The sequence below is a fragment of the Perca flavescens genome, chromosome 14 (assembly GCF_004354835.1).
Source record: "Perca flavescens isolate YP-PL-M2 chromosome 14, PFLA_1.0, whole genome shotgun sequence".
Taxonomy (NCBI): Eukaryota; Metazoa; Chordata; class Actinopteri; order Perciformes; family Percidae; genus Perca; species Perca flavescens.
This window is the reverse complement of record NC_041344.1, coordinates 27,725,858-27,870,036: the sequence shown is the minus strand read 5'-3', so window position 1 is coordinate 27,870,036 and position 144,179 is coordinate 27,725,858. Positions and strand designations below refer to the sequence as shown.

The 144,179-nt window shown below is 39.9% G+C and overlaps 2 protein-coding genes across 2 annotated transcripts in view; both read left to right on the top strand.

The window, feature by feature from the left end:
• Positions 1 to 18,296, top strand: part of kcnk9 (potassium channel, subfamily K, member 9) — a 52,083-nt gene extending 33,787 nt beyond the window's left edge. The window contains exon 2 of the mRNA XM_028598467.1: positions 17,413 to 18,296. Within this exon, the coding sequence (XP_028454268.1) occupies positions 17,413 to 18,296 (884 nt within the window). The remainder of the gene's footprint in view (positions 1 to 17,412) is intronic.
• A 25,513-nt stretch (positions 18,297 to 43,809) lies between these two features.
• Positions 43,810 to 128,735, top strand: col22a1 (collagen, type XXII, alpha 1). Its single transcript, XM_028598273.1, is given in 66 exon segments — positions 43,810 to 44,062; positions 49,614 to 49,763; positions 49,851 to 50,417; positions 56,467 to 56,547; positions 63,342 to 63,453; positions 64,158 to 64,281; positions 65,431 to 65,706; positions 65,871 to 65,951; positions 66,914 to 67,030; positions 67,144 to 67,188; positions 67,313 to 67,375; positions 67,603 to 67,641; positions 69,318 to 69,371; positions 69,480 to 69,533; positions 69,644 to 69,697; positions 72,469 to 72,522; positions 74,466 to 74,510; positions 76,457 to 76,510; positions 76,625 to 76,678; positions 77,197 to 77,232; positions 79,023 to 79,052; positions 80,857 to 80,910; positions 81,054 to 81,107; positions 87,206 to 87,259; positions 89,391 to 89,444; positions 89,541 to 89,594; positions 89,916 to 89,969; positions 91,145 to 91,198; positions 91,338 to 91,382; positions 91,764 to 91,826; positions 93,711 to 93,764; positions 93,953 to 93,994; positions 95,739 to 95,771; positions 96,421 to 96,474; positions 98,065 to 98,118; positions 98,213 to 98,266; positions 98,651 to 98,704; positions 101,227 to 101,280; positions 102,191 to 102,295; positions 104,789 to 104,833; positions 105,746 to 105,823; positions 105,952 to 105,987; positions 106,069 to 106,122; positions 106,957 to 107,001; positions 107,985 to 108,020; positions 108,118 to 108,204; positions 108,206 to 108,232; positions 109,011 to 109,064; positions 109,570 to 109,623; positions 109,776 to 109,829; positions 111,283 to 111,336; positions 111,512 to 111,565; positions 111,683 to 111,736; positions 112,270 to 112,323; positions 112,410 to 112,454; positions 114,428 to 114,481; positions 116,389 to 116,442; positions 116,617 to 116,670; positions 121,306 to 121,377; positions 121,474 to 121,509; positions 121,966 to 122,010; positions 123,833 to 124,012; positions 124,475 to 124,541; positions 124,646 to 124,828; positions 127,931 to 128,008; positions 128,103 to 128,735. Coding segments are annotated over 65 exon segments (4,869 nt in total). The 5' UTR covers positions 43,810 to 44,062; positions 49,614 to 49,672; the 3' UTR covers positions 128,297 to 128,735.
• The last annotated feature ends 15,444 nt before the right edge of the window (positions 128,736 to 144,179 follow it).

The window sequence follows — 144,179 nt, the reverse complement described above, 5'->3', positions numbered from 1 at the left end:
ATAGTTTTCAGTATAGATGGCCCGATACCATTTTTTGCTTCCCGATACCGATTCCGATACCTGAACTTGCGTATCGACCAATACCGAGTACCGATCCGATACCAGTGTGTCATATATTTTATTATGTTTTAACAACTGTATACTGCTATCCCTGTATGGATGTGATATGATTTCTATCTTTGTTGTCAGTCTGGCTCAGGTTAAACTCTTTGTGAAACATGAACAAACACAAACAATGAATGCCACAGAACTTTCTTTTATTCTCCAGTTTGACAGTCAGTTATAACGGAAAAAGAACATAAATAAACTACTTTAAGATACAGTTTCTTTAGGGCTTTATTACGTGTTATCGGATCGGTGTATACACTCCAGTACTTCCTGATACCGATACCAGCGTTTTAGGCAGTATCGGAGTATCGGTATCGGAACATCTCTAGTTTTCAGGTGACAGGAAGGCCTCTAAATCCCCTTTGTGAACATTTGTGGGTTAGACTGAATGCAGGTGAAAATGTTAGAAAGATAAATAAAGAATTGTAGGAGTGAATCTAAGTAGGCAGCACCACATTCCTATATAATAATAATAATAATAATAATAATACATTTTATTTAAAGGCGCCTTTCTCGGCACTCAAGGACACCGTACAGCGATACGTAAGACATTAAAAGCAGCAAAAAGTATAAATAAAAGTAAAAAATAAAACAATAGAAACAACAGAAAGAGGCAGAGCAATTGACATCAAGTGGAATAGGCAGTTTTAAACAGATGTGCTTTGAGTTGCAATTTCAAATGGGGGAATGAATCGATGTTTCTGAGTTGGGGTGGCAATGGGGTGATATGATATATGGTAATTATATACCTAAGATGCTCTGTCACATCTTATCACCTTTGTCACCAAGCTTAGCCTTGTAACAATTGGGAGCTATCGTGGCATTGCGTGTTAATTAGACGTGTAGTGTTTTGTAGCTGTAAAATCGTGGTAAGTTGGTGTGAGTGTGGCCTACTGTTTAGCTTCGATGTTAGACTTGTGTGTTTGGATTATGCTGATTAGCATGTGGGCTACTATTGTGTAACTTCCTGTTTTGGAGGGGTTACTTCTGCTTCTCAGCAAATCAACATTGTTGTTGGCATTTGGGTAACAATTGGTTCACATAGCCTGTATATGCATTGTTGTATTCCCACTTTAGGTGAATCAAGCGCGGATAGTTGAACATGGCAGAATTTGAACAACTGAGGAAAGTGATTTAGTATTTGGAGTTAGCGGTTACAGAGGAGGCTAGGAAGCCAGCACTCATATCGATCATTTTGCTAAAGAACGTTTTTAAAATTTGAAACCCAAACTAGGTCATGTCATTCACACACAGATGGGAAATATCCCTTTTGTCTGATGATCCTGAACTATTCTCTCCTGATCCTGTAGCATGGGTCCATTACTGCAAGTAATATTACAAAACACACAAGACAGTTGTCAAGTTTGTGGCCTCTGCAAAAGTTTGGCTGACTCATTAACAGTGAGAATAACAAAACACAACAAAGGAAGGAATGATAAATTATTCAGCAAAACTTGAAGCTGCATATGATAACGGAAATGTGTTCTTCTCGGCAAAGATCTTGGACATCGTTTTTGTTATTGTTACTCTATGGAACAATGAAGTATTAGCAGCAGTTCAGGCTACAGTGAGAAAGTAGCCCGAGTCTGTGTTGTTCTGCTGGTAATCAATCTGAGCAGTCATAATCATATTGTTCCGTCAGACAAGTTCAGGCTGACCTGGACCAGATGCTATTGGCTTAAAGGGTTATTGTATATGATGTATGAAATGTCATCCACTGCCTAGATGTTGAGCATACAAATATAGTTGTATACTGAAGCAATGGAATCAAATAGCATTGGCATTTTAAACAACACATTCAACAAACCCTATCAACATTTCTCTATAACAGAATATGTATTTCCAGACATGGCAAATGTGCTGTTTCTATTGTCACTTTATCATACATATAGATATACTGTAATATGGATAAATATAAAACAGCCAACCTAAAGAACATGAACTAAAAGCTTTGCAGTTGTCTATGCTGTGTGTTTCGGGTGTCTGCAGTGTAGTAGCATAGTATAGTAAGTCCTGCTTCTCATAGTTTTACTCAAAGGAAGTTAGAAATATTAGCATATAAAGTAATATAAATAAGGGAAATATTAGCATATAAAGTATTGAGGCTGATCTAACTGCTCCTAACTGGTTCCCATACAACCAAACTGCATTCTCAAAAACATTTTGAAGGAAACATTTTTTTAAATGTATATATACTATTAAATATATATATATATATATATATATATATATATATATATATATATATATATATATATATATATATATACACGAAACGGTCACAGTTTTAAACAGGTGGTTAGCATTGTGAATTGAAAAGGAACTACTTGGTTAAGTTCAGGCAACAAAACTACTTGGTTAAGTTCAGGAAAAGACGATGGTTTGGGTTAAAATAAGAATGTTTGTTACATAATGTTATGCACGTGTGTAAGTTAAGTACGTTAACGTACGTGACCTAGGTTAAGTTACGCACTTACGTCTCATACGTAAACTTTACTCAGAATACGTCAAATGTTGACTTTTGGTTTCACATGGGACACAAACCCATGGTCTCCTGGGTTTGAATCCCATCTATCCACCCACGACCAACTCCCCCCTATGCGGACTCTGAACGCTGAATTTTGAATGCGGTCTTTGATTAGAAACACATTTGTGATACGTCGAAAAACAAACATAATCCGGGAAAAATTACTTTTCGCTCTACCTAGAAGAGAAGATATTGAATCTCAATGATTGATGTGATCATCAGTCTATCAGTCTTAGCCGTGCTGCCACTGATGTACGTTCGGTCCAACTTTCTGTTATTTCTGTATACTACATACTACTCTCTGTGGCTGTTTTGACTGATTCTCCCTCTGCAATCTCAGTTCCTTCTTTTCTACTTTCATTACCATACCTGGCGATGGCATCTCTTGCCTTGTGCATTCTGTGTATCCCATATCTCAGTGACGTGTGTCTGTTGGCTGCTGTACTTCAGAGCCATAGGGGTTTGTTTGTGGTGCTTCCCGCTGAATCCCACACTGCTGCTTGGATTAATCAGGGAGCACACTCATGAAAAGAGCCTGTCTCCCAAAAGAAGAGTATAAGAGAGTATACCCATTCATGGAATAAATGGATCTGCATCCCCTATGCAAGTGTCAATGAGAGAATTACAACAGCACTGACTCACGAGATGGATAGCATACCTAGCATGCATTGGCTGTACTTAAAGGTTTAAGGAATCTCAAATTGTCTGAGGAGCTATAGCACCCATCTTCCACAGGCTATACTCAGGATTACCAGCTTCTCTGTCCAGGCTGCTCAGCTTCTAGCTCAGACTCCCTTTTGTGTACTGTCTACCTTGTCTCTCCAAATTGAGCTCTCCAGAGCAAACAGACAACTGAGGGACTACAGATTTGAGGCTACACTGTTTCCAACTGCAGCAGGCAACTCTTTTTAGTGGAGAAGCTCTAATAAATCCACTGTACACACTACCTGCTCAGTCGTGTTGTGTCTTCGCGAATGATTAATTTGAAAAAACGCATGTTTTGGGTAAAAAAACTGAACTGAATCACTTCCTGCAACGATCCGTTCATTCCTTAGTCCAGTTGAGCTCTCAGTCAGTTGCGAATCGCGAGCGAACGTGCAGGGAGTCTCACTGAGTGACTGATTCAAGTTGTTCGTTTGCAAGCGGTATCTTTATCTGACTAAATTCTCAGCTTACTAGCTTATCCTTCACGTATGACCGTTCTCAGTTCAGTAGTTAGGAAGTTCAGTGAGTGGGACTACGCAGTCGGAGCTCCGGTCAAGCACGGCATAAAATGACGTCACAACGGCTGTCGTTTCCAAGCGCGAAGGCGCCCGCAAGTTGTCGCGGCGTGTGGTCGTGCACCTCTGAATTTTTGTAACTATACGCACCCACTGCACTTTTCATTTCAAAGTGATCAGCTGGGACGACTGGCCGAGCAGCCTCGCCTCTACAAATGTCTGTTTGATTCTTCATGTGCAGACCACAGGGATTCAAACAGCCTTAAATATGTGGTCAGAGAGAGACACCACACTGGGAAAAGAAGAAACATTTTGCTGGAGAGTATGGAAAAACACGAGAGCTCGATTTGTCAAAGCTAAAAAAAAACTGCTTAATGGAAAGAGTGTTCTTAACAGTGTTACAGGCAGACCATCGTTTGGATTTGGTGACAAAGGACAGTCATGTCAATGATTACAGTAAATAATTGTAATGTTTAGCGGTACGTTGGTGCTCATCATGGATGTGTTTACTAGTGTTGCCAGGCAGCCTGCTTTCCTTTACTCCCGCTCTCTTCTTCTCTACCAGTTCTTGCTTACTTGTTTGTACGCCCTCTGGTGTTTCGGAGAATGCTGCAACGAATAATGCGTTGAGCATAGAGCTGGGCAATATATCGATATTATATCGCTATCGTGATATGAGACTAGATATCGTCTTAGATTTTGGATATCGTAATATGGCATAAGTGTGTCTTTTCCTGGTTTTAAAGGCTGCATTTCAGTAAAGTGATGTCATTTTCTGAACTTACCAGACTGTTGTAGCTGTTCTATTATTTGCCTTTAACCACTTAGTCATTATATCCACATTACTGATGATTATTCATCAAAAATCTCATTTTGTGAAAGCACCAATAGTCAACACTACAATATCGTCTCTGTATCAAAATCGAGATATTTGGTCAAAAATATCGTGATATTTGATTTTCTCCATATCGCCCAGCCCTAATTGAGCATAAACGTCTCTGTGCGTGCTCGTAGCACGGGGGCCACCTACGGAGGCCCGGGCCACGGTGTCGCGCATGAGGATAACCAAGCATTTACCTTGCACAGTAGTTGGATTCTTGTACGTGATAGACAGATGGCTCATCCAGCCAGGTATTTTTTTTAAAATGCCTGCCCTTTTCCAAACCGTTTCCAATGACGGCTTCTCAGATGGTTCTGTGTAACAAACCATGTGGCTCGTCAGGTTATCATACCACCCCCCAATGGGTAAAAAAAACTGTTTGTATCAGGTTTGTGTTAAATAAGTTGATCATTGAGAGCAGCAAAACAAACGATCATTTATGAAACTATGGGTTACACTTGACTCGAAGGTATCTACATAAGAGTGACATGACTCTGTCATGAACGTGTCATAAACATTATAAACAAGTCATAAAAGTTTGCTATGGTTAGGGTTAGGGTTAGGGTTCATGTGTCACGACTGTGTCATGACTGTAATGTGTTCATGACAGTATCATGTCACTCTTATGTAGAGACCTTTGAGTAAATTGTTACCAAACTGTTAGTGAATCGGCCTTTTTTTAATATGTATTTCCTCTGTCATACACTCGTTGCACGTCTCTGGATAAGAGCATCGGACAAAACACTTCAAATGTAAATGTGATCTTTTGAATCCGCTGACAGGCATCTCTGATATCGGTAGAGTTGCCTCTTCATCTGTGTAGAATTTTATGGTTGACATTTTTTCCTTAACAATAGAGCTAAGACAACTAGCAGCGGAAAGAGCATAACCATTATGGTGCCATAACAGAGTGGAATTGTAGGCAGTCTTAGTGTTTCAAAGAGCACTGATAGCGAAAGGTTCCCTGCCTGTACTAGGTAACCATGGTGTTCCCACTTCCCAGACACATTAAGCTCTTGTTGGTGCCGTAGTGAAGAATCGGGCAGAAAGCTGAACAAGGTGTTCTCACCTCTGTGCTCCCTTGCTCTTCTTGACCTTCATTAAAATGCCATGGCTTATGAGCAACTAATGCCACCTGAAGTAATACGAGGCAAATTAACCCGCGGATCAAACAAGCAAAAGGCGTTGGTTTAAGCAACTGCTCGACACTTGTAGAGTAACTAGCCGGGCTGTGTGTGGGTACTAATGAGGGACTACCTTGATACTGTTATGAATAATGGATGATATAGATTATGTAACCAGCAATGTGTAAAACTAAATGAAAACCATAGGGAGGTGTCCTCTACTTTATTTTTTGACAAAATGATATGTTCAGAGGATCAAATGTTAAGTAACTATGTCTCTACTTTGATTTAGTGTGCATATTATATTCCACATAAATAGTTTATGCCCTTTTTCCAATAAAAAGAAAAAAAAGAAAAAAGGTATTTCAGGGCAAAATGCAGCAATTTTTATTTCAAAAGGGTTCATTTAAATGTAAGTGCAGTTGTGGTACATTAAAGGAAAGTGACATTTGCAGTTTTCTGAAGAATACAAATAGCATACAATTTAAACCAATTTCCTACCTTCATGCCTGCCTTTGGTAATAAGGAAATAAAAGAAGACCAAAACATTAAAGCTGCACTAATCAAATTAACAATGGATCAAATGTGTAACTTGAAAGTGCTCACTGGCTGTGACGAACCTACAAAGAATAATCCTTTACTCTGCAGTTCCTCTCAGCTCATTGTTTTGGTTTTGCGTCCACGACTTTACGGTTTTGGTTCATTAACCATGGTTTCCAGCCATGGCAGGCAGCTGTTCTCTCTGAAAAAGCTCTGACAAATGCACTGTAGGCTACGTCACCTGCCAAATACTGACAGACAAAGTTAGCAACTAGCTGATAGCATTTAGCTGCTATGGAGCTCAGGGGTCGAGGGAGACAAGAACAGAGCTCAAAGGTGTGAGAATATATTATAGAATAACATTAATCAGCTGGAGCTGCTCCCCCCCGCGACCCGACACCGGATAAGCGGACGAAGATGGATGGATGGATGGATGGATTAATCAGGTGGACAAAAACACGACTCAAAATGAATGTGTGTCTGCTAGACAAGCAACTGTTAGCTTAAACATTTGCCATTTTATAAGCTAAAGATATGTCAGTCCGATAGCTTTTCCGATGCCCCGCAGTGAAAGAAATCCCATTGGACAAAAAATAAATAAATATGAGTGCAACTTTACAAAAACGTGTTCACATTTGACTTTTAAAGGCATGCAAATATTCTCAATCTGCTTTTTATTAGTAGTATTGGGCTCCTACATTAAGACATTATTGTCTGACAAAATTAGAACAGTTTTGCTTATTTTTAGGGATGCACCGAATCCAGGACTCGGCTTCAGATTTGGCCAAATATTGGGCTTTTTGACGGGGTTCAGTTTCTGTGGAACCTTAGAATTTTTATCTACCGAACCGAACCCTACGCTTGCACTAGCGCGCTGGTCGACTTAATGACGCCGCCGTTGATTACGGGAAGGTGTTTACGTAGGTGGACTGTTCAATGCAGTAGGCTGTGAGAAAGTGAAAATGGAACACATTTGTGATACGTCGGCAAACAAACGTAATCCATGACAAATTACTTTTAACTCGAAACGTAATTGAGAATGCAGTTTATTTGTTTGGGAGCGTAATTTTGTGGGGACGGGGCTCTACCTAGATGCCACTAGTGTGGCTAAGAAGAGAAGATATTGAATCTCAGTGATTGATGTGATCATCAGTCGATCAGTCTTAGCCATGTTGCCACTGATGTACATTTGGTCTAACTTTATGTATACTACATACTGCTCTCTGTGGTTGTTTCGACTGATTCTCCCTCTGCAATCCCAGTTCCTTCTTTTCTATTTTCATTACCATACCTGGCGATGGCATCTCTTGCCTTGTGCATTCTGTGTGTCCCATATCTCAGTGACGTGCATCTGTCGGCTGCTGTACTTCAGAGCAGAAAAAAAGTGTTGTTTGGCAGTACTTTCAGTCAAAAGAAGGCAATTCAAGTCCAGCTACATGTTCAATTTGCAATGCCGATTTGTCTTGTGGTGGCGATGACCCTAAACAATACACAACATGGCTGCTGTTAAAACATTTGGTATGAAACATCTGAAAGAATACCAGTTGTGCACGAAGGAATCTACAGACAGCAGCCAAAATGCAGCAATTTCAGCTGTTTACGGTGTTAATGGACTGAGGATGGGAGTAGGATTCGGTATTCTGTTTTGGATTCGGCAGAATCTTAACCAGTGGATTCGGTATTCGGCCGAACCCCAAAAATCTGGATTCGGTGCATCCCTAGTTATTTAACATTAGAGATTTCTGTATTTGAGTTCTTGTCTGTGCTTGTTGGAAAAAGGCAACGTCACATATTTTTCTTCACCAATCCAATCAAGCACCATGTAAAGGGGCTACAACATTTAAAGGGGCAATTTGTGCCTTTCTGCATCAATATACAGTGCAAATGTCTTTATTTATGTAAAGGAAATTATAATATCTTTTTGGGGTGGGTTGCACTGGCAAGTTTTGATCCCCCCTTCAAATTACGCCCATGCAACCAAGGATGTTTTAACTTTGATTTACTCTTACTTAATCATGAATATTTAATGTTGCAGAGAAATACTTTCTGGATGTCAGTTGCTTTAAGGATTAATGTTTAATCACTAGGTAGCAGATGAGAGGCTGCTGGATCTCAGCGTCTGAACTCGAGGTGTAGGCTGTTGCTTAATTCATTAAGCCATTACATGACTGTGTGAGCTGTTCCTTTTTCTAGTACAGGAAAAAATAAATATTTCTGATATTATAATAATAGAATGATATAATAATTGGATAGGCTGCCAGCTGTGTCAATTTAGAGTTTAAGCAACAGTGACTCACACTCACTCACAGAGACCTATGTAGCTCACATTGTGGGTGTGGGCAGACATTCAAAATAAGTCATAGTAAAGTGGATTGGAGCCAAACAAAGGTTGAGTCATGCAGTTTATGATGAGAGCTGCCTTGGCATATTCATAAATGTGTCAAACATTAGAGGCACTTTGGAGATGACTGTGGAGAGCCACAGAGGTTGAGATACATTTATTCAATTATAGATTGAATTTTGTGATAGCTCAACAAAAAAAATGACCGCTGCATCTTTTTGAAAAAAAGTAGGTCTGGTGTAGTCATATACATATTGATGTACAGTTGGATCTGTCTAAAGTTTGGCTCTTTGGTTTTCAACACCAATTATCTTGGTCATAATCATAGTTCCTTTAAGAGTTTATTTTTTTCAGTCATCCTACAGACATTCACATGCCTTGACTACTAGATGGATTGTCATTTTGTGCTACACATATTTATGGTTCTCAAATCAAATCAGAAGCTTTTGTCCAAAGCTTTTTGTTTTTTAAAAGCGCTAGATAAAGATCGAGAGAGAAAGAAAGGGAGTGTGCATTAGATGTGTAAGTAATCTCAGAAGAGAGAGGTCAATGTTCAAAGACAGAAAGGGACTTTGCTGACTTAAGCAAGCTTAGTAACTCCGAGGGAGAAGACTTGGGTTGAGATTTCATGCCTCGCTGTGACAGTAGGAGCAGTCGCCAGTCATCAAGTTCAAGTTACTTTATTTGTACCCAGAAGTAGATTTTGTTTGCAGTAGAGTCCTCATACACACATATGGGGTGAAAAACAAAGAGGCACATATATCACACATCATTCAACTTAAGACAGTGGAAATTAAGAAGGGTGAGGCTATTTGCACCCCTGGTACAATTAGCAGTATATGCTATTTGCACCCCTGGTACAATTAGCAGTATGCTATTTGTACCCTGGTGCAATTAGAATGCAATAATGAATACTATTAGTACCCTGCCGGTGCACACAACAATGTGTTCTATTAATACACCGTCTGGTACAAATATCATGGCAAAATACATGCACATTTGCAGATCGTAATGAATGAGAAGGCTCATAAGCCTGAATGAGCAACCCTGTCTCCTAAAAAATTACGTTCCCATGCAACTAAACTGCATTCTCAATTACATTTTCAAGGGAAAGAGATTTTGTTATGTTTGTTTCAACACTTCACCTCTTACCAGCGACAGGTGCACGTTGTGAACCGTTCGCAGTTTCAAACACGTGGTTAACGTGGTAAATTAAATTAATTAAAACAACTTTTAACTACTACTACTACTTACTTTACAATAAGCGTAAATTAGGCACATTACGTACTTTTCACGTCACAAATTCATGTCATGTAGGTAACGTACTTAACTTACGTAACTTAAAATAAGTCAATGTTGACTTTTGGTGTCACGCGGGACACCAACAGCGTAGGGATGCACCAATGCATCCGCTTGACATCGAAATCGCCCGATTTACTGTCCTTGGCCCATTGGCAAATAAGGTGACATGCTCCGATGGCAGTAGCTGATGTTAATGTATTTTGCGCTTCCTTAATGTTGTGTTAGTCGGTCTAACTCATACAACAGTAGCCTCCCCAGCTTCAAAAAAGAATGTTCGTGTGTACGATTACCTGAAAACTAATAAAAAATTTAGAGATGACCTGGAGGATACAGCATTCGAGAAGGTGAAATCCCCGCAGATAGTGTATCTTACTAGCTGGTAGCATGCAGCTAACAAGGTAATGTTAGCTTGCCGGTAGCCTGTTGCTTGACTATTCCAGACACCATGGCCACAGCCGGAGTCGGAGGTGATGGAGAAACAAGAGAAAATCTTCCTGCAGTCCTAAAGTCACCGGTGTAGTAGTCTCGCTTTGCCAGACCTTCCTCCACAGCGCTGCGAAGGAGGGTCTGGATAGTCCACACAGCATTCCAGGATGGGAGAAAAACCCGCTTTCGTTTATTGGAATTTCTTTAAACCAATCACAATCGTCTTGGGCGGTGCCTCTGCTAAATAGCCTCGGGAAGGAACTTGTTTTGGTGGAACATGTGTACGTTCAAAAGTTGTTTTAGTCGTGCGACAGAAAACTCAGATTGGACAGATAGTCTAGCTAGCTGTCTGGATTTACCCTGCAGAGATCTGAGGAGCAGTTAACCATAGTCCTCATAAATCCACCAGAGTTTAAAATTTCAACACAGAGAAAGCGGAAGGTAACAGACAACCCAAAAATGGACATCCGAAAAGAGTGACATCCCGTGGAATTTACGGCAGAACAAGAGCAATCCCGGAAGTGGAACGTTGTGGATATAGACTACCGGCGTAGCAACATTTTGCCTTCCCCGTGAATGAGTTATGGAAAGAAACAACGAAGCATGTGGGTGCCTTCAGGTACACTCGCTAATGGTGGAGAATTTCTGTTCATTCGCAGTTAGTGTGATGAAGATGGTTCAATATTCTTCTTATAATGAGATTTATTTGTTTACCTGGTGCAAAAGAAAACAACCACCATCGGCATCGACCAAATGAAAAGTCTACACATCGGTATCTGTATCGGCTGGGCCATTTGCGGTTGGTGCTTCCCTACAACAGTGCTCTCCTGGGTTAAAGTCCTGTGTTTGTTTGAGCCATCCATCCACACCGACCTCCTCCCTATGCGGACTCTTGTTAGAAACGTATTTGTGCTCGCAACCCTGCCAGAAGACGTTTTCAGCAGTCAGTGCCAGAGATGAACAATCCTAATGACTTAAGTGATTCCCTGACTTTTTAGCTAATGCCACCAGCAAGTCAAAGCGTTCACTCATCCAGTGAAATACCTCAACACCACTCGGATGGACTGGCATATCATTTTGCGCAGACATAAATGCTTCCCACACAATTTATGCTAATTACTTTTATGATCCTCTGACTTTTCTACTAGCACTACCATGAGGTTGACATTTGTGGTTTTGAATGACATATCTTGATAACTATGGGATTGATTGCCTTGCTTTGTGGTGCACACATTCGTGTTGCCATTGGTGATCTCTGACTTTTCTTTCCACGGGCACCATATTCAGTTTGTGCAATACTTTGGTTTACGATCTGCAAAACGGATGACATCGCCATCAGCCTCAGCTTTCTTCTCGTTTGGAGCAGCAAATGTTAGCATGGTGATGCACTAAACTAAGATTAAGAAGAGAAGAACTGTTAGCACTGTCAGTGTGAGCATATTAGCATGCTGACGTCTCAGTTCAGCCTCACAGGGCTGCTAGCATGACAATAGACTTTTAGTCTTATTTTATCATGGCTGTGGTAGGAGAGAAAGATCGTGACATGGAAGTCCAATTCAATTCCATTTTATTTATAGTGTCATATCATAACAGAAGTTATCTCAGGTCACTTTACAGATAGAGTAGGTCTAGACCACACTTTAATTTACAAAGACCCAACAATTCACAGAAGTGTGTTGAGCTACAGATTTCACCTCTTCCTACTCCCAATGACGCCATTTTTATGAGGCACCTTTGTGTAGACATGTTATCACACTTCCCACTCTGGTTTGTTCAAACATTTAAAGGGTGACTCAACAGATGTGCAGTGAAACAGAAAATGCTCACATTGAAATGTGCTGAGAGAGAAACGGCTGTACTAAGCGGACCTTATATGCTGTTCTTTTAAACGCACACTAAGGGACACGGAAAATTGGACATTTGTTGTTTATTATTTTTTGCTGTTTACTTTTTAGCAGATGGCCAGCAGCTTTAGTATTATTCCCCTTTAGAATGCCAGGCTTATGGAGCAATGCTATAAATGCTTTCGAGTTGCAGTTGTTCTTACAGAATGTGTTCGTTTTTTCATTAAAGCAATCAATTGTTGCATTGTTTATTATAATCCAACCTCTTAAACATTAAGATGCACTAAAAGAGGCCCAGGAGGATTTTTGTTTAACTAAAAATCTGTTTAGGAGGAAATTTTTTGTAAGCTGTCCCACATCAGATTTACATTTGGGCAAATTTACAGCATCTCGGTTAGTGCATTGTGAAACGTTTCTCTGTTGCCGACACACTTTTTGCTTCTGGATGATAAGGCTGGTGTGTTTTAGCAAACAAATCTCGTCTGCCGCAGCTGGCAGGAGAATATAGTTCGAAAAGAAATGTCACACGTCTTCTCCTGCATGGACTTCCAGAACACAACCCTCCCATTATCCGAATGTGTCTTATTATGTAATATTTGAGTGACTGGGCCTTTTCTTGTGCCTTTATCATTCATCAGAGCGGGATTCTCTTTCTGCTGCACTACACACTGCGCTGTTCACCTGTGCACACATGAGCACAAAAGCACCTGTGCATGGCAGGGCTCTGTGTGCCAAAGCAAATATGTCTGTTCCCAAGACAACAGCAGATAATAAAGCCATTATAACAGGACAAACAGATTACACAGCGCTGCACTTCTGCAGAAAAAAAACACACACATCCCATCAACGGCATCAAAGTAATACTTTAAGAGACTGGCTCGGGAAAAAAAATAGTTATAATCCAAGACATATTTTTCCTTTTTTAGTTATTAAGGCCTAAACTATAATTTTTTTGTATGCTTTACATTCTATAAAAAAAGTCACAGAGTGTTTTATCAGAGTTCCCAGCCAGAAAAGCAAACTGAAAACTTCATGAACTTATCGTCTTTTATCAATCCATGATAGACAGTAGCCAAGTGGACATTGTTTGATATGAAAATATTAATATCCGCTCTGTAGGTCTGCCGATCAGCTCCCTGAGCCCCTGTAAATCCCTGTTAATCAACCCGTATATATTGCCTTTAGAAATGTAAGGACACTAATAAATGTTGGAACTAGAGCTGAAACATGAAAGCTGGAACTGATATGACATCACTGTAGGTGTGAGTTCACTTCTTTATCCTTTTAATGTATTCCTTTTATGACTTCCTGTGTTAGTGTTTTCACTTACAGATCCAGACTTTGGGCATCGCAGTGCTATTAACCAGGGCTGTAGTACTTGTTTTTCTACCGTCTCGAACTTGGACTTGTAATATATACAAATATACTTGTTGGTCCCGACTGAGTCCAGCACTATATGGTTTTTTTTCTAAAATATCTTCCTCTTTCAAAACAAAACCATTGATAAAGCGTGCTTCTTCAGAAAACAGGTATTGATTTAATTTAAAATCCATCTAGAACGGGCATTGACATTGGTCGCCTGGTATACACCTGGCTGTGGCATAGGCCTCAATCATCAGGTATCAATCCTTTTCATTTTGGCCACAGACTCAATGTCAGCGAGCACTTTGTACGATGGATTCTTCTCTTGACTGTCTCTCATCTTGACTCTGTCTTGAGTTGGACTCGAACCTCTTTGGACTCGGCCTTGACTCAGACTTGACTAGTCCTGGTCTTAGACTCGACAAAGGTGGACTTGACTACAGCCCTGCTATCAACCATCACCGCATGGACACTGAGGCGCTCATCTGTCCAGTTTTAAATCTATGGTAATGACTGAGTAGTTTATTTCAAACAACATACACAAGAATAAACAAAAAAACACAAAAGTGTTTCACTATGAAAAACGGGAAAGGCAAGAATAAGCAAATAAATAAATACTCTTGTCCGAAAGGGAGTAGAAGGAAGCAAAAATGCTTTTCGGGTGACGGGTCCTACCCTTTTTGAAATGTCCATACCTTTACATCTTTAATTACAAAAATATCCAGGGTGAGATTTGCCGGGTGGGATGCGTGGGATTTCCCCCTTTCTGGTCTAAATATTGCTGCCTCTGTTGAATTATTTTTATCCCTGGGGAGGACAAAATGAAAAAAAATTTAATTAAACACCCTCCTCCTCTAGCCTCGTGAGACCGTCCTGATCTCGCGAGCTCCAGTTTTCCACTCGCAGATCAGTCTGGCATCTTGAGATAGAGAAAATTTGGAGCCGTTAGCCAAACGACCGGACCAATCAGCGTTGGTTTTGAGGTGGGTTAGGTGGTGATAGACCGATGGTTTATCCAATCAGCTAACCAGTATTTTCAGACAGCGGTAGCCCTAATTCTGTTAGCCGCTCGCTAATGCTTTTTTTCTCTTGGATCCTTCTTTTGGAATATGGTCCGGGAACCTGAAATGGTGCCTTTTATTCCTAAATTCTCGTTGCTTGCTGAGCTAACGAGCTATGCTTTGCCTGCAGCAGCAGGGGCAGGCTTGTGGTTGTATTTTCATACGCTTCGTGGATCTGATTGGTTGATTTGGCCCGTCTATCACCAACATAGGTGATAAACAGATGGTTCATCCAATCAGCTAACCAGTATTTCCGCCCCTTCCCAAAACTTCTCCAATGGAAAGTTCCCAGATGGATATGCCGAGCAAATGCGAAGCAATCCATCTGGCGGAGTCAGGTTACTCCTCCTCTGCTTTCTTCACAAATCGCATTCTGAAAATCACCCTTATCAAAGTGTTTCCAATCTATTGTTTTCTCAATATGCAACCATAGGCTACAACCCTATAACAGAAATCTCGCAAAATCCAAAAACATTTGCCGATCTATCAATGGATCAAGTTACTATTCTATAATTTCCTTAATTACATAAGTTAATTTCTACTATGCTTAAGCTACTGTCCATCCAGCATATTTATCAAGCGCAATTAGGTTCTAAATTGATCAGAACAAAACTGGAGCAAGTTAATACAAAAGAATACACTACCAGTCAATCATTTGAACATCTCCACTCATGAGTTATAACCTCCATCCTCTTTACTGTACCTTTCCAGAATTACTCTTTTATAGTTCAATTTGAACAGTGTGATATTTTTACTCAATATAATTTCGTCCTCCAAACTATTCCAGAGAGTGGCCCCACAAACAGAAACCCACATGCTTTTAATAGTATTGCGGTCATACAGTTTTTAAATAAAGTTTCCCTCTTAAATCATAGCCCCCCACCCTCTATCCAGTATATTTTTTTTTTTTTTGCCAGGAAGTGAATTATTTTCTCTTTGTACGTTAAATGTGCTGTTTTTTTTTAAATCAACTAGATTCATGAATTCCAAAGCATATGACTTAGGTTGCTTTCAATCACACCTACCTCGTTTGGTCCGTTTAAAACAAACCCTGGAGCGTTTGGTCGGATAGTCCCGGTTCGTTTGGGGATGTGTGTAAGCTCATCCGAACTCTGGTGTGGCTCAAACAAACCAAACCAATTTTGGTCCGCTTGAAAACGGGGGTTCTCCAAGTGAACTAGAGTTCGGTTCACGTCGGGTGAGAACGCGACCCGACCCAAATACAGGAAGTGAACCAAAAAACAGAGCATTTACTAGCCTGCAAAAGGTGTTCTGACCATACACTGCTGGTTGTCTGTGTGACACCATCATCTCTCTCTCTCCTTCTCTTGCTGTCAGTCAGCTGCTGTCATTGTTCACCTTCGCCTAACATATTACAAACACTAAAGCAGAACCAGATAACCCAAGACGTTGTAACTGTGGTGCTGCTCCATTATTTCGGAGACCAGAAGTGTCGGCAGGTTTCGGATATTCTGTCCAATAAACAAGCGAAATGAAAACTGAAACAACGTTGCAACTTTACCCCTGAATCGAGTCCAGCGAACTATGGGTGTGAAAGCATCCTTAAAGAATAATGCACTAGTGTGCTCACAATGCCCTACATTATATACTATCCTTATTGCTTTTTTATCTAATAGGAAAACAAGTGTGCCGACCCTGCAGTTGGCAGCTGTTGAATGGAAACCTGATGCACTCCAGTCTGATTGCAGCAGGGTGAGGCCGTTGTGAGTGACATGTGTCACACACATAACCTTAAAATGACTCGTCCAGACAGAACTAGACTTCAGTCAGTGTAATGTCTTTGAGGGGAAAACGTAATGTTGAAAGATAATCTACGGAGGAGATTTGTGGTAATCTGTCTGCACAGTCGCGGCGTGGCACAAATCAAATTAAAGTTGTGATTTCTTTGCAGCTGTCAGTGTAATTCATTATGTCCTCATCACTGCGCGAGAACACATTTAACGAATAAGAATCAATATCAATTAATTTGCAAATTTTGAGCAAGAAAGGAAGAAGACAGATGGCTGGGTTCAGAATACAAATCTTTCCTGAGATGTATTTAGAATTGACTAACACTTTTGGGATGCCACAAGCATGTTTTACTGAAATCTTGCACATGATGTTTGCTTTTACCCAAATTCATCTTTTGCAAGCTGTATGCGGAGCGCCCTAAATATTTCTTTCTCCTGAAGAATTTGGAATAAATTCTATAGGAACACTGATGGGGCAATTTCTATGAATTGCTTGTTTCTTCTATCATGATTAAGCCACTAGTTACCAGTGTTGTAGTACTCAACATCAGTCTTGTTTAAGGCCTAGTCTCGGAATCGACCGCATTTTTAGTCTTCCGTTATGTGACCCAGATAATGTAATAACTCAAGTACACAGCCTATGAAGTAAACCAAGTGTCTTTATTATCATAAAACATTGTATTTTGTTCTTAAATGAACATAAAATTGACAAAACCATCACCAGTCATACCACTTAGCACCTTGGCTAATGTTAGCAATTAATTGCGGTTGAACAAAGAAACGGCGATTACTTAAAAAAAATATTGCGATTAGAAAATTATCTAATAATTGTTGCAGGCCTATGTGACGCCACTGCTGCTTCACACGCAATTTGGTGAAAGCTTTCCGCATCACTAATGTCTGCTGTCTGTCTGCTCTCTTCTCAGGCTATGGGCATGCAGCGCCGGGCACCGACGCAGGGAAGGCCTTTTGCATGTTTTATGCCGTCCTGGGAATCCCTTTGACTCTGGTCATGTTCCAAAGCCTCGGTGAGAGGATGAACACTTTTGTCAAGTACCTTCTGAAGCGCATCAAGAAGTGCTGCGGCATGAGCATCACCGACGTCTCCATGGAGAACATGGTGACCGTGGGATTCTTCTCCTGCATCGGCACGCTGTGCATCGGGGCCGCCGCCTTCTCCCATTACGAGGATTGGAGCTTCTTCCAGTCCTATTATTACTGCTTCATCACATTAACAACTATAGGCTTTGGGGACTTTGTGGCCCTTCAAAAGAACCGGGCCCTCCAGAAGAAGCCCCTGTACGTGGCTTTTAGCTTCATGTACATCCTGGTGGGCCTGACAGTCATCGGGGCCTTCCTCAACCTGGTGGTGCTCCGCTTCCTGACTATGAACAGCGAGGACGAGCGGCGGGACGCCGAGGAACGGGCCTCGCTAGCCGACAACCGGAACAGCATGATCATCCACATCCAGGACGAGTCGCTGCAGCGGGGCCGGCGGCAGCGCGAGCCATATCGGCCGGAAGTGACCGACTTGCAGTCGGTCTGCTCCTGTATGCATTACCACTCGCATGACTTCGGCAGCTCTGGGGGAGGGATGGGAGGCCTGGGCTGTGCCTTCTCCCATAAGAACTCGTTCAGCTCGCAGCTGAATCCCAATCAGTACTTTCACTCGGTTTCCTACCGGATCGAGGAGATCTCGCCCAGCACCTTGAAAAACAGCTTCTTCCCTTCGCCCATCAGCTCGGTGTCGCCGGGCCTTCACAGCTTCACAGACAATCACCAGCTGATGAGGAGAAGGAAATCCATCTAAACCCTAACACACACACACACACACACACACACACACACACACACACACACACACACACACACACACACACACACAGACACACAAGTTTCCACGTTTTATACACACGGTCAAACATTTCCAATGCTGCTCCTCACCAAATCTTATTTCAGCACTCTTCTCCCCCAATTTTGGTTGTCTGTAATATAAAAAAAGTATTGTTGGGAACCGATGAAGAACACTTTGGAGAACAGCGCGGACACAACGAGATGCAAAGCATGAAGCATGGATGTCTATTTTTTCAAGAGATTGCTCCATTTGCAAACACTTCACACAAACGACAAGACCTTCCTTCTTTCAGATTTACGGTACAAAATTGATATATTAACTTTGGTTACATACCAAATGATGCACACTTGGGGAAATGCTATTTTTTCAAAAAGGGAGTATGCTTGTTTCACCTTAACTTGAAGAAACTCTCACCATTATGTACTATTCCATTGCCTCATTGCAGACAGAGATTTTGAAATTACTTAAAGCATCAGGTATTGTTTTCTATAAGCAATCATATATTTCAACGGTTTCACCACACATCAAGCCAAAACGTTGTTGCCAATATTAGCATGTGCATTAGATGTCATTCAATGAGTGTGCCATAGTTTTGTGACATTCTTTAGTCTGTTTATAGCACAGCCGCATAAAGGTGTCTGTTTGTCTTGGTTTCAAAGGATCATGCTGCTGTTATTAATATTTCACCCTCACTTAGTATCAGATCTGGTCATAAAAGCTTTATTTTAACCTATGGCATTTTTCATAAGGAGATGTAAAATCGACTTAAAGGAAAATCCACCCTCCCCACTAAACCGTAATATTGGTTGGTTGTGTACATTTCTCCCATTGACAATCATATTGAATATCAGTTCTATAGGTGCACTCCACTGTACATTGATACTTTTGCACCGACATTCAGCTATCATTTAGAATATCTCCATTTTAAAAGAGACGAGTGAACAGTTTCTTCATTTAGAGTCATCCCCTTAAAGAATAAGGGTTGTATGAGTTACTTACCTATAGTCAGTGTATTACCTACAGTAGTACAGTAGATGATGGTCAGCATACCCCAAATAGCAAAGGCAATGTACTGCTGTGGACGATGGGCCACACACCAAAAGTTATATCAGCCACCTAAAAAAATTGCCCACCTAAAATATCATATCAGTTTAAGTGTAGGCTATATTTAGAATAGTTTCACCGCTTTCCCCTTGCCGTCAGACGGCCCTTTTGCATGGTAACCAGTTGCTGGTCTACCGCTGCCTCCATCGGTTAGGTTAGGTATAGGTAAAAGCCTGAGCAGGCTGTGTGTTGGACGGTTCTGGCCTTCCGTCGTCCACTAATTACCTGATTATGGTAATTAACCCGCTTATACCATGGCCAATTGCCAAATAATGTTTTTTAAAGCAAATTAATATATATTTCATGTGTTTTGCAATCAATACCTAAAAGTGTTTTCAAATAATATCTCCGTTTCCCTGGTAACATCCAAGGGTTTGACTAATACCTGGAACAATCATTTCCATCCCATAAGGTTCTTATGCAATGTAACCGTTTGACAGTATGTCCAATTTGACAGAATGTTTAATAACAAAACAAGCTATCAGCCATGTCATTGTCCCCGTATTGACATAATAGGATGAGGGACCGAAGGACTACACTCTTTAATTTTGCGCATTTATTTAGATCAGTGAACAGACCGTTTTACCAGTACTACTTAGTAGGTATCCTATATCCCATTTTAACAATAACACAAACAAACTAACCGATAGAGGCAGCGGTAGACCAGCAACTCCTGTGTTCTGTGAGATAAAATGACTGTTTTTGTTAAAGGAGTCTAGTGGCTTTAAAGAGCGCATAGACGTATGCAACAGCTTCAGTTCCCCGTTGGAATGGGCTGTCCAACAGCAAGGTAAAGCTGTGAAAATATTCTAAATAAAGCGCGGCTAAAAGACGTTAAGCTGCTTCCCCTGTCCATTACCTGATACAATCGCACCTCAAACATTCCGAACTATCCCTTCAATAGACCAGAATGCAATGCCGCTAAAGATATCTAACAAAATGGTCATTCAGCGATTTTATATTCCATGAAGTTGAAGACGAGACAATTAAAAAAACAACTGAATATTGCAGCGGAGGCTCAGATATTCTGACTTTTAGCCCCAGTAACGATCAAGCTCTCAAAACTCTGGATCCTACAATTCCCATGATGCAATTCAATGGTATCTTTCATTGGACCCTCACTGCCTCCTAATGCGTAATGCAAACCCTACACCTCCAGTTTGTAACGCAGCCTTTCGTTTAATGAATGATGATGAATGATGACGTCATTATGACATCATCAGGGTTATTTTTTTCAAACTTTGAAAAGCTCCCTCCAAAGCCACAAACTTTGTAAACTGACCATAGGCTGATGTCCTCATGGCGAGTAAAGTGAAAGTCATGTGTACAATTGGTAAAGTGCCCCTTTAAGGTAACGTTCAGGCCATGATCATAATGACATGCTCTTCACAAACCTGATGTCCAGGTAGCTTCACACATCCAGTTTTTATTGGGTGCAACCATTTCTCAAGCTCTTTTAGGAAGCATTATGGGAAATGTTGCTATAACCGATGAGTCAGGTTGAGGAAATTGAATTTACAGGTTCTTGGAAAATAACCAAATCACTCAAATGAATGAAGTGAGTTATGATATAAGAAGCATAAGAGGATCAGAAGGTGCAGTAAGCCATGCTGCGCAAAGATTGTTGATATTTGAACTCAACTGCCAAACAGATACAACGTGAAAGTTGGATTTTCCTAGGTCAAACGCCCCCTGACTTTGGATTTCCGAGCTCGGAACCTCGGGCAACCACCGAGTATCCCAAGCTAACAAATCCAACATAGCTGCACCGTGCATCAGTTGGGAAGTTGTGAAAGCTGTAGTATTATACAGTTATTAGCATTTATGTGTTATTTGTGTCTCACTAAATCAGTTGTACGCACAGTCCTGTCCAACCTTTATCTGTGGACATGTTGTTACGCCGTTTGACTGCACAAAAACAGCGTGAGGCGTTGTTATCAACTGGTATTGCTAACAATGGCTAACCTGGCTAGAGCTAACCCCACAATGAAAAATCCGACTTGTAAATGGAACCCATTTAACTCGGGTGTGACGTCATTCCCAGCTCCGGCTTCCGAGTTCCAAGGTAAATGATATGCACTATAACTACTGGGCAACCGGCAACCCCCTCCATCTTACCATCAACTGTCACTACCTGTTGCCGATTGGCTGGAATAGTGTTTTGTGGCTCGTTCACTTCCTTCTGTTTGTTTTCCATTTACAAAGCCCTGGTGGATTTTTTTCAGCGCATACAGAAAATAGACAGCTAGGTGACCGTAAGGAGATATTTGCTGAATTTCACAAAAAGTGTATTGGATTAACATTGCTTACTATACCTTTAACCTGCAGTGCAATTAGATGACTCCTGCTAAATTTATAAGCAGTTTAAATCAAAGGACACGCATGAATATGCTCCAAAGTCCTGCATAGTACGTGATGCATGCCTGCAGCAGCTGACCCTGGGTCTGCTAATGAAGCCTGCTCAGATCTAACCTCAAAGCACTGACAAGCAAAACTGTTCAAAGTGACGGAAAAGCATGCAGATCTAAAACGACAATTCTTGAGGCTTGAATGCACTTTGGAGCCATTAGGGAAAGCCAACCTGACAAATGCATCAACACGGAAACAAGCAGAAACCGTGGGCATGAGTAAATGTGAGGGGACAGCTGAAGATCACAATTAAGAAAAAAACTTAATAACATCAGTGTGATCCTTTCATTTTTTTGTAAAATTTCAGAAGAAGGAAAAGTATAGGGACGATTTTTTATGTTTAAAAGATCTAATAGGTGCATGAACTTTATATGATGAATGGGGAAATAATTTCATAATAACTTTAAAAGTATCTTAATGACAAAGAGTTTTAATAATGATTTACAATATGAGCTGTTTATTTTACCAAAGCCCAGTAGTCCTCAAAGGGATAAACTTTATTTACTTTATATATTTTTTTTCATTCAAACAAACAAAACAATAATGTTTGTTCTCAGGTTTGAATGAATCACCTTTTTTATTTTTATTTGTATTATTTAAAACAAAATCCCAGAAGTGCAAGCGCATCGGCCAAATAATACAATGTACATATCAAATCCTCTTTTCCAAATGTAAGGAATTTTCCCGAGAAATGCGACTGAGATGCATCATCTCACTAAGGCCCATGCTATGTCTGATGCAGATGTGTATGCCAGTCAGTTTGCATTATGCGCATCATTTATGACTGGGCTGGAAAATATTTAAGCAATTCTGGTTATTTATGTCTATTACAGTGGTGTTTTAAAGCCCAATGTACCTTTTCTGTCACAATTATGCTAGCTGTCAAAGACAAAATATTCACTGAGCTCCTAAATTAAGATGGATTAAAGCGCTACACATGATTTCTAAAGGCCTTTTAAGCTTAAAAATGTATATTTAAGTATACATTGTTTGTAAAGACCAGAGCAAAGGGGAGCCTTTTCAAGTTAGACAGTGCTGGGAGCTATTTTATTCCCTCAGCAAGTTCTATCCTTCAAAATCGTTCTGGAAACCAACACATTTCTGTCCTTGACTTTCAGGAAGCGTCATTATTCTTTGCAGCCTAGAGTTTAACAGGCTTCTAATAATTTCCTGGGTACCTGAGCTTGCCTCACAAGGAAAATGCCACTCTGTTTGGGCAAATGGGAAAATGCCATGGGTCCTATTCAGTTGTGACCAACTTAACCAGGCGTGGAGTCCGAGATAAGCCCTAAAAGCATTGTTTCATTATTGGAACTATACCAGCGTATCTAAATATCCTGTACAATATGTTTATAACAACCTTTGGAATAAAAAGGCCTTTTCATGGCTGAGATGCATATGTATTTTTACACATTAGCATACGTGCCTTGAAGAAACAGCAGTCAGTGTTTCTGTTAAAGTGGGCACATTTAAATACGGTGGATCTGTTTGTGCTTTAGCAAACCTATTGGAAGATTTTGGAGTTCTGGAGCGCAGATGTGGTTAATATATAGACAGATCTAGGGCTTGACAAACATATGTATATACAGTAAGAAGAGGAAAATCAACATATGATCCAACACCTACACACCCAGCGCCAAAGCAGACTCAATCACTCCCTTAATTTTAAAATACATAATCATCCTATAACAGCTTCAAAGATAATTCCAGTGTATAGCAACTTGGGCCTTCTTTTATATATTGTCAGCCATCACTCCTATCAGTAATAATAATATTGTACTCACAGAGGTAATTACTGAGATTTGGGAATGCTACAACATTACTAAAAAGAAGTCAGACTTCAAAATAAGCATAAGCAGGGATGATTAGGCAGGTTTAAAGCTAATGCTTGCGATATTCCCTCAACTTAAATTCCAAAACCATTAATGAATTTATCCCACTAAGAAGTACTGCCTGTTTAGCCAAAACTATTAAACACACATGAATGAGCTGCATCGTTTCACTGACCTGTTCAATTATTAAGATGAACATGGGGGCCCAGCTGTTTTAGGAAATTACTTAGCCTATCTTCTTGCTTTTAAAGCTGTATGGATTGTTTTTTTTTCTGACCACTTGGGGGCAGCAGATCAAGCTGCTAACATGTGTTGACATAGTATAACCTTGTAGAGTTTATATTTTCATTTTAGTCATGTATCTGGAGACCTGATGAATGTAAGCCCAATATTCACTCTCCTTTTAGCTCTATTTGGGTCTCTACCAATTCCTGAGAAAAAAACATCTGGCTTGTTAGCTTGATAGTTGCTTTGCTATGTTCCCCAGCTAGTCGCTAACTTTGTAAGCTTGATAGTTGCTTTGCTAAGATCTCCAGATAGTCACTAACTTTGTAAGCTAGATAGTTGCTTTGCTAAGTTCACCAGCTAGTCACTAACTTTGTTAGCTAGATATTTGCTTTGATATGTTCACCAGCTAGTCACCAACTTTGTTAGCTAGATAGTTGTTTTTCTATGTTTACCAGCTAGTCGATACTTTGTTACCATGATAGTTGCTCTGCTATGTTCTAGGCTAGTCGCTAACTTTGTCTGCCAGCTGTTTGCTGCTGGAGCAGCCTGATTTCACAGAAATAGGTGAAATGACCACGACCTCTTATTATACTTTTATTGGTACGAAATGTCAGTTAAAAGTCATGGCGGCATCACAGAAACAATGCCAATAAAAAGTCTATTAGGAACCTTTGTCGTGGTGGAAACAAATTCTCTGGTTCAATGCAGCCTTGTCTCAAGCTTAGGGCTGGGTATCGTCCAAAGAATTTCGACGGTAGAGATACCAATACCATGACTTCAATACTGGTTCCTGGACGATAGTTTTTTTCTATACCAATTTTCAAAAAATCCATTTGGTAGAAGCATGCTCCATGCTTATTGGCTCACTGACACTGACGACATTTGCTCCTTAGGTAATGAAATTTGGCATTGAATGACAAGGCATTTTTCAATACTCAATACTAAGGAGGCAAATCAGTCAGTGCCTAAAACGTATAAAATTCGGTACCCAGCCCTACTCAAACTCCTCCACAAGTCGGAGTAACATACTTATTTTAACCCAAACAATGACCTTTTTCTAAACCTAACCAAGTAGGTTTGTTGCTTAATCCTAAATTGTTTCCGTTGTGCCAATCAGGTTGTGCCGGACAAGTATACAGTAGTTTATCTGTTTATCTCTACCTCCTAAAGGTTGTTTAGACAATCTGGCTAAACTACTCGCCTGTCAGCATGTGTTTGATAGTGTGTCTTTCATTTCTTACCTCATCGGATTCTATTGTAGTGATGTTGCCTTGTTCCCAAGTCTCAGCTATTACTTTGATGAATATAATGTTATTATAACCATTAAGAATGACAAAAAGAATGGCAAAAATAAGGCCTACATTTTAACAAACTGGAATTATCCTTTAAACATTTAAAAGGATTGAGCAATTATCTACCTATAATAAGCATCACGGATGGTGATCAGTGTCGTCTCCTGTCCATTCAGTTCACAGTCAAACTTTTCCAAGCAACATTTTGGGGAATGTATCAGCCATAATGGATTTTCTTTCTGAAAGGAAGCATCATAATCAATGTTTTTTATACCCACGCGTGCGTATTACTAAGATTTGTCTGCCATCATGCCGCATGTCATACTGATGGTCCTCCGACTGAATGTTACTCTATAAAACAGATGGCACAGAGAAAACAGCCACGCGCGCTCTCTCTCAGGAGACGGCGCAACATTATGTTTTCCCCGAGCGTTTCCCCGCCACGTGGCATCAAACAACACAAAGGTGAAGTGATTCCTGGCGTTTATTGGTTCGGTTTTTCTTGGCATTTGCTATGTAGCTGTGCTTGGCTTCCAGGCGTCATTTACTGCATGTGGCAGTATGTGCAGGCCATTTCTCTATTAACAGTGCCATGTTTTCCGACAGGGACAAAGAGACACAAATTGCACTACTATCTGTGTAATACAATATAATAGAAAGGCTGTGTTCCATTACTTCTACTTGTGAAATATCCTTTGCAATAGGTTCTTCTGTAGGTCTGTTGAACAAACAATACCTTGTACCATATTCCTTACAGGAGATTATATCCCATCTCGTTGGCATCCGTGTGGTTTGCCGGTCTTTTTGAAACGACTGACGTCTTCTGTCCCAATTTTAAATCTGATGTCTGTACAGTACACTCCATTATGGGTCTCATCTCTTTTTCGCCACGCAGAGAAGAGATTGTTGAGAATTGTTCCGAGTGAAATGAACATTTTACATAACATTTGTATGTTTTCCTTTCTTTTTTTTTTTTTTGTTGGTGCGTGTGTGTGCATGATTTGGTGTGGATGACTCACTGGGTTACACAGCCTGAGTGAAGCCATAACGCACTTGAATAAAAATGATGAGCCTCCTTCTGAAACCCTTTGTCTTCCTCTAACTGCTTAACATCTCCAGCTGCTCCACTGAGAAGTTGAATTCACACATTAGGTCTGTCCATTGTTAAAAAAAAGTCAGGCCTGGAGTTATTGTGTTACATATTCATTAAAACAACCGTATCAATTATTTTCTAAATGTGCCGTAGGCAGGTTTCTCTCAGATTAAACGGATTCAATATCAACTTTGAACTTACTCATACTTTGCGATTCATTTAAAAGTACCTCTTGGGTCTATTTCATTTACAAAGCTAAATCGAATATTTTTCTCCAGCTCACACTTGAGTCAAGGTTTAGAGAAGTGTGGCCTTCTAACATTTTAAGTGAAAGGAGCCTGCCCACCGAGATTATATGGTGATAAATACACAGAGACACTGGGAGATCTACTGAACGTTCTCAGGCTTAAATATTCAGACTTTCAGGCAAGGATCGGGTATAATAATCTTAGCTGCAAGAGCTAAAAAGAGAATTTCTTATCCAATCACTATGCATCTGTTTTGCTTATTTAACTTTGACATGTACTTTCTTTTCACAAGTCTCAGTGTTAAGAAAATCATTTCAATCAGGAGAACATTGTTTGCAGATATGCAAAAGGTTTTTAATATACCACAGCATGTAGTGTACAATGTATTGGAGATTGGACTCCATCGTTATTAATACATTTAATATGAGCTACATTAGACATTTTGGAAAACATGCTTTTTTGTTTGCTATCTTGCTGAGAGTAAAATGAGAAGATTGATCCCTCTCGCCTGTACAGTAAATATGAAGCTATACCCCCAGCAGTCGCTTGGCTTAGCTTAGCATAGTATAGCATAGCATACAGACTGGAACCAGTGGGAAAAGGCTAGCCTGGCTCTGTTTAAATATTTAACTTTGTACAAAATATTTAACTTTGTACAAAAACAAAGTGAAAAAATAATGACGGCAATAAAAAGGTGTTGTTTAGTGAGATTTAGACGTTACCTTTAGACTAATCTATATCGACGATGTTTTATTTCCGAGATTGCTCTGGTGCCGCCGGAAATTCCCACTGGATGTCCCTCATTTCGACCGGAAGTCCGTTACCTTCTGCTTTTCCTCCTTCTCTTCTTTTCTGCCTTATTTGTGTTGGAATTTTAAACTATGGTGGATTTCTGAGGACTATGGTTAACTGCTCCTCAGATCTCTGCGGGGTAAATCCAGACAGCTAGCTAGACTATCTGTCCAAGGCTATTTAGCAGAGGCACTGTTGCTCAGTCCGGTGCTTAGCGCGGCCCAATTGTGATTGGTTTAAAGAAATGCCAATAAACCAGAGAGCATTTTTCTCCCATCGCAGAATGCTGTGTGGTCTAGCCAGACCCTCCTCCACAGCGCCGACGAGGAAGGTCTGGCAATGCAAGACTACTATACGTTTAGACCAGTTCCTTCACTTGCTTCCCTTCCTCGGGAAATCATGCGAGGAGAGAGGAAATGTGTTGTTAGAGGGATGAGACGTCCTTTCCTCTGACGCATCACGTGAATTCGTCAGCTGTATGGGCGGAGTTAGCGACGGCTTTCAACTGTACGGCTTCTGGGAAGGCTGATCTTGTGTGTCCTCGCTCATAGCTCCTCAGCGATCCATCCTCTATCCTCCATCCTCGGAACAGGAATAAGAGCTTTGAGACGGCCTTCACGATGGAGGGCCAGAACAGCTTCCGATTCAAGCGAGGAGCTATCAAATAAGATAACTGCGATTCAGCCCTGGAGTATGGACTGGCTACACCGCTTATCATTCTGGAATAGGGGAGAAAAAAACACTCTGGGTTGTTTGTATTTCTTTAAACCAATCACAATCGTCCTGGGCGGCACTAAGGTCCGCATGCAGTGCCGGCGTGCCCTTGCAAAATAGATAGCGGAGATAGCAGAAGGGGCCTGACACACTGGATGTCAGGCTTTATCCCAGCACTGTACATGTGGGTCTGGACAGAGTCAGGCTAGCTCTTTCCAGTCAACTAAGCTAATTAGCTGCTTTATACTGAACAAAGATTTATGACAGCGGTATCAATCTTCAAAAAAGAAAAGAAAATTCCCGCACATACTTTCACCTCTGCATTTAGTTTATTTGTGGACGTTTCGGAACCAGAGACCTTTCTCAAGACACGACTGAAATGTCTACAAATAAACCAAATGCAGAGGTAAAAAAAAATTTATTTTATTTTTTTAATGGATCTTCGGGGGATTTAATACCCTGCACCACAAAGGAGATCAAGCAAGTGGTGTGCTGACTATTCATCAGTGGTATCAATCTTCTCATCTATCTCTTGGCAGCAAAGAGTATTTCGTTCAACTTTAAATTTGAATTTTGACATGCTTTATTAATGCCGCAGAGGAAGGGAATCTCAAACTTTCAGCAACATTCCATCATATCTAGATCCATCAGCTTGTTAAAAAGTAACATTTGCGAACAATCTACAATACATTTTGATGTAATTCACACATTTTATTTATTCATTTAATTCTTCCTGAATGCTTGTAAGTGTACATTTTGACATAACAATAGTCCAGTGTCTAACACATTGCTGAACATCCATACAGTAAAAGTCTACAGAAACCCACGTCAGAGCAACATTATGGCATTCCATTCTACGAATCACAAATTCTGGCACAATTTGACTGATAAAGGATCTCTGCTGTCCAGTCGCCTTCTTCTTCCATCCATGTTGTCCGCGTAGTGCAGCTGGATGTTCAGTAGGTCGGAGAATGAGCAGGCAACATCCCTTATTTTATCTCTTCCCACACCGCAGTAATTATACTGTCAGCCGTGGACGTCACACCACGCGGAGGGCGACACAATAAGAACAGTGGCAGAGGGGCGTTAGGGCCATCCCTTGGTGTCAAGCCTGTAATTTTGCATCTCAAATGATCATGTAAGCGTAGCCAAGATGTTCTGCAGCGGGACCGTCTCCGCCATACCAATGATATGATGAAGCTTTGCAATAAGCAGGTGCTGACATGCAGCTGTTTGTTTTGGGGCCTGAGGCGAGAGAATGGAAGACAACGCAGAAACAGGAGATTTCCAAAGATGATTGAGTCTGTCTGCCTGATGAAAAATGGATCAACTGTAGTGAGGCACAACTGATCCATCCATCGCAGAGAAACGCTGCCACAGTCTGCCTCTAAATATAATAAATGAGGCTGACGTGGAAGCGACGGAGCTAAAATTTTAAATAAGCCGCTGTCTCAAAGTGATTAAGATCTGCAGATATTCCTGCAGGGAACACATACCACATCATTGTCTTATCGAGCCTGTCTGAAGATATTTACGCTGAAAACTATCACCAGAGCCGGGAGAACTTGATCAAAGTTTAGCTCCAATGAATGCTGACAGTATTAAGGGCATCTTTCTGATATTGAGTTGCAGCACCTTTATTCACTATTTAGTCACTTAGAAGGTTACGAATCCCTCTGTTAACACTTGTACTTCTCTTTATATCCTCCTTTGTGACCGGCTTGGATTTAATAAGTGAAGATAATAAGATATAATATAAATGCTTTTACCTGGAATCTCATCAGTTCACTTTATAAAATAGAAGCACCTTAAACCCTCTGAGGCCTAAGCCATTTTTTCCCCATCTTTGGTTCACCTGGTCTCCATGTGTAATAATGCTTGTATAACCTCAACCCTGTTATGTTCCAGGAGAACCTGGGCTATCACGGATGTCAGGGATGTCACATGAATGTATAAATTGTAAAATTACTATATAGGCAAAAGAAAAGACTAAACGGAAATGAACGCTCGCAGAAATGTATTGAAATCACACAGAGAACATTAATGACTAAACCGTTTGGCATTTGAAAATTGTTTTGCCAAGTGTTGGCAATCAGGGAAAACTAAAATACACTTGTTATCTAACTAAAATATAAAACTATGTAGGTTTTTTTTCCCAGAAAAGTACATACGCTTTTATCCAAGAATGTTAGTTATGTCACCTCTAATGCATTTTCTGTCTGCTATTTGACATCAGTAGGCAAAATCAAACTCATTTCAACCTCCAGGCTTCATTTATTTGTCTCCTCTGCCTTCCAATACACACACATGGACCTAGTAAATAAGCCCCTCCTGTAAGACCTCTCTATTGGCTGAGCTAACTTGAGCCCGCAAACGACTTGATGTGATTGGTCGAGCAAGCTGTCAGTCCAGCCTTCACTATCCAAGATGGCAATAGATCGTTTTTTGGTAATAAAAAAAAGATGACTAAATACAGTAAATAGCCGTTCATTTGTGGATTTATCGCTCTGGAATTATTGTGCAAAGTCCCCTTCTTCCCGGCCGGATTACTAAACTTCTGGAAGGGGTACAAAGACACCGAAGGACTCTTTAGAAATGTCTGTCGGCTAACGAGCTACAACTACGGCGAGACGATGGGTCGCAAAGCAAATGGAACATACGCAAGTTGATTTTTGGATTCATAACTAATATATTTATTTATGTTACAAAGACACTGTAATTCCATGATGGATTAAAAAAAGCTTCTGGATGACGATGACAACATGGACTTAGCTTAAACATGCATCCAGTGTGGCTTTAAAACACTGTGCTGCTGTAGAACATATTTTGTCATATTTCAGTCTTTGCTGTCTCAGGGTGCTCAGGTGACTCTAAATAACCTTGAGCCAATCGCTGGCCCTCATGGTGGCAACGTCTCATTCAAATGTCTGCCCTATCGACCTCCGATGGTACTGTACTTTCTGTGTCTACCCTGGTGACCATGGGTAACGGGGTAATCAGGGTTCGATTCTGGAGAGGGAAACCTGCGAAACATGGGCTGAAACCAGGGTTCAAAATTAGCACCATCCACCTAACCTGACTCCGCCAGATGGATTGATTCACATTTGCTCGGCATATCCATCTGGGAACTTTCTGTTGGAGAACTTTTGGGAAGGGGCGAAAATACTGGTTAGCTGATTGGATAAACCATCTGTCTATCACCACCTATGTTGGTGATAGACGGGCCAAATCAACGAATTAGATCAAACTCTTGATCTGAAACCAGTCGGGAGAAGAGCAAAAACATCTTTTCCTCCGAGAAAAGCCTCCAGTGCCTTTTTCTGCTCTTCTTTCAATGAAGGAATACTTTCTAATTTGGATAAAACTTGCGCGATAGCTACGCTCATCTCATCCGTGGAAGCTGCCATGTTGTTTAGACTAATTTTCTCCATCTCAAGATCACAGACTGATCTGCGAGTCGAAAACTGGAGCTCGCGAGATCAGGACGGTCTCACGAGACAACCATCCACCAGCCAAATGCCATTAAAATATGCGAATGGCTATTCCATTTGCTTAACTCTCTAGCCAAAAAAAACAATGGTAATCTATTTAGAGGCTGGTAAAAACATTCAATAGTGAATGGTGAAAAGATTTGGGGAAATTATAACACAATTATGTGATGCCCACTCAAGTTTTTCTTGGGATTCAGGTTAGTGTTCATTGGCATAAATAGTAAATTGAAAACCCCATTATATTGGGATGACAGCCTATAGGATTATATTTATGTTTTGATAAATGTTTTGTGAGAAGGCTTGAATGTCTTAAAAAGAAACTGCACAGAAACCTTAGAGTACACTGCAATGTTATCTACATTATGTTAAAATGTGAACACGTACAGACTGGGCTCATATGAGCAATTCAAAGGGTTCCACATGCTGACATGCTTGACAGCTGGCTGTGGCTGTGCTCTACACATAATGATGACGAGGCCACAAAACTCCACTGTTGATATGCTAATATGCAAAACAGGTCTCTGGCACCATCTAGTGGTGAGGGAAATGTTTCTCCATCATCATCCGAGCAGCAACTTTCCATTCCTTTTATGTGAATATTTAAAGTTACACTGCAGACGGTGAAAAAAAAAAACCAAAACAACAGGCCTTGCCTTGCCATGAGTGTGCACACTGGCTGCCACTAAGCTGGAGATAATTAGAGATTGCTCTGTGACCCTAATCTGCTTAATTACATTATGGCAGCTAAAAAGCTCTTCCAAATGCACTGTCACTGCCTTTGGCTCAGGTGGCACGGACCAAACAAGCCCAGAGGACAAGTAGATTGTTCTCCTGCAGCTGCAAGAAGTCATTCAACTCCGGGAAGAAAAGAAAGATTGTGGTTGGAGATGTTTGCCAAACCTGTGAGTATACTGTAGCAACTCACCAACAAATAGCTATCTAGTTCGAGATTGGTTTGTCACTGCCAATGGACACAGTTGGTGTTAGTTTGAGTGACCCGTAGTGAAAGTGAGGGAACGTGCATGAAATACAGTGTGTACAGCAACTGCTTCAAGCATATACTGTATATCATGAGACAAGACAAAGAAATGACCATTGTGCTTGGTTATGATAAAGGAATTGATGTAAGTATTATCTAACCTCTGTATTTTTCTAGTTGTAAGTAGTTGTTACTTATGTTTCTAAAATTCTTTTAGAAGTTCTGTCAGTACAATTGCCACATTGTAGTATTCTCTGTCTCAGAGATGTTTTGGTATCACTTCCTAACACAGATTTCTTTATATATGGAGGGTTTATGAGGAACTAATGGTAATTCAATAATTTACAAATTTTTAAAACATAAGCAATTTGCGAGAGCAACTGGTACCCTTTGGCCAGTGTATTGTCTTTTTCTGGTTTTAAATGCTGCATTACAGTAAAGTGATTTCATTTTCTGAATTTACCACTCTATTCTAGCTGTTCTATTATTTGCCTTTACCCACTTAGTTATCATATCTATGGTACTGATAATTATTTGTCAAAAATCTCACTGTGTAAATATTTTGTGAAAACACCAATAGCCAACCCTACAATATTGCCACAATATGGATATCGAGGTATTTGGTAAATACCGTGATAACTGATTTTCTTCATATCGCCCAGCTCTAGTTCAACCAAGTGTGTACCTTCTAGAACATTGGTCCCCAAACTTCTTTGCTAGTGACCCTTTAAAAGGAAGTAACAGACCGAATCACTGCGACGTCGCGCTAACACAAAAATCACAACCAGGTTTGATTCGCAGAGATAAGAAGTGAAATCGGCAAATTGGTTTATTTCTATTGTCATTTTCAGCCATAACTGTAAGGTTTAAAGATACATGGTTACACATGGTGCTCCGACCTATCTGACGTTTCTGCTGTCCTTATTTTCTGTACTGAGTTGCTTTGCTAGCGTCTTACATAAACCAAATCTAGCGTTACGAACAGCAACATCTCACCGACAGTCGGACTGACTGCTAGTTTGGGTGATGTAATTTTCTTTAGTCTGTGGCCCATTGGGTAAAGTCGGTCTCCTGACATTAATGAAAGTGTTGAGAAATGAAAGCATCAAACATGCATTTTAGATGAATGAGATGAGAGTATGTCCAGTTCTTCCTCGTCCACGTTTGCTCAGCGCAGTTAAAGGTGCAGTAGTAAGACTTGTAAAACTTTCTGTCATATTTGCTGAAACTAACCCTATGTTCCTACATGTAGAACTACATGAAGCAGGTAATAAAAATAAATACAAAATCCGGCTCCTCTGGCACCACCTACAGCCTGTAGTGCGATTTGCAAAAATCCACAGCTCCCTGTTCAGATGCACCAATCAGGGCCAGGGGGGGTGTCTAACTGTGTCTCAAACACTGCTCATGCACACGCATTTATTCTCCCTTGTGGAGGAGGGACCGAGAAGTTGTCGATGTTCAATTCGTTGGCTAAGTCCTGGATCTTCACAATCCTACCTACAGCACCTTTAAATTGAATGTCAGGACGCAGGGGTTATCTACCTGGAAGTTATTGTAAAAAAAAAACATTGTGATTGGGTCTATTTTTCCTCCTGACTCTCTTGTGAGCAGTTTATTACAAAAGTGATTTTCCGCTCTCAGATTCTTTCGCTTGAATCATTTGGAGGCCTGGAGTGGTAAAACTACTGTAGGGAAGAAAAAAAAAAGACTAAAGAAGTGTTCGTAAAATTTTAGATTTTTCTTATTGCATACCTGGGCAATCATCTCATGACCCAAGTGTAGATCCATCTCACGACCATTTGTAGGGGTGCAGACCCCCAGGTTGGGAACCACTGTTCTAGAAAAGAGCTGCAAAGCACTTGGTCCAAAATTAATTGGTTAACAATGTATTTACATTTACATTATTTCTGAAGACGTGATGGCTGATTGTAGGGAAATAACTATTTCATAATTACATGATAACAATATACAATCATATTTATAACTGCAGATAATGTTTTTCAGGAAGTAAAAAACCCAGATGACATACTAATTTTAAATAAGCTAATTAGTCATCAATTCTAAATTTAAATCAGTAGTTATTATTAAAAGTAATAATAAAAAAATAAAAATCATTAAAAGTAGTAATTATTATAAAGAGGAGCTGTTAAAAAAACAACAGATAACAGGATTGGTCAGTACCTGGTACCGAAGCCCTTCATAGAATATGCCTTGTTAGAAATTGGTACTGACATTATTCATCTCGCTAAGAGTCCTTTATGTGCCATAGTATTGCAGTATAAAAAACTGATTTCTATGCAGAAACAGAGGCCACGTTATTCTTTCAGTGATATTGATACGAGTCGCTGATGTCTCTTTTGTTCAGGGGGCTCCCCAGCGAGACGAAATGTTGACCATCCAAGTTAAAAATACCACGTTGCATCTGAACGGTCAAAACCTCAGACTGGCAGCTAAAAACGGCCGCAATTCTAAAACACCTGGCCTCCGCCTGTCAGCGACTCGCGGGAAGGAGACAGTGGGTCAGCGTATGGCCTGCTCGCCGACCCAGGAGGGCACGGCGCAGCTGGACCTGTTGCTGCTCGAGTCGCCAAGGCCTGACTCGGAGAGGGAGGCCCAGAGTCAGCCAGTCAGACGGCCGCTGAAGCTCGCCCCGCTGGAGCTGCCAGAGGAGGTGAGGGAGGCTCAGAGGCGAAAACTTCAGTTCATCCAGCAGGAAGCCAAACCTGCTTCCTGTAGGCTAGATGCGATGGTGAGCGAGCCCCGAACAAGGAAGGTGAAATCCTGTGTGAGGCAGAGATCGGTAAAAGCTGCAGTGTGCCCTTCCGTTTCCACTGAGCCTCTCAAAGCCCAAAAGCAAAACCCATCGTCACGGCCCCAGCTGACACGCTCGGCCCCCGCAGAGCACAACGCACACAGGCATCTGGAGGATGTGGTGTGTCGAGGTACGCCAGCTCCTCTGTGCAGCAAGCCGGCCCCTCCTTTGCTCTCTCTCCGAGTTAAAGCTCTGGCCGCAGAGGTGGCACGCCAAAACCCCAGCACCCTCCAGGAAGAGGTGGGGAAGAGGCGGCTGAGGCTGCGGAGAGCACAATGCCTAGCAGAGGATCAGTGCAACTCAAACACGTCGACAGGGGGATTATGTGCAGATAAAAGCAAGCTGGCCCAAGGCGCCCAAGGCAAAGGGCAGCGGGCGGAGAGGGAGAGGGCTCCGAGAGTCCTGCCGCATCCTGGAAAAGGCATCAAAGAGCCTCCTGCAGCCTCCTGGGAGCATGAACGTGTCAGGAAAAGCCATCAAGAGGATCAGTCAGCAAACTGAGGGCGGAAGCGGTGAACACGCACTCAACGGTGTGATGACAAGTGCTTCTAAATGGAGTAGGGCTGGGTATCGTTCAAAACGTGTTGATACCAGTATCGATCACCAATGCCGTGACTTCGATACCGGTTCCTGAATGATACTTTTTTCAATACCTATTTTATGAAATCCATTTGAACAAAAATCCATTACAACATTACTCATTACAATACAACTCTTTTAATTAAATTTTGTGCTTAACGTAGAGTTTGTCCTGCGTGTCATGTAACGTTAGACAGCCAATCAGCAGCAATCAGCAGCCTTATAAGATCTTGGTAGAAGCACGCTGCATGCTTATTGGCTCACTGACGAGATTTACCTCTTAGGTATTGAAAGTTGGTATTAAATGACGAGGCTTTTTTTTTTTTTTTTTTTTTTACTTGATACAAAGGAGGCAATTTGGTTGGTGCCAAAAAAGTATCGAATTCAGTACCCAGCCCTTTTTGATCAAGGAAAAAGCCTTGATCAAAAAGCACAGCCATGCAGTCCCTCTGTAGAGTCCCAGACTGTTATCAAATTGGATCTTTCACTTTTGCAGCTCAGGACTTTGTGAAATGATGTCATGCTCAGAGATGCTACTGTGTCACGAGGAGAGCCAGTATCCCAGTCTGTATGCTGATTTATAGTCTACTAACCAGTGATGTGAAACCAAATAATGTAATTTACTTTGCAGGTGAAAAACACATGTAGGAATCAGAAAATGCTTTCTGAAGCTGTGCCATTATGAACTGCTTTACAAACACAACAACAACATGAGCACACAGAGCTGATTTGAGATACGTATTTTTAAGAGTTTCATTTACACAGCTCAGTCTGTAATATTGAGATATATATATATTTCGCATGCATGCTCTTATTAAATGAAATGCCCCATATCGTGTATTGTCGTGGAATCTCTGAGGAGGTGTGTTTCACTAACATATCGCTGGTACAAAGCCAAAATGATCTCAAGTTTATTAATGGACTTCCCCCTGTGTTCCCAAAATAGAAACTAAATGAATGGACGAGCAACATTTCATGAAAGTGTATGCCAGGTGGCTCTAAGTTATGGATTGTCCCATTTCCAAAAGCTATTCCCCTGATCAGAGTATGCACCGATTCAATTAAGTGAAGCAGAAACGGCACAAAGCAAAGGCTCCTGGCACATCACAGGGAGAGTTAAATCACTATGGATGAGCCCAGATAATGAAACTGCACGGAAAGTCCTCCGAGGAAAGAAAAAAAGAGTTGGTATGATCAGTTATTTAACAGACGTTTAGTGATTAGTCTCACATCGCTGGCTACACCACAGATACATTCTATAGGATAGAAGAGAAAGCACTTTGGGCTGTTTGAATTTCTTTAAACCAATCACAATCGTCTTGGGGGCAGCCATGGCTCTGCAAAATAGTGACATACAATTTTAAATGAAGTAACAGAAGATTACAGTAACGTGAGCTATTTAAATTAGCTGGATACATGGTTAAATGTCATTTGTTGAATTACACCCTGGGCGAGACCCCCTTCAAAAGTTGGGGTAGATCTCCGATAGATCCTTATCATGAAAAAAAAAGATAAGCTCAAGGAGGCTCATGGTCCCTTGTTCCCTCAAAGTCCCCCTAGAATAATGCTTGATCTTTGGCCATTAGCCAGACAGGTGATGTTAGCGTTATAACTCGGCCTAAAATAGCTCCTCATGAAATCACTGTCTGTGTCATTATACCCTGCTTGGTTTATTCATTCCTTTATCTTAAAGTGATTCAAAGTTTGTCCTAAACAAATGACCTGGCCAACACGCTTGCAGAACGTGTAGAAAACCACATTTCCCATAAATCCCCCTTTTACCATACATATAGTGCCACTCGGCCGGCCATGCCAAAATACTTATTTATGAACTTCAATATCCAATGAAAAATAATCTCAAAATGAATTAAAGCTGCGAGCAGCAATGGACGGGCCCTCGTGCCTCTGCGCGCGTCGGGGTTACCGGCGGACGCTGCTCCTTGCGACCGTGCATTCGCGCGGCACTCAGACACCGCAAATCGTCAACAATGAAAAGGGAACTCCCCGCCGAGTTCAACGATAGCTCACACAAGACTCTACATCATACGGTTCATTAGCTGTGAAAGGGGGCGTGGCTAAAGCATAGGGGGCGGGTCCAACCATCACCAATTAAAAATGAAGCCTCTGCTGAGATGAATGATACCTCACACAAGACTCTACCTTAAATGGGTCAGCGTGTATGAAAGGGGGCGTGGCTTAAACATAGGGGGCGGGCCAAACCATCACCGATGAAGAAGGAAGTCTCTGCTGAGTTCAATGATACCTCCCACAAGTGTTTACATCAATCGGGCCATTAGTAATAAAAGGGGGCGTGGTTTGAACATAGGGGGCGGGCCAAACCATCACCAATGAAGAAGGAAGTCTCTGCTGAGTTCAATGATACCTCACACAAGGGTATACCTTAAACGGTTCAAATGTTATGAAAGGGGCGTGGCTTATGCATAGGGGGCGGGCCAAACCATCACCAATAAAGAAGGAACTCTCTGCTGAGTTCAATGACACCTCACACAAGACTCTACCTTAAACGGTTCAAATGTTATGAAAGGGGGCGTGGCCTGAGTAGGTGGGCGTGGCCATATTATAGGGGGCGGCTCAGTATCACACGTAGACAATACATTCTGAGTTTCATGCAAATCGGATGATGTTTGTCATATAAGGTAGATTTCCTGTTGCCAGCGGGGGGCGCTATGACCAAAAGTCAATTTTGGCCTGTAGGTGTCCTCAGGCCTGGACCCTTGTCAATTGTGAGAAATTTCGGGCAGATACGACAACGTACACTCAAGTTACAACAACTTCTTTGTTCATCGCTAAACACTCAAAATGGCCGCCACGCCACACCCACACCGTCTGACGAAAAGTTTTTCTTTTAATAACTTTTCATCGTTAAGGTGTTGGGATGGTACAGACCAAGTTTGAAGTCCATCGGATGAAATCTCTAGGAGGTGTTCATTAAAGTATAGCACCACTAGGGGGCGTATGACTAAGTAAATATCAGCCTTTATTTGTCCTCAGGGTTGCACTCTTATGAATCCTGAAAGGTTTCGAGGTAATCGGACAACGTATACTCGAGTTACACCCACTTCCTGTTTCGGCGGCGAAACGCACAAAATGGCCGCCCTGCCACGGCCACGCCTTATGACGAAAAGTTTTTCTTTTAACAACTTTTCATCTTTAACATCTTAAGATGGCACAGACAGAGTTTGAAGTTGATTGGATGAAATCTCTAAGAGGAGTTCGTTAAAGTACGACATGTGGAAATGGCCAAAATCGCACTAATTTCGAACATTTAATTCAAAATGGCGGACTTCATGTTGGGTTCAGGGTATGGCTCTAATGAAGTTTTTTGTACATCTTGACATGTTACATATGTGTACCAAGTTTCGTGAGTCTACGTTATGCGCCTATTCCCGAAACCCTTAAAATATGTCAATTTTCACCAGACTTGATGTGACCGCCAAATTTGGTTAGTTTTTGAATATATTAAGCCTCTCAAAAAGCCAATTCATTTGACGGGAAAATAATAATAATTCCTTCAGTTTCAATAGGGCCTTCGCCGCTGTCGGCGCTCGGGCCCTAATTATTAAAAAACGGTCAAAACCGGGTGCCCACATAGCTCAGCTGGTAGAGCGGGTGCCAATATAATATATGCCAAGATATTGGAACTACAGCTTGTGTAGGGGGACCGAAGAGGGAACAGTTACATATTATGCCTTTAAGTTCCCCGCTGGACAACGAAAACTAAACTTAGTGACACCTCTTGCACTCAATAGTCAATCTTTGATAAAAACTAAACGTAGTGATGCCTCCTGCACTTAATAGTCAATCTTTGATTTTCTTCTTGTGTTTACCGATGTCGGCTCCAGGTAAGAACGGCCTGAAAGCGTGGCTTCCCGGTGGCGATATATTTTTTTTCTCACTATGGCCACGCCAAAACCCGCCCTTCAAAAGCCTTCACACACTACTATTGGCCAGGCGTCCATGCTTACATGTACAGGTCCTATCCCCTGACCAATCCCCTAACCCTAACCTTAACCACTCGAGGTGAAATGCCTAACCCCAACCAATCGGGCTGGTTCATCTTGGCGTGGCCATAGTGGGATTCGTAATTTAGCTTTTTGGTGGAATCACGAAAGAACTGCGGAGAATTGGAGTTATCCGCCTGTGTAAAACGGGTGACTAAGAAAGACAGACTTTTTTTTACTTATTGCAAAGGGCTGGCAAGCTACGTGACACTCTCTGGCGTGCCTTCTTGGTTTTCAAGGCAGGGTGATGTGTTGACGCAAAGTTTAAGATTAACACACGAACAACACCCAAAGACAAGTTCACAGCTATTTTAATGTACACAGGGCCATGGTTAGCATCGCTAAGCCTCTGCCATGATTGACAGGTCAGGCTGTAGCCACGCCCTTAAAGCCTCCCCTGCTTTATGGTCCATTTTAAAATAAAATGTACCATCATTTACAAAATGCTGTATTGAAGAAGACTTGAAACTAGTGATTAAGACCATAACGTCATTATGAAAAATGTTTAATGAGGTAATAAATCAAGTGAGAAGTAGGGTCATTTTCCCATTGACTTCTATAGCAGAGGTGCCCAAATTCTTTCATATGAAGGGCCAAAAATGTATCTGGATGGAAGGCCATGGGCCAAAAATAAATGTAGCCGTTATGTGAAAATGTATAATATTTTCTAGAAAATTCACATTCTAAATCTAAAATAAAATTCCAAAATTATAACGCCGCTCTTTAATCTGCATATATTTCCCATATTACAGACCTTGTATTACATTCTTCAATGTCTTGTCATTTAGCGCTTACAATATCAGTGGGAGACATGAAGCCTGTCTTTGTTTTTCAAAAGGCTTCCAACATTAGGCTCCAGCTGACTTACTCAATTTTCTTTTATCGGTGTGCCACTTCCTCGATCGCTCCATCTTGACTGGCTGACTCAAAGCCAGTGACGTAGGCCCGGCTTACAGCACATTTATGAGCGAGAGCGGGAGAGAGAAAGAATACCGTCATTTTTGTAATTCTTCGTAGGCAAAACATACGTACGTAATTTAATAGGGAAGTTTAGCAGCACTGTTCTTTACAAGGCCGTAAAACTTCGTTTAAAGGTCCAGTGTGTAACGTGTTTAGTTGTTCATTATCAAAATCTGTGTTGCCCGTTCACAAACTTGTCCTTTTTCACAACCATCAATTCCAAGTATTCCTTTTGGCTTGAAATTTAACATTTGCGTTTGCATGAACCGACGCTCCATATTCATGCTCCGTCTTGAAATACGTTAGCCCGTAAGGGACATACAGGACATACTGCTCCGCCTTTTGCGTTTTCTCCATCACATGATAAACTCACAGGTGCTGCTAATGCTGCTAATGGGTAACGTAGCTTCCAGGCCCCCGGCAAGTTTGAAGAAGGAAACATGGAGGACCACGCCGTAATTCAAAATCCAAATTTCAGGAGCAGGAGTCTTCGTCTTCACCCAGAAAAAGTAAACGGAGATTGAAAAGAGCAAGAGACCGGCTTTTTGAACTTTGAACTGCGTGGTGCGAGAGAGTTGATTGCGATATATGATCTCAACGCTAGATGGGAGAAATTCCCACACATTGGACCTTTTAAGGTACTTTTTAGCTGCACAAAAGGTACGTTTCGTAGTCATCATGGTTAGGATTTTACAGCACTTTTAAAGTAAGAGGAGGATAAGCATGAGCATGTCAAATGTCATGGCGGGCCAAAACAAAAGGAGCACGGGCCAAACTTGACCCGCAGGCCCCAAATAGACCTTTTTCACAGCAGACATGTTGACATGTCATAGTAGGAAAAGCACAGGTGTATTCAAAACCATTAATGATGGCTGCATTCCACTTAGGAGAGGCCCTGGTATTGTGCATGCTGACTCACTGAAATAGCTTCCTGGGACACTAAAGGTTATCAATTTCAGCTGTGCTTTTCCTACTATGACAAGTCAACATGACTGCTGTGAAAAAGGTCCATTGGGCTCCATTGGGTTCTATAGAGACTGACTTCTTTTTGCAACCAGTGGAGTCGCCCCCTGCTGGAAATTAGATAGAATGCAGGTTCCGCATTGGCATCACTTTTCAGTGAAATTCGCTTTCTAATAAAAAAATGACATGAATTCTGTTTTTTTTTTCTATATGGGACCTTTAATGGTTGAACCTAAGCTCTAGCCTTTAAAAAGAAAAAAAAGAAGGGTTTAATCTGTTTCAACACTAATTCACACATGAATGTTTCTGCCATATCTTGGAAGAAGGGCCTCTTCCTGACGTGGGAGCTTGGAAGCTGGCCGTCAAATCGAATGACAGATGGCTTTCTCCGACACTACGTGCCGCCCGCAGCCTCTCGCTCACCCTCCAAGCTGGTCACCTCTTTAGACCCTTTCGCGTGAGGCGACAGACGGTTGCTTAGACTGACACCATCGCTCAGAACGTGCATCTGCCCCGAATCATCAGCCCACTTCCCATCCACTTCACGCGGAGCCTATACATAGCCTGGCCTGCGCTCACTCTCCTTGGCTACAAAGGCACTGCAAATATGCATGGACGTAATCGCTAACTTGTTTGTTGTCCATGACATTCAAATATTGACACTGTGTTTTTTTCGAACATTTTTGGTGCCTCAACAGCTCCACGGCAGATATGGATGGGTTGTTTTTTTTATTTGAATGCAGCAGAAGCATGCGGCGACAGCTGTTGGAGCACTTTAAAAAGACGAGAAATTTCGAGCGAGAGAGCTGCCAGCGTGGGGGCTTGTAATGCGGAGGACTTTAGACAACGCTGCCAGACACTGCAGCTTCCTCTCCTGCCAGGGAGCGTGACCACACATGAGAAGGACATCAGTGTACACGGAATATGTAAATCACAGCCATCCTCTAAATGTGTACATCAAATCATCAAAAAACACGCGTAGATCTGCAAGGTTAGGAAAACTGAAAATCAAAACTTTCTATCGACGAAGATAAGTTAGATGTGTGACTACGCATCCATTTATTTCAAGTTGTTGGCACTGTGTGCTTTTCTGTGTGTGTGTGTGTGTGTGTGTGTGTGTGTGTGTTGCTTGTTGTACATAAATAATCACATATACAAAGTGGAAATTAGAGACTTAAACTTTCATCACCTCTGGGGAAAAAAAAAACGTTTGCCACAGGAAAACCAAGTAGAATTGAAGTAATGGGGGGGAAGTCAAATAACAAAAGATTAAGATGAACTAAGAGCAACAGAAACTACTGAGGCAAATTAAGAATTGATACATATACATTTCGTACGTTGTTAAAAAAGAAAGAAGAAAGATGTGCGGTGCGGCAGGATTGTAAAGTTGTCATAACAGCAAGTGATATAGATCACAGAGCTGTACTGTAAGTCAGTGCAAGGACAGACATTGAACACCAAGCTGCGAGCACCAGTGTTCTGTAATCATTTCCCCGACTTAAATACAGCCCTCGTCCACAAGTGTGTGGCTGGTTGAAGCCAAACGCGGCCCGGCCCACTACCACCAGCCCTCAGGGCGGCTCCGCTGTGGCTATCACCGTGGCAAAGGCCGGACAGTTGAGGCGGTTGCCAAGAAGCCGTGCCTTTTTTCTTTCTTTGAGGGCAACACTTCACATGGGTGCAGCCAGAAAGGAGAGAGGGGGAAATAAAGGACAAAAATATCCGGAAAGTTTGTGTCTATAATTGGCTGCGCCTCTCAGCCCTTTTTTTTTTTTTTGTATGTGCGAGTGCAGCCCAGTCAAGAACAGTACAAGCCACTTCATCTCTCCCCCCCAACCTCCCCCACCACCACCACCGGTGAAACCCTACACTTTCCCTTCTGGCAGCAGTTCCCTCCCACTCTGTCCAAAACCCATCCACAACGTTTCTGAAGCTCACCTCAACTCTCACTGTTCAACAACACCGTACACTGGATTCTCACCCTGGATGAAATGGTTATCTCGTCTTGATTTTATTTTTTTTATTTTTATGGCGTGTGCAGGGGAGATATTTTTGGATTATTGTCAACAGATAATGATGCTGCCCCGGTGCTGATTCGGGGTGTGACTGCTGGAGGCAGAAAGAGAGAGAGAGAGAGAGAGAGAGAGAGAGAGAGAGAGAGACACACCTCAGTGACGCTGACTAACAAGTGACAGGCCAGGTAAGAAAGAAACAAGCATCATAAAGTAGGGATGGGTATTGCCCAATCATTCCCTGATTTGATTTGATTACATTTAGGGCTGCACAATTAGTCTCAATTTTACCAAAATCGTAATATGGACTAGTGCAATATAGGGCGTAATATCTGAATGAAGTATTGTGGGGCTGCAGAGAACTCCCAGCCTACAAATCCTATCCTACAGACAACAGAAAACATTTTTTTAATGTACAGATCCTCGCGAAAATCGCACTGTTATGATTTTAATTTTTTAAAGATTTAATATTAGTCAATGAAAATGAGAATAATGACACATTGCCTTGAATCATATCGCAATATCAGTCAAAATAACTGCAATTAGATGTTTTCCTCATATCATGCAGCCCTTATTACGATTCAAAAGTTCCCGATTTGATTTGACTTTTATTCCGATTCTATATCAATTAGGGAAATTTCAGTTACAATACCAATTTTGCTTAGATATAAAAGAGATTTCTTAGAGAACTTGTAACTGTAAATTGTACAAGCAAGAAGCAATCCTCTAATATGTTTTATGATGCAGCAGGTTGATGTTTACATTAAGAATTGACCCACAAAAGTACTTTTTACTCATACATCCATGGTGAAAAGGCATACATTAAGAGATCGAATTCTGGATTTTATGATTCGATATTAGATTACATCTGCAAAGATCGATTGGAGAATGGATTACTTTAACCCAGCTCCATCATAAAATCATCCATTTGGCGCTGCCGTCTTCCTCTAAAAAACGACTCTAAAATACACTTTTGAATTGTTGGCAGAAGGTTATTTTAGTATCCAGATGCTGTTCAGATGCTCTATCAGAGGACACACTGTTTTTCCCCCCTCGTCTTCTTGGGTTGCACACGGAAGAAAAAGAAGAAGAAAATAAAAAACAGTTTCTGTTTTTTACATTCTGTGGATGACCAACGTGGTGCTTCTGTTATAGACATCTACATCGCAGTCCCAGGTCTGCCATTGAGAGAGGAAGTGGAAACAGGCGGGGACGATACAGAGCCCCCAGTTTGTACGGAACCTGGCCTCAGGTTCAGACGCTGACTGAGGCAAAGCAGCTTGTTTTCATCTTCCCCTCGGATACTGTATCTGCTTGTAAAAGTGCAGATTGATTTAACGCAGCACTGGGAGAGACACACAGCGCGTATATTCAAATGTAATCAGGGAATTAAAGAGAGGCAAATCAGAACTTGTTGGACTTGGTGCAAAAGTTTTGGGTGAAGAGAGGTTTGGAGCATGGATCCAAATCATGTTCAGCTGCTCTCATTGCGGCGGCTGAGACTTTCTTTATCGTTGAAGCCTCCCTGGGCTGAATTTTAAATGGGCACAATTAAAGTGATTCAGCTAGCGCGCCTACTCTGCTCATTAATGGCACCGGTGAAACCAAGAAGCAGGAATAGCCCAGTGGAAGAATCAGATAAGGAAAGTTGTACGTGGAGGCCAAAGCACTTTGCTTCACCCACCGTAAATAATGCACTCTCTATTTCGCAGGCTTGAAATTGGCAAGACCACGGTCAACAGGTCGCTGTTATTAAATGGACCATTTCCTGGAATCATTTTCGGCCTCAAATCACTTTCTATTTCCAAATCATACGAGCGTACACTCACGTTAATTATGACATGCATTACCTCCACGTACTTCAACTTCATTTTAGCCCCCCCTATTCAGTTATCAGTTAAGGACACAATAGTCTTCCATTGCCAGACCTTCCTCCACTGCGCTGCGAAGGAGGGTCTGGCTAAATGAAGATTATTGACATAGCACAGTGCAATTGGATCACACAGCTGCTTAGCTGTAATACATATTATTTAATATACCCCCATTATAGGATTAGCTTGACTTCTGGGAAAATCCACATATTAGCTTTCTTGCCGAGAGTTAGATGAGGAGATCAACACCGTTCTCACGACACGCGAGTAGCATCAATCCTCTCACCCGGCTCTCGACTAGACAAGAAACCGAATGAACGTATTTCCCCAATTCCATTAAGCACATTCTCCACAACAGCCTGTAGCTTTGGATGCCACTCGGCTCCAGAAAACAAATACATTAACAGACTAATTCAATGGAAATGTCAGAGAGCACAGAAAGGGCGGTGAAGATAGAGGAAGAACTTTTTTAGGGAAAACACATGGGACTGGTATTATTGCTTTTCAAGATGTGCATAACTCAGACTTTCCTCAACCTCCACCAGTGACCCCCCCGCAACGGCACACTCCCCCAGTCGGGAAGAGTCCATGTTATGGCTACGGTCATTCACACATCGGCCCTGAAGGCAGGCATCGCAACCACTGGTGTACAATAAGAGCAAGAATAGTTTTGTGTTTATATATACAGTACAGGCCAAAAGTTTGGACACACCTTCTCATTTAAATGCGTTTCCTTTTATTTTCATGACTATTTACATTGTAGATTCTCAATGAAGGCATCAAAACTATGAATGAACACATATGGAATTATGTACTTAACAAAAAAGTGTGAAATAACTGAAAACATGTCTTATATTTTAGATTCTTCAAAGTAGCCACCCTTGGCTTTTTTATCAATAAAGGAAAAACTTCCACTAATTAACCCTGACAAAGCACACCTGTGAAGTGAAAACCATTTCAGGTGACTACCTCATGAAGCTCATTGAGAGAACACCAAGGGTTTGCAGAGTTATCAAAAAAAAGCAAAGGGTGGCTACTTTGAAGAATCTAAAATATAAGACATGTTTTCAGTTATTTCACACTTTTTTGTTAAGTACATAATTCCATATGTGTTCATTCATAGTTTTGATGCCTTCAGTGAGAATCTACAATGTAAATAGTCATGAAAATAAAGAAACACATTGAATGAGAAGGTGTGTCCAAACTTTTGGCCTGTACTGTATGTATATATATATATATATATATAGATCTGTCAGTGCCACCCAGGCAGGGGCGTAACCGCAATTTCCAAAGTGACGGATTGTTCAAGAGGAGGATTTTTAATGAAAGATCCTCTCCCATTTGTCTCTCCTAATTTCGAGTAGCCTACATTTCATTCACGATTGACGGAAAAACTGACAATTTCCATAAACCGTTTTACTGCTTTAGTGTAGGGGGGGATTGGGGGCCCGGAGACTTTTTTGGCCACAATAGCCCAAATTTGGTGGCACATTCTAATGCCACTATTCCATCATATACACTGATCTTAATTATTGCATATTTAAATGAGTTTTCTTCCTTATAAGTGTTTTAAATATATTTTTATTCTATATTAGTTTACTATTACGGATGTCTATGAGTCGATCAATCAACTTACACAACCTGAGTAATGTGCATGTCGCCTACTTATGGTGCGTTCAAATCAACTCGGAAGTGTTGTAAGTGTGGGGGACAGAGGGCACCAACATGGAAAGGGCATGTCCCCCTCCCCCCCACCCGTAGCCCGTGTCCACTACGCCCTTGCACCCAGGCACAACTGCCGCAGACATGAATCTAACAGAGACAGGCTCATCGGCTCTTTGAGACATGCTGGTGGATAAAAGTTTATTTCATTGATGGATTGATTAAAATTTATTTCGAACATGTAAAAGAAAACAGAAAAAGGTAGGTCATACCGAAAATAAGAATATTACACAAAATAGAAAGCATAGGGATACATGAATAACAAACATGTCCCAGAAGGAGTGGGAAGAAGTATACACTTAATCCCAAGTCATTGTTAGTTATTTAACAAGTTTCCTCTGTCATAATTCTTTTGTAAACTCAAACCAAATATTTAAAGTTACTTACCAAGTATCTTACTAAGCAGCATATTTTTTTTCATTTTCTCAGAAATCATAAACGTCTTAATGTATTTCAGTATGAAAAATATAAATGTACAGTAGTGCGCATAAGTTTATGAACCCATGCTAAAGTTGACTAAAAAGAGGAATAAAAGCAATCATCTTTTGGAAATTGATCTTAATGCCTTAATTAAAAAAATTAGGAAAAATCCAACCTTTAAGGACACCAATTTTCTTTGTGAATGAATAATGTATCGTAAATAAAGAAATGTTCTTCCTTAAAATACAGGGGGCATAAGTCAGTACACCCCTATGTTAGATTCCCATAGAGGCAGGCAGATTTTGATTTTTAAAGGCCAGTTATTTCATGGATCCAGGATACTATGCATCCTGAAAGTTCCCTTGGCCTTTGGAATTAAAATAACCCCCCCACATCATCACATACCCTTCACCATAACTAGAGCTTGGCATGGGGTACTTTCCATCTCTCAATGCAAATCAAACCAGCTATTAGGCTAACTGAAATAAAACCATGCCAAGAATAAATAATCTAAATAAATAAATAAACAAGTGATTATCAAATTTATCTCAGCTTTAAATGACAACTACAGATACCTGCATTTCAAACTTTAAGGTCTGGAGAAAGCATTCAGTGCAACATCAGCACACCCTTAACTTTCACTGTGTTGTGGGGGGAGTTGGTAAAAAAGAAATTGAAAAAGTTGGGCAGCAACTTCCAACAGTCTTTGGTGAGTCCAGTTTTCTCTGGCAGGAATGTACGCTTGCTGCTGTACAGAGATGTGTATTTTAGTCTAAGGCTTCAATTATCACATCCAGAGAAAATGGAAAACATTTCCTGCCAGCTTCCATACCAGAAAGAAATTTAAACAGGGGACAATAGACATACTGGACACTAGGGCGGACGAGATAGAGAATTGTTTCCTTATTGAAGCCCCAGTTTGTTTTACACATAAAGTGCCAAAAGCAATCTGAAATCAGCAGGCCACCAGTCTCTTGTCAATATGGAGATGTGGCAACAGCCCCCCCCCCCCCTACCCCCCCCCCCCTACCCCCACCCCTACCTGCAATCTCCCTGAACTACAAGGAAGTGCTTCATCCACTTTGGTTTCACTGTTGGAGAGACATGAGCACAAATCCTGTTTGCTAGGGCAGTGGTTCCCAACCTGGGGTCCGGGCACCCCCAGGGGGGGCGGCAAAGATCACAGGGGGGGGCGCGAGTCTTTATCTGGTTTGAGGTTGAGGTAAAAAAAAAGTTTTTGCACATGTTAAACAAATTATAATACACTAGAATATCTAATGTATACAAAAGTCTGTATGAAAACTATATATTTTGTTGTATCCTCAATTTTCCTGCCCCACGGCATCACTATTTTATGAATGAAACATGCCGGAGAAACAGTGCTGATAACTCCTCTGTATCAAAAAAGAAAGAGAGGCTCTATCTCGAGAGTTACATCAACTTCGGTTTTGGGTGGGGGGGGGCTCAGCTTTTCTTAGACATGAGTAGGGGGGGGCGCCAAGGAAAAAAGGTTGGGAACCACTGTGCTAGGGGACAGCTTGGCAAAAGGGATTACGTTTCTAAAATATCTTATAGTTTTGTTGTACATTTAATAATAATAATAATAATAATAATACTATTTTTATTTTTTAAAGCATTTTTCCAGACATTTACAAAGTGACTGACTGGAGTGTCTGCTGGAGGCCATGTCATAGTATTGTTGATTTTTCCACTGACCTTTCCACAGACTGGACAGCTTGATGGTGGTAATAAGCTAAACAAAACAGACCCAAAACCAAGGCCGAGATGGAATTACGACTGGGATTTAGGATCACCCTGGTCTTGGTCATTCTGGCCTTGACTCTTTCCGGCGAGGGAGTGGAAGCACAGAGGGCAGGTAAGACCATTAAGATTGAATAATTTTCGGATGCAGAGCTTATATTTACTGTAGGTGACTGAGTCCTCCCGCATTTACTTCTGACAGGATGTAAAAATGTCCACTATGACTTGGCGTTCATCCTGGATACCTCATCCAGCGTTGGAAAAGAGAATTTCGAGAAGATCAGGCAATGGGTGGCCAACATTGTCGAGTCGTTTGACGTGGCGCCAGACAAGACGAGAGTAGCCGTGGTTCGCTACAGCGACAGACCCACCACGGAGTTCACCCTGGGTAGACACAGGACCCTGGAAGATGTTAAGCAAGCTGCCCGTAACATACGCTACCTGGGGGGGAATACAATGACCGGGGATGCTATCAGCTACACCACCGCCAACATCTTCACGGAGCGGAACGGAGCCAGGCCTGCAGCCAGAGGCATTCAGAGGGTGGCCATCCTTCTCACAGACGGCCGAAGCCAGGATTATGTTCTGGAGCCCTCGAAGGAGGCCGCCAAAGCTGGCATCAGGATGTTCGCTGTGGGCATCGGGGAGGCGCTGAAGGTGGAGCTGGAGGAGATCGCCGCCGAGCCAAAGAATGCCCACGTCTTCCACGTGACCGACTTCAACGCCATTGACAAGATCAGAGGCAGGCTGCGGAGGAGGCTGTGCGAGAGTAAGTCAGCCGTCGGGCCCAGTGCCAACACATCGCTCACACTGCATGCCACATGGCTTCTGTTTGAAGCCTCACTCTGAAGAGCTTGCCTCACCCTGAACGTGCAGTTAATCAAATCAGACTCTTATTTTAGCCTTTTAAGCGCTATGCGGAGGAAAGACCCGAACCACAAAACCCCACCCCATCCACAAAGAGCTGCGGCACATGCATACAGTGCGATCATGATTGACTGAAGATGAAGTGTGTGGAGGGGGGGGGGCTGTTGCAGAAACTGGCTTGTAGATTATACCCAAGACATTTCTGTGGTAGGGCTGCCTTTTTGACTGCTGCTTTGGTGCAGAGGTGTTTAGCACTGGAGAGCTTGTCTCAAGCTAACCTCAGTGGTTTTTCCACTAGTGTGCTTAGAAAGTCTTTCAATGCAGGCACACAGGCTTAGGAAGTAGCTCACTTAGCCAAATGTATTTGCTAAAATAGGCCTAAAAAAAATAATACAGCTTTATGTTAGCTGTGAGGAGAAATGGAGAACTAAATCTGCATGTGAGTGTTTTGATGGAGAAGATGGATGCTTTGCACTCCAACACAAATTCCTGCCTAAAATTAGCCAGACAGGAAAGGAAAGGATGCCATAAGTCTTAGCCGCAAACAGTCAATGCAAAAACGGAAAAAGACATGATTACATGCTTTAGCACACAGATGAGCATAGTCAAACTCTCAACTCTCAACTCTCACAGTAATCTGGCTCTAAATTGTCAAGTTTGACATGGCAAACTTCCTCTGAAGGAATTGCTGATTCAGATAAACACCTTTTCATTCTTTCGTTTTAGGCTGTTCTCATGAACCATTCGTACAGGTAGCCACCCTTTGCTTTTTTATTAATAAGGGAAAAAATTCCACTAATTAACCCTGACAAGGCACACCTGTGAAGTGAAAACCATTTCAGGTGACTACCTCATGAAGCTCATTGAGAGAACACCAAGGGTTTGCAGAGTTATCAAAAAAAGCAAAGGGTGGCTACTTTGAAGAATCTAAAATATAAGACATGTTTTCAGTTATTTCACACTTTTTTGTTAAGTACAGAATTCCATATGTGTTCATTCATAGTTTTGATGCTTTCAGTGAGAATCTACGATGCAAATAGTCATGAAAATAAAGGAAACGCATTGAATGAGAAGGTGTGTCCAAACTTTTGGCCTGTACTGTATGTATTTCACGTGGTTATTGCCAACGAGTAGCGAGTAGAATGAAAGGCCGAAATTCTGCATGGGGAGAATGCTGTTGGGGTGGTGGATAGGTCAAACAACACAGGACTTTAACCCCGGAGTATGGGGTTCGTGTCCCACGTGTCACAGAAACGTTTTATATTATATATTTTATAACCCCACCCACGATGTTGTCCAAAACCCAACTGTCGCGTTCTTTTGTTCCTAAACCCAACTGTCCAGTCCTTCTTTTCCTAAATAAAACCCAACTGTCCCGTTGTTCTTCCATGTGTCACGTGAACGTACCTTTTATAAGCCCACCCACGATCTTTTCCTAAACCTAACTGCGTCGAAAGCGACGACGATAGTCCCGACCCAGCGCGTTTAGGTAAAGTGCATTTCGATATGACGCTAAAAAAGACTTTTAGCGCCAATAACAACGCCAAAGGCACTTGACCAATCGTCCGTATTTCACGCGATGGGAGTGACAATGTGTTTTTTTGCTGTATGCACCACATTCACTGCTGCTCTATGAGACTGCGAAGATCTGCGGAAACTCAGGGCTTTCAAGCAGGAGAGTAGAGTTCGGGGAAATGGGTTTTCGTGTCCCGGGAGTATTACTTAAAGGGAACCAGTGTTTTAACCCAAACCACAAACTTTTTTCTAATCTTAACTAGTCGTTTTGGTGGCGTTGCCGCATGACGCTCACCTTTTGTCGGTTAAACATAACATAACAGCCGCTGTCACGACTGCCCCCCCTCACGGTAACCCCTAACCCTGTACCCGGCTCATGGTCACCTCTTATCGGCTAAATTTAACTTTACAGACCGCTAAACTTAAACTGTTGTGGATAAGTTTCCGTACGCTATTATACGAAAACGATCAAGAGAATAACTTGCTCATATCATCTTTCAGAGTGATACTGGTGCAAGGGGAAGCATGGGGCTTCATTTTAAAGCCACTGACCTTTGAACTTGCTCCTTGACTCCATATATTTTCAATCTGTCAACTAGTAATGTAGGTTGTATATTGTAAAGTATGCCGTGCATGCAAGTTTAGAGCACTGTGGAACTAACCGAAGGCTAAATTTACGCAGACAGAAAGTTCCATTGTTTTCTTTCTGTAATCTCTCAAATCATCCAGAGTGAGTCTCTAAGTATATCAGTGGTCAGCACGACTGGCTCACAGAGCAATGCGATGTTATTTTCACCCAGAAAATTATAGCTCTAATGTTTCAAGTGGGTCAAGTGCAGCTTCTCCAGCGTCCCTGTCGAGTGTGTTCACCTTTTAATCTATAGGTTTAAAATGGACACTACTTATTATGTGCTGCACCGATTCATTAGAGCATGTGTGGCCTCCCTTACCAACGCAAAGGATCATACACCTGAATTTACATGATCCCAGTGACAGAGAACTCTAATATTAAAGCTCTTTTCTAACACCTGCAGTGTGTTTTAAAAAATGTAACAGCCACAATGATGACAAGGTAATGCGGGTAATAGTAAGAATTAAAAATGTATCAGATCCTGGCTGCAAATAAAATGGTGGCTGTTACTGCTCAAGCTTGTGCTGATACTATGAACCTGTCTGAGACATTCATTTCCAAAGTCAGGTTTGACATTGCTTCCATTTTAACTCACAACCGGATCCCTAAATTATAGCTCCAGGGCCAGTGCAGGGAGTAGCACAGCTATCTAGCATGCTACGTAAGTGTCAGGGCTGTGCAACAACACCACCTTTCAAAAAGAGTGACGCACTTCCATTCATTCACAGATTGGTACTCTTTGGTAGACATGCTGGCTTTATAAACAATAAAAACCAAATATCTTTTTACTACGATCTTCAATTATCACTTTCTAAAAGACTTTTACAGACAGACTGACGAGAAAAACAAGGCTCCTTTAATTTTGCTGCTAAACAAACTGAAGACTGACACAAACAAGGACAAACTATACAGCCGGAATTAGAAATAAATCATGTGAAATGGAGATAACACCACTTGTAGTGTTAATAACAAGAATGCAAGTGCTGACAGTTAAATTAGCTACTTAGATTTTCTTATTAGGCATGATCTTGGCTTTGAATGGAGCAGAAAAACAAGCCAAGCCGACCTCATGATGGACACCACAAAGGTTAAAAATCTACTCCGACAGGATGATTTTTTATAGCTGTGAGTTAAGAAAATTGCAGGGTCTGATAGTAGCTGTTTGACACATACTTGATCTGTTAGGGAAGTTGGAGTGTCTCACTGTGATATTTTGGGCCACAGATATTATTTAGTGCTGACAGTCACGACACAGACAAATTGTTGGGCTGATACTAGGTTTAATGAGAATGTTCCTCTGAACAGATTGATTACAAATTGATGACAGAATCCTGATTTGCTGTCGTACCTCATCAACAATGTGAAAATGTATCTTCCCATGTGGGACGGGGTGAGGAGCTTCTATTCAAATTCACCTTGTCAGTTGTAAAATGAATGCAGGCGAGCAGATCAAAGTTATTCTCAAACACTGATGAGATTTGTCGCAATAGATCTGAGATTTAGTTAGTGGGGATGGGACTTTTTTCTGTGTTGCAGCCCTGCTACTTAATTTAGATTGAAGAGTGGAATATATTCGGACATAAAAGTGTTAACTAATGCAACTGTAAAGTTGGGTTGAGTTGGGTCACCCAAATGACAAAAAAAAAACCGTGTCCTTTCACTTGCAGATAGTTTTGGTTTTTATTTACCTAGATTTCATACAAAACTCAAATGCAATGTAGGTAATAGAAATTGTGTTTATTGTGCTCACATTGAGAAACTACATTTAGACATAGTCTTTAGCCATGCTAACAGCTCTATAAGGCACAGCAATGCATTGAGCTTAAAGGTCCAGTGTGTAACGTCTGTAGTTGTTCATTACGGAAATATGTGTTGCCCGTTCACAAACTTGTCCTTTTTCATGAATATTTACCTCCACCATCAATTCCAAGTATTCCTATTGGCTTGAAATTGTACATTTGCATTCACATCAACTGGGGTAGACGCTCCATATTCATGCGTCATCTTGAAACACGTTAGCCGGTAAGGGACATACAGGACATACTGCTCCGCCTTTAGCATGGTTTTGGCATGGTTTTATTTCAGTTAACCTAATAGCTGGTTTGATTTGCATTGAGAGATGATCTTATGGAAAGTACCCTATGCCAATCTCTAGGTATGGTGAAGGGCATGTGATGATGTGGGGCTATTTTAATTCCAAAGGCCAAGGGAACTTTATCAGGATGCATAGTATCCTGGATTAATGAAATAACTGGCCTTTAAAAATAAAAATCTGCCTGCCTCTATGGGAATTTAACATAGGGGTGTGCTCACTTTTGTTGCCAGCGGTTTAGACATTAATGGCTGTATGTTGAGTTATTTTGAGGGGACAGCACATTTACACTGTTATACAATCTGTACACTTAATACTTTACATTGTAGCAAAGTATAATTTCTTCAGTGTTGTCTCATTAAAAGATATAATGACATATTTACTAAAATGTGAGTCAAAGTCATTAAAATTCATCCCAAGGTGGATATGGATGTCCGTAGCAAATTTCTTTGCCATCTATCCAATAGTTGTTGAGATATTTCAGTCTGGACCAGAGTGGGGAACCCACCAACATTGCCATTCCCTACAGCCATGCTGCTAAGGCGTCTAAGATTTTGACAGCAACCTTGACCACTTCCACGTGAACTGACCCTTTTAAAGATGTCAATCTCAACTCTAATGTTTACATCTAATAAACTAAACGGGATCCATATCTGGATACTTCAATAGTGAAACTGACATCTTGACACAAATAGAAAATAGCCCTCCTGCCAATAAAAACTCAACCTGGCGGTGTTACCTTTCTCACTGTCAACACCATGAATGGGTGTGGAAATATAAAACTGTGACTGCTCTTTGGGCCTGTGGTGGTGCCTCCTGCTCTTGTAGAGCCACACACTCCACTCCCCAGACATCAGTCAGGAGAGATGGAGGGCAGTCTGTCTGCGCTGGTGCTCTTCAGATCAAATATCAGTCCAAAGGCTGTGTTACAATGAGATCACCATTTCCTAAATCAATCCAACATTTCACACCTTTTTCGTCTGACCCTTCATAAAATTTCAGAATGATTGCTTATTGATTTCTAACAGTGGGGTTACCAATAGTCTCGCATTGCCAAACCTTCCACCACACCACTGCAGAGGCGGGTCTGGCTAGTCCACACAGCATTCCAGGATGGGAGAAAAACGTGCTCTGGTTTATTGGCATTTCTTTAAACCAATCACAATAGTCTTGGGCGGCACTAAGTGTCAGACAGAGCAACGGTGCCTCTGAAAAATAGCCTAGGGAAAAAACTTGTTTTGATGGAACATGTGTACGTTCAAAGGTTGTTTTAGTCGTCCAACAGAAAACTCTTTGGACAGATTGGACAGATAGTCTAGCTAGCTGTCTGGATTTACCCTGCAGAGATCTGAGGAGCATTTAACCATAGTCCTCATAAATCCACCGGAGTTTAGAATGCCAACACAAAGAAAGAGGATGGTGACGGACATCCGGCAGAAATCCGGCAGAAATCCGGCAGAAATCCGGCAGAAATCCGGCGGAATTTCCGGCAGCATCTGAACAATCCCAGAAATGAAACGTCGTTGATATAGATTAGACCTTTCTTAAAGTTTCAGAATGATTGCTTATTGTCATAAAACAACACATGGTTTCTAACAGTGAGGTTACCGATAAAAATGTTTGAACAGTTCTTTGCCTAACCTGTGCTCCCAAAAAGATCATCATATCCTGATTTACAGCGTGTCAAACTAAACTATTATCTTCTCTCCTCAGATGTCCTGTGTCCAAACATGAAGGTTCAACATGATCGGTTTAAGCCCAACAGCACCAGTTATGGTCTTGAAGAGGTTCCAGGTATGTGCAAACTGCTGCTTTTCTAATGGGAACATGTAGCGCTGGCAATACACCACAAAGTCAGCTCTTTGTTTTTCAAAGCATTTCCTACTCTCCCACATTCAGCATGGTTACATGAAGAGATGTTTTCAAATGCAAAGATTTAGACAGTTTCCACTCATAATTTCCTCCATTTCTATTTGATTGGAAACCAAATCAGTTTTATTCATGACTTGGAAAGTGCTACTTTTCTGTCTTGTTTTATGCTGCCATTATTTAAAAAAAAAAACAATATACTTGCAAAACCAAGCTGCTGTGTTTTAGATGCATTTTCTCTACGGTTGCAGGCAGCCATTGACGTCTACCCATTTCCATACAATATGGAAATCTAATTCTAGACCCTTCGAACCTGCTTGACTTGTGTAATCAATCACACTGAATACCAAGTTCCAGTCCTTTTTGTCAAAGTTGATCCCAAAGTCCCATTTTCCTCTCACTTCTTCACTTGGATAGTGCTAGTCTTAAACGGGGCTAATGAATGAATGGCATTAGCCAGAAGCTATTGTGTAGCTGTAGCTGCCTAGAGCACAATCACTACTGTTTAATCTTTCTAACATCCTTTGTTTTGCAATCAGTGCCTATCATCCCCAATTCCAAGCTGTTCTTCAATCACCTGCCACAATCTATGTTTAAATTCCACATTTCTGTATTTTGTTTTACTTTGTTTGTCGTGAAGTGCTTCGTGCTGGGAGACAAAGTGAATCAGCTTATCAGATGTCATTTTGGATGATGACATTTACATGTACGGTGGCTCTGAGTGGTCAAATAACTCCCTAAAGGCTTTTAAAGAATGCGACAAAACAGAAAATGTTAAGTTTCTTAGTCGGTGTGTAATATGACTATGATGAAAATTTGAAGTGTAAAAACAAGAAGCTAGCTGTTTAAGTCTGCTTCTCTTCATCCTAAGCTAACAGTTAGTGATTGCTTCATATTTATTATACAGACATTGATCTTGTCCTCTAACTCTCAGAAGACAAATAAACGTATTTCCCAAAATGTCAAATTATTACTTAAGTCGGATATACTGATGATGATTGTAGCAAAACTCACTGATATGTTCCTTTAAATGCAGCTGTGATTTTTAAGTTCAGCGCTTGAACTAGTCATCTACCAAGTGGAGCGTATACCTAGTCCATTTTTTTTTCTTTTTTCATATATTCCAAGCTGCTGTGCTCAAGGTTTCTCAGAACTCTTGAATAGCGTTTAACCAGAAAGGTCGGATGTTGTTATAAGAGTGTCTTTTGGGGGATCTGAGTTCCTGTCTATGTCTCCCACCCACATCCATCACACTGAGAGAAAAAACAGATGCACTGGCATGACTGTTTAGACTCCTGCTATGTTGACCTTAATGGAAAGAGAGATGTCAGAGCGCTGAAGACTGTGTTTTAGAAAGTTTGCCTCTTAACAAATTTGGCTGGCACAGTGATACCCGATAATTTGTTTCAACTGAGATCAACTGAGCAAATTACTGACATTCAACTCTTGTGCCAGTATCCAGGTATTTCCCCGCCAAATAGTAGTAGAAATGTAGTCAACATTTCAGCCTTTATGGGTCACTAAAAGTCACTGATACCCAGACCAATGACATTTTTGAAGCATCATTATTTCATGATTGAAGTTGGCATTCCAATGATAAATATGGAAAGGAATAATTATTCCACAAACCAAACGATCCATCGATCCATTTTTTTTTAACCCACTGATCATTTTCGGGGTTGTGGGAGGCTGGAACTTCTCCCAGCATGCATTGGATGATTGGCAGGGTACACTTTTGACAAGTCACATGTCTATCACAGGCCAATTTAGTGTTTCTACTGTAATTCATCTAACCTGCATGGCTTTGGGCTGAGGGAGGAAACCAGAGCACCTGGAGGAAATCCATGCAGACATAATACACAAACTCAACACAGACTGCAGATTCAATCTGTCTGTGAAATAGTCTCTGCTAAAAGGCTGCTGTGCAAACCATGGAGCCAAAAGAATTTGGCAGGAATCAAATGTCTTTGTATTGTATTGTTGTGTCAACATTTTGTATTGTTATACATCACTTATACTGTACTATTGGTTGTTAAAACGTAAGTATAGAGTACACAATTTCCCTCTGAAATATGGTAGAGTGGTATTTAGTGTTATATACAGTAATGGATGAACTCAAGTTTAACACGAGTACATTAAAATGATACTTAAGTACACATCTTGAGTAAATGTACTTATGCCGCATTTCCACTCCATGGTACCGCACAGCTCAACTCGATTTGACTGTCGGAACCGTTTCTTTGTGATCTTCCATTGGCAAACTCGTGGATAGTACCTGGTGCCTGGTACTTATTTTTTTCTGTCAAAGTTCCAAGTGAGCTGAGCCGATACTAGAAGATGGAGTTAAAACACTGCAGACCACTGGTTGGTCTGAGAGAACCGTTACAAGCACCAACACGCCATTTTCAAATAGCCAAACTACCGTCAATAGCATTTATTTTATTGACTTGACCCAGAATTAATAAGATGCCAGCCTCCAAAACTGCTTCATGGTCAATTGCTAGAGCTGATGTTCTGTTGTGTGGTTGCTGATGAAAGAATCCAGCGAGAATGGAGCGTTGCCGTTGAAGATGACGTCACGGCAGTTTTAGGTCAACTACGAGTCCCGCCTACAATGACAGGGTATTATCTGCAGGGGCAAACACAATCTAGAAATACACCTGGTACCAAAAATGAGCCGAGTCGAGTTGAGCCGAACCGTGCAGTGAAAATGAGGCATTAGTTACTTCACATCGCTGAAGCTGTGTTAGTGTTGCCTCCGCTGTTAGAGAAACGCTTGACGTTTGATATCACAGTTTCCTCTCAAAAGTTGTGTCTACAAGTTGAAGTGACTTTTTGGTCCAAGATAAAGAACAGCCAATCAGGGGTGATTTGGCAGCATAGAGTATTAGTATGTGCTTCTGATCACAGCTGACAGCATCACTTCCCACTGCCGAGACATAATATCAGATAATCGCCATCGAGCAAGTGCTAATTATGCTAATTATGGCTTTTCCTCTAAAGCGCACAGGAATTAGAACAAACTTGGGATAAATTACTGAAACCCGCTGATGTTTTCTTAGGCAGATGTGCCACTTTGTCAGATGTGCTGTAAGCACTCTAATTGGAATAAATCCTTTTGGGCTGTGTTTTGTTTATCTTTCCCATTCAAGTCTTGTCCCACTGGTAAATTATATGAGAACATGTTTTCTTGTAACCAAAAGCTAGGTTATTGTGGAATTCGCCATAAATATACTGTACACACTGCACTGATTTAGATTTATCTTACATTTAGCAACCAGCACCACAAATGAAACGGTGCTCCCTAAGAGGTACAAGTCACTACTATAATCATTTTAAATCCTTAGATACTGCCATGGTGTAACTTTAGAAATGGCTCTCTGTATTGTAACGGTTCCAACATTAGTTCAAAGGACCACCAGGAGCATTTGAAGAGGCCACAGCAGGTTCCCAGCAAAAGTGTAGTTTTCATTTTACTTCGGATGTTGGCACATTTGAGAGAAAGTATCAGGATGTTTTTTTTTTCTGGACTTCCATCGTTGCACTGACAGTTAGCGTCATAATCAGATCTGAGAGCCCAAACCTGCATTGGGCCCTAGACCTCTGTTATCAAACGGCGGTCTGAGGTCTGAAGCTGCCCGACATGACAAAGATGTCCGGGGTTTTCCCAAAATGCAGTAAGCCTGTAACTGCTGTGGCCTCGCTTTAAGACATACATTGTCAAACTTATATGAGTAAAGTGTTTTTTTTTTTTTCTTCTTTAGAGATTTTCTCTACATACAGAGAAGTAGTAGACAAACAGTATTTATCGTCACTACACCAGCAGCTCCTGTAGGTGCCAATTATGATTACCCAAGAAATGTTCCCTACGATGGTGCAGAGAGAGTGTAATTCTCCGTGAGAAATGTCAAGATTATTTGCCGCCGATTTGACAGCCAAGAGACCTGTGGTTTGAGTCAGACTTGTGTTTATCATGGGCTGTCTAGTCCGACCCCTCAGGGTACACGAGAGGCTGCAGAGCATCTTTGCGCCCCATGCGCTCACTATCTACTGCGCTGCACGACTGTTGCCATCTGCTCTGATCAAAAGAATGCTGTGTGTGTGCATTTGCCTTTTCCCAGTCAGTGAACTCATCTGGCTTTTCCCGCAGATCACCCCATTGGCTCGTTTTTTTGGCTGTCCAAAATAACTTTTTTAGTTGATTATACGCTATCCGCTGCCAGTCCAAATTACAGCTCTGCGATAAGATGGCCCCCAAACAGCCACAGAAGCGACGCAACGTGCACGACGCGAGCATGGTGACGATGACAATCAAGGCCAGCAAAAACTGCACAGCTGCTCGGCTCTTCCTCGAGCAAACCCTTCAGCGACACTGATGAGCAACAAAACATCCTTCTGTATAGCATCACTTGACGTTTTCACAAATTATTATCACTTGTCATTGTAGAAATGCTAGACTTCTGCTCTGATTCAAAAATAAGCCAAGCCCTTTTATACCAGGCTTCTATCAGCAAATTTCAATAGTCTTTCTTTTTCAGTTGGCTGCTTAGGATGTTTTTGCAAAGTGTGTCCTTTGGTTGTAATGGGAAGAACTAAAGACTGCACAGGTAGTATTAGAGAACACAGCTACAATAATAGTTCTGACACCTTCGGATAAGCTAGTTCTCCTGATTGAGTTTCCAGTCTCTATGCTTAGGCGTAGTAGTATTGCCAAAAACACAATGGCGGTTCTAGGGTTGCTGATAATATATAAAAGAACATTAAATACAAATAAAAGTAAGATTGAAGGACACATGGGCAAACTGCTTGTGTATTTAAAGCTTTAAGGCTTTTAACTATTTTATATTTATAAACGTCAGTTACATTGAAGCCATTTCCAAATTAGTTGATACAAAGCTAATGCTGCAAATCAGCTCCACAACACTGTCTCTGTATTTTTGTCAGTATGGCTATGTTTACAAAATGGTGTCGTCCGGCGACTTTGGCGCGCAGAAGCTCGAGTAAAGATGGTTACCTCTTCTGAAGAGTCCATCATGTTTTTTTAATCCTCCGTGTCCTCCTTGGCTACTAGCAACTGCGTGGAGGAGGAGTAGGGGTGGTGCGCGATCACCGAACACTTGCGTCATGGGTGATTAGAGTGAGGATCGGGCAGAATTTTTCTGTCTGAGCCAGGCCCACGTCCGACAAAGCAGTAATTGAACCCGGCCTGAGCCCGACAGGCATGAATATATTTATGTCCGAGCCCGACACAGTTAAAATCTTGTTTTTTCTCTTACTAATGAAACATGTACGTTTGTTTGTGTGGAAAGCCCGCTTTTATTAAGCAACTGTAGGAAGGCATTCGGAAATGTCAAAAGATGAGCGCATCAGCGCACACGGGTCAACAAGCGCACGTTAACACAGGCGCGCACTTACATAATAAGCTTTTTTAAATTTAAAATGTTCAATGCCTTATCGCGCTGATATGACCGAGCCCGACCCGAACATAATTTCTAAATATCTGTCCAAGCCCGTCGGAACCCGAAGGGCTCGGTTCGGATATCCATCCTCTAATGTGGATGCGCTGACAGTGTTGTTGTCATTACTTAGAATTTGTCATGGGGGAGACAGAAACTACGCACTATAGCTTTAAGTAAAATCAGAAGCAGAAACAGCACCGTTTACTGACCAGTAACTTTAACCGGTAACTGTTAAAGATGCCAGTGAATAAATGAATGGAGATGTATTAGAAATGTCCACCAAAAAATATTTTATTCATGTACAGACCAGCACAGTGAAACCCTCCCCCTGTGGTGAATGCATAGTAATCTCTTATCCCTAACAGTGCACCTGAGACACTACTGACATACATAATAGCTGTGGCGGATGACGAATCCCCTCAGTTATTCAGTCTGTGAAAATGGCTTTTGTTTTTAATCTATTTTTTACTCTGTTGCTAATGGCACAGTGGCAGCCTGTGTGTCTTACCACCTGTTTCCGTGCTATTTCTAATGACCTCTGCTAAGCTTTTGCCAGACTCTCACATTACCACCTTAATGTCCCGGTTTCCTTTTTGGAAGATTAAGTGCGCTGGTGTCAATATTCCCACCGGAAACCTTACATCTCATAGATTTAGTTGCATTGCTTAAAGGCCGTGCAGGAATACGTTGCGGCTGTCCTCATCCCGTTGGCTCTCTAATGGCACAGTCTGCTTTCGGGAGAGCTCAGTGCACACACACAACATAACCACCAGCTTTTCAGCGAGATCTGCCGGACAAACTGGCAGCATTGCAGCAACTCATCCTGCTGGAATTGCCATAGCTACAGCGCTTGTTTGCTGCACAAGGGAGTGTCCTTTCTGAACCCCCTAAATATGACCTGTGGTTACACCACTTCAAATCACAAGCTGCAGGGCAACGTTGACACACGTGCACACACTCTCAGACTTAAAACCAACAGCGGACCCTAACAGTGATGGAAAGTATTTTTTTCTTTCTCCTCTGGCAGCAAATCAAATGAATGTTAATTTCACAGTTATTCCGTGATTTTAATCTTCCTCCAAAAAGCCACAAACACAGTGGCCGTAGGGTGTGGTGGGACTGACCCAATTAAACCTCAGTATACCCCAAGAAATCTGACAAAGCCATAACTCAACCTCAAGATTTAAGAGCCTTGGGTGCTTATTTATGTGTGTGTGAGCGACTTGAATCCAACTAGGCTATTTTATTGTGTTTCTGCAGGGTTCGACCTGATGGAGTACTTCAATGTGAGAGATATTCTGGGAACCAGAGTTGATGAAGGCCAAAGTTCTTACGTTCGCCTTGGCACCATGCCCATTGTGCAGCAAACAGAGTAAGTGACCACCCTATATTGCAAACAATAAGCTGTGTTAAGTTGTGACTTAAAGTTATGGCCAGAGAAACCTGTTAGGGCAGTGTTTCCCAAACTTTTTAACGTGACGGACCCCTGAAATAAAACAAATTACACCACAGACCCCCATTTGATAAGATTTCATCCCAGGGTCCCCCATCTGATGGGGTTTTTTGCTTTTAGATGTTTTATTACAGAAAGTGTATGATACGCATTAAACCCATGACTGAAATAGTCATACATTCTGTCATTGTGTTCCTTATGGATGGAATTATAGTAGACAACAAATGATTCCCCTCTTTGCTCCACTTTGGGAACCACTGTGTTGGGGAACCCAAGGCAAAAATTCACTGTTGGACCCCTACTGAAAATATGTAAAGTGTATAACACACAAAAGAATGTTTTCATGCATTTCATGCAGAGTTTAACTCACCTCAAAAGGAATAAAGGTTTGTCAAACAGTTGTATCAGCACGTCTTACAGTGGATATTAAAATATAACACTGTATGTAAATGTTTTGTTCATGTAATGCAATGTCACTCTGCTTCGGGGAGAAGGAACTGTGGACAGACAAAGCGGTTATAGGTGTTTGTGCATAAAAGTCTAAACTGTGACTCTGTGTTCATGACGTACGTGAAATAAAGCATGGTTTATGTCAGCAATAACAATGTGCCTTTACCCTGTAGAGACGTGTTTCCTCAAGGGTTGCCAGATGAATATGCCTTCGTGACGACATTCAAATTCAGGAAAACCTCACGACGTGAAGATTGGTACCTCTGGCAGGTTTTTGACAAATATGGAATCCCACAGGTGGGTCAGCCCAATGTAAATAGTAATAAATGTGACTATTACTGTGTGTTTGGATGTAATTAAATCCACACTCCTGATCATGAATTTCAAATGGAATGTCACTTGGAATACTATAAGTTGTACCATAATTCTTCATGTTAAAGCAAAGACTTCAGAGAACATTTCTAAACTTTCTACCATGAATCGGCTTGATTATTTACTTTCATAGTTTGCCTGCACAGAAAACTAAGTTTTCTGCTCTCTGTAATTCTCCACATCTTGACTTGGAACTTGGCAAGTGGTGGAAGTACTCAGGTCTTTTACCAAAGTAAAAGCAGTAATACCACAATGCATGGCTGTAGTCAAGACTAACTTAATCAAGTCCAAGTCAAGACCAAGTCCAAAGGCAATTGAGACCAAGTCAAGACCGAGCCCAGAGCAAATCGAGTCTTGTTCAAGACCACAATAGACAATATTGTCTTTTCAATGCAAAACTATGATATAGTGATTAAGGATCTGTAAACAAGAATCATCTATCTTCTAACATCAAACTAAGGGGCCATCCACACGGAAACACTTTTTGGTTTTTGCATCGTTTTAGCCGATCGTCCAAACAAATCCTGTAAAAAAATGCATAGAATTCAGGCAACGTTTTGTACAACTGATCCCGAATCAGCAGCCAGGGACAACTTGACCTGTTCTCAATAACCAAGAGTCCAAGACCATTCCAAGTCCAACAAGGCACGAGACCAAGACAAGTGAAAGACTTCAAAAAGGTGGACTCCAGTCCGGACTCAAGTACTACAGCCCTGCCACAGTGTATCAAAATATACTTAAAGTACCAAAAGAAAAAAGTACTCATTATATATATAATTATTAATGAATTAATATGTGCATTTAATATTTTTATCTAATTTACTAATATTTGTTATATTAAATTGAGAAGCATGTGAATTTCCAACCTGGGGATCAATAAGGTTTTATCTTACGCTATAATAATAAATATAATCATCGTAATATATATGTTTTGGGAACAAATTACAAGTAGCTCAAAAATGTACTTCAGTACAGTTCTTGAGTAACTGTACTTAGTCCCATTCCACCACTGAACTTGACTGCCTGTACTTTCCCTCTCCTATCGTTAACGTTGTCCCGCCTCCGACTTGTCAGGTGTCCATCCGCTTGGACGGTGAGAACAAGGCGGTGGAGTACAACGCCGTTGGCCTGACAAAAGACGCCGTCCGAGCTGTGTTCAAGAACCCTGAAGTCGACAACCTGTTTGACCGCAACTGGCACAAGATCGCCCTCAGCGTGGAGGCCAAGTCTGTGTCTCTGTACCTGGACTGCAAACACATCCAGACTCTGCCCATTGGAGACAGGGAGGACATTGATATCCAGGGGAAGACAGTGATTGGGAAGAGGCTTTATGACAGTGTCCCTATCGATGTGAGTCTTTGCCCCGCATGTGTGGTAGTTCAATACACGAAGCATTATGCGAGATTTTAAATTTCCCCAATACCCTCCACTCTAGAGATATTGGGATGTGTGAAAGCAAATGTTATTGTCTGGAGGTTGATATGTTCATCAATTGTGTGTCTGTGTCCGTGCAGTTTGACCTCCAGAGGATGATGATTTACTGCGATTCCAAGCACGCAGAGCTGGAAACCTGTTGTGATATACCCAATGGTCCTGTGAGTATTGTCACAAAAACGATTTGTTTCTGACTGGAGGTTACTTACTACTGTATCCCAAGCTAGCTTCTAATTTAAAACTTAAAAAAAACTAGCAAACAAACAAAGCTAGGTTAACATAAACGTTCAGCTTTTGGCTTTGTTACCTACTGTAGCCAACCACCAGGCTCATTTTGTAAAGCAACCGAATACTACTTTTTCCCTGCAGCCAGATTTTATGCTAAGCTAATTACTAAGATAAACGCTAAGCTAAGCGCCAATTGCAGCTGTGTTTTGGGATCTCACCAAAGATTCTCTGGGCCCTGTCTTGCACCCAGCGCAGGGCAAAGCCCGACGCAAGTGTAGTCCCTAGTTTAAACCGACGCAGTTGTCAGTTTCCCGTCCAAATAAAATAAAAAATAAAAATATTACGGTGCAAATCTGCCATCATAATAGCAATGCGCCAAGGTCCAAACGCGTCTGGCTTTTAAAGGGAATGGGAGATGACCCTCTGATTGGTTTATTGCATGTTACGCCCAAAACACACCTATGAATTAATGAAGACACTAAAGACAACCCTTTAGGACCATGCGCCCGGCGCACGGACCCTTTTTTCCGCCGTCAAACTAGCGAAAGTGGATTTGGACACGCCTTAGATCGTTAAAATAGGGCCCTCTATAACTAAAGATGGCGCATTACAAGCTGCGCCAATGGTATGAAATGGTACACACTTCCTGTCTCCTGAATGGGAGTGGCCTTGTTTGAAAGTGTGTGAAAATTGTGTGGATGGATCAAAAGTCATATTTGTATAATTTGTTAATACTTTTCTTTTGCTAACGTTAATGTAGATATTTACACAGCGTAAAGACATATTTAGCATTGGCCACTATACGTTGAGTGAAAGCCATTTATTGTCAAGCCAGAGTGGCTCAATGCTCATCAGATACTCCTGACAGTTATTTGGTTTGACCATATCATTTCAGTGCCCTAAGAAAGTGGTTACGGAGGCTACCCCTGTGGAACTCCCCACTCCGACACCTACTGCTGTGGAGCAGAAGAGAGGCCCTGAAGTGAACTGTTCGTGCCCTGCAGGAGATAAGGTAAAGCCACCGGATTTTACCAGACTTTATCCCTGTGTATTATTTCACAGATGAGTTGGGAATCCTTTTCTTAAATGGCTTTCGAAAGACGTCTTTCTTTCCATTTCTCACAGGGAGATACTGGTCCGCCTGGTGTTGCAGGTCCTAAGGGTGAAAAGGTCATCTAACGTTGCCTTTAAGTACTTTTTTGAGTGTGAAAAGACTACAGTTTCATTATGTTCCAGAGCTGTTTGTTCTACTTTTCTTTTTTTTTTATTGTGTGAACGTGCGTTTTTTTTTTAGGGTGACACTGGCCTTAAGGGCGCCATCGGATCGCCTGGAATCAGAGGAGAAAAAGGAGAAACTGTATGAAAAACTTAAAGTGTGCACAATAACAAGCGTAGTTTGCATTTCAATGGAGCGAAAATAGCTAAATGATTACGTTTCAACACATCATGTTCATTGGGGTTAAGAGTTTCAGTAGCAATCATACATATTTCATCTATTTCAGACTGCATGCCTTCCAGCTACTATCTCTGCTTTTATTTTCCCGCCTCGATAATAATTGATCCTTGTCGATGAATTATTTGCAGGGCAATGTAAACTCTGTCAAAGGTGACAGAGGTGAGAAGGTAAGTGAGCCTGTTCTTCCTGATGCTGCATGAGCATCATGTTCACCTTTTGTCTCCGTGCATATTTCATGTGCATGTACATCCCAGACACAGTTTTCTGATTTCTCTCTCCGATGCTATATCTTCCTTTTGTTCCTATCTCTCATTTCATGTGTTTCTTCTATATGCTATTTTAGATATTTATTTCATTTTTTTTTTTGACTTAACGTTTCTGTCAGGGAGTGGCTAGGAAAATGCTGAAAACAGCTGTTATTGTCAGGATTAGAGGGACAGGTTACCACAGAGGATGTGTATAGCAGAGAGGGCAGGCCCGCGCAGACGCCCACCCAGTCTGTCCAAAATCACAGCCTCTGTGCTGCCTGGCAGTGCCAGCTGGGACGCTCACAGTATAATTTATTCCTTGAAGCAAAGTCCTCCGCGTGCATCATTCAAGCCGTCCCGAGAGGGGACGGTTAAAAATGGCCACAAGTGGTCTGGAAGACGAGACGTGGTCTTCTCACGTGTGTTATTTTACTTTGGTTGTGATAGTTTGGAGAACGCATGTGTCATTATTTTGGATGAAACAGGTGAGGGTAAAGTGTTAAAAAAAACGGTAGGGAGCTTTTTATTTTATTTGAATGTCAGTAACAGTCAGACAGACAGCAGGACTCATTTCACGATGTGTGCATTCTCATTTTGTAGTTCTTTTACTGCTGTAAAGCCATGCTGGTTTGATAAAACTGCATTCAATCGAACTTGAATGCAGGGCATCCCCTGTCGCTTTTGCTATTTCCAACTTCCCGCGTGAGCATCTGTCTTCACTTTCTCCCGGCGAAGGCTGCAATTTGTCGCCGTAAACTTTGACATGACGTAAGCCCACCCCAAGCCTGTGGTTAAAAATGGCTTGAGTCGCATGGGTGGGGGTGGGGTGGGGGATGAAGTGAATTCATCCGGCTTTGATTGGCAGGCAATTCCCCGCATGGCAGTGCTGATATAGATAATGTCTTCTTGGGGGCCTCCCTCCGTCCCTCCCAAATCTCTGCAATAGAAAGAAATGACGTGAGTTGAAGTGATACAAGCTTCCAAAGTAATTAAAGGTCCACCTTCTGTGACTTGTAAAGTGGCTTGTGAAGTCTTGCGGTCGGCATAGGCCTTGCGGTACCGTGTAATTTACCCGCTGTTGCTTTTCACTCGGTCCAGCTTTCGGTCTCTAAAGGGCATCGCTTGGCATGGCGCGTGACATCAGTGTACAAAACCAAAAGTGCAACGCTGTGAAGAAAGACAAGTGGGAAAACCATTGTTCCTTTGAGTCTTTTGGTTGGATGTGCGACCAGACTGTAGTGGGTCTTGGTGAAGTGGGTGACAGCTGTTAGCATATTCTGGCGCCCAAACATTTACCCAAAAGTTTCTATGTGTGTTTGTGTATCTTTACTTGTGTAACTCTTTGTGTCCTGTGCGTGTATATTAATATTAACGCCTCGTCTTTTTTGTCCAAATGTCTGTATTCGACTGTTCGGTTAATCAAGTCCATTCATTCACCTCTTGACATTTGCTCTACATTAATCCTCCAACCCTCACTAAACCATGTTCTGTGACGCTACCAGGTTGATACTGATCGTCGCCTGCGTTACCGGCCCTCCTGCATGCGTGTGTGTTACGGTACGGTTAAAAGTCAATAACTTGCCTTCTGTTTACAGGGTGATTCAGGCAGCGTAGGGTTGACAGGTGCTCCTGGACAAAAAGGAGAGAAGGTGTGGCACTCGTGAACCCGGACATGTGGAGGATTTCATTAATACGTTGAATCTTATAGTGAAAGTTCACATCCTGGTGTTAATGACGTGTTTCCGATCTTCTGACAGGGACTTGGTGGTGTGCCAGGTATTGATGGCTTATCTGGAGACAAAGGAGACAAAGTAAGAATGATATATATATCTTTTTTGTTTGTTAATGAATTCAGTCAGGGTTTTGCAGCACTTGTGCAAATGTCTATGTTTTCATCTGTATCTTTTTTTTTGGTAAACAGGGTGAAGCGGGGCGGCCTGGTAATCCAGGAGTGCCAGGTCTAGCTGGACAAAAGGTTTGTGCGCGTGTCCTTCCCATATTTTGTTTTATCTTTATTAATTGTGTTTTTGGGCACTGATCTTAGATACGCACTTTGTTCTGACAAATCAGCGTTATATATATATATATATATATATATATATATATATTTTTTTCTGGACAATTACCACTCAGCCTGTTATCCATTTCCTGTGAAAAAAAGGGGGCAGTTTGGTTGACCCTCGGATGAAGCATCGACTGGTAGGGGTGTGCAAAAAAATCGATTAAATTCTCTACCGATTCCAAATCGATCCATAGAATTCCAAAAATCAATTCATATATATGTATTACAATTAAAAAAAAAAATATATATATATATATATATATATATATATATATATTTTTAAATGGTATATCTACTGCAATCACATGGGAAAAGTAACTACATTTACATACTGTGAATCTTTTTTTGTTTGTTTTAAGATTATGTTTTCAGCCTATTTGGATAGGACAGCAGAAGACATGAAAGGGGAGAGAGAGGGGGGGAATGACACGCAGCAAAGGGCCGCAGGTCAGGATCAAACCTGGGTCCGCTGCATCGTAAACCTCTATATACAGGTGCCTGCTCTACCAACTGAGCTATCTGGGCGCCTGTGAATTGTTTCTTTTTTCATCGGGAATCGTTTTTGAATCAAAAATCAATTTTTGAATCGAATCTTGAGCCTAAAACTCGATATCGAATCGTGACATTTTCTGAATCGTGCACTCCTATCAGCTGGTGAAAGAGCCAGGAGCTTCCGTGGACCGGTTTAAAATGAGTCATGGACGATACCATAATATTCACTGTGTATGAGAGGTTGCTCCTAGCGTACCTTTTATCATATCATAATGACCAGGTCATTAACATTTTTTACTGAAATGTTTTGTAAGAGAGAGAGAGAGACAGAGAGAAGAGAGAGAGAGAGAGGGAAGGGGATGCGCTCAAAAACGGGATAAGCCTCATAACCGCAATATTGATGTCCATTCATGATCCGTGGGATCAGCGTTACTCAGCGTCCAGCAACCAGTTTATCTACGGATCGAGTCGTGAAAATGAGCTGATTAATGGTGCATGGGTTGTTGGTGAAATAGCGTATAATTAATGAAAACATTATTCCTGTGAACGGAGCAGAGAGCCGAACAGAGCTGCTGTCGGCTGCTGCTCCCGTGTGCGTTTACATATTGTTATCATTAGATGAGTTAATAAACAAAGTAACAAAGTTGCTTAAACTGTGTAAGCTAGCAATTGCTTGCTCCCTCGTTAGCCATTACAACTGTAGCCTGTTAGGCCGGTTACACACTGATCGAGCGTGTCAGCTGCGTGGCGTGTCCGTTTTAATTTTGGCTCCCATGTTAGCAGGTTAGAGCTTACACACCGCCTGCGTGACACGCACGTCTCAGGCTCGGCTCGAGCCGCGCCGAAAACGCCTGCCTGCTAGAACCGACGCCTTTTTTTCACGCGACACGCAAGCGTGTTGGAAGCGTTTCCATGGAAAATAGAATAGGAAAAGATGTTTATACAGTATGTCATTTAGACACTAATACATATTCATAAATGACATTTTGATGTTTGAAAGACTCTACGTTTTTATATAAGTGTAATAAAAAAAAAATTGATTATCTAATATTGCACCTGTCAATACAGAACAAAATATTCTGTAGCCTATTTTGCCGTCAATACTGCCGACGTTGTCTTTGCTGTAATCAAGTTATAGTTTAACATGTTATTTCATTTTATCAATGGGAAACATACATGTGTACAGACAAGGCTAGCAGCAGCAGCGCCGCGTCAGACACGTTTCTGGTGTGTAAAGACATTGAAAATGCCACGCAGACGCCACGCAACAGAAACGCCACGCTCACGCCACGCAGGCAGTGTGTAACCGGCCTTAGGCAAAACTATGCCAGGCTGTCTTTTTTTTTTTTTTTCTGCTCAAAAATGATTTAAAATAATAATAGCAATAATAAATCTTTTAGATTAAGCAGTGACAACAAAAACAACTTTTTTTTCTTGCCAGCCGGCTTCTAGCCTGAACGTGGAAGACAGCTGACCTACTTCATCTTACAGTATAATAGCCCCACTTCACAGCAGCACAGGTGCTATCAATTTGATTAACGGTTGCTCACTTCTATTCAAGTGTCCCAGTGAGTCGTGGCAGTGTGACAGTGAGCCATTGTTAATTTGATTATTCACACCTGTGCGTTTTCTCTGTGACATTTCAAAATGGCTTTCATAAAGTGGCCTATTGAAGCCTATTGAGCTAGTTATTCATTGCAACACATAAGTGTTCTGATTAGGACTGTCCTGCGTAAACAATAGAAAGTTATGGCTTCAAATATCAGTCGAACCTACAGCTTTTCTCACTGCGGTGTGTATCATTTAAATGGGAAAAGCCTTCTAGAAAAATACCTCATGAAAACAAAAGCAGTGATAAAAAGAAAGATAGCTTGCAAGTGAATATCATAAGACACATTTTTTTGTTTCTTGAAAAGAAAAGAATGGAAGTGAGGTTAGGGGTCAAAGGTCAAGGTTCTCCCATGGTGGTCGGGGTATTGGGGGGTTGGGGGGGTCTTTTACCACTGCCAACTGCTGTTTGTTTTTTGGGGGGTTTCAGGTTTCTTAGTTGGTCAGTTGCATTTCTTACATTCATTTACCTCTGACTCAGTAGTCCCCCAGTTGGCATGCAGAATATTACTGGGTAACACTTGTGGAGAGTCCAAGGTCAATAAACTGCACTAATAAAATGTTGTTCAATCTATATTATATAGGGAATTCAAGGGGATGAAGGCACTCCTGGCACGCCAGGACCAAAAGGTGTCACTGTGAGTATAATCTGAGTGCATTTATCTGAGTGCATTTGCCCAGGTAATCGAGGGGAATTTCAGTATTTGTGACAAATGTGAAGAAAAATCTTTGAAACTGGTCCAGTGTTGAGCAAGAAGGATGTAACCGGCAGACACAAACCGGAATCGCGCAACGTCAAAGTATGTCCACTAAAAGGGCTGTTTTTTGTTGCCACTGACAGACTTGGGTTGTTATTATATAAGTGTCTGACTACATTATGGGAAGATGGAGTTTACATTTAACTTGCCATCCTTTCATGTGTAACCTAACTGAGGCCGGGTAAACACAGTAACTTTAGCTTATAGCAGTAGCTTACCTCCGGTCTGTCTGCAGCATTTTTCTTTAGGATTATTTCTCATCTTTGGCTGGCACGAGCCATCGCCAGTCAAATACTGTAGACGGTCAGCGATGGTCTGCAAGGCGCCGTGTATGGGCAGGAGTGTTAGGATCCATTTGTAGCTGCGGCACGTCAATTTCAGCCTGTCGGTATCCCAAAGTAATAAGATAAGATAAGATAATACCATATTGTCTGTTACACAAGGGTTACAGACAATTGTCTTTGACAAGGATCCAGTCACAAAGAGACATTCATACGGACATATAAAAACAAGACATGGGGGTGTTAAGTTATCAGGTGACTGTGGTGTTCATTTTGTGCTGTTCAGTATGGCTATTGCAGAGGGGATGAAGGATTTCTTGTAGATGTTTTTTTCGGGCCCAGTGGTACCCTAATACGCCTGCCTGATTGTAATAGCTGGAAGGAGTGATGGAGGGGACCTGTGATCAGGTTGGCTTTCCTGATCACTGAGTGGCTGTACAGCTCAGATAGGGGGTGATGGGGGGAGCCAGTTATTTTTTGCAGCGTGATTCACTATGCATGAAAGTCTTGTTGTGTGTTTGATGGTGAGTTGGTTGTACCAGGATGAGATATTGAAAGCGAGAACTGATTCAATGAGGGAGCGGTAAACCAAAGTTAACACGTCCTTACTGATCTGAAAGGTTCGGAGTTTTCTGAGCAGGTGGAGACGTTGTTGTGCTATTTTTTATATGTTGTGTCTGTGTGTTGTGAAAAGGACAAGGGTAGTTTCTATTTCTGTGCCCAGGTACCGAAATACCTCCGCTTGTTCCACTGGCTGACCCTGGATGGAACAGAGGTGATGCCTTGTCTCTGCCCCCACAGCAAAGCTCCTTCGTTTTTTGTAAAAGTGTGTGACAGATTGTTTACAACCTGCTGGTATGCGTGCAACCAAAGCAATGTCATCAGCATATTTAAAAAGTGCCATACCTTCACTGATATACAAGATGTTGTTGGTATACACAGAGAAGAGGATTGGGGATAAAACACAAACTTGTTCCAGTATTTAAAATAAGATTAGTTGATTTAACCAGCGGTTGAACCAGGGTACAAGCGGACGAAGATGGATGGATGGATGGATTGGTTGATTTAACCCCATTAAAAGACACCTGTTGTGGTCTGTCCAGCAGCTAATGTCTATAAAAGCTGCGCGAAGTTTACGCTGTCTCCACTCCAAAACAACAGAATCCCTGGAACTGTTCTCTCTCCACTCATGTTCTATACTATAAACACACATTTTTCCCACGCTGCTGTCTTTCGCCAAGTCACCTCGCAAGATTTCAGAACGAGACTTCACCATCACTCTATAATGTAGTCAGTCACTCAACCAATTTTAGCCAGTGGCAAAAACAAGCACTTTTAGTGTATGGAACACGGCTGGCCGGTTACAGCGTTGTAGCTCAATATTGGAGCAATTTCAAAGTTCACATTAGCCACTTGGGCACAAATGCATGGGAAAAAGGGTGTATGTTTAAAAAAGAATTCCCCTTTAAGATCTGATATTGATAAATTGTAATATAAGATTTTGAAATTATAACATTAATGATGTTGCTGTGGTTGTTGTAGGGGGAATCAGGCATAAAAGGTGAAAAAGGATCTCCGGGAACCATGGTAAGTAATACTGCACCAGTTCTTTGATATAAGAAATCACATTTGACTTATGTAATGTAAACATATCACATCTACTGTAGCAGAGAGGGGCTCAGCATAATTGCTCAAGAGCACTTGGACAGAATAGAAGTTGCTGAGGGAAACGAGAGTGTCACATTTACTTTTTCCTGGCCATGTTTTCCCAGTGGGATTTGAACCATGTATGTTTGATTGAACCTGTGCAGAACAAGGTTCATACCGCAAATCCTGTAAACAGGGTTAACTTAACTGAGAGAGGCCTTTCTTCTCAGAGGAACTGAGAACTGCGGGGCGTAATCGTGCAAACAGATGTGGCTTCCTTGAATCACTCTTCACACTTCCTGTCTGGGATCCTGCAGGGGAGTTTGGCAACGCAGCTCATTCAGGCCTTTTCAAGCTTTGTTGATGTCCAATATTTCCTCCTACCTGCTAACACCTTTCTTCTTTTGCCAACCAAACGAAGTTAGACTGCAGTTCAGACTCAGCCGATTCAGCTAATAAATCAGTGAAAGGTCATCTGCCAGCATCACAATGGTTTCCAACTGAAGTCAATTTGTCAAGATGTTTTTGTGATCATGACTCCACCGATACGACAAGTAACAGATTGAGTAGAATGATATAAGAGACAGTTGTAACAATTACTTTTGTATCATGCTGAGATGTCAACTCAAATTTAAATTTAAACGACTTCAACAAGGGTTTTTTGTAGAAAGCAGTAAACACGGAATCGTTACAATGATTACTTTGCCTTATGTCATGAAGATTTGCAGCAGGTTCTAGGCATGCTGAAGGGCCATTCAAACATGCTGATGTCAGGTTTAGAGCTGTCTGTCTGCCAGCCAGTCAGTAAGCAATTTCCTGTTGATGAAAACTGGAAAAGTACTTGCCTCAGTGAAGTGATAAAGGGAATATGTGGTTTAGAGTAGGCACCTGGGGTTAAAGTCAGAGCGATGTTTGCTGACTGAATATTCAGGGTTGTGTTTTTGGTTACACAGCACTGTCCACTGCTTAAAAATTTGCTCTCTGTTAGCCATGCTAGTGGCGGGTCCATGGATGTACAAACGGACTAAAAAATGGAAAACCAGAACGCTCCTGATACCAAAATCTTGTCCCGTTGCCTCCAGATTCTGTATTTGTATGGGGATATCTGTTTAGAGAGATTACTGCAAGACCAACTATATTCCAATCAGCCTCAGCTGAACTTTGTGTTTTGCTGCTAATGAGCAAATGTAAGCATGCTCACCTGATCAACTAAGATAGTGACTACTAATAGTTAACACATACCTGCAGATAACATGTTAACTTTGTCATTGTGAGCAAATTGTCACTACCCGATCCATATCGGAAACTGACCAATGGGCTATCCTGAGCCTAAATATTCGAGGTCAATGCCTAACCACAACAATTGGCGCACAAATTGGGTTTCCAGTACGCGTTATTATGGAACCCACGCAACTTTGAGGCAAGGCCCGCCCTTCAATATCATTCTCACACTACTATAGGCCCGGTGTCCATGCTTACACAAGGTAACCCTATTTGTTCAGGTCCTGTCTCCTGACCAATCGGCTATCCTAACATTAACCACTCGAGGTCAATGACTAACCCCAACCAATCGAGCTGCTTCGTAGGGCGGGACTTGCCTAGAAGTTACGTGGGATCCATGATGACGCTTCCAGTACGGATCGGGCAGCAACAAGCATGTTAGCATGCTTATATAAGCATTTAGCTGCCAGACTGATCAGGACGGTCTCACGAGGCTAAGCTACCGCTGCACATGCTAACAATGCAAATACTGCATTTGTCGCAAACAAACTGTAACATGCATCACTTTTCTTTTTTTTTTTTTTAACTTAAATCTATTATTGAGTTCAACATTTATTTTAGCAACACCTTATACATGCTTTCCTTTACACTTGTTTCCATTTCAGGGGATGGCAGGTTTGGATGGATTCCCTGGCAAACCCGGTGTTCCAGGGAAAGATGTAAGTCCTGATCCTCTGTTTAGGATCCAGCAGTTACAAACAGGACACTGACATCTGTGACAGACGGAGTGAGGCACCTTTGTATTAATGAAGCTTTTGTCTAATATTGATTAGGGTTTGAGAGGACTGGTTGGTGCACCTGGGCCAAGCGGAATTCAAGGCATCAAGGTATGTGTTCCCGTTCCTCCCCCCGTCTTGTGCTACATGCAAAACACTCTGTTCACTTCATTAGAAACACTTCAGAAAGGATTTTGCCGTAAGCATAATGTCATTAAGCTGATATAAATCATTTCAAAGAGGTATCATCGGTTTTCCAAGTTACTGTCTGCCCTCTCCAGACATTCCTCAGTCTCCTCTGTGTACCATCAAAGTCAGCCCACTCGTTTGTCTGAGAAAATAAAATGCAGAGTTCATTTGTCTGTCTGTAATTACTGACTTTGATGTGTCTTCCAGTGGTGCGCACATGCTTATACCACACCCATAAGCACAATATATTCCCATCGTACTTTTACCCACAAGTTTCACTTTCCTTTGGGCCTACAAATAAGTACACACGTGTCATCTTCTAAATGATGGTCGTTGCCGTGTCATTAACGTGCAGTGCATTGCCCTAGGGGCTTCACCCTGAAAGTCTCTTGATTCTAATGACGGGGTTTTTCATCTTTGTTGTGTGCACTACGTCACAGGGGGAGAGAGGCCTTCCCGGATTACCTGGGGATGTGGTGAGTACCAAAAATAGACCAAAAGGGTAAAGAATTACAGGCTGGTTTAGCGATTAAGAACATCAACTTCAACTTTATTGATATTGTCCCCCAGGGGCAATTTGTGGTGCAGCGAAGGCATACATGTAAAGCTTACACACCAACCAGACGGCCAACCGTCGGCAGAAAAGGCAGTTGGACTGATCAGTCTCCCTGAGTTGGTGAAAAAAATGCCTCGGAACACACCGAAGAGACGAGACGTAATACGTCACCATAACAGCAGGTGGCGCTAATCTGTATTGTTGCCCAAAAAATGAAACGTGGTTCTGGTTTCCTCACATGGCAGCTTGTTCAGTATACAATCTCATATTGTACTAAAATAGTTCACCGAAACGTGTTTCTGAAAACATTTTAAGCGAGAAATAGGCCATGCAGTTGCTGAATCTGTCTTCATTTCAGATCGACAAAGGCCAGTTTAAAAGATTTTCGTCAGATTTTGAGAGACTCTAGTCACACTCATTCCGCTCCCCATTTCCAGGTTAGCACTCTACCAATCAGATGGTATGGGTCATTTGAGTCTGACTGCCGGCAGTGCCCGCCCCGCCAATTATACATGTCAAATCGGCCAAAATGACGGCCGACAGCCCCTCGGACGGATGACGGCACGGAACACACCGAACAGACTCAAGTCACTGACCTCGCCATACTGTCTGACGGCCAATTATCGGCTCTGTGTGTTCAGGCCTTAAGACAATCAGACACACTGCACAGGAAAAGACAACAAAAGGAAATCCACATTGAGTGAAGCACTACAAAAAAAACAAAAAACACATGGATGACATAAATCACATAATTGAAAGTGGTGAAGGTCCTATAATCCATCATTAAGGTGGCAGTAATTCCATCATAAAGTGCTAGTGCAATAACATCCAGATAAATTAATAAAGACCTATAAAATCCATCATCAATCAGTGATACAAATCTGAGCAAGTACCATCACAAATAAAACTACAAACAATCCCTAATGCCCTCTCCACACTCCAACCAATAAATAAATAGAACTAGAATGGCCTTTTCTACAATGTCATTACCATCATCATCGTCACCATTCGACATGAAGAACGTAATGGCGTGATGGAGTAAGAAGGATGAACACTTAAAAAAGCAACAATGAAAAACCCAAATAAACAATCTATGATTAAAATTTAATTGTGCATTTCATCTATGATCCATTTTAACGATTATTACTTCAAACTAAGCAGGCAATCATGGACAAGATTGACCTGCTGATATTGGTCTGTAACTGGAAGCACATATGTTGTGCTGTTCTCCACACAGAAGAAGCTAAACAATTAGTCAACTAACTGATTATCTGATTGACAATAGGCTTTTGCAAACGATTAATCATTTAAGTCATTTTCAAGCAAAAAGGACGGACATTAGCTGGTTCTATCTTCTACAATACGATGCCATTATATATGTATCACATATATGCTTTGGGTTTCGGACTTTTGGTCGGATAAAACAACCAATTTCCCATTGGGCTGAAAAAGGAATGGTCCTTTTTTTAAACTATTTTTTTTTATATTTTATAGATAAAATCAATTATCAAACAATTATAAGCAGATTAATTGATAATGAAGCCATAGAGGCTTTTCTTGTTGTGAGATATAGGTGGCCAGTTGTATTGTCCATGGCCTCGTTTCTTCACAATAATTAGTCCAAGGAATCACAATGAATCTGTCAATGATTTGACTAGCTGAAAAACAAACATCATTTGACTATTTATTCATCTTTTCTTTTCATTTCAGCATCACAAAGAAGGCTTACAGGGTGAAAAGGTGAGTCATTGTTCCATAATGAGATAGTTTATCATGTTCATTGACCTGAAAGTCAAGATTTTAAAGGCTACCTCATAGTATTAATTATAAAATAATTATAGAGTAACAGTTTATTAATGCAGCGTTAATCCCATCATGACAAATGCAGTGATCCAGGGGCGGAGCAAACGGGGTGGCTTCTGGGGCGCCAGCCCTACTGCAAATGTTTTCTCAAAAGTCCTGAATCTTTTAGGGTTTTAAAATAACTTCATCTTTGTGTCATTTCTGCCCAGTCTCTCTGACTGGACTAGCAAATCAACTAAGCAATTGTTCTTTTACTGGGGAAATATCGCCATTCATTCTCTGAACTCTAATAAATATAGGTTTCAAGATTAGTAATGCTGTTTATGCCAAATTCGTACCCTTCCCTATGTTATGTACCTCAAAAATAGTAACAGCAGACAATCTTTGCCTCTTTTCAGGTGGGAGAAGTGAAAATTAGTCATCCTCTACATTTGTTGTTTTCTGGTTTTAGAACGAAGTTAGTTCGACAATTTCTTTTGTTATATACATTTTATTTATGTATATTCCTTTAATCATTTAATACAACAAATAGGTTATGTACTCATAAAACGATGAATTGTAAAGTTTATAAGTACACCAGAAGTTTATTTAAATAACACTTTAAATAAGCCTACTGGCTTCTGCTCTCTGCTGCTACCGGAAGTAAGACAAGTGCTTAGGGACGTCTACAAATTACAACACCGAAAAGAGATACAACAAAAATATTTATTAATTTAACTTATTTTTTAAAAGTAAGTGCTGTAATACAACTTGCAGGAGACAAGTTATAATTATAATATTGAGGTACGTTTGGAGACACTACCTTATTTAATCATTAAATTAATAAATATTTTTGTTGGTGTTGTAATTTGTAGACGTCCCTAAGCTCTCGTCTTACTGCCGGTAGCAGGGCATTATTAGTGGGGTAACTTACAAAATACACAGTTGGATCCATTAGCCCCTGTGCTAAGCTATTCAGATGATAACGCTAACCCTCCCAATGTTTGACCCAAAAAGCTTCTGGGGGGTTGTTTGGCTCGAGGTCATGGTGCAAAGGACCCTAGGGTGAAATTACTCAAAACCCTCACTTTAAGCTTAAGCCATTCAACCATGCGGCCCAGTTTAATGCAACTTAATTTTATACCGTATATGTAGCAGAGGGTCCCTACTCTGTCTCTCTTTTAGCTTAGGGCTCCTTGGCCGAACCATCACTTTAAGTGAAGTGCATGGCTAACATAGTAGGCATATTAAGCATCTTTCATATGTTATGTTAATTACATTTTTTTTTTGCTATTGAAATGATAGATTAATGTTAATGGCTATTTTCAGACATATACAAAAAAAAATTTAAAATGAAAAATTTAGTGTGGCCGGGTTAGCTCAGTTGGTAGATCAGGCGCACATATATAGAGGTTTATACCTCGACGCAGAAGGTCCAGACTTTGAGTCCGACCTCAGACGATTTCCTTGATGTCATCCCCCTCTCTCTCCACATTTCATACCTATCTGTTCTTTCCATTAAAGGCTGAAATGCCCCCAAAAACATAATTTGGCGGCATTAGTAAACATAATTTGGCGGCCCCCCTGCACTAACTCTGAGGCCCCCTTAGGGGTCACGGACCCTCTGTTGAATATCTCTGCTCTAAAGGATTTAGAGTTTTAAAGGATTTCAACAAAACCATGTAAATTGTAATCTCAAATAGTCATAGAAGTCCTTTTATGTAAACCATTTGTAACGTTTGATGTGTTTGACCTGTTTTAGGGAGATGCTGGACCGCCTGGACCTCCTGGGCCCGAGGGCCCCCCGGGGCCTCAAGTAAGGATTATGATTTATGACTTCCTCTTTCCTTCTGTTTATAGCTTTTTGTATTTAGTTGTTGTAGAAAAGCCACCTGTTCAGCAGCTCATGAAAACACCAGTTGTGCTGTTTAAACGGTAGCTGAACATTTTATTCCTCAGGGTCCTCCCGGTCTGCAGGGTGAAACTGGGCAACCTGGAGAGTTTGGCCAGAGGGTAAGAATCTCATTTTGATGGAACATGTTTTCTCCACATTTCTTCGTCACTTCAGTACTCAGACACCGTACTGTACCAGGGAGATGCTCAACAAAGTGCACAGTTGTTAAATACCTGAACACATGTAGTTCTCTCTCTGTTGTTTCTGGCTTTAGTTTGGTTTAGTGTGTTTGCTTCATAGAACATAAAAACTAATTACATCGAAGATACAGAAAAATACACGTTATGTGGTAGAAACCTCTAACGGCTTATATAAAAACCACAACCAAAGGACATACAATAATGTAGATGTACAAAATCCCAAATGCATTTAAAGTGTTTTTTAATCAAACTGGGACTGTTGACGTTTAAGAATGAGGTCTGAAAATGCTCCTGTGGCTTGTATTTTTGGTTTGAGGAGGAAGCACATGACGCAATGTGTTTATTTTATTTACATGTAATCGAATACCGGATCTTTCGCTAATCTTAATCAAAAGGCTTTTGTGGTCTAAACTCACATCATTAGCACAAGTATAGTATATAAAGTATAGTCATTTAAAGGAGACAGATTTGCATCACAAGGGAAATTCTTTGTAATTACGAGAACTAGAAATCGTTTTTTCTGTAACAGATTTATTGTCACACCAAACTTTGGAATGTTTTAAATGACAAAACAATACTTTTGTGATCATGAGAGAACAGAAGAGAATTCAGTCCCGCTGAGTTGTGATTAAAACAAGATTATTTTGCCTCCAGAGAAGCTCTGGTAGAACAAAACTCTAATCTGCAGTAATTGGAAGTTCAAACTGTGTGTGCTCTCATACTTATCAAATTCCAATGGGAATATTTTGAATGAAGAAAACTAATATTTATTCCTCAAGCTAATGACAGCTGATACTGTGGCCGTTATCAGTGCTTGTAAAATTATATAAAGAAAGTGTCCCCTGTCTCTCATATTCTTTTCCCTCTGTCTTACTCCAGAACTAGCTGGTCCCATCACAGTGTAATTAAAACAGGCGCAGTGGTTCTATATGATTTGTTCTTCCAAAACATTAACAAAGATAGTTACCTCCATTCCCCGTGTCCATTTGGAGCAATTAACTTTTCGGCAGCAATATGTTGGAATCAAATTGTGCAGCTGCTCAGTTGGGCAGCGGCAGAAAGGCAATCCTCCCTCTGGACATATACCAAAGACTTTTCTACCAGCAGAATACACTTTGTCCTAGGGATGTCACCAGACATGTCACTTCGGTACCAAGTCCTTACCAAAATTCTGAAAACTTGACGGCAGTGGTTTCCAACCTTTTTAGTCTGAGGCTACATTTCCGTTGCTACGTTTTGGTTTAAAAAACGAAAATCTTTTGCTACGTTTACACCTCACATTCCTACTGCTCTGGTGTTTCAGAGCCCCTAAACCGGAGACATTTGAAAATACGTCAGACCCCGTATTTGGCTCAAAACTCCGCTTAAAAACCAAAACGTAGCAATGTATCCAAACAGCCCTGTCACCCAAACAGCCCTCGCAGACCCCTTCATCAATTCCCAATGTTACGTTCCAAATAGATAATAGATATTATTTAAAAGTGGATATTGTTAATTTTGTCCATACATTTAAACTGTCCATATTAAGGTTGGCTTGGGGAGCAATCATACAACTACATGCCTACTAGGCTACTACTACTAAGATTGAAGCTGAATTGGCAGCTTGGCAACCAAAAAAGTACATCCAGGGGTACAAGTCCCGTATAGGTACAACCCAGTCTCACGGCAGTTTGTGTTCACGTAATTTAATCTATTGATTTGTGTACACGGACACGTTTATTTCCTTTTTTTCGTGAGGGTCGGCACGTTTTTTTTTTTTAAACTAATGTATTTCAATGGGAAGCATCTTTCTTGATCACAGCACGATTCATTAAGAGTTTCTACGGTAGCGAGTAGTACGAAAGCCCAAAAATCCGCAAAGGAAGGTTGGTTGGAGTGGTAGATGGGTAAAAACACCGGACTTTCACCCAGGAGACTGTCCCACGTGTCACGTTTCCTAAACCCAACTGTCCCGTTCTTCTTTTCCTAAACCCAACTGTCCCTTTGTTGTTCCACATGTCATGGAAACGTAAGCCCACCCACAACCTTTTCCTGAACTTAAGGGACCATGTTCATTTCATGGAATTCTGTGAGATCAGGTTGTAAAAAATGTGCTGACCATCACGAAAAAAAACGAGATAAACGTGTCTGTGTACACGAATCAATAGATTAAATTACGTGAACATTCCACGAGTTGATAGGTACGGGGGGGATGCAATCCTTCCAGATCTGCCAGGGGCAGTATCTACGCCTAACGTTACAAGTGTTCTAGTCTGATGCTGAACGCTGAAAAAGAAGGAATAATAACGTGTCATCCGTGTTATCCTAAAATACATAAAAACGGAGGACATGGGATTACATTTTTCTTTTTTTTATAATGTTCAAATGTTTAGGCTAAATAAAGGAATTTGTGTATTATTGTTTTTACACACCGTGGTACCGACTTTTAGCCTCGTGAGACCGTCCTGATCTCGCGAGCTCCAGTTTTCCACTCGCAGATCAGTCTGGCATCTTGAGATAGAGAAAATTTGGAGCCGTTAGCCAAACGACCGGGCCAATCAGCATTGGTTTTGCGGTGGGTTAGGTGGTGATAGACAGATGGTTTATCCAATCAGCTAACCAGTATTTTCAGACAGCGGTCCGGGAACCTGAAATGGTGCCTTTTATTCCTAAATTCTCGTTACACAAACGGCAAATATCCTTTACCGACATGTTGCTTGCTTGCTGAGCTAACGAGTTATGCTTTGCCTGCAGCAGCAGGGGCGGGCTTGTGGTTATATTTTCATACGCTTCGTGCATCTGATTGGTTGATTTGGCCCGTCTATTACCAACATAGGTGATAGACAGATGGTTCATCCAATCAGCTAACCAGTATTTCCGCCCCTTCCCAAAAGTTCTCCAACGGAAAGTTCCCAGATGGATATGCCGAGCAAATGCGAAATGGATATACAAGCTGTATAGTTTAATAATATGAATAAAGAGATCATATTGGGTTCAGATTTGACGATATTTAGATAATCTCCCACTGTGCAGCTTTGCCTTTATTTTGTAATATCATTGGAGGTCCAGCTGGAGCATTTTACAGCCCTATGAGTTTACAGCCCCATGAATAAAAAATAAAAAAATACAGATGGTGAGGAGCTTGGCCTATTTCCTCCAGGTTTTTGTCCAGTTATACCTCATCTGAAGATGCACAGGGAAAGAGAGAGAGCAGGGGAGAAAGTATTGTGAGAGCTGTGATAATAAGCCGGTCTCCGCCGCTGCCACAGCTGATAGAGTTGGCTGTAGGGTTGAGTTGGTATAGATTGAGCCACTCACACCTACACTGCAACAAGGCTCTCATCAGTCGTATGTGTCACGGCTTCTGAGGCCTGTCTATTCACTTCTATCCTTATTTATAGACAGCTGAGGGCAGCCTGAGCTGAATGGGAACTTAAAGGGATGCAGTGGACAGCACCAACAAACACACAAAGAAAAATAATTAAAGAGCAAGTGCCAGGATTTAACTTTTTGGAAAGTTTTTGAAGAGAAAATTCGCACATCCAACGTACAAATCCTGCATACTGCTCTTGCTGCAGCATCGCCATCTATTAAAGAAAAGAAACTCTACATATTGGTCCCTTTTTGGAAAGTTGTTTTGAAATGTGACAGGAATGCAAGAGAAAAATAGCGTGACAAGCCAGACCCACATCAAGATGTTGGGTCTGGGAACTCCCCATTGGCAGGGCTCAATCCGAGGGGCGGGATAAACGGTTGTCTTTCAAATTCCCTCTGCACGCCATAGGATAGCGCTAAAACCAACCAGAGCAACGCTAGTTGATAGATTCACATCTTCCTTTTTTAAGAATGACTTCGGTGCCGTTCTTTTTTTCTTTTCTCAAAGAAAAGCTCTCCAAGTCATCCAGAGTCGTGGCCAAATATATCCAATAATCCAATATACACAATGTGATTGGCTTGGCTAGAGTTTTGTTTTTCCAGCTCGCAAGCCAACTGAGAGTTGTAGGTAAAATGGGACAAATAAGGTTTCACACCTTGGGCTCATGAGCAGCCAGTCACAGCATGTTATTGCATTGTTGCTACATGTACTTTGAATGAAACAATCATTTTGATTGGTCTGAGGTTACTAGGATTCAAAAAGTCACTGGCTCCAGACTGCGACCAAATGTTTTTTTTAAGACCATGCGAGTCATTTTTAAAACTACTCGCTTACGTGACACCTGCAAATTTGACTTCATGTTGAAAAGGAGGAGCAGTTTGCCAGAGTCTGCCAATGTGCGTGACAGGGGGAGGGTCCGTGACTGATCATGATGTTGCAGTCCATAATACATTTACGAGTGGTGATCATCCATTTTGTTTGCTAAAGACCGCACATTGGCGAGGAGAATGCTGCGTAGTGATACCCAATAAGGAGTTAGCCTTAGCCTAGTCTATATCCACAACGTTCCACTTCTGGGATTGCTCCGGTGCCGGCGGAAAATCCACCGAATGTCCTTCTTTTTGGCCGGATATCCATCACCTTCCGCTTTCTTCGTGATGTAATTTTAAACTCTGGTGGATTTTTGAGGACTATGGTGAACTGCACCGCTCGAGACGATTGTGATTGGTTCAAAGAAATGCCAATAAACCAGAGCACGTTCAAGCAATATCTTCTTTTTTTATGAGTGTAATGCAGCTAAAACAATACTGACACCAAATATGGTTTATTACCTGTTTGATTAATAATTAAAATATTTTTACAAAACTCTGTACTTTTTATGGGAAAGGGTTTTTAATGGCAATCAAATGGATTTGGGTAAAATGGGACCAAAAATAAAGCTTTCTTTTCTGGAGGGAATTCCAGCATATTGTGGAAAAAAAAGTGACTATGCTGTTGTGAACCACCCTGTCATATTAGAGATATTTGTCTTTAGTATTCACTTCAAAAATATTAAAGCTGATGCAATGAGTCCACGTCAGCCACAATAGTCCGTCATTGTTAGACGCACATCATGAAATACAATTGCTCATCGATAGAATAAAATGTTCCGTGACATTTTAAAAAATCTTCGATTGTGTTTTAAGGTCTAAAGTATTTTACTTGGCAACATATTATCTTTACAGAGATATAACAGAGATCCATACCAAGTTCTTAAAGTAACACTTAAAGTAGTAGTAGAATTTTAGGTGGCAATCTACCAAAAGGTATACCAAGTTGCGTGACTTCCACCCATGTTAACAACATGATAATTTTTTATATGTTAAAATGGGTGTCAAAAAAACTAAACTATGAATAATATTTTGAAATTGCCAAATTCTGGTGGAAAAAGCCTAAATCATAGTAAAATAATGTTGGGTTTAAAATACCGGAATGGGCCTAAGAAAGTCAAACTATGTGTGAGGGTTTAAAGAAAATGTTAAACGAACACGCCGACTTATTGGGACTTTGTCTTATTCACGTATCCCCCAGAGTTAGATAACTTAGTTAGTTGTAACTCTGTCTGACGCACCTACTGCTAGCCTAGCTTAGCACAGATCCTGGAGGTAACCGGTTCCAACTAGCCTACTGCTCCCAATAAGTGACAAAATAACGGCAACATGTTCCAATTTACATGTTGTGATTTGTATAGTCACAGGGTGTACAAATAACAAGGTCACATGAGACACAGCTGTCTTCTAAATGTATACACACTGGGAACTATATTCTCAGAAGGTGAAGCACTGCTACTCTCTGCTCCTCACCACGGGGCTTCTCAGGTGCTGCTAGCAAATCACTCCGCCCAAGTAGCAGAAGTAGCAGTGCTTCGCCTTTCTGAGAATATAGTTCCCAGTCTGTATACGGTTAGAAGACGGCTGTGTTGGTGACCTTGTTATTTGTAGATGCCCCACGTTACGGTGAATACGCTAAAGTCCCAAAAAATCGGCGTGTTCCTTTAAACTCTCTTTGAATTTCTGAACCTCCCAACATGGAAGCCATGACGCCTGTCTCCAGCGTCTACAGCCGTGGAAACTGCTCACCTTATGCATCGGATGTCTTTTTAATTTTTTATGTTGTCTTTCAGGGAAAGAAAGGTGAAAGTGGATTGCCTGGAGTGGATGGCCTTCCCGGACCCCCTGTAAGAACAATTTCACTTTTCATGATGAGCAAAATGCACACGCATATTTGTAATACACGTGTTTACAATGACATCTCATTAATATCAGGGCTTGTTCTTGCACCTCAGTTGCTCAATATGTGATGTGATCCACAAAGCACAGAGTTCCTGCTCTCTCAGAGGTGTCTTCACGGTGTGTTTTAATAGAGGGGAAATAAACAGGCTAGATTAAAAACCAACATGTTATGCCAATTCATTTCCCAAACGGCTCCCTGAAGCAAAATAGAAAAACACCTATCTTCAAGGGGTGTTCAAGGTTGAGCGAGCTATATAAACAGTGCTGTAGTACCCCCCTCTAGTGGCCGCTCGCCCGTACTAATGCACACTGTCTCTACAAAAGTGCATGAATTGAGTACAGTGCTTGGGGAAATCTGAACATTTGTATCGAACATAATTGGCTAAAAAACAATGCAGGCATTAATGGGGCCACATGAAATCTTTTTTTGGTGATCTATAAAATAGATGATGATTATTGAATTATTTGTACACTGATAGCAGTGATCTAAATACTGTCTATAGATGCTTTACAGTCTTTATTAACCATTAACAAGGTATTATAATCAGCAGATGCAACTTCATGATAGCCATTCAAATCATGTTCATTGACAGTTTATATATATATATTAACAATTTCTTAATCATAATTTACAAATACTTCATAAAATATATCAACTGTTATGATGTGAGCAACAATGAACTGTTAAAATAACATGAATTATAGCATAACTAATCATTAGTAAACATTATTGGTTATCTTTTTATTGTTAGTTCACAGTAAAATAACTATTAACTTAAATTGCTCATATTATGCATTTTGGCTTTTCCCCTTTCCTTTATTGTGTTATACTTTCTTTTTTTTTTTATAAGTTTACAGAGTGAAAAAGCCCAAAGTCCCCCCCAAAGGGACTTACTATCTCCAACAGAAAACACTGTTCACAAACTGCTTCAAACAGCTCTATTGTAGTCCAGCCTTTACTTCAGAGACAAACGTGGGTCACTTTGTAACACGTTATAATGCTCACCTAGCTGCTAGCATGGCACGCCCTCATACTCTGCTCCTGACTGGCTAGTAGTCCTTACCTAGCTACTGAGCCTGTGTGTCTCCCAACAAAGATTGAACAGAAGTGAGATGTTCCACTCTGTAGCTAAAACAGAGGGTGAAAAGAGGAGCTGCAGCACAGCTGTGCAGTTCAACAAAAATATGTTTTTTGAAAATTAAACTATGTAAACCTATTCTGATTTAACCTCTAAATATAATTATAAACCTGAAATGAGCATAATATGAGCACTTTAAGTTTAATAATATCAATTTACCATTTATTAGCGATGGTTATAATAAAGTGTTACCCAAATACATAGTTTTGTTTTATCCAAAAATATAGATACCTTCAAAAAAAGCCCACGTTGGGTTGCCCTCTAGCTCACCCAGTTAGAGCGTTGTGTAGGTGACCCCATGTAGGTGGTGTCCTTTGCAGTGGCGCAGGGTTTGAATCCGGCCTGCTGCCCTTTGCTGCGTGTCATCCCCCATCTCTCTTCCCCTTTCATGTCTATCCACTGTCACTGTCTAATAAAGGGAAAAAGGCCCAAAAAATAATCTTTATATATATTATATAATCTTTTAATCTTTCCATATCGCCCAGCCCACGATGCGGGCTGGGCGATATGGAAAAATATCAAATAGCATGATATTCTTGACCAAATACATCAATGTCGATATTGCAACGATATTGTAGTGTTAACTATTGGTGCTTTCACAAAATATCTTTTACAATGAGATTTTAAGTAAATAATCATCAATAATGTGGTCAACAGTTTCAATCATAGAGAAAAAAATTATATTTTTTTCCCCAGCTAAATACTGACGCATGCACAAAAATAATGTGATGTTAAAACATATCTTTCATTCTTCAAATTATACGTTTCACAAGTATGTGCTTGTTATTATCAGTTTAGACAACGTAATCGTACAAAACGACATCTCGAAATATTTGTTCACGATATGATTCCATTGAAAGACGATACATTATCATATTGAATTATTGCCCAGATCAGGCGATATACATTTACATTACATGTTGTATTTATTTTGCAGGGTCCACAGGGTCCATCTGGGCCACCAGGAAACCCAGGACACACGGGACCTCCTGTAAGTGACCCGGCACTGATCAGAACACAATCATTCATAAATACGATTTGTTGTTTTGGCAATAAATGCATTAATACTCGTTCTCTCTTTATGAAGGGTCTACCTGGTGAGATTGGATTTTCGGGCAAACACGGAGAGCCTGGAAAGCCTGTGAGTTGGCCTTTTATTCCCCACATGAAATAATTTGTTGATAGATAGATAGATAGATAGATACTTTATTCGTTTAGGCATCCAGTAGCTTAGACAATCATAATACAACAAACACACATACTGTATATGTATCTCACATACATAAAATTCACTCACAGAAATTTAAAGAGATAACAATTTGTGAAGTGATTACAAAGGTCTGGTATGGCCTGACCATGTGATGCAATGACCATGATAAGGTGATGGTACTTTGAGTCGTAGATGTTGTCCTTTCTCTGTTCACATCACCAAATGGCAACCTTTCATCGCTGATCTTTGCAGGGTCTTCCTGGTAAAGACGGTCTGGATGGACTTCCTGGAAATGACGGTGCCGTGGTCAGTATGACCTTTAGAATAATGTTGTTTTTTGTTTTCTTATTTCTTATATTTTTTTTGCCTTCCGTGTTCACAGTGACCAAACTTTCTGTGACACTTTAAAGCTGCACCAGACAAAAAATGTGTATGAACAATGGCTCAAATGGCCATGTGTATTGAAAAGACGTCACTTACAGGGACAAAACCACAGAGAATTATAACCCAAATCTGCAGCTCTTCTCAGCTCTGTGGAGCTTCTTTTTTTTCTGCCAAGATTCTTTTTTGGGGCATTTTAGGCCTTTATTTTTATTGGACAGCTGAAGTCATGAAAGGGGGAAAGACGCAGATGCAGCAAAGGGCCGCAGGTCGGAGTCAAACCCACGGTCGCTGCGTCGAGGAGTAAACCTCTATATATGGGCATGTGCTCTACCAGGTGAGCCACCCAGGTGTCCTATGGTGTGATTTAGTGTCTTTCAGCTCATTGTTTTGGTTTTGAGCCAGTGTCAGAAATGAAGGGTCGGGAAAAAGGGCAAAAAAAACCTAAATAATCTCAGAACGCTAAAAAACATGATGGAGGGGCAAAAATTGCCCACAACATTTTGAAATAATATATTTTATTATATTATAATTATATATAATTTACCAGTTTAGGCCAATATCCTAATACTAGATTATTTTCATTTAATATCCATTTACGTCTCTAACTACACTTAGTTTAATAGGAGAGATCTCCAACTATCTAGGGAGGTCCCGGGACACGTCTGCATGTATTGAGAAAAGTGACAAAATATCAAAAAATGAGGCAACAAAAACTTCAATAAAAAAACTCCAAAAAGGTGACAAAAAAGCAAGAAAAATCTTCAGAAAAAGCCCAGAATGGATTATTAGGGGGGCCTCTAACCCCCTGACATTATGCCTATGAATTCAACCCATTTACGTTAAACATTACAGTCCACATAAATGACGAACATTAGACATATTAGAAAATGAGTCAAACTTACACTAATATGGGTCTATGAATCTAAGCTTATGCTGATGACTCCCTTAACATAGTACCCAGAAAAAACTCAAAATCTCCATCTGCATAGCATTCTACCAATATGTTGCTCCAAGGTGTTTTTTTATTGCCTTTTTTTAAACATTGATCTCTGTGTTAACTCAGTCAATAACAGTGGATAAATGGTGTGTCTCTGCAGGGGCTCAGGGGAGAGCGCGGAGCAGATGGCTTTGCCGGCAAGCCCGGGCCTAAGGTAACTCCGACTTCATCGTAACATACCAAGAAACATGCTGGACATGACTGAGAACATATCCAGATTATGAGATATAATATGTGATTTTTTTTCATATGCAAATCTGACATTTGAATACGTACGTGTGTCTTCTCCCCAGGGTGACGACGGGCCTCCCGGACCAAGAGGACCTCCAGGGGAGAGAGTGAGTTCACAGCTGTTAAATACTTTGGGGTATTTTGTGAGATAATGAAACATCAAGTCAACTGTATTGTCAATTCTGCAATATGTGCCAGACACGGTGCAAACAAGGACACATACAACACATATAATATAAAATATAAGAAATATAGACAAATAAAGATAAAATAGATAAGATATACAATTAAAAAAAGGTAATATGTACAATACAGTAATAACTTCTAAAAAGTGCAAGTGTAGGGCAAAACCAAACAGTATAGAAAACTAAAGATGCAATGTTAATGGAAGAGTTCCTGAGTGTCTTCTTTTATGAAGTGGGGGGGGCTGTTTTCCAGTCATGGTTCCTCATATATATCATATGGTTTGTTTTGGTGTTTTTTTACAGGGAGAATCTGGTTCCCCTGGGCAACAAGGTGGTGTTGGAGTACGAGGAGACAGGGGTGTTCCGGTAGGTTTGACTATGCTTTATTTTCTTTTATTTTCAATCAAGCATCACCAGAGTGTAGACCCCACCCCCCCACAGGGTCCCATGTTGTTGGTTTAAGTACTGAATTGGGTAACATCTACAAATGTTATATATAATCATGCAACAGAAAGAATGTCCGGTAAAATAATCTTCAGTAAACTTTCCGAAGAAACCATTCTCACATCCGACAATTTTTCAGTGCAGGTGCGTTGCGAAATATCACAAACTTGCCGCACTCCGCCTCTGCTATTGCATCGCCATTTATTAACGAAAACTAACGTTTCGGTCCCTCTGGACCTTAGTCGAGAATATCTTTCAACAATTAGCACAAGTCTTAAATACATTCTGCCCCTCCCATTTCTGTGTCCCCAGGTGTGGGACCGTTGAAAACCACTCATCAATGGGAGTGTGATTTGTGCGAAGTTTCACATTCATGCAAGCAAAACATATCTTAATTCAATTGCAATACCGTGTATATCAATTTCATATCTATTGCAGGAATACATGTCGAGACTCCACAATTTGAACTTGTTGCCACTTAGCCTATACAAATACGGAGTGTCTCTTTGCACCCCCGGTACGAATAGCCTCGGCCACACAGCTGAGCTATTCACACCCTGTGACGTAACAACAAAAAAACGTTGCTCGCGTGCACCGAAATCATGGCGGACGTTCATCTTCCATGATAGCAGAAACTGGCATATTAGGAAAGTTTTGTCTCTAAAGTTTATAACAATTGAATTTCTAGCGGAAAATGGATACTACAGTTGCGCTTTCTGTCTTCAGTGAAAGCATACAGCCGTTAGTCTGTTAGTTAGTACCTATTTTTTTGTATAGGCTACAGTACGGTTACCTAGCAATCGAGGCTTGAAGAAACCAACCAAGTGGTAAAGAGTTGTTCAACATTCCATAAGAATTGCTAGGTGAGTGGTTAGAGCACTTACATGTGGTATGGGAGTTTGGAGTTCAATTCCCCTTTGAGGTGATTTCTTTTTTTTCTTTTTTTCTTTATTATATTTTGGATTAGATAATTTGCATGCAATTGCGCAATTGCGCAAGTCAGGGCCCGCGAACGCGAAATGTTTTTTTTGCAGGGTGGTAGGGGAAGACTCATGAATATGCCTGCTCTGGTTGGGTTGGTTAGGTTTAGGCAAGAGGAGTGGGATTGGTTATGGTTAGGGTAAGAATGTCAGAGCGATAATATTCCAAAAAGGTGTAATACATGAGTAGTATGGATAACTGTGTGTAAATATATGCCAAGGTACTGTAAATGCACAGGGGTGCAAATAGCATACACTGATATTTGTACCAGACGGGGTATTAATAGAACACATTGCTGTGTACACCGGCGGGGTACAAAGAGCATTACTTTCTAATTGCACCAGGGTATGAATAGCATTCATTTCTAATTGCACCAGGGGTGCAAATAGCCTCACCTTACAAATATTGATGTGCACGTTTCCGATGTGAACGCAAATACATAAAGTCTATCCATTCTGTATCCATTGCAATAATACACATCCATTTCCTTTCTACAGTACATACTTAAATTACTATCAATTTCAATAAGACATGTTCCGATTCATATCCATTACATAGTACATATTCAGATACATATCCATTTCCTTTCTTCATATCCATTTCAATCACAAGTTTTCCAAAATAATCTGTGAAATGAATTGTTCCTAATTTGGCTGGGTAACCTTCTGGGACACCCTCAAGGGCCTTCACTTGGAGACCCACTGCTCTTGACTTCCTACTTCCCAATTAAAAAAAGTTCCCATTTGCCTGCATTAAAGTGCAGATTGGGTCCCTTTCCTGTAGAAATGTACTACATTACATTTCGATTTTGGGCTTCTCTTTCAGGGAGAAAGAGGACAGGACGGACCCGTCGGGCCAAAGGGCGACAAGGGCGACAAGGTAAATGAGAACTAACCAGTTTAATTTGCTGTACAAGGTCCAATTAAATGTCAAGCCAAAAACAGTGGAGCTGTGTGGCTGTGTATGGCACGGTGTTACAGAGGCCTCAGTAATGGTCGCCCTGCAGTATTAGCTGTAATAAGGTCATTACTATGCAGACAGTGTGAACTTATTGTCTCTTGCCTCAGGGTGAAGTGGGAGCTCGGGGACTACCTGGCATTCCAGGAAATGTAAGTCAAATTTGTTTTCCAGTGTGCATGTTAAAGGTGGAATATGTAGCAACTAAACTTTACTGTCCGCAAACACGCAAGCTTATGTTCGAAACCGTTTCCTATCATGGAAATAGTGCACCATATAGTGCGGCCGCCGTTTTGTAACGCGACGCTGCCGTGTTTTCCCGGAGGAGAAGAAGAAGCAGAAGTCACCGCAAAAACTGAAGAGGAAAAACTGGAGCGGGCTTTTGTTTCTAAATTCTTCTAGAAATATAACATGCAGCATACAACGTTTTGAGTGCTGCGTTTGTTTCAGGGACGTATTAGAAGTACTAATAGGGTTGTTCCCTAAATAGTTCACTATTTAAAAAACACTAGATAGGGAACAGTGAGCGAATGAGGGAGCGGTTTCGAACAAAGTCACTGTTCAATGTTCGAGAGAGAGAGAGAGAGAGAGAGAGAGAGAGAGAGAGAGTGCAGCGGTGGTCTAGTGAATGAAGAGAGGGAGCGCCGTACAAAACAGTAATCAGAGGAATATTGGACTCTTTTAGGGCTGCAACTAACGATTATTTTCATTATCGAATCATTTTCTCGATTAATCCATTAGTTGTTTGGTCTATGAAATGTCGGAAAATTCAGACACACGTTAATCAGTGCTTTCCAAATCCCAAGATGACGTCCTCAAATATCTTGTTTTGGCCACAACTCAAAGAAATTCAGTATACTGACACAGAGGAAACTAGGAGGAAACTAGAAAATATTCACATTTAAGAACTTTCAATCAGATACATTTGACTTTTGTTTTCATAAAAAAATGATTAAAACCGATTAATCTATTATGGAAATAGTTGCCGATTAATTGAATAGTTTACAACTATTCGATGGATCGTTGCAGCTCTAGTCCTACCAGACTCTGGTCCACTAGTCTGGTCCTACCAGACTCTGGTCCACTAGTCTGGTCCTACCAGACACTGGTCCATTAGCCTTCACTACTAATGGAGCAAGCTGGAAAATCTAACTTTTCCCGAACCCCGTGGGGACGAGGGCCACAACATCATGGCCACCAACAAAACTCAGCAAATATTGTTCTTGCTCAGGCTTTAACTTCTGGATATTCGGCGGCGTTGCCACAACGGACCGCATCTTTCTCCGCCGCCATTACGGAACTAGCGCACAACCTGAACGTCATTGTTCTCAGCCACTCCCTCTGTTCGCTGATTGGACCGCCAAAGATTTGGTCAGAGAAAACCCAAGACTATACCGCAAACCAAGATGGAGTAGTGAAGGAAAATTAAAATTGAGCGGAAGTACGTAGGAGGGCGGAGCCAGGCTATGAATGCAGAGCTTAATCCTGTATTTTTCTTTGGTCCTTGGTCAGTTAGACTTGTGCATCGGTATAAGACGTGGAGGGGCAAAGTGGCGGTTGGGAATGAGAACACACTCTGCACGCTGTCATTGGCTGGGGGTTACACACCCACGTGGGGCCCAAAGGCTCTTTGTTGCCGCCCAGAAACGTCCCGCACACAGCAAAATAAAAACAAAACGTTTTTAATTCAGAGGGCAAATACAGACTTCACCAGACACTTGTAGTGGGTAAAAAGGGATGATTGAGAGGGATTACTTTGGTATTACTCCACACATTGTTTAAATAAGAAAACATTGCATATTATACCTTTAACATAGTCACAACCCTGCAATTGTGTGACGTATTACAGTAAGTCATGCTGTAAATTATCATCTACTGTCTGTTTTTTCTTCACAGGTGGCAAATGTCATCCCTGAGCCCGGTGAACCTGTGAGTAGACTTATTTTATTACTTATTTTATTATGTAAATATTGTGATTGTTGTATGTGGAGCGCAGGATGAGTAGCTGCTACATTGTTAGCAGCTAATGGGGATCCCAATAAAGGAATAGTCAACTGTTCCTTTAAATTGACCTAAAACGTCCCCTAGACATCTTTTTAAAAATTCAAGAGATTACTTTCCAGTTCATAATTACAATTTGGGCACAAATGTTTTTTCTCTTCTCTACTAGCTGATGTACGTGATTTCAGGTCAGCCGGTAATGCAGTGAATTATATTTCTCACTGCCAATCCAGAAAGTGATTTCACAAAATGATCTTGAAAAAATCATAAGCAGAAATAGTGAAGGAACAAACTCCTTAAAAAGAACACACAGGCACACACACAGACACAGACACACACACACACACACACACACACACACACACACACACACACACACACACACACCAAACTCTCTTATAAGATTATGGGAATTTGATACTATTCTCTAGGCTATTTTGTAGTTTTTTGTTAATGCTTCATGGTTTTCTATGTGGTCGTGTACGTGTGTATGTGCAGATCTTCTGTTCTTCTTCTTGTCTTCCTTTACTTTTCCTTTTTCATTGACACTAACCGGATTGTTTGTTCTGGCCTGTAGGGAATACCTGGAGAGAAGGGAGCGAAGGGGGATCAAGGGAGCCCAGGAGAGAAGGTGAGTTTTTTCCTCTCTGTTTTTTTTTAGCTGCCTTGTCTTCTTCCTTTTTAACGCACTGATCCCCGACCCCGGCGTCGCAAGGCCATTCATTTACTTTTAGGGGTCTAAAACGAAATTGTCATTTCTTCTAAAGTTTGGATTATTATTTAAGAAATAAACTAAAAAAAAATATAACACACAGGATAAGGGCACGGTGAAGCCCTGAACACAAGCTCCATTCACAGAGCCTTCCCTGTAGAACATTAGAACAATGGCCGAGCATCAGGAAGAAGAAAACACTGAATTTGTCAAAAAAAAAGCGTATTACGTCCGTATGGCTGTTCAAACAATATAGAGAATTGTATTAAAAGCTCCTAAAAATAACAGGGAAAGACTTCTGTGATACAATATTCAGATAAAGTAATATGCTTAAAAATAATTCATCCAAATCGCTTGTTTTACTGTACACAAACTCCCTGCAGTTATTGTGTTCACTATTTAGGGGATATTGAACAATTTATGTTACAGGGCGGGATGATGATGACTTAAAATCAAAATCACAATCAGTTGAACATTTGACCTCGATTACGATTAATTTTTGTTGAGGTGGGTTGCCCTCATAGTTTACTGACAAGGACAAGATGTCAGTGAATGCACGGGCTGGAGATTTAAACATTAAACATGTTTTAAAGGGGAAAAGTACATGAACACACACAGTAGGGAAAGTTTCAACAGGATAAAAATAAATAAATAAATAACCGACATGAGAAAATGATGTCGGTTAGAGGTTCTGAATTTCGATAACATTTGCCATGAATCGTCCAGCCCTGTTATGCTATCTTCCTTCTCTGTACTGTTATTTTGAATGCATTGAATATAATCCATAAAAAAAAAAAATGTCACATAGTCAAGGGTCTTCTTCAAGTTATAGAAAAGGGGGGAAGGTTTGGAATCGCTGGAGCAAAACATTGCTGGCCAACGGTGGAAGAAGTATTCAGATCCTAGTACTAATACCACACTGTAAAAAATGTCATTTACTTTCATTAGCGGAGTAAAAAGTACAATATATCTCGCTGAAATGTAGCGGAGTAGAAGTAGAAAGTGGCATGAAGAGAAAAGACTCAAGTAAAGTTAAATTACCTCAATTTTGAACTTAAGTACAGTACTTGAGTAAATGTACTTCAGTTACTTTCCACCCCTGGTTCTGGCAATATGCAGAGGAGCCCACTAGATGTCAGCAGAGATTCAGTATGGCGATGCTGAAGCCGTCCCGCTACAACATGGGCTCTCAGGGGCTTTCCTTAACTGGGCAACACAATTTAAACTGTAAGAGACAGTAACGCACTGGCCCATTGTATACAAGGGCATAACTAAACATTTTTATTCTCAGGACTTTAACACATTAGAATAGTTGCCTTTCTATATTATTATCATTTTGAAACTGTTTTTTTTGTGTGTTTTTGTTTTGTCTGATTGTACACCAACTGTTGTTGTTTTTAAATGTGCTTTATGAATACATTTGGATTGGATTGGATTGGATACAAGACAGCACATATATAGACCTACCCTACTCAACTCACGGGTTATTTCATGTGCGGTCTCCTGCAGGGTCAAAGAGGGCTACCTGGTGAACAAGGCTTTAAGGGACCAGCTGGACCAGTGGTGAGATGCTAGTGATGCCAACCTCCCAGTCAGTGTACTGTACAGTGAATGTTAATTGAATATGTCTTAATTTGCCATTAACCGTATATTCCAGGGTCCGAAAGGTGAAACTGGACCTACGGGAGAGACTGGACGAGTTGGAGACCCTGTAAGTTGTCTGATTTAATGTGACAAACAAACAATATCTGCTGTTAAAAGAATTCAACACAACATTGTGCATACGTATACATACACACATACTCTACATCAAGTACACAGATTGTTGCATCACTCTGCATGGACATGCTCATATTGCATGCAGAGACTGCCACTGTAGCCAACTAAATTGCACACTGGCCGTTGTACAACACATAACAGTTGTCATAATATGTGCAGTAAGGCTAAAAGGGGCGTGTTTCAAACTTTGACGTCGGAAAATACGAGTTCCGAGTACAAATGGAAGGCACTGTCATTGTGGAGGACATGGGTGGGGTCTGAAATCAAGATGTGCTGTACTGTACCATCTGTAACGGCTGATTTGTTTCCCCCCCAGGGTCCACCTGGCATAGCTGGTCCTCAAGGTCCTCGTGGATTACCAGGGAACGTGGTAGGTCTTTTCTAAGCCATCCTAGATTCATTGAAGGTGGGAGTCACTCGCTACGTTTACATGCACATAATATTAGGTTTTTTGGCCTTATTCCGAAAAAGACAATTTATAAGCCGTTTACGTGGCAAATGTAAGTCAGTATTCGACTAATAGTCCCGTTTACATGCAGCCGTGTGTAAGTAGCGTTTTGAACATTACCACAATCTGAAAAAAGCTAGACAGTTTAGTAATTATACTACACAGATAAAGAACACTTTTTTGAGGCATGTAACTCCTCCCAATTACCCCTCAAATGCCTAAACCAAACATGGCAAATCCCCATCCCTTGGTTCTGACCTGTGATATCAACGATGACATCATCAGTACTAGAAATACACCAGGAAATGATCGGTGGCTCCTCCCCAAACATTCCTGCATGGTGACCAGACAAAAGGAACAAAGAAAGGGTGAGTATGCCAAAACAAACAATTAGCTGTTCGAAGCTACACCTTAAAAAACTCAACTGTAGTTGTGTGTCAGCTTTAAACCAGTGCTTGATGTAAGAATGTAATATTTTTAACACAAACAAACCTGGCATAGTAGCATAGTAAGCCCTGAAATATGTTACACAAAAGCAATGATAACATTAAAGAGCTCATATTTATGCTTTTTAGCTTTTTCCCTTTCCTTTATTGTGTTATATATCTTTTTTTGTGCACGTTTATAGGTTTACAAAGTGAAAAAGCCCAAAGTCCACCCCAAAGGGACTTACCATCTCCAACAGAAAACACTGTTCACCAACTGCTCCAAACAGCTCTACTGTAGTCCAGCCTTTACTTCAGAGACAAATGCGCACCATTTTGTAAGACACGTTATAATGCTCGCATAGCTGCTAGCGTGGCACTCCCTCAAAACAAGCTAGTTAGAGCGGAGACCCGAAGAGTTCAGATAGTTGTATCGCCATGTCCAGGAGACAGAACTAAAACGCTACCTATGAAAGACTAATTTGTCAAAGCTATAGTGCGTAGTTTCTGTCGCCCCTATGAGGAATTCTAAATAATGACAACAAAACTGTCGGTGTATCCACATGATACAAGCCTTCTGTGATCGCGCACCACCCCCACGCCTCCTCCACACAGTTGCTTGTAGCCAAGGAGGACACGGAGGATTTAAAAAAAAATGGACTCTTCAGAAGAGGTCATTATCTTCATTTGATTTTCTGTGCGCGAAAGTCGCCTGACCACACCAGTTAATGAACATAGCCATACTGCGAAATCCAGAGAGAGTTGTGTGGTGCTGATAGTCTTAATTAGCTTTGTAGCAACTCATTTGGCAATGGCTTGAATGTAACGAGGGTTTATTAACATAAAAAAATCTCTTGCATTAAAGCTTTAACATTTAAATAACTCGCCACTCTGAAAGGTCTGTCTCCAGTCTAGGTCGTACAGCTGAGCCAAAGCCATAGATTACCGGCTGAAGCGGGTTTGTTTTTGGATCACAGCAGCTTGCTTGTCAGGGCCGGCCCTACTTTGCTTCTGACTGGCTAGTAGTCCTTACCTAGGTACTGCGCATGGGCAACTCTTTTTGACAAAGATGGGATAGTAGAAGTGAGATGCCTCACTTAGTAGCTAAAACGGAGCGCTCAACACACAGGTTTTTTTTTTTTTTTTTGAAAACTAAACCATGTAAACCTATTGTGGTACAACCTGAGGTCTTTAAAGCAAACTGAAATTGAATACCATATGAAAATTACTAGAGCAATGTATGAAATAAATATGGAGAAACCTACACAAGCACTAAGGGACTAAAGGCTCTTATATACTAGACGCATCCAAGGTGGCGCGCGCCATCGTGACGTCAAAATGACGTAATATCCTGGCAGCGCGCGAGCACAGGTCTCGCACGGCTCTTTTTTTTTTTTTTTTTATTCAGCGGCGCGCGACAAAGCGGAAACAGGAGGCCTGAACGAGTTCGCCGACAACCGGATGCCAGGACTCTCAGAGGGACTGCAGGTCTCTCTTGAAAACGTACTGGGTTAAGATGAGTTCTTTTATGGTGAATGAAAGGCTCGATCAGACGAAGTAGGTCGTCCAATCAAATCCAAGCATTGACGGCAATACTGCTGCCAGTTCTGCCGTTGTTTACCTGTTTCTTCTTCTTCTGGTCCGTGGAAAGAGCAATGTTGGTAGCATTTGCTCATTAGCGCCACCGCTGTTCAGGAGAAGACTGCAACTAGTGTCGCGAGCACCAGCGCGGGTTTGAGTAGTCACGGCGATCCCATGACGTCACATTTGCACGCGCCAGCTGGGCTGCGTCTAGTATATAAGAGCCTTAAGTGGTGAGTGCATGGAACCTCACCCACTTTGTCACAAAGACCCGTGTCGAAATCGAAATATTGTCTAATTCGGAATAATAGTGGAATATTAGTGTGCATGTAAAATGACTGGCTGTTTGCATTTTCTGTGACTACAGTATAAGATGTGAACAGTAGCCAGTGATAACAAATCCCTTGAGTGTGGAACTACCGGTTTTCTGTCTTCCAGGGCATACCAGGGATCATTGGGCCTCCCGGGCCAGCTGGACAGAGAGGAGACAAGGTCAGTCGCGTATTTTTTAAATGCCATGTGGGTATGTTTGGATGGATGTTTCTTATGAAAGTAGACAGACTATGTTCAGAATGGGTTTGACAATGCAGAGGGAAAATAAGTCTGCAGAGAAGAGAGTAGGGATAGACTGATTATCGGCCCTGGCCGAAAATATCAGTGTTTTTGTTTTGGCAGTTTGTAGATGATCTGTATAGGCATTTTATTTGCCTGGTGTAATTCTGCACCAAGGATGAATTTCGGGAAAGAGACTTCAGATACAGTATTAGGGGACCACTAAGATCTATATAAAAGAGACTTCAGATACAGTCTTAGAGGACCACTGAGGTCTATATAAAAGAGACTTCAGATACAGTATTAGGGGACCACTAAGGTCTATATAAAAGAGACTTCAGATACAGTATTAGGGGACCACTGAGGTCTATATAAAAGAGACTTCAGATACAGTATTAGGGGACCACTAAGGTCTATATAAAAGAGACTTCAGATACAGTATTAGGGGACCTTTAAGGTCTATATAAAAGAGACTTCAGATACAGTATTAGGGGACCACTAAGGTCTATATAAAAGAGACTTCAGATACAGACTTAGGGGACCACTAAGGTCTATATAAAAGCATCCAAAGAGCACCATGTCATGGGACCTTTTTAAAAAAATATATAAATGAATGGTCTCAAAAAATATATATTTGGCAAGTGACCATGGTATAAGCGATTAGTGCCCTTCGAGGTGTCCATAGTCAGTTAATTAATGGACTTCAGCAGACGGTTCTGGCTTCCCCTTCGTCCATTAAGCCTGATAATGGACACCTCGTCGGGCATTAACCCTTTTGTACCAAAGTTAGGGCGAGTACAGCCTGACAGTTCACTGTAAAGTTCTTTCTTTATTGTAACATTTTTTTTAGGGTGAACAAGGTAAACCAGGACAAGCAGGTCCTTCAGGCCCACCCGGAGATCCCGGTTTGACTGGACCCCCTGGACCACCAGGAAAGGGCAAAGATGGGCAAAACGTAAGACATTTTATATATATATATATATATATATATATATATATATATATATATATATATATATATATATATATATATATATATATATATATATATATATATATATATATATTTTTTTTTTATATAGCTTTAATGTTGTAAAACATTATCTAATCCCACCCTGTCAGTATCGTATATCAGCACCATCTCCTAAAAATGACAGAACAATTACATTTTAACATGCAGTTCTCGACTGATATTTTCTTTCAACTAACGCAAAAAAATCTACGTGTTCTTGGTGATATGACGATTTAAAATATATATATATATATATATATATATATATATATATATATATATATATATATATATATATATATATATATATTTTTTTTTTAGTAGTGGGGGCTAAGCATTCTGTAGCAAATAACAATAAACCCAATATTAATTACATTATCTTAATGCAGTGTCACTACTTCAGCATGGAAATAATGCACCTAAAATAAAAACGTTCTCCGACATGCACTCTATCATTGCCGCCCTATTTCTGATACCGTGGGGGGCAGAAATGTTGCCGTGGGGGGCCGCCACGGTCAAATCAACATAGAGGAAACACTGTATTGTGGAGCCCTTACATTGATAATAGAAATGCGTGTTCATCAGTTCACTTCCAGCAGTCGTAGGAACCTCATTAGCGCGTCTGTATTCCACATGTGTTCTGCTTGTAAACATCTTCCCCGCTGCCTGTAATACGTGTTGAGCCACAGCACAATACGAGCCGAGCTGTATGGGAGGAAAAGGAGCCTGAGTAGGCACTTTTTTATATTTTTTGCCCTGCGGCTCAACACGTTTCTTCATCATTTTTCACCCGAGACATGTGGCCATCCTGCTGACGAGGCAGGAGCAAACAAGGGGGGACGTTGTTAAGACGTATCGCATTAAAGCAACACAGAAGCACCGCACATTAGGCTCACAGCTCGCTCGCTTTTCTTTTTTTTACAGCTGCCAGGTGTGGCCCTGAGGCCTTCGCTTCAGTCATGTGCATGAAGAACAGAAACTCGTACACGGTGTCTGTCCTTTCCCCCGAAAAAAAAAAAAAGCTTGTCCATGCAGCAATTACGACCGATATTTACGTTTCTAGCGGCGGCGCCCTCTCGTGGCTGTCGCAGTTACGACGGGAGCCAAAGCAGGAAGTAAGGTAGTCTTGCATTGCCAGACCTTCCTCCACAGCGCTGAGGAGGAGGTTCTGGCTAGTCCACACAGCATTCTGGGATGGGAGTAAAACGTGCTATGGTTTATTGGCATTTCTTTAAACTGATCCCAATCGTCTGCAAAATCGCCTCGGGAAAGGAACTTGTTTTTGGTGGAACGTGTGTACGTTCAAAGGTTGTTTTTAAGAAAACTCCGATTGGACAGATAGTCCAACTAGCTGTCTGGATTCACCCTGCAGAGATCTGAGGAGACAGTTAACCATAGTCCTCAGAAATCCACCGGAAAAAACGGAAGGTGACGGATATCCGGCAGAAAATTAGGTACGTCCTGCGGAATTTCCGGTGGTGCCTGAACAATCCTGTGAGTGAAACGTCTTTGAATTTATGCATAAGGATATTGGGTTAGGGTTAGGGTTTCACTCGGGAGAGCTGGGTTCAAGTCCCATTTGAAAACAAAAGTAATTTGCATGCAGTTTAGTCTGATTTGAACCCAAACCACCTGCCTAAACATAACCAAACCGGGACCGTGGCAAGGTTGTTTTTTTTTACTTGACAAATGTCACGTTTACCGTCACATGCGTAACCGGAAGTAAAGGAACGTGTGATTTATTTTATTTTTTATTTTTTTTAACCCAAACGGTCTTTTTCTAAACTTAACCAAGTAGTTTTGGTGCCTATGCGACCATTTCACAACGTTAAAGACGTGTTTTAAAATCGCGACCTTTGCGTTCAAAACCGCGACCGACGTTTTCCGGTTTAGATATGAGGTTGTATTTCTGCTACCGCTAGGCGTGCTAATTTATGAAACGCTCCTGGGGGTCGTATCAACTTCACTGAGGGCCACACTGGAAAAAGAGAATCACACCAAGGGCCGGACATGGAGAGTTCATTGACATGCTTTATTTAATAAAAAAAAAAAAGTATTTCATTGTATTATTGCATGTCTCATATAGTCTTCTCACTTACAGTTTGGTCGACATAAAGCCCCAAAAAATTTAACTAAAATGTAAAAGAAAAAAGCGACACAAAAACATCGGGAAAAAAAACATTAAAAAAAGTGACAAAAAGTAGTTGGGCCAAAATGTACTATGAACCTAAATTGATATGCGGGCCAGATCAAAATCTGCAAGGGGCCGGATTTGGCCCGCGGGCCTTGAGTTTGACACGTGTGTACTAGAGGGTAGGAACCAGTGACTCAGGTCATATTAAGCTTTGGGGGACTCTGAATGTTGTCTTCAAAAGAGGCTTCATTTAAGTGTTTCAGTGACGAGCATTTTGACTGATGTTCTTTGTGATATTACAGGGGGAGACCGGCCCCCAGGGAATCCAAGGCCCCCCAGGGCTAAAGGTAATGTTGATTTAGAAGTTTAAAAGAAGTTTGTGTCTGTCTGTCTGTCTGTCTGTCTGTCTGTGTGTGTCTGTCTACTTCTGTGTGTGTGCACGTTTCTGTGCGTGTGTGTTTGTGTGTGTGCGCGTACCTCTGTGTCTGTGTGTGTGCGTGCAGGTGTCTCTGTGTGTGCATGACTGTGCGTGTGTCTGTGTGTGTGCGCGTTTCTCTGTGTGTGTGTGTGTCTCTGTGTTTGTGCACGTGTCTGAGTGTGTGTGTCTCTGTGTGTGCACGTGTCTCTGTCTGTCTGTGTGTGTGTGTGTGCGCGTGTCTGTGCGTGTGTCTCTGTGTGTGTGCACGTGTCTGTGTGTGTGTATGTCTGTCTGTGTGTAGGTTGCCTGAGTTTTTATTTTTATTTTTATCATGCACAGGTGCTCTTTTGTTGATGTGAAAAACTTGAAAAATTCTTCTTATTTTTTTTTTCTGGCACGGATGAGAAAAACAATTCAGTTTGGGTTGAAAGCATCAAATGCAATCTGTGTGTCCAGTGCACTGTGACCACGGCTCTGATGATGAGCAGCTCTTTGCTGTGATGAGCTCGATGTCGGGGCGGGAGTGGGGGGGGCACCGACTGGGAGAGGCCAGACATTTGGGGCGTTTGCTGGATTTATAGTGTCAAATCGCTCACCCTCGTCACCGACACGTTTTCTCTGCTCGGTACCAAAATGTCAACTGCAGATTGTAAATGATTTTATATTTCTTTTTTCACCGCCACAGATTAAACACAAGGTGCTTTTTCTGGGATCAGCAGGCGCCGATGAACGTGACCGTTTCTGTGCCGAGCGAGACACTTAGCCAAACGTAACGGCTGAACTGACATTATCTCGGGATGGCGATGTCAACTTTTTATTTTATTTTATTTTTTCTCCCCAGGGCCAACCAGGGTCACGAGGAGAACCGGGGTTACCGGGGGACAGGGGTGCTTCAGGAGAAGGCAAAGTGGGACAACCGGTACGTGCATCAATGCCAGTCAACTAGTGGGACATTATCTTACTCCAGCGCATTTATTTACACATTTGGAAATTTTTGAACATTTCTGGAATTTTTTTAAAATTTTATTTATTTTTTTGTTGTTGTAGGGGCCTCCGGGAAATAATGGCTTACCCGGACCTGCGGTAAAATTAATAAAGATTCATATTTAATATGTTTATGTTTATAAAAGTTGTCCCACTAATATCTGTTTATCTGGGTTCCAGGGCTTGAGGGGTCTGCCAGGAGTCGCTGGTCCTCAGGGCCCAGCAGGACATAATGTGAGCCCAAAATGAATGAATGAATGAATGAATGAATGAATGAATGGATAAACAATGTAACATTCATGTCTTATTTCTTTACAGAGTTTCCCCCAGAAAAGTTGTTAAGCCCGGTGGCAAGTGTCTTTTTTTATTTATTTTTTTTTTTTTCGACGAGGGCCTGGCTGGGGCCAGTCACAGACTGATGGCAATATTAATGTAGAGCCCAATAGTTCATGTAATAACACAGAATCATGGACAAAATGGCGAAATTGAGAATTTAAAAAAGCTATAAGACAGATTCTATAGAGCCCTACATTAAGTCAGTGCTAACAGCTAAATGGAGATTTGAAAATATGATCATTACCTAAACTTCCAACCGAGCCGCCCCACTGTAACTGTGCTTTAAAAAACGTATTAAAAATACATTTAAATCCCCCCCTCCCCCAGTGGCTTTGGCCTGGTGGGGGGCAACTTAGGACCGGCTTGCAATACACTGGGGGAAACCCTGGTTTGAGACCCATACGTCCATAGCTATGGACACCCAAAGTGACTGTTTGCTCATTCACACTGAAGAATTAGCCAATCACATAACTAGGATCTGCCTGCCTTGGCTGTAGGACTTTGTGGTGAAAAGTGACATTATGAAATGCAAATTGTTTTTGTATTTTATTTTTATAAAACTTGAAATTAGCACAGTTTTACCTTGTTATAGCTTTCACTATTTTTTGCATTTATTGGTACGATTACTTATTTCTCGATATCTCATTCATGTATTTGTTCTAGAACACTTGGGTATCCATAATCTACGATTTACAGAGAATGTAACTTTTCTGGCCTTTGTACCAAATGCAGGGTTTACCAGGCAGGCCGGGAGAAAAGGGATCACCAGGAGAGCCTGTAAGTAAACAAATTGGAAGGAAACAACCAGTGTTATCTGAGGTACTGGTTGTACCTCCAGTAAGTTGTAACTACTAGCCTATGATTCACTTTATATTCAATATGTCCTCTGAATAGTGTATAAAAGAATGAAAAGTCACGTTACTATATAGTATGCTAAGGATTCAATTAGATATTGTGTCTGTAATTGTTTCCAATAAAAATGTACGGGATTTTATAATCCATATGTTTCAAGGCCGTTTTCTCTACATATTTTTTGTTTTCATACTCTGAGCCAGAAATCTCCATTTCAGTAGCACTCACTCACATAGACCACACTTTCTACTTTCATTCCTATCTATGTTCTGAAGGTTTCTACAGAGGAGTTTATCATTCAAAGGCTGTTCTATTTCATCCTCACTGACCGCCAGAGGCAGTGCTTGATGGCAGACGACCTGCCATCTAGTGTTAAGCCCTGCCGCTGGTGGTCATCCAGCATTCATAGAACCGTAGTTACATTCGTAACCTTCGATTTATACAACATTTTAATCCCAACCACGTGGCAAAAATTGCATTTTTAGGGCTGTTGAGTTGACAGTATTTTCCTAAGATATGGAGTGATATGGCTTTATCCAATGTTCGGATTTCTGTTCTGCCAATGAGCTCATATTTAATTAGAAAATGCCTCATTTTCTATATTTAAACATGCAATTTCAGAAAACTTGCAATACTAAAAAACACTTGTCTTAATGTAGGTAAATCAATTGGTGAAGTTTCATGGTGATACCTATCAATTAGAAATGTGACCCTATTCACCTGTAGTGTCTTGTCAACATATATAATACATACTATATATTACCGTTTTGGTCCAAAGTATGTAGACCCATGCCTTTCTGATGAATAGTTCTACTTAAGGGAAATCTTAACCTTGCGAGGCCTCCGAGGAGCCCTGATGATGCGTTTCCCTGATTGATTAACTCTTTCATTCCCCGTTTCTCTCTCAGGGGAAGGCAGCAGACCTCTCCGACCTAAATCTGAAGGTAAGGAGCATTTCCACCAGTCTTTAACCAGGAAAAAAGACTATTTGCATCCTGAGAGCGATCACTTCATCACAAACACGTCTCTGGCATCTTACAGGACGTGTGCTCGGACTGCCCTGCAGGGCCAGCTGGACCGCCCGGTCTCCCAGGAGTCCCAGGGGACAAAGGACACCAGGGACCTCCGGGGAAAAAACGGTCAAGATGGTTACCAAGTAGGACACAGTCATTCACATTCAACCATTGCCTCACAAGACTGTGACTGCCAGTGGTGGAATGTAACTAAGTACATTTACTCCAGTTACCATACTTAAGTACAAATTTGGGGCACTTGTACTTTAATCAAGTCTTTTCTTTTCATGCCACTTTCTACTTCTACTTCGCTACATTTCCGAGAGAAATATTGTACTTTTTACTCCGCTACATTCATCTGTTACAGCTTTAGTTACTTTAAAAATACAAGTACAAATACTGTTGTACACAAAACACATGTAGTTTATAAAATACAACATTTTATTATAAATTAAACTACCCAACAATATAACAGGTCTACAAGTCCAGCTAAAATGATTAGACCATTAAACACTTAGTTGGTTGACAGAACAGTTTGGATTGTTTCCAGTTTCTAAAATGTGAGTATTTTTCTGCATTGGGTACTTTTACTTTTAAAGTACATTTCTCTGATGGTACTTACATATTTTCTACTTAAGTAACCTTTTTAATGCAGGATTTTACTTGTAACAGAGTATTTTTTTTACAGTGTGGTATTACTACTTTTACCTAAATAAAGGATCTGAATACTTCTTCCACCACTGGTGACCGCTCATCTTTAAAGGAGAATTATAAAGTACGGTACTCGCTGAACGTTTGTCGTCATCAGTCACAGTCGGTGTGATGGATGCAGAGGCTGTGTCTGCCTCATTAGCTAGGGCCTTCTCTGAGGGGCCCACAGGGGCCCGGACAGAGCCTGATGCTCTGCTGTTGTCATTACAGGGCCCGCCGGGAGCAGCCGGAGCTCAAGGGCCCCCTGGAGCTGACGGCGGAAAGGCAAGTTTCGACACTAACTGCACCATTATGGCTCCCAAAGGGCCGACCGCTAATTAGCTTTTATTTTAACCTCACAAGGTTAAGGTAATACACTGTTAGGAGAGTACATAGAAATATGGGCTTATTATACTGTGTTCATATGGGAATAAGGAATTAGAAATAAGGAATTTTCTGTAATGATTTTTCACTGGTGTTTTTCCGTATTTAAATTTTTTGGATTAACAGAAATGTCCATTTAAAGGTACAAAGGATGTACTGTAAATCTACAGAATTTTTTGTTTTTTTGGATTAACAGAAATGTCCGTAAACTTAATGGTAATGGTAACTTTCTGCCAGGACATTATCCGTTTTTACAGATTATTTTCTTACAGTGTAGGGTGAAAACAAAATCATCCTCCTTCTTTGTAATACTTGAGATTTATATTTCCTTTGAGAAATAATGACCCAGATTGATGCTTTCCGCTTGAAATGTCACATTTTATATTGTCTGACACTTTGACCACAGGGTGTAAAAGGTGATCGAGGACCCGCTGGAGGCCCTGGAGAGAAAGGAGACAAGGTATATTTGTCATTTGTGACTCACAAGTCCCAAGCTTATCTGTCGCTTCCCCTCCTTTCCCTCTGTGTTTAAAAAAAAAAAAAAAAAAAACAACCTTCATTACAATATTGTCTATTATGAATCATTTTAATCATTTGCTTCTGCATTACCAGGGTCACCCGGGACCCTCTGGTCATCCAGGTACCCCTGGCTTAATGGGTACACCTGTAAGTTATTTATTTAATCTGCCTGTTTTAATGAACCATTCATACATATAGCTACGGAAAGTCAAGCACTGCAATTTGTATGTATTTAATGTATTTCTTGCTGTATGAACCACATTGACTGCTGCTGTGGACCATGTAAGAAGGAGGTCGGGGGGGGTGGGTCATAAAACACAGCGCTTTCAAACCAGGGAGCGCAGTTCTCTTCCTGGGGAAAAGAAAAGACTTCCAGCCGGGAAACGGCGGTGTTAGTTCCTTGGGAATGTTTTAACCCAGCCATGTTTTATTTCTAATCTTAACTATTCATTTTGGTTCCTAAACGTAACTGTCGTCGCTGCTAAACTTAACTAGCAACGGCCCCTAAAAGGACAGTTATCTCGCGGTGCTCTGTAGCCGGCTCACAGTAACCTTTTGTTGGCTAAACTCAAATGGCTACGGCCCCTCAAAGGACCGTCACCTCGGGGTGCACTGTAGCAGACTGCGAGAAACCATTTTGTCAGCTAAACTCAACTACCAACTGCCACTGAAAGGACCAAAATCTCGCGGTGCTCTGTAACCGGCTCACCGTAACCTTTTTTGTTGGCTAAACTCAACTACCAACTGCCACTGAAAGGACCGAAATCTCGCGGTGCTCTGTAGCCGGCTCGCAGTAACCTTTTTGTCGGCTAAACTCAACTACCAACTGACACTGAAAGGACCGAAATCTCACGGTGCTCTGTAACCGGCTCACAGTAACCTTTTTGTCGGCTAAACTCAACTACCAACGGTCCCTGAAAGAACCGTGACCTCAGGGTGCACTGCAGCCGGCTCGCAGTAACCTCTTTTCGGCTAAACTCAACTACAAACTGCCGCTGAAAGGACCGTTATCTCGCAGTGGTCAGTAGTCGGCTCACAGTAACCTCTTGTCGGCTAAACTCAGCTAGCAACTGTGATACGAGCCACAGCTCGCGGCGATCTGTAGCAGGCGTCACTTGACCAGCTATCACCTAATTTCAAAGCATATAATACGAATCGTGTGTAAAAACTTCCGTACGTTTTTGTACCAATCCATTCAAGACAATGCGTTGTTCTTTCTCACTATATGGACCTGAAATGGTCTAAATACTTAAAGGTCCCGCGGCATGAACATTTCACTTTATGAGGTTTTTTAACATTAATATGCATTCCCCCAGCCTGCCTATGGTCCCCCAGTGGTGACAGGTGTAAACCGAGCCCTGGGTATCCTGCTCTGCCTTAGAGAAAATGAAAGCTCAGATGGGCCGATCTGGAATATTCCCCTTATGAGGTCACTGTTTTAATGGAACACTAAGTCCTATATAAAAACATCCAAAGAGCACCATGTCATGGGACCTTTAACCTTTTTTCTAAACGTTGCTTATTTGTTGGGATTTTGTCTCCCACTCTGCGCTTTTCTATTTCTATTAACCTCCACTGACACTGTGTCCTTCCTCTTCAGGGTAACGATGGACAGCCTGGTTCCGTCGGCCCCCCAGGGCCCCCTGGAGAAAAGGTCAGCACTCCATGTACTTTTTTTCCGCCCCAGAAAACGTATTACCCATGTGCCATTATCGTACAAACCTCTCCCCTCTGACATGTAGGTCAGCCAGTGTGTGTGGTAAAAGTGGCCATTAATCATTTCTTTGTCTTTGGTGAATTATATTTGTTTGTTTGTTTGTTTTTACCAGGGCAAAGAGGGTCTCAAAGGAATCCAGGGACCACCGGGTCTTCCTGGCTTGATCGTAAGAGAAAATGATTAGATGTACAGCATTGTGAATACACACACACACACACACACACGGTCCCTGCACTGTGGTGTAAACAGTCTGAGTTGTAAATGCGCTTTCATTGATCTGCAGGGCCAGCCCGGCAAAATGGGAAAAGATGGCAGACCGGGTGAAACAGGAGAACCTGTAAGTAGATGGTGGTCAGTGATCCAACGAATATATAATAGGGATGTAACGATACATTCAACGCACGATTAGATACAATTCACGATTTTTAGTTCACGATGCAATCTTCTCCCGACTTTTTTAATAGAGTGAGCTGCAGACAAATGACTGAAAAATATACTTTTATTCATATAACAAACAGTGTCGTCTTATCAAATGTGCAACTCCAATTCTATTTTATCTTAAACACCGAAAATTAAATAAAACATTAACAATTAGACTTTTAAAACAAATCCCATATAAACAAATAACTAAATGAATAGAAAAAAAAGTCTTTAAATAAATAAACTGAGAAGACGTAGTGACGTCTGAAGTACAAACAAGTTACATCACAACCGGAAACGAAAACTTGCGCCTGTTAAATTTGGAACCGATGATCGGATTGGAAACCAAAATTGGATTTGTAGTGTTTGAAACTGTTCCAAGTTGGAACCGATTCTCCATGCCCAACCCTAGTGGCCAGACAATGTAACTATTTCAGTTTTTTATTTCAGGGCAAGCAAGGTGAACCTGGACCAGCAGGAAACCAGGGGCTCAGGGGACCTCAGGTAAGTGACAGCCAGTAAACCGATCGGATGAAGCAAAGTGCAAATTGCTGTGACTGATTGACTGATCTGTTCTTCTTCCTATACAGGGCTTTAAGGGCCACAGAGGAGAATCTGGAGCTCCAGGACCTAAGGTCAGTGTGTTACTTTTTGTGTTTTTATGTATTTCAACAGGTCGGTTTGCATTTAAGAGCACAACACACAAACAATGCCATTTTTTATTTTCGTGCCACAATGAGCTTCAGCATCAGCCCCTAAAGATTACGTTCCCATACAATAAAACTGCGTTCTCGATTACGTTTCAAGGGAAACGTATTCATCCCTGAAGCCATCTTTGGCCATATTGTCTTCATCAAATGAAGACAATAAAACTGAATAAAAAAACAAGACAAGGAGACAGCCCATCAGACCGTGACAATAACACATTTGGAAGAACATTTTCTGTACGTATCAAAGCTAAGGCATCTTTACATTTAACTGCAGTTAAAGACCACAAAGGTGTATAAAACGGTTAAGAACATTAGATTACGCATTTAAAAATCTAAGCTCCTCTGCTCAACAGCCAGAACTGGAATTATTCATGGCGGTTCAGGGCAGTGGTAGAATGTAACTAAGTAAATTTACTCAAGTAATGTAGTTAAGTACAAATTTGAGGTACTTGTACTTTACTTGAGTCTTTTCTTTTCATGGCACTTTCTATTTCTGCTACATTTCAATGAAAATTTTACTTTTTACTCCACTACATTAATCTGACAGCTTTAGTTACTTTACAAATTAGGATTTTTGCACACAAAACACACAGAGTTGATAAAATACGATGTTTTATTATAATTTAAACTACCCAACAATATACATGCCTACAAGTCCAGCTGAAATGATTAGACAATTAAACACTTAGTTGGTTGACGGAACCGTTTGGATCGTTTATTAAAATGTGAGGATTTTTCTGCATTGAGTACTTTTAGTTTTAATACTTGAAGTACATTCCCCTGTTGATATGCACATACTTTTACTGAAGTAACATTTCAATGCAGGACTTATTTGTAACAGAGAATTTTTTTACGGTGTGGTATAAGTACTCTTACTTCAGTAAAGGATCAGAATACTTCTTCCACCGCTGGTTCAGGGAATTTCCACTCAGTGTTTGGCATGCTGCTCTGAGATGTCAAGATATGTCTGACCCCCCACGCCCCCCCTCCTCACAGAAAGAACCACCGAACCTGCTGCTTTGTCTCCCACACACGCACACCAGCAGCAAAGGTTTCTGCCACGGTGCCGTGACCAATAGCATGGCTCGTTACCGACGGCTCTGACTGAGCCACGGCGCAGCGGGCAGCCTCTCAGCCCTGCAGGCTGCGCCGCCACGCAGACGGCAGACGACCTATTAGAGGAGCCGTGAAGTGTTTCCATAGACGCACTGAAAATTACCCCTCCGCTGCTCATAATTGCTGCCACTAAATGTCAGTCGCATGGATGTGATAATCTCTATATTCAAGAAATTGAAAGTTTACTTTATTCAATTAGAAGTACAGTACAGCCCAGTACCTCAGTACAATGTAGAAGTGTTATATGGATCCTTATGACTAACTCGGTGGATCTCAAGTGTGCTTTTACTGTTCTGTGGATTGTCGACGCAGTAGTTTTCTAGTCATTTATTGTCATGTGCACAACAATTACAGAGAAGCCATCTTTGGCCATGAAAATCTACCTGCAACAATACTCATTAAAATGGTGATCCTACGTAAGTGTTAACGTCACAGACTTAGGTCCGTAACAAAGTCTGTTAATCTAAAAGAGTGACCATTGACGTTTGGTTTCACACAGGACACCAACCCCGGTCTCCTAAGTGACAGTCCTCTGTTTCTTTGACCCGTCCACCACACCAACCTTCATCCGTTAGAGTTTTGCGCTCTTATATGTTGTCACCTTACTTACTGCATGGCTCCCATTATAATTACTATGGCCACTAAAGGCTGCTTCCTAACAAATGTAAATATGGGTCGTTATAAACTGCTCAATCGACCTATATGGCCGTTTTCTTGGGTGAGGACGGTATGCTTACATTAGCCTTGAGGTTTCTATTATTTTTGTCTTCTGTGCCAAACAGGGAGAAGATGGAAAGCCTGGATCAGCTGGGCATGATGGGAAACCTGGGAAGGAGGTATGTTCAACCTTGTACATTTGAATCTCTCTCTCTCTCTCTCTCTCTCTCTCTCTCTCTCTCTCTCTCTCTCTCTCTCTCTCTTTCTCTCTTTCTCTCTCTCTCTTTCTCTCTCTCTCTCTCTCTCTCTCAATTCAGTTCAATCCAAAGGTGCTTTATTGGCATGAAAGTTTCAATAACAATGTTGCCAAAGCATAGAAATACAATTTAGACAAACATTTGGACAGAACACTACAGTATGCAGTACGTACGTTTGGGCATATTGGGCAGCAAGATGTTTCCTTCTCCCAGAATGTTTAAATTTGAAAGGACGTTCAGTTCTTTGAAATCTGGGATTACGGAGTTAAATTTGTTGAAAACAAATGTTTTTTTTCTTTGAATGCTGTACATTGTAGGATAAAGTGCACCTCCGTCTCAACCTCACCTGTCAAACAGTGACCACATTTGTTCCGCTTTCTTTTGGTGGCCATGACTTTTTGTGTGTCCATTTCAACTGCCAGTTTGTGGTCACTGAGTCTATACCTGTTCTCTGCTTTCTATTTCTGACAGTAGAGAGATATTCTGCTAATTCATAATCTCTTTTAAGGGTTAGATATCATTCTAGTCTACATTGGCTACTACTTTCTCTCTCTCTCTCTCTCTCTCTCTCTCTCTCTCTCTCTCTCTCTCTCTCTCTCTCTCTCTCTCTCTCTCTCTTTCTCTGCTTTTTAATCAATCCAGCAAATAAATAACCGAGGACAAAGGGGGATACTTAGATTTTCGGTTCTCTGGACTGTGGTGGTAGGGCAGTAAGAGGACACTTAGCTCTAGATTAGAGATCTTAATCCATTAGAGAGAGCTAAATCAGACAATCCACCTGAAACAAAAGGGGAGCATAAATAGGATGTTGACGAGTGAGGGGGACGTGTCTCCCCCATCCCCAGTGGAAATTACACTTGTAAATTTTGCTGGTTTTGCAATTTTTTCGACATGCATACAAATCCAAATTGTGACCACCAGAAGGTATCTTCAATCTGCAGTTCAGTCAATATCAACGCGCGCACACACACACACACACACACACACACACACACACACACACACACACACACACACACACACACACACACACACACACAAAAAGCTGCGATAAAGTGACTTACAGAATACAGAGAAATGCCTACCTTAGCTTTCCCTTATGCATTTCCTGTATAAAAGTAATATACAGGCTCCTACAGCAAATATTTGTCTTCCCTATAAAAATCCTATATGTCATTCTTTCTTATGCAGCATCCCCTCCTGGTTTAGTCACCCAGTCCACGAGAATAATCATTATTACTGCCTGGAACCAATCCTCCATTGATTGAGGGAATGCAGAGAAAACTCCGGAGATTAAAAAAGGTTTTGGACACAATGCAAAATTTCCCCCCAGCCGACCACAGCACCTTTTAATCTTCTCTATATAATACTAAAGCTCCATTAGCCGCATGGTATCATTTAAAAAAACGTATCAGCTTTATATCTTTTGACATTATACGGGAGTTGTGTGCAATTTATCTTCTCCAGGTGACAAACTCAAATCCCTCTCACGTACACATTTAAAGGCCGCAGCACCTTTATTCCCAGATTTGTCTCGTAGCAGGATGTAACGCTTCACTTTAGACTCATCCTGTTTGCCTGTGAGGTTTGGAGACACAATGTTCTCACAGCACGTCTCCTAAAGTAAGAATATTTTACACCTGCACACTAAAAGCGGATTTCAGATTTAACTCACTACTACGTTAGAGGCTGTATTCCAATGACGATTAAAGTGGTCAAGCTTGCAGTTTTCCTCAGCATGCCCTAAAGATGAGATATGATTTAAGTTCCTTTGTTTTCAGCATGTAAAAGACCTAATATAACAGCTTATTTTTGTTCTGTTTTGGCAGGGCCCTATGGGACCTCCAGGCAGAGAAGGACTTAGTGGACCAAGTGGAGATTTGGTGAGTTCACTTGCGGGGGGGCTGTCTGACGTAGACAGAAGACAGGCGCAGCACAGTGTCAAGCAGACAGACAGATAGATATGGACACAAAGTGGGACTCTAGTCATTTCTCTTGCTATCCTTCCCCATCAATTTTCTCAACCTGTCTTCTTTTTTTCCCCTTTTGCATCCCAGGGCAAGCCAGGTGAACCGGGCCCGTCGGGAAAAGCGGGTCTCCCTGGATCCCCGGTGAGTTATCTGTTCCTACTTTAGCTTAGTTAACTTGTTTCACAGAACATAAGAAACAAATTACATTGACGAAATACAAAAAATGCATGTGAGGCTGTGGTAGAAACCTGTAGCGGCTTATATAAAAACCACAACCAAAGTACTAACGTAGATGTACAAAATCAAAAATGCATTTTAAGTGTTAGCGTGCCAAATAAAGCAAATTAGGAAAAAGTAGCACTTTCAGGGACCGTGTGTGGGATGTAAGTTAAGCGAGAGGAGGCTGGGAAGTATTTCTTGAAGAGATGAGCTGTCAGATTATGATGGAAGATTGGAGAACATTGTTGTATTTGTTAGCTGGGTGGGAACATCACTTCCCCCTTAGTCTATATCCATAACGTTCCACTTCCGTGATTGGTCCTTTTATATAGACCACTAAGGTCTATATAAAAGCATCCAAAGAGCACCATGTAATGGGAGCTTTACTGCCGCCCAAGATGATTGTTATTGGTTTGAAGAAATGCAAATAAACCAGAACATGTTTTTCTCCCACCCCGGAATGCTGTGTGGACTAGCCAGACCTTCCTCCACAGCACTGTGGAATGCGATGGTCTGGCAATGCGAGACTATAGTAAATATAACTGGCAGTTGCAATCTCGGAACCCATCTGCTATCGGTCTAATGAAGGATTTTAAAAAAGCGAACATCAACATTTCAACTTTAGGGCAAAATTATCTCTTCACATATTGCTCTAGAACAAGTTTTGGGCATCACTCCATAGAAAGCTGAGTTTGTTCTGAACATTTTAAAATAAAATACATGGGAATCAGGTTATATGCAAATACCCTTAAAAAGGGAATTTAAGAAGATATGTAAAAATGGAGAAAATGCCCTTAGACCTCCAGTAGGTTAAAATTGCATAATCGTGGAGAAAATATGTTTCCCTCTAAATGTAGTCTCGCATTCCCAGACCTTCCTCCACCGCGCTATGGAGGAGAGTCTGTTTTATTGGCATTTCTTTAACCCAATCACAATCATCTTGGGCGGCACTAAGAGCTGGATGGAGCAACGGTGCCTCTGCAAAACAGCCTATGGAAGGAACTTGTTTTGGTGGAACGTGTGTACGTTCAAAAGTAGTTTTAGCCATGCAACAGAAAACTCTGATTGGACAGATAGTCTAGCTACAGTAGCTGTCTGGATTTACCCTGCAGAGATCTGAGGAACAGTTAACCATAGTCCTCATAAATCCACCAGAGTTTAGAGTGCCAACACAAAGAAAGGTTAACTGACATTCGGCCGAAAAATTAAGTACATTTGGCTGAATTTCCGGCGGCACCGGAGAAATCCTGGAAATGAAACATCGTTGATATACAATAGGCTACTCAAAATGTAACTGAGAATGCAGTTTAGTTGTATGAAAACTTCATTTTGTAGGAGATAGGGTTGACCACAGGTAACCTATCATTTCAAAGAGCCCTCCCAGTCCTCCTAAAGCTTTTGGAGCCCTTGTACAGTACACAATGTACTCTCAGTGTGCTGAGCACACAGATGAGGTTAATTAAAGCCAGCGAGGGTTCAGTGATTATAGAGTTTACAGGGCGACACTGGTGCTGGGCCTGGAGATGAAGAGGAGGCAGTGGTCTTCATCACATGTATGTCAGGAAAAATAAAATGTAGTAGACAGAAATGGCAGTGATGGAATGTAACTAAGCTCATGTACTCCAGTACTCTACTTAAGTACAAATGTTGAGGTGCTTGTACTTTACTCAAGTCTTTTCTTTTTACACCACTTTCTACTTCTACTCCACTACATTTCAGAGAGAAATATTGTACTTTTTACTTTACTACATTCATCTGACAGCTTTAGCTACTAGTTACTTTACACATTAAGATTTTTGTACACCTGTGCGATGTTTTAATATAAATGATTACCCAACAATATAACTAATGATTAGACCATTAAACACACAGCTGTTTGGATTGTTTCCAGTTTCTAAAATGTGAGGATTTTTCTGCATTGAGTACTTTTACTTTTAATACTTCAAGTACATTTTTCTGATGATGCTTACATACTTTTACTTAAGTAACAGTTTCAATGCAGGATATTTATTTGTAACAGTATTTTTACAGTGTGGCATTAGTACTTTTACTTAAAGGTCCCATGACATGGTGCTCTTTGGATGCTTTATAGATGCTATATAGACCTTAGTGGTCCCCTAATATTGTATCTGAAGTCTCTTTTATATAGACCTTAGTGGTCCCCTAATACTGTATCTGAAGTCTCTTTTGTACAGACCTTAGTGGTCCCCTAATACTGTATCTGAAGTCTCTTTTATATAGACCTTAGTGGTCCCCTAATACTGTATCTGAAGTCTCTTTTATATAGGCCTTAGTGGTCCCCTAATACTGTATCTGAAGTCTCTTTTATATAGACCTTAGTGGTCCCCTAATACTGTATCTGAAGTCTCTTTTATATAGACCTTAGTGGTCCCCTAATACTGTATCTGAAGTTTCTTTTGTACAGACCTTAGTGGTCCCCTAATACTGTATCTGAAGTCTCTTTTATATAGATCTTAGTGGTCCCCTAATACTGTATCTGAAGTCTCTTTTATATAGACCTCAGTGGTCCCCTAATACTGTATCTGAAGTCTCTTTTATATAGGCCTTAGTGGTCCCCTAATACTGTATCTGAAGTCTCTATAGCTATTGAGGAGGAGAGGGGGGGCAAGGTGGAGGGTGGGGGTGTGGCCTTGACCAATTGCCACTTTGCTCGTTTGAAAGCCATGATGTCTCTTTCTCATGGGTGGGCCAAATTCTCTGGGTGGGCAAAGCAGAGAAAAGGGAGGTAACCTTGCTCCTTATGACATCATAAGGAGAAGATTCCAGATCGGCCCATCTGAGCTTTCATTTTCTCAAAGGCAGAGCAGGATACCCAGGGCTCGGTTTACACCTATCACCATTTCTAGCCACTGGGGGTCCATAGGCAGGCTGGGGGAACACATATTAATGTTAAAAAACCTCATAAAGTGAAATTTTCATGCCACGGGACATTTTAAGTAAAGGATCTGAGTACTTCTTCCACCTGCTGAGAGATAGTGAGACCTGGGGGTGAGGAGAATTTCTAATCTGACGTCTTCCTATCATTCGCACACAAAACGTGTGAAATGGAATGAAGCGGCACACCTGTCCGTGGGCTGGTTTTCTTGGTAGGAGCCCTAGCTGTTGCTTAGTGGAGGGCAGACGATAACGCAGCCCGCTTTCAGAGAGGAGCGGGTGGTATCAGTCAGCAGAGGCAGCAGATTGTTCAGGAATATAGCCTGGAGGAGGGAGGCGAGCAGGAGCCAGATGCACAGAGGTCGGGGGAGGAGATGGAGAGGGATTTCAGTGCAGGGGGGGAAAGTATTTAGAGGCAGGATCAGATTGTTTCCATAAATGCTATCAGACGGCCAAATTTGCCACACACAGAGACAGAGAGAGAAGAGGCAGAAGAGAGAGAGTGTATCTATTCAAGAATATGAATGACTTTCTTTTTGTTTTTGATGATGGGGTTCAAATAAGCTACAGTTCTTTTCTGACTGTTTTTTCTTTTGTTTAATAATTTCACAAAGAACAACATATAAGTTGTTACATGAACAAATGAAAATCGCCCAGGATAAAAACACAAAGTCCGAAAGGCTTATTTCAATTGCGGTCGTCTAGCCCAATGCAATTGGTATCAAGTTACATGGTTCAAATGTTCATATTATCATGGTCATGGTTAAAAAAACATGTTATTTTGTATATTTTGTTGGCAGCTAGACGTACACAAATCCACATTAGCATCGTAAGTGGCAGTAGAAAGCAATTTAATGCAGAAAATGAAGCAAAAATGTTATCAAGATGGCCACATTTGCCACACTGAGAGAGAGAGCGAGCACGGCACACTGAGGGGAAAGAAGCAGAAGAGAGAGTGTCTATTCAAGAACATGAAGTGGAAAGGACTGGTAAATATGGAGAAAATCTGAATATTGCGATATTCTTGACCAAATACCCCAGGGTCCATACTGCTGCGATATTGTAGGGATGACAATTTGTGCTCTCACAAAATATGTTCACAATGAGATTTTAGATCAATAATCATCAACCATGTGGATACAGTGACTAAGTGGGTTAAAGGCAAATAATAGAACAGCTAAGAACAGAAAAAAATGGCTTCACTTTACTGTAATGCAGCCTTTAAAAACAGGAAGAAGACAACATTTACCATTATTACGATATCCAAAATCTAAGAGATACCTCATATCGTGATATGAGGTATCTAGTCTCATATCACGATATCGATATAATAAGTTGAAATGAAAATATTCTCTCAATTCTGCAAGCATTAATGAATTCCTTCCCTTTGTGGTTGCCGATAGCCATAACTAGTCGCCATGCCCACATGCCCCCCTGTCAATATCAATTTTAATCTCTTCAAGCTTGCATCTCCCCCCCCCCGCAAAATGGGCGCAGGAGATTTGTATCCAGGGCACTCCTGCATGTTGATAAGAAGCACAGCTAATGTTAATCTGGCTGAATCCTCAGTAATGAGCAAGTTTTTTTTTTTTTTTATAGAATACAAGTACAGTAGGCCATGTGTGTGCCATGTGATGATGGGATGCCTCTGTTATCATACAGGGTCTTAGAGGAGACAAGGGAGAGGCCGGCAACCCAGGATTACCAGGCTTTAGTGGGCCTAAAGGCCCCTCGGTGAGTGCTACATTTGACTTATTTTTCCAAAGATTAATTGCAGCTCGCACATATGTCCAGCTGTTGGGTAATGTTAACTTTTATCTTGGTTTCCAGGGTCCACCCGGTCCAATTGGCCCAGAAGGAAAGCAGGTACGGGCACTTTATAAGACCATTGATGACGAATATTGTGATTTTATGCAGACAGATTTGTAGGTTATAGGTTGTATGTGTGCCAAAACGTGCACTTCCAGATTCAGGAACAGTTTCTTTTTCCACAAGCAATTTGCACTTTGTATCCACTTATGCTGCTATGCACCTGGACTTTATGTTATAATATGCAATGTGAGTAAATTATTTTACTAAATTATTTCCCTATTTTACTATTTACTCTAGTTTTAATATTTTTACCATCTTCAAATTCTCTTATCCACGTTCTTAGTTTAATGTATGTGTGTGTGTGTGTGTGTGTGTGTGTGTGTGTGTGTGTTTTTAAGTTTGCACCACAGAGTAGCACTTTTAAGTTTATTGTATGTACTTACCGTGACAATAAAAACAATTCTGATTCTGATTGACTTGCTCACATCCACTGTTTTGTGTTTTTTGTAGGGGATGCCTGGCAGAGTTGGTGATCGTGGCCTCAAAGGAGATAAGGTGTGTAGTAGAGACGCAAACGGCGCTTAAAGTGGGATCTAGCAGGTGGTTAAACACTCATTCTACCACTGCACCAAATTCCATTCTTAAATTGAACGCTTTAAAGTTTCTTTCAATATTTAGCAGTTACTTTTGGAAATCCACATGAAACACATCGGCATTCATTTGACCCACTACCAGGCACTTAAAGAACACTCGCCTGTTTTCATTAAAACAAAATTATGATTATAACTGGTGTGGTAACTGCATGCCAAATTAATCAGAACACACAAGGCCAAATTGCCTTGCACCCGGCGCAGTGCAAAGCCCGATGCAAGTCTCTTTGCTAGTTTAAGTCCGACGCAGTTGTTAATTTCCCGTCCATCACCCACGTCGTTTAAATAACAAATGCACCTGCACCCATCTGTGCGCCCATGGACGTGCTGGTCTTACAGGGAGGTGTGTTCAGGTGAATTCTTGGCGTATTGCTATCTTGAGGCAGCGGGAAGTGATCGCGCCATTGACCAACAAAAACCTGGTCTAAAGTCAGTAACTCAGCTTTTCGTTGTTATTTTAACAGCACATTAGTAAAATGCGCCTAGGCTTATGCACAGCGCGCACACACTATGCTTGTTACACACACACAGGGAAGCGCAGCACCACACAAACATGCAAAAGATTACAACTAAAAATATTACGGTGCAAATCCGCCATCATAATAGCAATGCGGCGAGGTCCAAACGCGTCTGGCTTTTAAAGGGAACGGGAGATGACACTCTGATTGGTTTATTGCACGTTACGCCCAAAACACACCTATGAAATAATGAAGACACTAAGTCGACCATTTAGGACCATGCGCCCGGCACACGGACCCTTTCTTCCGCCCGTCAAACTAGCAACAGTGGATTTGGACATGCGCTTCACGCCATGCGCATGGTTAATGGGTAAAATAGGGCCCGAGGATTACATTCACTTCTAGCTAACTTCACGGAGAACAAAGGGGGCAAAATGGCATAAAGAGCTTTTCAGATGTTTGTCAATCACCTTCTCAATTATTACACAGACACCTCAGGGCAACTTTACATTCATCTGGCCCTCCGTCCAGAAAACCAAGCAATGGGTTTAATTCAGCCATTACTTTGGACTGACTTTCTTTTGTTTTTGATGGTGGGGTTCAACCAAGCTAGTTATTTTCTTATTTGTTTTTCTTCATTTGATGATTTGAAAAGGAACCACATATAACACTGCACAGCAGTTGTTACATAGGCCGACATTAAAAAAAATCCCAGAGGATAAAAACACAAGAAAAAACCAAAGGCTTGTGGCTTGGTTGGCCCAGTTGGTAGAGTGGGCACACATATACATAGAGGTATGTGCCTCGACGCAGAAGGTCCAGGGTTCGAGTCCGACTTGGGACGATTTCCTCCGTGTCTTCCCCCTCTCTCTCTCTCCCTCCCCTTTCTCACCTAGCTGTCATTTCCATTAAAGACGGAAATGCCCCAAAATAAATCTTAAAAAAAAAAATCCAAAGGCTTCTTTCTGTTGTGGTCCTCTAGCCCATTGCAATTGGTATTTAGGTACATGGTTAAATATGATCTTAATATATAATGATAAAATAATAATATTATCATCATTAAAATATTATTATTGTCATTTGGTATATTGTCTTGGCAGCTAAATGTACACAAATATGAATTAGGGGTATTATTGGCAGTAGAAAGTAATTTAATGCAAAAAATGAAGCAATCACGTCAACTATTAATATTTTACAGAGAAATAAAAAAAAACTGTTATTTTGAAGGTGCTTCACGTCTGAATGTACAATTGCTGTCATCTAATCCAGGGAGACTCAGGTGTGAAGGGAGATAAAGGAATTTCAGGAGATCCAGGTATGCCTGGAAACCCTGGCCCCCCCGGGAGAAAGGGCCACACAGGGATGATGGGCATGTCGGGACCACCAGGGGATATAGGACCTCCCGGGCCACAAGGAGTCTCAGGAAACCCCGGTATCCCAGGCCAAAGGGTGAGTCATAGCCCTGAAAGTAGGGCTGGGCAATATGACATCGATATATGAGGCTAGATTTCCTCTTTAGGATATCGTAATAGTAATATTGTGATTTGTTGTCTTTTCCTGGTTTTAAAGGCTGCATTACAGTAAAGTGATGTCATTTTCTGAACTCACCAGACTGTTGTAACTGTTCTATTATTTGCCTTTACCCACTTAGTCATTATATTCATGGTACTGATGACTATTTATTAACAATCTCATTGTGTAAATGTTGTGTGAAAGCACCAATAGTCAACCCATATTGCCGCAATATCGACATTGATGTATTTGGTCAAAAATATCGTGATGTTTGATTTCCTCCATGTCGCCCAGCTCTACCTGAAATCTTTAACGTTGATGTCACAGAAATATATACGCAGATGATTTAGATTCAGGCATTAATAACTGAGTGAATGAGGAACATCTCTGTTTTCTCAGGGAGAGTCGGTATCACTGGAGCAGATGAGACGGCTCATCCAGGAGGAGCTGGCAAAGCAATTAGACGGTGAGGAGGCCATTTTTTTATGTTATGGTCTTTCCTGTCAGCCTCATTGAGATAACTTTAACAGAGTTACATGAGATTGAATTCACTTTATCTTTTGTGTCCAGCCAAAATGGCTTACCTCATGGCTCAGATCCAGCCAGCCCATGTGAAGAGTACAGCGGGACGTCCAGGACCTCCAGGCCCTCCAGGTAAGGACGGCAATTCCGGACGACCTGGCCCCCCTGGAGAGCCTGGTATGCCTGGACAGAATGGGGGAGAAGGACCCAGGGGACCCATGGGCCCTAAAGGTAAGACATAGACTGTGTGTGTGTGTGTGTGTGTGTGTGTGTGTGTGTGTGTGTGTCTGTGCTTTTTAAGGATTTTGTTCCTTCACTATTTCTGCACTGCTTAGTTTTACATCTTTTCAAATCACTTTCTGGATTGGCAGTGAGAAATATAATTCACTGCAGTACAGGCCGACCTGAAACAATGTACATCAGCTAGTAGAGAAGGGAAAGAAAATTTGTGCCCAAATTGTAATCATAAATTGGAAAGTAATCTCTAATTTTTAAAAAGACATCTGGGGGACGTTTTAAAGGACTAGTTGAATATTCCTTTATTGGGATCCCCATTAGCTGCTAACGATGTAGCGGCTACTCTTCCTGGGCTCCACATAAAATAATCACAATATGTACATACAAATTCCAAACATACAATTTTACATACATTTAAAAGAAGACATATAGTGCAAGTAAAAGAATATCACTTTGTGTACATGTTTCGTAAATTATTGTCAAATAGAATAACATCACATTCCGACAATTATATTAAATGGTGTCTAGTTAGTGTTTGCGTTTTCTAAGTAGTCTTATAAAGTTATAAAGTTATCTTTAATGTGACTATTATCTTTAATGTGACTATTATTTGCCACTGTTCATCACACCCCCAACCGGCCCTGTCAGACACCGCCTACCAAGAGTCTGGGTCTGCCGAGGTTTCTTCCTAAAAGGGAGTTTTTCCTTGCCACTGCTAATGCTTGCTCTTGAGGGAATTACTGTAATTGTTGGAGTTTTGGAATTTATAGAGTGTGGTCTAGACTTACTCTATCTGTAAAGTGTCTTGAGATAACTCTGTTATGATTTGATACTATAAATAAAATTGAATTGAATTATAAAGCTGGCCTTACTTGTGTGCCTCCACTGTGATAGTTGGTAAGCTATTCCACATTGAGATGGCTCTGAACATTACAGACCCGCACACTGCGTCAGTCCGGGGTTTCATAGGAATAATGGCGTTTTGGAAAAAAATCTTTTTATTTGCTTTCGTGCGGAGAGCTGGATGAGAAAATTGATACCATTCTCACGTCTGTACATACATGTGAGGAGACCGTTAGCTTAGCTTAGCACAAAGGATGGAAACGGGGGGGGAACCGGTAGCCTAAAGGCCTCTTTACAGTCGTTGTTCCCGACCTGTCGCGCGCCTATGTGATGTCAAAATTATGTAGATCTCGCTGGCGCACCAGGACTACTCTATTTTTTTAAGCGGTGCACGACAAAGCAGAAACAGGAAGCATGGACGAGTTCGAGGGCAACCGGATGCCAGGACTCTCAGGCTACGTTCAGACTGCAGGCAAAAGTGGCCCAAATCAGATTTTTTTGGGGTCAAGTGACCAGGTCAGGCTTCTTCAGAAGTAGTGTGAACACTCAAATCTAGCCTAGATCAGATTCAGGCCACTTCCATACGTGGTGAACACATTATATTGGTTTTGTTGTTTCCTGAAATTCTGTCGTGACTGTGAGGTTGCCAGGCAACCAGCAGAGAGTCCAGGAAGTGGTCTGGGACATAACTCCCTGTAAAACCACAATGTGTTGTTTTTACACTCTGAGGTTTTTGTACAGATTAAACAAACCAACCATCTTTGTAATGCATCAAACCATTCTATAAAAAATAAATGGTATTCACCATTCAAATGATTTAAAGCTACGGATATTATAAAACATCAGAGTTTACAGGCTGTGTAGCACTGGTAGATGTGAATGACTTTTTCATCCTGAGATAGTGGAGAAAAGCTGTGCAGAGACTGCTATAAAGTTTAAACACAGATAGGGACATGTCAGATATTCCCAGCAGTCCATCCTTGTGTCTTCTATTTCAACCTATAGTAAACGTTTTTTCAAATGTGTTGATTAGGGCTGTAAAAATGAACGTGATTATAACAAGTTAATGCAAATTACTTTTAACGCCAGCGCAATTAGTCTCTCTTTGCCAGACCTTCCTCCACAACGCGGAGGAGGAGGGTCTGGCTAGTCCACGCAGCATTCCGGGATGGAAGAAAAACTTGCTCTGATTTACTGGCATTTACTTTAAACCAATCACAATCGCCTCTGCAAAATAGCCTTGGGAAGGAACTTGTTTTGGTGGAACATGTGTACGTTCAAATGTTGTTATAGTTGTGCAACAGAAAACTCCGATTGGACAGATAGTCTAGCTAGCTGTCTGGATTTACCCTGCAGAGATCTGAGGAGCAGTTAACCATAGTCCTCAGAAATCCACCAGAGTTTCAAATTACAACACAAAGAAAGGGGAAGGTAACGGACATCCGGCCGAAAAGAGTGACATGCGGTGGAGTTTCCGGCGGCAACGGAGCAATCTCGGAAGTGCAACGTCGGGGATATTGACTAATGCGCAGTTAACGTACCCTTGTTCTGTGATTTGGGCCTTGGTTGCTCCTTAGTTTGCGAAATCAGGAAGCGTTGCAGCAGTAACGTTGGACGGCTAGCAGAAACCACAAAGCGCTCCATGATAACATTAAGGGTATCACCAACTCCCGCCGTCTGGAACGCCATGGCGTTCTGAGTAACAGGCTTTATTACTTACATTTTGAACTAAAGCAATGATAACGAAAAAGCAGCTCAAGACCCAAAAGTAGGGTTGGGTATCGTTTGGGTTTTTTCCGATACTGGTGCTAAATTGCTACTTTTAAAACGGTGCCGGTGCCTGAACTGAAATATATATAATATATTTATTATATACCAACATTTTCGTTCTTATTCGGTCTCGTTAGTACCGTTTACGTCTGAACCAGTGCCCTACTGGCACCGCGTTTCGGTACCTAACCCTACCCAAAACTCACTTGAAAAAAACAGAAATGGATAAAGAAAAGGGTATTTTGAATGGCAAGTTGAGTTTCAAAGCCCTTCCAGATGGTTCTCTCAACAAGACTATTTGCATGTACTGTCGATTGATGTCCATTTAGAATGGATAAAATAATGTGCGATTAATCGCGGGTTAACTGTGGACAATCATGCGATTAACATTTGAATCGATTCTTGATCGAGGCCTAGTGTTGATCAATAAATATAACCGCTTCAGGAATCAAAGTGACTCTTTTGTTTCCCCGTTCCTACCAGGTGAGAAAGGAACAAGAGGAGAAAAGGGAGAACCTGGTATCGGCGAAAGAGGAGAGCAAGGACCCTCTGGCCCGATAGGTAACATCTAGTCTCTTACTTATACTGCATCCATTCCCATTGAGTTGGTTTCACCTAATCCGGAGCCCCCGATTGTTCCTCTTCCTACTTATAGGTCCGGCTGGTCTGCCCGGTTACGGTAAAGACGGGAGCCCGGGACAAGCCGGAGCCCAGGGAGAGCCAGGAAACCCCGGCCCCCACGGTCAGCCCGGACCTCCAGGCCCTACTGGCCAATGTGACCCCACCCAGTGTGCCTACTACGCCAGCCTGGCACAGAGACCCCACACCAAAAATGTCAAGGGGACTTAAGACCCTCGAAAGCGACACACAAAGAGCTTGGAAGTCCAGCTGTATTTATGAACTTGGTCTGAATCAAGAACTTTTGTAACTTTGTCAAGATAACCTCAGTTATGGAGGGCTGAAGCAATATGTGCTGCCGGTCAGATAATTTGTTATGTTTGGGTTTTTTTGGTAAGAAGCTTGGGATGGATGGGGGATTAAGCACCGAAGGGAATCTTTTTCAGATCATACATTGGGTAAAGAGGGCAGCTAAACGTTTTTTTTTCCTCACTCGCATGCTTCCTGTAAAACATATATAGGGAGTTAAGAGGGATGATGCAACTCCTATCACTCCACCATTTTGCATCAATTAGCATTCACAGCCCACACAGTCCTACGTCAAGCAAGAGATGTCAGTTACTGCTCACTGAATGGATCTTTTGCTGAGAGTCTAATGGTAATTACTCAGTCAGGGGGAATTATCTGTTTTATGGGGGGACTTTTGTGTAGGAGAGTGTTAATGAGTTATTGTGTAGAGTAATGAACGACAGCTTGTATTCACTTCATGCCTCCGCGCTGGTAAAATTACTTTGCGGAAAGAAAAAAAAATCAGATTTTCTGATTTATTTAGACGGAAACAAAACAAGATTTTTATTCTGGGAATAAACTGGAGGCAGCAGATATTACCTTTCTGTCACAACTCATAAATTAGATCCTTTTCTTGGCAAAGGGGTTTCAAGCCTGTTGGAGAGAAAGAAAACAAACACCCGTAAGGCTTTCATTCTAATACTCCTTTTTTTCATTCTAATAATAATCTTATTTGCCAAAAAGAATGCAACACAGAAAACACACTATAAATCATTTTGTATCATTTAAAGGTGGATATCTAATTTTGAAATGAAAGTTATTTGAATTTGCTTAATAAATCTGTCCAAAATAGTACATGACATGTATGTATAGTTCCTACATGCCGTGTATTGATTTGTTCCAAGCTCGTACAAAGCTGAGTCTAAGAAGACAGAAGTTGAGACAGGAAGAAATGTCACTGTTAGATTTGTGCTTTCATGTTTAATGAAGTTGCTCTGCTCATTCTCTTTATTTTTTTTTTTTTTGGCGGGGGGGGGGTATGCATAGGCTTAAGACTGCTTTGAGGAGGTGGTATAATTGCAGCCTTTGTTCACCTTTCTTGAAAAACTGCTTGTTTCACAGCACTTTCTCTAAATGTGTCACATCCTTTCTGTTCGGTTGAGGCTTATTAAGTGCCTACGCTGTGGCAGGGTCCGGGCAGCTCAAACCCTCCTCTGAAAACACACAGCTTTTCTTATTTGTCCCCTGGAACCTCAAAATTGGAGAGTTGCTTCCCTGCATCCTGATGACCAAACCATTGTGCTAACCATTTGATAGATGTTTCGCCTTAGGTCCCTCATGGACTATTTACACCTCTTCCCAACATCAGACCAGCTGGTCATCTTGAACTTTTCTAAAAGTCTAAAGGTATCACATTTGTCTTCCTTTACAAAACACGAAGAAACACATAAAGACACATGAGAGCAAAAAGGGCGGGGGGGGGGGGGCAATTTTCAAGCACAGGATATAGAAATTTATGAGAGCTTGCAAAGACAAAGAGTATGAGCTATAGGTCAAAGCTGATCACTATATGGGCCAGTCATACTTATCATCTCTTGCTCTGCTTACCTAGTAGAAGGCCATTCATGAAGAATGTAAAGGGGCTATGACACAACTCAGTTTAGAAATGTTGGTAAAGCAGAGTTTTTTTTTAGTTTGACCGATCGCTCTCGGCTGCTCGGGAGGCACGAGTCCTTTCATTTCTCGCGTTAAAGCAACGCTGCGTCATTTTACGAAAGAAGAAATAACACATTTTTCGTCTTACAAATCAAAAGTTGAATTCATAGGCCCCTAAAATGCACCCTCGCTAAATTCGGTACACTCAGGGGTTTTGTTGCTACAGCCCTACTTGGTCTGGTAAGACCATTAGCTTATGGTGGCTAATATTAGCTAATTTTAGCACAAGGTTGAATTTAAACATGTGTCATTGTCCTACAATGTTTACCTTTTGCCACATGTGGACAGTGGCCTCTGTTTGTCAAAAGTTCCATATAGTAACAATGTCACACAGGCTTTCTTAAAACTACAGTTAGGGGGTGTAATTTTTGAAAATATGCAAATGTTTGTAGATTCAGTACATTATGCCTCCTTTCTTCAACGTTCAATTTACACTAGGTTCAGAATCAAATGTGGTCCTAATATATATAAATGTGTGATTGGAATAAAAGACCTGCTCTGCCAATGATGTCATACTGTTTAATATTAGCTGCTTCTTTGTCAGTGGTGTATTATTGAACAATCAAACAGTATCAGTATTGCCCTTTCTTGGTTTTGTAAATGCTTGTTACAGGTAATAATTGTGTTAATAAAATGTGTTATAGGGTGGGATGATAGGTTGCTGCACACAGCTTAAATTTTTTTCAATGCATTTAAGCAAAGCATCTTTCACTATTCAAATTAGCTGTTTGGGATAATTGGTTATACTGGTTATACTGATAAATTATTCACTATTTGAACCAACACAAGTGTGTTTTAACGTGTTGACTAAAATCTATTAACCCGTTTTCCCCCCTTTTTTCCCGATGAATTGGTGCTAAGATATTTTATATTAGTAGCATATTGTAAGTATTGGAAAGACATGTACTGTACTGTATAATAAAGACTGGAAAGGATTCATTTTATAATACATGCGTTGCTTTGTTTTTTGAATAGGCAATGTTTGTCTCACATTATTTGAAAGATCCTGTTCAGTTCCAACACTATACATTAAAATTAAAATCAGATTTTGCTCATTTTCTGTCATATAAGTGTTGGATTTTCATATAAAATGTGGTCATATCTTCAAATAATGCAGTAAAAATTATGTAAAAGTAATCCCTGTGAGCAAAAACCTTTTGATTGTAGACCTATCTGAACCCTGGGCTTCTTTAGGCTCAAAATTTCATAATTGCATTACTACCATCCTACAATTAGCTACCTGCTAACATCAGGGAAACTGATGAAACATGTTATTTGGTGTCAAAAAGAGTCATAGTATAGTATGTCGAAAAAAGTCATAGTATAGTATGTCGAAAAAAGTTATTAAAAAGCCATCATATAGTATGGCAAAAAAGTGATAAAAAAGCCATCATATAGTATGTCAAAAAAGTGATAAAAAGCCATAATATAGTATGTCGAAAACCTGATAAGAAAAGCCAAGTTGAAAAAAGTGATAAAAAGCCATAGTATAGTATGTTGAAAAAAATGGATAAAAAAGCCACCATATAGTATGTCAAAAAAGTGATATAAATCCATATAGTATGTCGGAAACCTGATAAAAAAAGCCAAGTCGAAAAAAGTGATAAAAAAGCCATATTATAGTATGTCGAAACAAGTCATAGTATAGTATGTCAAAAAAGTGATAAAAAAGCCATAGTATAGTATGTCAAAAACCTGATAAAAGAAGCCATAGCATAAGTCATGTTTCGTCCCTGTGTCAAGTTGTTGTTTTGAGTTGTATTACATTTTCTGTATTGTTTTCCACTTCCTGTTTTATCTTGAAGGTTTTCTGTTCTCCCTGGTGTGGACTTCTTTACTTCCTGTTAATTTTTTCCCGCTTGTGTGATTACTTGTCCCCGCCCTAATGTGTTGCACCTGTGTCTAATTTAGTTGTGTATTTAAGTTCTGTCTTCCCCTCTCTACAGTGTGAGATGGTCGGTTTTCCTATGTGTGCAGCTGTTGAGTGGTTTTCCCTGTATACTTGTTTGCCTGGTTGCCTATGCCTGTCTCCTGGAGTTTCCCCTTGCCTGTTGTTTGTTGGACACTGATGCTGAGTTTATTTAATTACTAAATAAACTATTGTATTTTACACGTTGAGTCTTGCCTCTTGGGTCCATTATCTGTGTGCTTGATAATAGTATAGTATGTCGAAAAAACTGAGGAAAAACCTATAGTAGGTTGAAAAACATAATAAAAAAGCCATAGTATAGTATGTTGAAAAAAGTGATTAAAAAGAGCCATAGTATAGCATGTAAAAAAAGTGATAAAAAATGCCATAGTATAGCATGTCGAATATGTCATAATATAATATGTCGAAAAAAGTGATACAAAATGCCATAGTATAGTAAGTCGAAAAAAGTGATAAAAATGGCATAGTATAGCATGTCAAAAAATGCCATAGTATAGCATGTCCAATTTGCCATAGTATAGCATGTCGAATATGTCATAGTATAGTATGTCGAAAAATATGATTAAAAAGCCATAGTATAGCATGTCGAAAAAAGTGATAAAAATGCCATAGTATAGCATGTTGAATATGTCATAGTATAGTATGTTGAAAAATGTGATTAAAAAGAGCCATAGTATAGCATGTAAAAAAAGTGATAAAAAATGCCATAGTATAGTATGTCGAATATGTCATAATATGATATGTCGAAAAAAGTGATACAAAAACCCATAGTATAGTAAGTCGAAAAAAGTGATAAAAATGGCATAGTATAGCATGTCAAAAAAATGCCATAGTATAGCATGTCCAATTTGCCATAGTATAGCATGTCGAATATGTCATAGCATAGTATGTCGAAAAATATGATTAAAAATGCCATAGTATAGCATGTCGAAAAAAGTGATAAAAATGCCATAGTATAGCATGTTGAATATGTCATAGTATAGTATGTTGAAAAATGTGATTAAAAAGAGCCATAGTATAGCATGTAAAAAAAGTGATAAAAAATGCCATAGTATAGTATGTCGAATATGTCATAATATAATATGTCGAAAAACGTGATACAAAAACCCATAGTATAGTAAGTCGAAAAAAGTGATAAAAATGGCATAGTATAGCATGTCAAAAAAAAATGCCATAGTATAGCATGTCCAATTTGCCATAGTATAGCATGTCGAATATGTCATAGTATAGTATGTCGAAAAATATGATTAAAAAGCCATAGTATAGCATGTCGAAAAAAGTGATAAAAATGCCATAGTATAGCATGTCGAATATGTCATAGTATAGCATGTTGAATATGTCCTAGTATAGTAGGTCGAAAAATATGATTAAAAAGCCATAGTATAGCATGTCTTATATGCCATAGTATAGTATGTCGAAAAATGTGATAAATACACCATTGTATAGCATGTCAAAAAAAGTGATAAAAAATGCCATTGTATAGTATGTCGAAAAATGTGATTATAAATGCCATAGTATAGTATGTTGAATATGTCATAGTATAGTATGTCGAAAAATATGATTAAAAAGCCATAGTATAGCATGTAAAAAAAAGTGATAAAAACGCCATAGTATAGTATGTCGAATATGTCCTAGTATAGTATGTCGAAAAATATGATTGAAAAGCCATAGTATAGCATATATTATATGCCATATTATAGTATGTCACAAAAAGTGATAAAAAAGCCATAGTATAGCATGTTGAAAAATATGATAAAAATGCCATAGTATAGCATGTCGAAAATGTCATAGTATAGCATGTCGAATATATCCTAGTATAGTAGGTCAAATAATATGATTAAAAAGCCATAGTATAGCTTGTCTTATATGCCATAGTATAGTATGTCGAAAAATGTGATAAATACACCATTGTATAGCATGTCAAAAAAAGTGATAAAAAATGCCATAGTATAGTATGTCGAAAAATGTGATTATAAAGCGATGGTATAGCATGTCGAATTTGCCATAGTATAGCATGTCGAAAAATGTGATAAATACGCCATAGTATAGCATGTCCAATTTGCTATAGTATAGTATGTTGAATATGTCATAGTATAGTATGTTGAAAAATATGATTAAAAAGCCATAGAATAGCAAGTCTTATATGCCATAGTATAGTATGTCGAAAAATATGATTAAAAAGCATTGGTATAGCATGTCGAATTTGCCATAGTATAGCATGTCGAAAAATGTGATAAATACGCTGTAGTATAGCATGTTGAGAAAAGTGATAAAAAATGCCATAGTATAGCATGTCGAAAAAAGTGATAAAAATGCCATAGTATAGCATGTTGAGAAAAGTGATAAAAAAATGCCATAGTATAGCATGTCGAAAAAAGTGATAAAAATGCCATAGTATAGCATGTCGAATTTGCCATAGTATAGCATGTTGAATATGTCATAGTATAGTATGTCGAAAAATATGATTAAAAAGCCATGGTATAGCATGTCCAATTTGTTATAGTATAGCATGTCGAATATGTCATAGTATAGTATGTCGAAAAATATGATTAAAAAGCCATGGTATAGCATGTCGAATTTGCCATAGTATAGCATGTCGAAAAATGTGATAAATACATAGTATAGCATGTAGTATAGCATGTCCAATTTGCTATAGTATAGTATGTTGAATATGTCAAAGTATAGTATGTTGAAAAATATGATTAAAAAGCCATAGAATAGCAAGTCTTATATGCCATAGTATAGTATGTCGCAGAAAGTGATAAAAACGCAGTAGTATAGCATGTCGAAAAATGTGATAAATGCTCCATTGTATAGCATGTCAAAAAAAGTGATAAAAAATGCCATAGTATAGTATGTCGAAAAATGTGATAAATACGCCATAGTATAGTATGTCAAAAAATGTGATTATAAATGCCATAGTATAGTATGTTGAATATGTCATAGTATAGTATGTCGAAAAATATGATTAAAAAGCCATAGTATAGCATGTCAAAAAAAGTGATAAAAAATGCCATAGTATAGTATGTCTTATAGGTCATAGTATAGTATGTCGAATATGTCCTAGTATAGTAGGTCGAAAAATATGATTAAAAAGCCATAGTATAGCATGTCTTATATGCCATAGTATAGTATGTCAAAAAATGTGATAAATACACCATTGTATAGCATGTCAAAAAAAGTGATAAAAAATGCCATTGTATAGTATGTCGAAAAATGTGATAAATACGCCATAGTATAGTATGTCGAAAAATGTGATTATAAATGCCATAGTATAGTATGTTGAATATGTCCTAGTATAGTATGTCGAAAAATATGATTGGAAAGCCATAGTATAGCATATCTTATATGCCATATTATAGTATGTCACAAAAAGTGATAAAAATGGTATAGTATAGCATGTCGAATATGTCATAGTATAGCATGTTGAATATGTCCTAGTATAGTAGGTTGAAAAATATGATTAAAAAGCCATAGTATAGTGTGTCGAAAAATGTGATAAATACACCATTGTATAGTGTGTCGAAAAATGTGATAAATACACCATTGTATAGCATGTCAAAAAAAGTGATAAAAAATGCCATTGTATAGTATGTCGAAAAATGTGATAAATACGCCATAGTATGTCGAAAAATATGATTAAAAAGCCATAGTATAGCATGTCTTATATGCCATAGTATAGTATGTCGAAAAATGTGATAAATACACCATTGTATAGCATGTCAAAAAAAGTGATAAAAAATGCCATAGTATAGTATGTCGAAAAAGTGTGATAAAAAAAATAGTATAGTATGTCAAAAATGTGATTATAAATGCCATAGTATAGTATGTTGAATATGTCATTGTATAGTATGTCGAAAATATGATTAAAGAGCCATAGTATAGCATGTCGAAAAAAATGATAAAAATGCCATAGTATAGCATGTCGAATATGTCATAGTATAGCATGTCGAATATGTCCTAGTATAGTAGGTCGAATATGTCATAGTATAGCAGGTCGAATATGTCCTAGTATAGTAGGTCGAAAAATATGATTAAAAAGCCATAGTATAGCATGTCTTATATGCCATAGTATAGTATGTCGAAACATGTGATAAATACACAATTGTATAGCATGTCAAAAAAAGTGATAAAAAATGCCATACTATAGTATGTCTAAAAATGTGATAAATACGCCATAGTATGTCGAAAAATATGATTAAAAAGCCATAGTATAGCATGTCTTATATGCCATAGTATAGTATGTCAAAAAATGTGATAAAAAATGCCATAGTATAGCATGTCAAAAAAGTGATAAAAAATGCCATAGTATAGTATGTCGAAAAAAGTGATAAAAAATGCCATAGTATAGTATGTCAAAAAAGTGATAAAAATGCCATAGTATAGTATGTCGAATATGTCATAGTATAGTATGTCGAAAAATATGATTTAAAAGCCATAGTATAGCATATATTATATGCCATATTATAATATGTCACAAAAAGTGATAAAAAAGCCATAGTATAGCATGTCGAAAAAAGTGATAAAAAATGCCATAGTATAGTAAGTCGAAAAAAGTGATAAAAATGGCATAGTATAGCATGTTGAATATGTCATAGTATAGCATGTTTAATATGTCCTAGTATAGTAGGTCTAAAAATATGATTAAAAAGCCATAGTATAAAATGTCTTATATGCCATAGTATAGTATGTCGAAAAAAATGTGATAAAAACATGCCATTGTATAGCATGTCAAAAAAAGTGATAAAAATGCCATTGTATAGTATGTCGAAAAATGTGATAAATACTCCATAGTATAGTATGTCGAAAAATGTGATTATAAATGCCATAGTATAGTATGTCGAATATGTCATAGTATAGTATGTCGAAAAATATGATTAAAAAGCCATAGTATAGCATGTAAAAAAACCTGATAAAAACGCCATAGTATAGTATGTCGAATATATCCTAGTATAGTATGTCGAAAAATATGATTGAAAAGCCATAGTATAGCATATCAAATGCCATAGTATAAAAAAATAAAAAGTGATAAAAATATAGTATAGCATGTCAAAAATGTCATAGTATAGCATGTCATAAAATAGTGATAAAAAATATGCCATAGTATAGCATGTCGAAAAATGATAAAAAAAAGCATAGTATAGCATGTCTTAAAAATGATAAAATAGCCATAGTATAAAATGTCTTAAAAAAAATGCCATAGTATAGCATGTTGAATATGTCATAGTATAGTATGTCGAAAAAATGATTAAAAAGCCATAGTATAGTATGTCGAAAAAATAGTATAGATAAAAAATGCCATAGTATAGTATGTCGAAAAATGTGATTAAAAATGCCATAGTATAGTATGTCGAAAATGTCCTAAAACGTATAGTATAGTATGTCGTCATAAAAGTATGATTAAAAAGATTAAAAAGCATAGTATATAGCATGTCTTATATGTCATAGTATAGTATAGTATGTCAAAAATGTGATAAAAATGCCATAGTATAGCATGTCGAAAAAGTGATAAAAAATGCCATAGTATAAAATGTCCCATGCCATAGTATAGCATATGATTAAAATGCCATATATGTCCATAGTATAGTATGTCGAAAAAATGTGATTAAAAAAAGCCATAGTATAGCATGTCTTAAAAATGAAAAAAATGCCATAGTATAGTATGTCTAAAAAGTGATAAAAAATGCCATAGTATAGCATGTCAAAAAAAATGTAAAAATGCCATAGTATAGCATGTCTAGTATGTCAAAGTATAGTATGTCGAAAAAATATGATTAAAAAGCCATAGTATAGCATGTCAAAAAAGTGATAAAAAATGCCATAGTATAGTATGTCTTGTATGTCCTAGTATAGTATGTCGAAAAAATGATTAAAAAGCCATAGTATAGCATGTCAAATGCTATAAAATGTCATAGTATATAGTATGTCGAAAAATGATTAAAAATGCCATAGTATAGTATAGCATGTCTTAAATGTAGTATAGTATAGTATATGTCCTAAAATATGTCCTAAAAATAGTATAGTATGTCGAAAATATGATTAAAAAATCATAGTATAGCATGTCTTAAAATGTGATAGTATAGTATGTCGAAAAAAATGATAAAAAACCATAGTATAGCATGTCAAAAAAAGTGATAAAAAATGCCATAGTATGTCTTAAAATGTTAAAATGTCATAAAAAAATGATAAAAATGCCATAGTATAGTATGTCGAAAAAATGTGATTAAAAATGCCATAGTATAGCATGTCTTATATGTCATAGTATAGTATGTCAAAAAATGTGATTAAAAAAATGTCATAGTATAGCATGTCAAAAAAAATGATAAAAAATGCCATAGTATAGTATGTCTTGATAAAAAAAATCATAGTATAGTATGTCGAATAAAAAGTCATAGTATAGTATGTCGTCAAAAATGTGATTAAAAAATGCCATAGTATAGCATGTCTTAAATGTCATAGTATAGTATGTGTCATAAAAATGTGATAAAAAAACCATAGTATAGTATAGCATGTCAAAAAAAGTGATAAAAAATGCCATAGTATAGTATGTCGAAAAAATGATAAAATGCCATATAGTATAGCATGTCGAAAAATGTGATAAAATGCCATAGTATAGTATGTTGAAATATGTCATAGTATAGTATATCGAAAAAATATGATTAAAAAAATGCCATAGTATAGTATAGTATAAAATATCTTATAAAAAAAACCATAGTATAGTATGTCAAAAAAGTGATAGTAAAAATGTCATAGTATAGCATAAAAAATAAAAGTATAGCATGATAAAAAGTGTCAAAATAGTATAGTATGTCAAAAAATGTGATTAAAATGCCATAGTATAGTATGTCGAAAAAAAATGTGATTAAAAATGTGATAGTATAGTATAGTATAGCATGTCTTAATATGTCATAGTATAGTATGTCGAAAATATGATTAAAAAGCCATAGTATAGCATGTCGAAAAAAATGTGATAAAAAAATGCCATAGTATAGCATGTCTTATATGTCATAATATAGTATGTCGAAAAAAAAAGTGATAAAAAGCCATAGTATAGCATGTCGAAAAAAATGATAAAAATAATAGTATAAAATGTCTTAAAAAGTCATAGTATAGCATGTCGAAAATGTGATAAAATAGTATAGCATGTCATAAAAGTGATTAAAAAAAATAGTATAGTATGTCAAAAAAAATAAAAAAAAGCCATAGTATAGCATGTCTTAAATGTCATAGTATAGTATAGTATAAAAAAGTGATAAAAAACCATAGTATAGCATGTCAAAAATGTGATAAAAAAACGCCATAGTATAGCATGTCCAATATGTCATAGTATAGTATGTCGAAAAAAATGATTAAAAATGCCATAGTATAGCATGTCACAAAAGGTGATAAAAAAATGCCATAGTATACTATGTCTTAAATGTCATAGTATAGTATGTCGAAAAAAAAAGTGATAAAAAAGCCATAGTATAGCATGTCGAAAAAAAAATGCCATATATAAAAAATGATAAAAAATGATAGTATAGCATGTCCATAAAATATAAAGTATAGTATGTATAGTATGTGATTAAAAAAATGCCATAGTATAGCATGTTGAATATGTCATAGTATAGTATGTCGAAAAATATGATTAAAAAGCCATAGTATAGCATGTCGAAAAAAGTGATAAAAAATGCCATAGTATAGCATGTCGAAAAAATGTATAAAATAGTATAGTATAGCATGTCAAAAATGTGATTATAAAGTATAGTATAGTATGTCTTGTATGTCATAGTATAGTATGTCGAAAAATATGATTAAAAAGCCATAGTATAGCATGTCTTATATGCCATAGTATAGTATGTCGAAAAAAGTGATAAAAACGCCATAGTATAGTATGTCGAAAAAAGTGATAAAAAAGTATGCCATAGTATAGTATAGTATGTCAAAAATGTCATAGTAAAAATGTCGAAAAAATAGTGTTTAAAATGTATAAAAACCATAGTATAGTATGTCAAAAAATGTGATTAAAAATGCCATAGTATAGCATGTTGAATATGTCATAGTATAGTATGTCGTCGAAAATATGATTAAAAAGCCATATAGTATAGCATGTCAAAAAAGTGATAAAAAAATGCCATAGTATAGCATGTCTTAAAAAAGTCATATAGTATAGCATAGTATGTCGAAAAAAAGTGATAAAAAAAAACCATAGTATAGCATGTCTTGTTTGTCATAGTATAGCATGTCGATAAAAAGCCATAGTATATTGTCATGCCATAGTATAGTATGTCAAAAAATATGATTAAAAAGCCATAGTATAGCATGTCTTATATGTCATAGTATAGTATGTCGAAAAAAAGTGATAAAAAAACCATAGTATAGCATGTCGAAAAAAGTGATAAAAAATGCCATAGTATAGCATGTCTTGTTTGTCATAAAAATAGTATATAGTCGAAAAATGTGATTAAAAAATATAGTATAGCATGTCTTATATGTCATAGTATAGTATGTCAAAAAATGTGATAAAAAAGCCCATAGTATAGCATATGTCAAAAAAATGTCAAAAAGTGATAAAAAATGCCATAGTATAGTATGTATGTCGAAAAAATGTGATAAAAAATGCCATAGTATAGTATGTCGTAAAAATGTGATTATAAAAATGCCATAGTATAGTATGTCGAATATGTCATAGTATAGTATGTCGAAAAAGTGATGATTAAAATAGCATGCCATAGTATAGCATGTCTTAAAATGCCATAGTATAAATGTCAAAAATAGTATGTAAAAAAATATGATATAGTATAGCATGTCGTAAAAATGTGATAAAAAATGCCATAGTATAGTATGTCGAAAAAAGTGATAAAAATGCCATAGTATAGCATGTCGAAAATGTGATAAAAAATGCCATAGTATAGCATGTCGAAAATATGATCAAAAAGCCATAGTATAGTATGTCTAAAAAATGATTAAAAAAGTGATTAAAAAGACATAGTATAGCATGTCAAATATGTCATAGTATAGTATGTCGAAAAATGTGATTAAAAAGCCATAGTATAGCATGTCAAAAAATGTGATAAAAAATGCCATAGTATAGTATGTCGAAAAATGTGATAAAAAAGCCATAGTATAGTATGTCGAAAAATGTGATAAAAAAGCCATAGTATAGCATGTCGAGTATAGTATGTCTAAAAATGTGATTAAAAAGCCATAGTATAGCATGTCAAAAAATGTGATTAAAAAGCCATAGTATAGCATGTCGAAAAAAGTGATAAAAATGCCATAGTATAGCATGTCGAATATGTCATAGTATAGTATGTCGAAAAATATGATTAAAAAGCCATAGTATAGCATGTCTTATATGCCATAGTATAGTATGTCGAAAAAAGTGATAAAAACGCCATAGTATAGCATGTCTTTATGTCATAAATAGTATGTCAAAAATAGTGATAAAAAAGTGATAGTATAGCATGTCAAAAAATGTGATAAAAATGCCATAGTATAGTATGTCTTTATAAAAAAATAGTATAGTATAGTCAAAAATGTGATAAAAAATGTGATAAAAAATGTCAAAAAGTATAGCATGTCTTTATATGTCATAGTATAGTATGTCGAAAAAAAGTGATTAAAAAAATAGTATAGCATGTCAAAAATGTCATAAAAAACGCCATAGTATAGCATGTCTTTAAAATGCCATAGTATAGTATGTCGAAAAAAATTAAAAAGCCATAGTATAGCATGTCAAAAGCCATAGTATAATATGTCAATATGTCATAGTATAGTATGTCGAAAAATATGATTAAAAAGCCATAGTATAGCATGTCAAAAAAAAATGTGATAAAAAAATGCCATAGTATAGCATGTCTTGTAGTATAGTATAGTAAAAGTGAAAAAAATGCCATAGTATAGTATGTCCAAAAATAGTATGTCAAAATGTCATAGTATAGTATGTCGAAAAAATGTGATTAAAAAAGCCATAGTATAGCATGTCTTATATGTCATAGTATAGTATAGTATGTCGAAAAAAGTGATTAAAAATGCCATAGTATAGCATGTCAAAAAAAGTGATAAAAATGCCATAGTATAGTATGTAAAAATGTCATAGAAAAAAAATGTGATAAAAAAACCATAGTATAGCATGTCGAAAATGTGATTATAAAAGCCATAGTATAGCATGTCTTATATGTCATAGTATAGTATGTCGAAAAAAAGTGATTAAAAAGCCATAGTATAGCATGTCAAAAAAAGTGATAAAAAATGCCATAGTATTGCATGTCTTAAAAAAGTCATAGTATAGCATGTATAAAATGTCAAAAAAGTCATAGTATAGTATGTCAATATGTATAGCATAGTATGTCAAAAAATGTGATTAAAAAAACATAGTATAGCATGTCAAATATGTCATAGTATAGTATGTCGAAAAAATGTGATTAAAAAGCCATAGTATAGCATGTCAAAAAAGTGATAAAAATAGTATAAAATGTCTTGTTTGTCATAGTATAGTATGTCAAAAATTGTGATTAGAAAGCCATAGTATAGCATGTCAAAAAATGTGATAAAAATGCCATAGTATAGCATGTCTTATATGTCATAGTATAGTATGTCGAAAAAAAAATGATAGTAAAAAAGCCATAGTATAGCATGTCTTAAAATGTCATAGTATAGTATGTCGAAAAAAAGTGATTAAAAAGCCATAGTATAGCATGTCGAAAAAAAAGTGATTAAAAATGCCATAGTATAGCATGTAAAAAAAGTGATAAAAAAGTATAGTATAGCATGTGATTAAAAAAACATAGTATAGTATGTCGAAAAAAGTGATAAAAAAGCCATAGTATAGCATGTCTTGTATGTCATAGTATAGTATGTCGAAAAAAGGATTAAAAAACGCCATAGTATAGCATGTCTTAAATGTGATAAAAAAGCCATAGTATAGCATGTCTTTTTAAAGTATAATAGTATAGTATGTCGAAAAAAATGATTAAAAAGCCATAGTATAGTAGTCATGTCAAAAAACGCCATAGTATAGCAAATATGTCATAGTATAGTATGTCGAAAAATGTGATTAAAAAGCCATAGTATAGCATGTCAAAAAATGTGATAAAAATGCCATAGTATAGCATGTCTTTGTTATGTCATATAGTAAATAGTATAGTATAGTATGTCGAAAAATGTGATAAAAACGCCATAGTATAGCATGTCTTGTTTGTCATAGTATAGTATGTCGAAAAATGTGATTAAAAAGCCATAGTATAGCATGTCAAAAAATGTGATAAAATAAATAGTATAGTATAGCATGTCTTAAAAAAAGTCATAGTATAGTATGTCGAAAAAATGTGATAAAAAAGCCATAGTATAGCATAAATGTCTTAAAATGTCATAGTATAGTATGTCGAAAAAAGTATAAAATGTCATTAAAAAGATTAAAAATGCCATAGTATAGTATGTCAAAAAAATGATAAAAAATGCCATAGTATAGCATGTCTTAAATGTCATAAAATAGTATAGTATAAAAAATATGATTAAAAAGCCATAGTATAGCATGTCAAAAAAAAGTGATAAAAAAATCATAGTATAGCATGTCAAAAAAAAAATAAAAAATGCATAGTATAGTATGTCGAAAAAATGTGATAAAAAAAATGCCATAGTATAGCATGTCTTGTATGTCATAGTATAGTATGTCGAAAAAATGTGATTAAAAATGCCATATAGCATGTCTTGTTTGTCATAGTATAGTATGTCGAAAAATGATTAAAAAGCCATAGTATAAATGTCTTATATGTCATAGTATAGTATGTCGAAAAAATGTGATTAAAAACACCATAGTATAGCATGTCAAAAAATGTGATAAAAATAGTATAGCATTGTATAGTATAGTGTCGAAAAAATGTGATTAAAAAGCCATAGTATAGTATGTCAAAAAAGTGATAAAAAATAGTATAGCATAGTATAGCATGTCTTGTATGTCATAGTATAGTATGTCGAAAAAATGATTAAAAAATGCCATAGTATAGCATGTCAAAAAATGTGATAAAAAAAGCCATAGTATAGCATGTCTTGTTTTGTCATAGTATAGTATGTCGAAAAAGTGATAAAAAAAGCCATAGTATAGCATGTCAAAAAAAAAGCCATATGATAAAAAAATGCCATAGTATAGTATGTCATAAAAGTGATTAAAAAACCATAGTATAGTATGTCGAAAAAAAG